Here is a 144,179-nt window from a genome sequence, read left to right on the forward strand (position 1 = left end):
GCCATATAACGGTTAAGCTGAGCTTTGTACTGAAACAGCTAAAGGCAGAAGCTTATACTGTGAGTGTCTACAGTTGAATTAGGCATCTAATTTCCCATTGGTGTCAACAGAGCCTGGGGAGCTGCTCGTTCACCCTCCCCAGAAGACAGCTATGTCTGATCAGCGCAGCTATGCTCTACCAAATGCATTGACTAGGTCTCAGTCGACTCTATTGGGAGTGTAGACACCCAGCTGACGTGCAGACACTTACTTTGTAGACAACCAATTTATTTGCCTGAATCTGCAGCCAAGCCTCTCCTCGGTGTATTTAGTAATGAAATGCTATACTTTCTACAGTATTCTTCCTTTGTCCTTTCTTTGATACCTTCCATTTTCTGCAGCAGATTGAAGCTAGGATACCACAGACACATTTTCATTCATCCTGTAGCCTTATTCACATAGCACTTCCCATACTTTCTGAGATTTTAGTATTTATTCACATCTAAATGGATCTCATACCGTACACAGAGACATGTTTCTTTTTGTGCTGTTCATGACTGGGCTATATTGCATGATGCTGTGTCTTCTTGCTCCTTTTTGACACTGTAACAGCATGACTGCATCTCTGTTTTTACAGCTGAATCAAAATTTTAAAGTATTAATCCATTGTGATGGTGACCAGTGAGAATGCAACTGAAACCCTGGACGGGATTTTGATTATACTAAAATTAGGCTTCCTGTTTTTAGTATGTTAGGTTTTGATCCCAGCCAATTGCTTAGTTACCTGACTAGTCCATTAAATAAACTTTAATTTATATTATAATTGAACAATCTCTAAATATTGTACAGCATAATTGCAAGTCTCCCTGTTTCTAGGAGAAGCAACAAAGTGTTGGTATGATCTACAGAATCGTGTACAGGTCTGAGAATAAAGGAAATATGTACTATTCCCTGATTCATCACTGACTTTGCAGGTGGAATTATATTGACTAAATGCAGATGTCTGTACTGAAGACATCTGCATCTGGCTTCTGGCTCAGCTGATAGTTAGTGAAGAACTAGTCAATAGAATCCAGGGGGCAATTCATCGCCTCCTAAATTAGACGTCTGAAATAGGGCAGATGATTGGCACCCTAAAAGGGCATATTTATCTCCAGTGACTATAAATGGAGCCCCAGGGGCTAGCTTGGTTTTAAATGTCTACATTGTTGATGTCTAAAGTCAGGTGAGATGAATCCCACCCTCTGTATCCCCAGGCCGCTTATTTCGTCTCAGTTTGCCTTTTATTTGTCTCTCTGAAAAAGCTAGTGCAATGCCAGAAGCAGTAGAGTCGAATTAACACAAAGCTCTGCCTTGACTAATTAGTTTCTCAGTAGGGCCTTTTTATAGATCACTGGGGTATCTCTATGTGGCACGATGTTGTGCAATGTAGAAATACCCTATGTGCTATTATAAAAAGTCATAGGGTAAAGCTCAATTAAATACCAACATCTTCCATATAACAGGGGAGTTCCTGCTGCCCTGTAGGTTCTTCTCCTCTGAAACAAATATCGTAAATTGTATCAGTGCAATATCAATATCAGAACTTTCGTGGTACCAACATTTTCATAGGAATCATGGTGAATTTTGCTTACCAGAAAACCACTGTTCTTATCTTACTTTTCTTCTGTCTCCAATTTATTTCTTTGTCTGGAAGACACTGAAGCAGGAAGCTTCAGAAGCAGAAGCCTTGTGGCAAGCCAGAATGAATAATAAAGCTGAATTCTGGGGATATTGCCACAGAATGTCATACAGGATGCTCTGCAGCATCAGCTCAGGAACTACAGGTGGAATTACGTGATTACATGTTGCCAAGCTCTAAGTCAAGCTGGGGAAGCAAAACAGACTCAGCCAGGAAGCAGAGGGGAGTTCCAGCTAGCTACGATTCACCCCTTTCTGGACACCTGGCAAGTCGTAATGAGTTTGACATTAAGTATACCCATGTAGAAAGCCTGTACAACTGTAACTCCCCATGGAATTTCTTTTTTGAACTCTATTAAAGACCAGTGGTGCATATCTTTTTAACTGTTTAAATTACTGCATATATGGAGATTATTTCTGCGTAAGACTTAATTCACTTCTGTCTCCAGCACTTCTGTCTAAGCTGTGCTGGATGTGGTATACTGTCAGGATCTCAGAAGTTCAGCAGTCATGAATTCATCACCTTGTTTGGAAATTCAAGGTAGACCTTTTAGTTCTTCCTCTCAGAATATCCTCATTTATTCAGACTTTAGGCTGATCCTTTCTAGACATCAGTCTCCTACACCTCTACTCATAGTTTTCAGCACTTGCTAAATAGTGCTATTGCAATCAGTGGGAATATCTTCGGGAGACATCTCCAAATTTGGCTATGAGATGGATTGTTTTGGAAAGTTGGAAGCAAAATCCTCAGCTTGACCTGAGTGTCAGCTCAGAGATAAATAAAATGAAGACTTACTTTGTTCATTGTAAAGTGTCAGGATTATCTGGAGATAGCTGTATTAGTGTATCTTCAGGAAGGACTATCTGTATGTTAACAGCATAGCCACCCTTTAGACGTTTTTCATGTCTACCTTCATGAACTGTAAACGATATAATTTAAGACTTCTTGCAAATTAAAACATAAAAAACAAGTAAGTATGCAGGCTCAAACCCAAGGTAATCAAAAAGTCGCCCAGGAGCAATAGAAGTTGACCTTACCCTTACATGACCTTTGTATGTTGTTTTATCACCTTGCGGCAAAGATTTACCATGACACTTCTGTGTGTATGCCTGTGGGATAAAGGAGGCAGTCTTTCACTTTTGTTTATAGAGAAAAAATGAAACACTGCATTTTATATTTTCTTTTAGGGGAAGTGGAAGATAAAGCCACAGGCCTGTGTTCTCCTGTTGTGTTCAAAGAAGGATTGTAGACCTGTTCGTGGAGAAACTGCCATGACACTTCAGAAAAGCACCTGTCCTTGGAGCTCTCCATTTGAACAAGAAAACAGACATAATTAGTAATATCCTATTTGAGGTTTCGCATATTTCTCTTATGCTGGCAGCCAGCTCTGGTGGCCAGGATTTGGCAGACAGAGACATGCCTACTACCGCACCCTCTTCTCCAGTTGTTTCATAGGAGGAGGTGGTTCCTGCTCTCCTTAGTCAATTGAGAGGGAGGGGCTCATTCCTTGTGCTTCCAAGTAAGCACGAAATTTCATTTAGCTTCATCACCTTTGCCCCTTTTCTATCAGCAGATGGGAGGCGGTCCCTGTGCATAAGATAGCTGGTTTTAATTTTTCTTCCAGAGGTGCCAATCTCTTGTAATGGACAATTTGGTGACACTTCATTCATTAAAGGGAATCTCAAGCACTAAATTAGATTCTAATTTCTTGATGGCAAAATTTAGGTGAAGCACAGCCCATTCATAGGGACTTGCAAAATGAGTCTGACTATAATCTTCAAATACTGCCGTAGTGAGATGTATATTACAATAACGATGATGATGTGTGTTGATAAAATGGTCCACAGTTATGTGAATCCAACCATACACTCACATTTCATGGAAAAAATGTTGCCACACTTGCACTAGTCTACTTTTTTTTAATACGTTTGACTGGTATCCACAAGAGACACCAGGTAAAAGTAAATGTTTACTTTTAACTCTCTCCCGAGATGAAAAAGACTGACAATATGGGGCACTAGAAAAATGTAACATGTCAGTGGCCTCAAACTGAGATCATTTAATAGGCTCAGAAAGAGCTTATTTTTGTCACAGAAAAGCCTGAAATGAAAAGTAGATGTTTCCAGAATGTCCTGTCAGAAATCAAAAAGATTTTCCCTGTGCATGAGCCAGGAACTGGCCCACTCCTATGGCCTCTTTCTTATTGTTAAGTGCTGATACTTCCATGCTGTTTGTATTGGAGAGGGAGAGATGCAGGAGGAGGGAGAAGAGAAAATCAATATGTTCCTATGTAAACTCAGCCAGACAGCAGCATAATACAGGAACTAGCCAAAAATACCAATGAGGATTCCAGGCTTATGTTCAAAGAGTAATACGACATTTTTCAGGGTTGAAATTCAGGCCTAACTGAAATAGATTTTTTTCCCCTTATTTAAGCCCAGGTGCGCAAAGGTATTTAGTTCCTAATTTTATTTTTGCTGCTTGAGTCTACTGTTTCTAATGGGACTTAAGAACTGTAATATTTAGTTTTAATTCTTCTTCCACACTTTTCATCCCAAAGCACTCCAGAAAAAAAATTGCAACCATTATTCCTGGTTTACCATGGAATATAGAGGCACATGCGATAGAGATGGCAGAGAATTTTCTGTTTTTAAAAAAACTTGAGATATCTCTGACATAAACATACGTAATTAAGCAAGCCATCCTCAGTCTTCTTTGAAAACAGTAGAGCAAAGTGGATATTTGTAGGGATTTTGAATTTTGATGCGTCAGCCTTAGGCTCCACTGACTCAGTATCCATTGGCTATAAAGGCATCCTAGAACAAGCAGTTCAGTTGATTAGATGTCTCAGTAGAGGCATCTGCATTTAGAAAAGATGAATCCCAGACTAAGTTTTTAAAAATTCTCAATTGATTTCAGTTTCCTTTGCCAGAGGTTTGCTTAAGTGATTAAAATGAGTCTTGAACTTGTGTTTATCTCAACTTAATTCCCTTCACATCAGGGTATTGTGATCAATTTACAAATATTTAGGGTTTGCAGCACAACATTGAAAGGCATTGATTTCACCATTTTGTGGGAAGGGCATGTTTTTCACATTGCCCAAGGTTCCATGGGATGGGAACATTTTCTTAGGCATCCGTGTTAGAAAGATGAGCTAACTTTTCCAAGATTGGCAGCAGAAAACCAGCAGAATTTGTGTTTCTTCAGAGTCTTTGCTACATTCTTTGCTTTAGGGTAGACGGCTTCCTCTGCTAATTGAATACACAATATAGGTATTTTACATTATAGCCTGCAGTAGTAGTGGTATCTAAGAGTATTTAGGAATACTCTAGACCAATATCAAAAGTATTTAGGGATGTTCACCTTAAGGTTATTGGAAGAGCTGCAAAGTCAGAAGCAATATGATCATCCTACTGAAATAATAATAAATTAAGCTAGTTGTTTTTCTTTTCCTGTCTAAAGAAAAGGAAAGCATCTGCCATTGACCATTGCTAGAGAGTCAACACCTGACTTGAAAGACCATTGACTTGACATCTCTTTGAAGTCAATGGCAAAGTCAATGGTTTCTCTACGAACCGGTATCAAATCCTATATTCTCCCATACTTGTGGATGCATTTTAATTTGTTGAGCCAATAACAGTGATCAATGAATGTTGAAAGAATGCCAAACACATTTGAAATGCATATTACTAGGCATCGAGTAATTGCTATTTCTAGTCAAATACAGGCATTTGGGAATTTACTGCTGCTTGTTCATTCCCAATCAATGAAGATTAACCACAAAGAGAAAGAGAACCTGCTTGCAATAACTTTGATAAAATGATAATGACTGAAAGCATTTTGAAGTTCTACAGCTGCTTTGCTCTTTCAGTTACATTCAGATTAGAAATAACATTAACATTAATAATAACAATAAATTCACAATCATTAGGAAAGTTGAAACAAGTTTAAAAAGCTGGGTTTGGAATAAGGATTTCTTTAAAAATGGACACATTTACAGTCATGTTGGCTTTTGACCAATTTATGAAGTTTTGTCTTGGGGCCAAAGTTCATTAGAAATCAAGATTGTTTCACTTCAGAAAATTATCTGTTTACCAGATATTCCTGAAACCACTGAACCACTCTGTATGTACTACCTTAAACAGTTGAGAATCCTCAGGAACAGCTTCTTCCTCCATGCTAGGCATGCACATCAAGACCTACAAGGAAGAGCTCTACTTGTAAAGACTGCCTTTCTATTACAATGAGAGTGAATTCAGCCCAAAATTATGTATTGAGACTCACAGCACCAGGGTCTCCATCAGAGCAGGGATCAGCCCCATCAGCCTATGCCCTGAGACAGCACTGCAATTAGACAGTATAATTACTGTGAGATTATTCATGCACTTCTGTTGTATGTGGACCTGAGAGTCAACAACTGGTTGAGCAGCTGGTGTTGGTGACAGAGGTTTGCTTTATAAAACCACAGTCCTTTTTGAGGACTGAGAACTGCTAGGGAGAGGTAGGATCAGCCTGACCATGTGGGGCAAAAATATCATTGCCAACAGGCTGGCCAATGACGGCTGATGAGAGCCTTAAACTAGAAATGGTGGGGGAAGGAGATGATAACCCACAATCAGGTGGGGAAGTAGTAGACTGGCTGATGTGGAAGGAGAGACTGCAAAATCAACACACAGGATAAAAGGCGGCCCACTGCAACTGTATACACACAAATAAAGAAGTGCCAGGAGCAGAGCATGATGGGGGGAAAGCTCGCTCTTTTTCTGGGAAATCAGTGTGCAACAAAGAAGAACAAACAGAGGGAATGAGAGATCTGCATGCAGTTGCAGGTCTACGATCCCATCAAGATCACAGAGGGATGCATGATGGGATAGAGCACACCTTCAGCAAAATTACCCAGATGATACCCAAGTAGAAGTGGCTAGCTGTTGTGCTGCCATTCAGACAGACCCGGACAGGCTGGAGAAATGGGACAACAGGAACTTCATGAAGTTCAGCAAAGGGAAATGCCAAAGGTCTGACCCAGAAGAGGAAAAACTCTATGCACCTGGACAGGATGGGGGCCAACTGGCTGGAAAGCAGCTTTGCAGGAAAGACCCTACAGGTCCTGGTGGACACCAAGTTGAACATGAGCCAGCAACGTGCCTTTGCAACAGAGCAGGCCAACAGCCTCCTGGGCTGCATTAGGAAGAGGACTGCCAGCAGGTTGAGGAAGGTGATCCTTCTCCTGTGCTCAGCACTGGTGGGATAAACCTGGAGTGCTTGGTCCAGTGCTGGGTTCCCCAGTACAAGAGAAACCTAGACATAATGGAGTGAGTCCAGCGCAGGGCCACAAAGTTGTTTAAGGGACTGGAGCATCTGTCAAGGAGAGGCTGAGAGAGCTGGGACTATTCAGCTTGGAGACAAGAAGGCTCAGGGGGATCTTATCCATGTGTATTAACACCTAGTGGGCAGGTGTAAAGAAGATAGAGCCAGAATTTTCCCAGTGGTGCCCAGTGGCAGCAGAAGAGGCAATAGGCACCAACTGAAATATCAGAAATTCCATGTAAACATAAGAAGAAAAATTTACTGTAAGGGGGGGTCAAACACTTCTAGAGCCTTTCCCAGAAAGGTTGTGGAGTCTCCATCCTTGGAGATATTAAAAATCCAACTGATCCTGAGCAACCTGCTGTAGCTGGTCCTGCTTGTAGCAGGGGGTTAGACTAGCTGATCTCCAGAGGTCCCTGCTGACCCAACTATTCTGTTTCTGTGATTCTCTGCATTATTAAATTTGGTTAAAAAACAAATATTAATTCAAAATATTTAAAAGAATTGATTTAAGTTAGACCTATGCATTCAGTCTGGAATACCATCACTATGCATATTGAATGTTCAGCAGTTCGGGAAAGTAATTCATTTTCACAGAGATGAAGCCACATTTCTGAACATTTTTAGTTGCTGAATTCCATTTATTTCAGGGAGAGTAAGGTACATAAATACCTCTGAAGGGAAAATTCCCAGGTGCTTAAATTTGAATTTGGCTTTTTCACTTCGGGCCTCCAAATCAGACTAAATTGCCATGTAGTTTTGACTAACAGGAGCAAACAGAGCTGATACAGTACCATGCAAATGAAGCTGAAGGAATCATAAATAAGTTCCCTAATTTTAGGTGTATTCCCTCAATGGTGCTGTGTTTATGGAAATGGAACTGCCATTGAAAGTCAAATTTATTCCTACATATTTTACTTTAGGTCTATTTTTAGTAATTGATGCATCTTCCCAGAACTCAGTCAACAATTATAAAAAATCCCTGCATTTAAGTATTTTAGAGCATGTTCTGTCTGGATATTTTTCTCCTAGAATAATTTTTTCTAAATATAGAAATTATGAAGTCTCTTTAAATACTAAGATTGCTTTTTTTAAGGAGTGTGAAATAATTCCAACATATTTCTTAGTTTAAGAACCAGGGAGGACCCATTGACTTCACTGGAATTACAGGTCTAAAATTATGGACACTATTAAATACTATTGTGTCTGTTTTTCTCTGCCTAGCAGGAACAGTATAAATATACATGTACTTCTGGGTTACAAATGACTATATTTGCTAAGCATGTACAAACACTCAGTCCTGGCTGCATGCCCTGATTAGTTTCTAGTGAATTCTAAAGCAAAACAGTGTGAATACCATTAGAGAGCTGATAAAATGTTTAAAAGAGTGCTATGCTAGTTTTGTGTAACATAAACTTCTTCCTAGCTATGTCAGATTTCAGGCAGAAATGGGATCCCCCACCATATTCCATGCATGGAATCTTCGCTGCAGAACTGTATGTTGAAATATTAAATTTGGCTAGTTTAAAGAGATGTGTCATTCACCAATACTATATTTTATAAATGAAGTCAACCACAAATTATATTTTAGAGAAGTAAAATACGCCTAACATACAGTTGTAAAAATAGCAACCTCTAGTCAAAGCTAAAGATACAGTGTTTATGCATAACAAAGCCACTGGATTTTAATGATGCAGTAAAGGCAATCTGGTGTATCATTTAGAAATTAATTCTGCATATGTAGATAATCTAAAGCTGAAACATGAGGTACCTTTCCTTGTTTGAAGCAGCATTGGGGTTATAAGCAGTAATTACTTAATGCTAATTTGTTTATAATAGGTTTGATTTATTGCAACTTTTATCATTTAATTAATGGAGTGTATATCAATTATATTTTAATTTTCATTCTTAGCTCAAAATAATATCTCCATTTTCTTGAATTTGGCACTAGTTCAAACAGTCGTTGAAGAATCTGCCTCCCACACCCTTCAGAATCTCCCTTCCTTGAGGAAATCCTCTTTCTGAGATTTCCTTTTCATTTCCTGTTTTCCAAAAAATACAAGACCAGACTCAGCATACTGACTGCCAGAATGTGACCTGAGACAGAGCTGAGGCTATTCAGTAGCTTGCAAGTTCACAAGCACCAATTCTTCTGTTAAAACTAATTCTGCTGGTTTCAGGGGTTTAATCCAAATTTACACTAGAGCCAGAAATGTTGGTCTGGACTTTAGGAGCATTTGGTATCCATTTTGTCTCCTTTTCAGCTTGTTTAATGTCCTATCTGCAGAACACTACAGAACCACAGAAACGAGGAGGAACTCCTCCAGCTGCCAAAACTTCAGTTCTGGTGGACCTAGGGCTTGAGCATCTCTCCCCCCACTGCATCTCCAGACCAGATGGGATGGGACATGGCCGAAGGGACTACCTGTTTAGATTGCCTAGAGCTGATCAGCCAGCCTGGTAGGAGACAGTAATTTACTGCCAGATAACCCAAAATTTGTTCCCCAGAAGAAGAGTAAAAAAAAAATCACTGTGCCTTCTATTTCTTGCTGTCTTCTGGTCTTTTTGCTATGTACCTACCTGGGAAAGTCCGCTTATTCTGTTCAAAGATTGAATTTGAAGTGTTCAACTTGAAAGAGCAAAACTATTGAAATCAAAGCAGAGATGAAGTTTTCAAAAGTAGCTGCTCATATGTGGCTTACTAAATCCCTATTGAATCTAGGACATAGACTTGGTCTGATTTTCATATGGGAGCTGACAGAACTCCACATTTTTGAAAAACAGGTTACACATATTTAAGAACCTATATTTAGACTGCTGTTTTTGAAACCTTGCATGAGATTTTCATTCCAGCTGTGGCAAACTTCAAATTCAGTCAGTCCTTTGATGAATTTTGGCTAGTAGCGACCAGTCACAGAGGGAAAGGCAGCTTTTCATATGGCAACAATAATCTGGCATTTCTCTTGCATTGTGTCTAATTGACTCAACCCATTTCATGAGAGGATCAGGCCAGTCCAACAGAAAAGGCTTTCATTTGCCTTTCGGAGAAGCTGGGTTGTAGCTGAATTTTCTTGTACATCTGGAAAGTCATGACCCTCCTCCCTTTTCCCTTTTGCTTCGAGGACCAGTAGTATTTCTTTGTTTATGTGATTTTTTGACTCTGGTAATGTTTCCTGTATTTTATTTTCCCTGTCTACTGGAAGCAGCCTTGTGATTACTTTATGAGAGTTTGTTTCATCCCACCAGCCCATGTTTTGGAGGAAAGTATTTGCCTAGTCTTGGACTTCTCTCACTGCATCAGAAGAAAGACCTGGCTTCTACTTCTGCATCCTTGGCAAAGGTCTATGCACTTATCCTGCAATTTCTCAGCTACTGGGCAAAGTCTTACTGTTTATTTTATTTATTTTTCAGCGTACAGTGGGCAGCATTGTGACATGAAGCCATCACTAGTTTTTGGGCATTCAAGAGGAAGAAACAAGATGGGGCTGTGAGTTTAGACCTACTCTCTTACACAGAGGGGTGTGCAGGGCTGGCAGCTCTGCTGCTGCCTATCCCCTGGAGCTGCCCCCTTCCCTGCAGCTGCTGGACTCCTCACAACACAGGGGAGATGGAGATTATCCATTCATCCCCCTCTCACCACCTCATTCTCTCATCATTTTGGATCCCCACTTGTCCAAACAGGTCTTTTCGCTATATGTGAAAACCCAGTTCATTGGCTTTCTTCATTGAAAGAGGACTGCCATGAACTAGGCAAAGTGTTGAGCAAGATCTAAATCCTGCTTTCATGGAAAGGGCTTTGAGTGTGGATTTCTCAACCTGTAAAGCTGATTGATCCAGTAGTCTCAGAAGCCTTTTGATAAACCGAAGCTGCCTCCCTTGTCTTTGCTACATGAACCTATTTTCCTCCTAGTCTCTGTTGTGTACTCTATAACTATCTTTTCACAAAATGGAGACATTTAAGAAATAATTATATTGGCTCATTACATTCTCAGCCTTTTATTCTTTAATTCTGGTGCTAATAAACACGAAAATTTATATCCCTCCTGCCAAACACTGCATGCCTTCAGGCGCTGGTATAGTTTATATGCACATCGTCTCTAAATCATAGTAAGTAGACCGCGTATTGCCTGTTAGGTGAAGTCTAATGAGCAGTGTTATTTTTAGAAGCAGAACTATATCCTTTGATTTCTATTGTATTTTTTTATTGCTGGAATAATTTTTGTTTGTCTTGTGCTCTGCAGCTGCATATCAAGCTGAATGCTTTGGGGATTTGTTATTCTCTGCAACAAAGCCTAATAGGTCTTCCTGGTCAGTATGTGACTGCACCTGGATCATCTACTGCATTTCTAATGTCTGTAACAGATATTTCCTGTTTTGGGATTCTTTCCATTGTTCTCTGCTTTGAACTTCACTTGCCTTCTTTAGGCAAGATGTTAAAATGATTGAAGCCTTAGACACCCATTCCTGCACAGTGACCCATTACTTGCTCTTCCTTTACTGTATGTAACGTACAAACGTTTTTCAGGAGCCTTATTTTGTATGATGATATCCTATTTTTAAACACAATCTGCATCAGTGCTACCACATTACGTTTTAATCACATGTAGTTAAAACGATGCAAAGCCTTGGTGGATTCAGCTAAATTATTTTACAATGATTTCTTCTTGATTAATTTAATTAATTAACTACACGTAAGTGTGATTACAAGTGTTTCGGAGTAATTGCTGTCTCGTCCTAAGTGTTTGTACAGAAGCTAAAACAATGAAGACGGTCCTATGAATAGTAATAAATTTAAGGAAGAAGGTTCAATTGTGTATTTTAATGAAATTTGTATGATAAATTGTTTATCTTCTCCCTTGACTATAAAGCGTGTAAATACATTAATAAACACAGACAACTTATACTGTTATATACAGTGATTTAAAACCAAAAACTGAAAAACTTACTTTCTTTGTTCCCACAGCAGACAAGTGAAAGAGCTTAAAATTCAAAGTTGCAGAATATTTTCTATTTCACTTAATGTTAACTTAGTAAATAAGAATACATCTAACATTAGAGGAGAGCCTTGCAGTGAAGTGTTGAAATTCTGTTCAGACTAGCACCTGCTAGCTCCTGTTAAGAGTAAAAGAGAAGGAAAAAGATAAAATGTGCTAGAATAGTTGTGAAAAGATAAAGTGATTAGTTGATGAAAATGTCAGAATTAAAAAGGAAGACTATAGGTATATATAGATGTGATAAGTGGAAACCACAAAGAGAATTGTAGTTTCTCTAGGTATAATCACACAAACTGAATTTTGACAGAGGTATGTGAGATATTAAGAAGATACAATGAATTGCGAGTGGTCAAGACTAAAATATTAGACTTCTTCAAAAATGGAATTGTCCCTAGTGCAGAGGTAAAAATGCTTTTAAGGGCCAGGATCTGAGTCATCCTTTTTTCCTTCCTCTTTTTTCTTTTTTTTCCCCTCGCACAGCTGTCAGGGACTTAAGTGGGATTTACTTGTGTGAGAAAAGATAAAAGTAGCAAGATCTAGTATTCTTAAAAATGCTCCATCCAGCTGACTTTGCCACACTCTACTAAATTTATGAAACTTGACGGAGCTGGGAAAAATGAAAAAATGGAGTTGTGTTCATTCAGGCTAAACATACCTAATAAAACACTCTGGCTGGTGAGTGCTTTGCTTTTTGATTAGCTGTATTAGTCCAATACAGTGGAGTGAAGTACACAGATAAATGATTGCACCAAAGATTTTTAAGACAGTGTCAGAGTCTGTTTGCAGACCATTAAAAGATAAAAAATTATACCAAACTGAGCATCTATACACCTACAATTACCAATGGTTCTTTAAATTTCTTTTGATGTATACACAAAGAAAATCTTCGGGGGGGGGAAGGAACCTATGAATGAAATTTCTTCCAACTCCAAATATGTTGTTCAAAAGCTTAATAGAACCAATGAATGATGAACACTTTTCATGTGGCCATTAATGTATGTGGCCATTTACTATTAGAACTGACACTGTCAGCCTGTGTCAATTTTCAAATGCCCCTTTTTAGTAAAAGGCAAATTCCATTTGCCTGTAGGAAACATAAATGACTGTAATTGAACCGATATTGTTGATAGCATAACACACCAAATGTATATCTCGTTATGTGTAAATGACATTTACTGGTTTCACTGGGATCAATGAGCTTGTCGTGAGCTTTGTGCTAAGCAATGCGTTTCGTGCTCAGCAATATGCTGAGCATTGCCTGCCCTGGGGAGCAGAACATATGAGATAATTATGTTGTTTTATTAGGTCATATTAGTCACATGTAAACACATCACACAAAGATTTCAAACTTTTCCATGCTGCCTCTTGGCACAACACGAGGAATGCCCTCTTCTTCATTAAAGGCTGGGGGACCCACATTTCAGATATTACATGCAGCACCTCTCTGATAGACAATCTGAAAAACCAGCCTGGAGTACAGCATCCATATAGTTGTGTTCTGGAGTAATTTATCTTTAAAATTAAGAGAAAAACATAGGAGGACAGAGGTCAGTGAAATGCCAGTAGAATTACAGGCATTTGCAATTTTGCAGTTCAACTGAATGGTGACTTTCACCGTATGTATTTTCATTCTTATCTATCCCTTATGCTCTGCAGGGCTGTGGTCTCAGCCAGACCCTTGCAGAGCAGTGCATAGAGAATAGGAAAGATGGAGCATGGATGACCCAGGCAGCAACGAGCAACAGATTTTTCTGCACAGATTATCGCTTCTCACTCATGCACATGATTGTCTTAAGTACACATAAATAGATTTCTTTTCCCCTCCAGCCTTCTGTCAGACTCTCAATTTCACTGTGACCCAGCATCTAAGGTACTACGTATTAAGTCATGTATTAGAGAGAAAGAGACCCTGTTTGTCACATCACATGATGGATTTATGGCATAAAATAGCATCTGGGGAGGGTGTGCTTGCTAAATCAGATGCTGATTGCGGGTAGTGCTAACCCGTGAACGCAGGAATTGAAAGCACCATTCTGCAGAAGAGTGAAATGGGATGCAAAGAGCAACCCTCAGATATAATATATGAAACCCGACATGTTGATACTCCCCTGTGTGTTTGCCTAATAGCTGGTTTATTTCTTTAGGCCTAGTGTTATAGTTTTATTTTGTTAGTAAATGCACATGTTTCACATAAAAGGGAAGCATGAAGCCATTGGCTTGTGGAGTTTAATCGCGCCCTGGTACACCGAGAGCAGAGGGAACGTGAATGTAAATGACTTAGTCATGAAACAGCTAGGGCAGGAATGAGATGCGCTGGCTCACTACAGAGACAAATGCTTTTGACAATATTTAGCTGGTGCAGACCATCAGTTCTCAAAGACGAGGATTTTCACAACAACACTTAACCAGCTGAAGCATTGGCTAAGGAAATTTTTCCAAGTACACCTTGAATATACAGCCCCTGTGACATAACTAACAGCAGCGATAGTGTTTACAGCCACTGCACTGTAAACAAGTTCTAACACTGTAAAGCGTGAAATATATGTGTCAAGTTTATTATGCTTCCCTTGCCTCGAGCTGATTAGTGCAAATTAATATTTCACACTAATCAGCATGAGCAGTTAACACACAATTTGGATTTACGGAATTCAGCTGATTGCATTAAAAATGTATTTAGGCTATTTTTGCATTGTGCAAATAGAGCAAAAATATCTGAACTGTTTCCAGTAAGGGTTTTTTGTATTAGTCCTAGTCTTAACGTCACTCTTCGCATAGCAATATACTGTCAATACGGTAGTGGCTTTACGGATATCCAATACTTATAAAATGCATAATTCATACTGAGTGAAAAAGTCATGCAGAACATTTTTTTGATAGGCAATGACTAGTCAAATTTTAAGTAATTAAAAATATATTTTAAACATACCTTAAAAATATGCAAACAAGTAATAGGTAGTCTGAAACTTGATCCTGAAACTACTTAAGAAACTCACTTCTCAGGTAAAATAGTTATTCTGGATATTATGAATATAAAACAGTATTTTCATTTAGCTGGATCAAACAATGCTTGCATCAGTTTCCTGCTGTGAAGAAGAAACAAGAATGACCACTTGCCACACTGAAGACTAAGTGCAAACCCCACCTGTTTATTCAGGCTTTCCCAAAACAGCGCGCTTATTCTCACAGATCCTTTAAAAAACCAAACAAAGCCTCCTGCAGATGTCCCCATCAATTTTTGGGAACATATAACCCACTATCATTTCTGGGAAAGTTACTAAGTAAGTTCTCACTGACTTCTCTGGACACTGGCTCAGGTGCAGCATTATCAGAACTTAATTTAGCTCATAGCTCTTGCAGTTGTCTAGAAAATCTTTGCAACATTGATTTCAAACACCAATTGGATGGCACAGGAACTGTTAAGATCTATTTTTTAGATACTGTATTGGATTTCCAACAAGAAGACATCTGAGTACTTTGCACTAATTAAAAACACACACACATGCACACACACACAAAAACATTATTCCAAATTAGGAATTAACTTTTGCAAATTAAACTCAACATTTATTTGGACCAGTCTCCCATCATGATGACGGCAAATTATGTCTGCATAGCAAGAGGATATATTGTCTTCTGCAGAAGGACTGGCCAGTGGTGACTCCATGTTTTACCTGGTGCCAGACTCCAAAGCCGTTTTCTTCCTTCACTGACATCTATCTGAACTTCTTGAGACCATTGGAATAGCTCTGGATTCATAGTGGCGTAACCAAGAACAGAACCTGAACCTCAGTTGGTGTGGTGACACACATTGATCTTCCAACGTTTAGAGTACGAGTTCTGAGTTTGGTGGTGTTTCTGAGATATCCTCAGGAAATAAAGACCTCTGAGGTTTGTCTAAGGGCAGCATCTCCATCGGCCATAAAAATGTACTATATGTGGGGGTGTTTTTAAATCCAGACACAAAACCTTTCTTCTTTGATTTGCCTTTTGGTTATGAGAGCCAATTCTTAACAACTTCTTGTTGAAGTGCAAAAACATCAAGACAATAAGTGGAGGATTATATAAAAGAACCATTATAGCTCTCTTTCTTCAGACAAATAAAAGATGTCTGTATTGGGCTGGTTGGATGCCAACCCAGAATCCTGCAAGGCTCCTCCCCTAATGTGGGTAGCTATTGTATGTTGTGAAATGGCCCTGAGCCATCTGCATCTCCGTATGAGGTCTGCTTTGTACCACAAAAATCAAATAAATATATTTCATTACCTAATAGTTATTCATAACGCACAATCTACCATTATCATTTAAATTAAGTCTCTTCGATTTTCTTATTTGCTGGTCCAAATCTACCATTGCTGTTCCCTCTGATTTGCTTAGTAATACATATAGAAAATTATGTAATTAGGCTTGTCAGCACAAAGAACATATAATGTTCTTACACATACTATAATTGCAGCCCATTTGTCAACAAATGACAACTTTAATAAGAGAAGAGCTCACATCACAGGGAATGTCCACACACTCCTTTAATAAACACTGATCGAAAAATTTACTGCCACAGCAAGATATTTTAGGACTTTAGCATGAGGAGGAGAAAAGTTCAACCATAACTGAAAACATATGTCCAGAAGAAAGAACCCAGCTCTCCACACTGTCAAGTCTTATTGCTGCTTTAAATTTAGGCAAGTACATATAGTGAAGTATGTTAAACCTGGAAACCTGACCTCACACATGGCCAGCAAACCCAATTAGAACTGCTTGAACTGAAGTCGTTCGTGATAGAGTGCTGTGTCTCCTCTGGATCCAAGCCAAATTAATATTATTTGCGCTTTTTCGGACTGATGACCTTTATGCAGCTCTCATGCTCCTTTGAAACACTTCTATGCTTAATGTGTGTGTGCCAGTAAAAAAGAGACAAGGTGCTTTCCTGTTGTAGGTTCCTCTCCATGTTTGGCTAAGTCAAGTATGGACTGCTGTGGAGAGCTTTTGATTCACCTTTTGGCTGAAGTTTCCTGTATCATATCTGGACATGCTGATCCCGATAGTCACAAGTTAAACTGTGGTTAAAATGGCAGGCTTGCAGGACATCGTCCTGTGCAGTAAGGCTTCCTATTTAGAAAATCAGTCTTCAAGCTTTCAGTAGAGAATAGGAAAGTTAGACAGCCAACTCGTCTTGGTTTTCCTAGGAATGCAACACCGGCCTCCCTTAGGTGCTTTGAAAATCCTGGCATAATTTATTTATCTCTAATTCATTTATTGAATTCTCTGTTAAAGCACAGTAAGAATAATTTACAAAAGAAGAATATGAACTATGAGATTCTTATGTTTCCAAATAGAAGGAAAAAGATAGCGGCAAACTAAAACATTAATGAGAAGACAATGAATGATTAATTAGTCTACAGTAAATAACAGTACAGCTGATGACCAGTTAATGTAATAATAGAATAACAATGTATGTATGAAAAGAAGTGTCCATCATATTTAACCTTAGCGTAGTTAGAGTAAAAAAGGCTAAATTGTATTGATTAATCTTTTTTTTTTTAATTTTTTTTTTTTACAAATGGGACAGAAGAATCTCAAACCCAATATAACTCCTTATCTTTCCCTGGATTGTGTTGGTAGCTCATCTCAAGTGTTGGAGTCCTTGGGATACCCTTCAGACAACTATTTGAGAATTTCCTAGTTTTAAACATATAATAACTTGTCCTTTGGACATTGTGAAAGCTGCACTGTGCTGTAAAACTCACTCTGTATTTATCCATCCCCATGTAATTGAATAACTAAAAAGAAAACGTTGTGGAGCCCTCAGGGTCTCTTCACTGCTGTAGATGCTAGCAGACCCAGCTGGTTACTGTGGAAAGGGGCACAGGAATCTTTAAATAAATTCACTCTGGTAGCAGTCGTGCCATGGATGTTTATCAGGATGGTGGCCCAGAATTAATGTGATCACTCCCAGAGCTAAAAGCCTACTCTGCATCCTGTGTTCATCCATTTGAACAGGAACCTGAAAGGTCAGGGTGACTAATATATATATCACATGTATGACAAACGGGGGTATATGCAGTTCCCTTCCAAGTACATTTGCTGCAAATACATGAGTTGTACTCCATTTCAAATGGAAACAAGGATGTCATGTTTGTGTCTAGTCTTCTGAGCGCCTTGCAAAATGATTTAAAAGCAGGTGTACTTAATGGAGAGGTGTTCATTTCTGCATGCAAAATCTGAGTAGAAGAATAGGTCACAACAGCCCCATGCAACGCTACAGGCTTGGGGATAGGTGGCTGGAAAGCTCCCTCGCAGAAAAGGACCTGGGGGTGTTGATTGACACCTGGATGAATATGAGCCAGCAGTGTGCCCAGGTGGCCAAGAAGGCCAACGGCATCCTGGCTTGTGTCAGAAATGGTGTGGCCAGCAGGAGCAGGGAGGTGATTGTACCTTTGTACTCGGCGCTGGTGAGGCTGCACCTCGAATGCTGTGTTCAGTTTTGGGCCCCTCACTACAAGAAGGACATTGAGGTGCTGGAGTGTGTCCAGAGAAGGGCGACGAAGCTGGTGAGGGGTCTGGAGCACAAGTCTTATGAGGAGCAATTGAGGGAACTGGGGTTGTTCAGTCTGGAGAAGAGGAGGCTGAGGGGAGACCTCATCGCTCTCTACAATTACCTGAAAGGGGGTTGCAGAGAGGTGGGTGTTGGTCTCTTCTCCCAAGTGACTAGCGACAGGACAAGAGGAAATGGCCGCAGGTTGCGCCAGGGGAGGTTTTGGCTGCATATTAAGAAAAATTTCTTTACTGAGAGAGTGGTGAAGCACTGGAACAGGCTGCCCAGGGAGGTGGTGGAGTCACCCTCCCTGGAGGTGTTCAAGGAACGTGTGGACATGGCGTTGTGGGACATGGTTTAATGGGCATGGTGGTGTTGGTTGATGGTTGGACTTGATGATCTTACAGGTCTTTTCCAACCGTAGTGATTCTGTGATTCTGTGAAATATGTGGCAGTTCTGGATAGGTATCCTATAAATATATGTAGAAAACATGAATCACATATATAAAGCCCCAGTCTGAAGGCTTGTGAGTGATGTATTCAAATCAAACTTCAGAGTCTGGTGTCAGAAGGCTTACACTTCCATAGGTTTTGACAGGAAGAGAAACAGATGCCTAAATAGAGATGCCAAAAAACACCTCGACTCATCCCAACTATCCATTTCTCATAGCAAGCAAGTCACAAAAAACCTACAGAATACACCCAAGTAATACCATATATATGACTTATGATTTATTCAGCACTTCCTGAAAATCAGAAGCCTTGGACAAATCCCTAAATGAACTCAGTATGCTGGGACATCCAAAATCACTAAACATTCAAAAAATCATGACCAAATTGAGTAAGTTAAGAAACAGCTGATACAGTTGGGAAAAAATCAGTCAGATCAGCAATATTTATTGAGAGAAAAAACCTCAAATTATTAGTAAGTGTATGAGTCATTTTCATTCATTGGAATTACCTCTATCCCAAGGAAGTTAGAGAAATGTGAGTATAAATAATGTATAATGATCAACTGTATGGTATTTGAAGACTTTTCTGTAGTAAAGTACCACTTTCTGGAAGCAAATAATTTGAGTTTGAACTTTGAAAAGTATGTTTGAAATTTGAAAAGTATGTTTTAGCTCTCCTACTTACAGGGAACACATGAAAACTGATGAAAACCTGTCTCAGCTGTGCTCTAGACAGAAATGTTTGTAAACTATTTTATTGGAAAATTTCCATCTTGACTTTTGAACTCCTGGTATAGTAGTTTGCTAGTTACTTACTACGGTGATAGTGCCCAAGCCAGTGACAGCTGCAACATCAAAAAAACTGTGAAACACAAGATTACATAAAAGGAACAGAAAACGTCGTATGAAGGAAATATTTATTTTTAATTTATATGTCTATCAATTGTTTCATTGTTACAGTGTCATTGTTGTTAGTGTTAATTCTCTCAGCTAAATTCTGCTACCTACAAGTTAATCCACAGGTAGCAAAGTTACAGAGGAAAGCTATTCATCCCACCTATTTTTCATGTGTCTCTTCGGGTGATATGAATAATTTTCTGGAAACACATCTCTCTCTCTCCACTAACTATAGTGTGAACTCACATAACCTATTTAGCTAGCTGAAATGGGTAAAATGAATTTAACATAGGTCAGCATTTGCTGTAGGCTTATAGATATTTTTTACCAGGAGTCCTGCTGGAGTTAACAACCATATATTATAAAAACTGCTGTAAATATGTGGATACTGTTACAGTTTATATACAATTATGTAGTAACTGTATATATTCACACACATACTCTTTTTCTAAAGAAATAGATTGCATAATGTAAGTTTATGACCATGTGTGTGCAGTAGTTATAGTTTACTATTCATTATGTATTATCACTGCAAAATCAGTTCCAAGAAGTAATTTGAATTACCTCTCCTCTCCTCTCTCTTATTTCCCTGCTCTTATTTAACTTCTATGACAAGTCTGTCTCTCTGGATTTCAGTAGCATTGGTTATGATTAAGAGGATACATGAAGGAAAAGCATGATCTCCTCTCTGCTTATTAGTACACAGTATTTAACAATAGTTCAATGTAAAAAGAGATCAAGCTGAGCAGAATATGTACCTACGTACAGAAAGTATTTTTTGTGACAACAAAACTTTATTTTGAGGGCATATTTTCCTATTTTCTCTATTCATTGTGTCCAAAACACTTTTTGTAAAAGAAATTGTGGAAAAGGGTGAGGTGAGGACAAAAGTGTACTTAAAATGTATTTATACATTGGTTAGGTAGTTCTGTGCAGTGAGCAGAAGGCATAGCCTCATACCAGTAGGAAAGAACTAATATTTAATATATTTAAGGAAGGAAAAGTAAAGAGAAAACAAAAGAGATATGAAGATACCTGCTTCTTGAAAGTAGCTCTAGTATATTCTTGTCCAGCACATAATGTTCTGGCTGTGTTATTTGATGCCCTGAGAACTGCTCCCACTCTTTTTAATCACTGCAGTGCTCAGCATCTCTGACACTCTGTCCATTGGAAGTCTAACTGCAAACCTTCTGAAATCAGCTGAAGGAGTAAAGGCACAGACCTTGATTAGTGTGAGAGATTTGGTACTTAATTCTGAAAGCACCTGAAACCCCCATTGACATCTGAAAATTGTCAGAATAGTATGTCCCTGAAAAAAATATAGATCTAGCACACTGAAAAGAATGAATGTCTTCTGATTTTTTAAGAGAATAACCTCAGTCTAGAAAATAAAGGTTTTTTTTAATATGAAAACAGAAATATTTTTCTTGTTTTTGCCAAATAAATATGTTTTTCTTAAATGATTTTTTTGTTTCTTTAGATAAAATAAAGCGGTTATACACACAATCAGGACTATTCGACAATGTAAATATCCTTTTCACACAAGAAAAGTTTCAGGTTCTGATTCTATGAGGTGCAGATGTTTCTCGTGCTGTGGAGGGGATTCATCTGACGTAGACTTCTACGGTGGAAACGTCCATGTCTGAGCTAGTCACATGACCTTCCTTCTTTGTGACTGAGAAAAAAAAGGTATATTTATGGTATGGTAAAAGCTAGTTAGATGTCTGTATTAAGCGAGATGACTCATGCCTAAATTGCATTTCACTCACCAACTATGGTAAGAGAGATCCCAATAAGACAGGCAAAATATTCATGCCTAAGGTTAGCTTGGGTGAATCACAACCTGAGTGAAGAATCTTGATTTTGTGATATCAAGCACCTCATGCCTTCATGGTCTATTTCCTATTCTTTTACTTTCCCTCAACTACTAGCTTCTCTTTTGAACCAATTCTGAAGAGAACGGAAGGTGCAATGATTTAATCCACAATCATCCTGTTTCTAAACCTTATTCCATTAGGAAACAGAGCAGTACGACAAGACATAGGTGACTGAAGTGAAGAGCTACACATATTAGACAGCTGCAACAATCTGTCAGTCAACATATTTTAACACAGTGACTACTAAGATAAGCCTGAATACTGCCTATCAGAATTGCAGGTATTTCATTCCAGTTCAGCAATTCATCCCACCTTGAGACAGGAGTTGCCCTGTGGAGGTGTCTGTGTCTCTTTCCAAAGGGTGCAGGTTGAGCCAAGACTTTGGATCTCACTGCTTTATGACTCATTGGGGTGAGCCTTTTGGCCATTCACCTTAGGCCAGTAGAGATGGAGATACCATCTCCAAGCAGAATTCGTTCTCCCTGTCCACAGGACCCAAGCGGAGCCAGGAAATGAGGAAAGAGGGCTCTGCCTCTCCCCAGGGGCAGGTGGCACAGAGGACAAGCAGGCCACTATGCAGACTGCTCTTCTCCTTGCTCAGTTGAATTCCTTGTCACTTAACTGACATACCACCTATTTCTCTCTGATTTCCTTCTAGGAAATGATGAAAAGTAGTCGCTATAAGAAAGAACATGGACGATTATTTTTTCCTCAATCCTGACAACATCTATGAAAATTTTTGGACTATAGATACCTGAAGAATTCATTATTGTTCCATAAGATAGAAGAACTGGATCTCGTAGCTCTCTGTTGAAGAAGTTGGGTCCAAGAGATTTAAAATACATTTTAGACCTTCAAAATGCTTAGTTGTAAATCATAGATGATTCAGCCCTAGGCCTTTTCCACTGATCTAGGGTTAGCGAGTTATTCTTCATTCTGTTTTATTTTGTACTTCTATTTCACTACTTTTTAGATATGTTCTTCAAATATTATGGTGATATAATAGTCTGGCAAAGATATGTACAAAGAAAGTTTAAAAATATTTTGAAGCAAGCAATACACAATGCTGGTGAGACAGCTACGACTGAAAAGTTATACATTAACCTGGAACCCTGACTTAGAAGAGCAATATGTAATATGATGCAACATCAGAGCCTAATACAAAAAACCAAGACGATGTTACTTTGATTCCTAAATCTTAGTGAAGATTCTCCAGGAAAATACTTAGTTGCACAGCAAATACTGTTCAGTCATAAAAAAGGTCATGAAAACTGTCATATTAAATAAACTTTTTTTTTTAAGAAAAGCAGGCTGTATTCACACAATAATGTTTTTTCTTCTAACATTTTTGCTGGTGTGGAATTTAGCCAGTACAATGCCTACAGAAGTCATTGAGAAATTTTGCAGGCAAGTGGGATTTGCAGGGACAAGGTATCTAACTCACACAGTGTTCATTTTTATGCACTCAATTACCATTTACAACCTGGCCCTAAGCTCATCAGATGGAACTTCTGCCAAAGTGAAAACTTGTACTTATTTTCAGTGGGTGCAGGATGTGATCCAGATGGGTAATAAACTTGTGATTTACAGGCATGAGCTATAGTGCTCTATAGAAATATTCATGAAGAAAAACCATTATGTGTGAGGATATTCCTTTTATTTCAGCATGTCTAAAGGAACACATATGCTGCCTTATTCATTCTTAGCAGCAAGGTCATTTCCCAAAGGACATGGAACAAAAAAAATTGATCTACAAACAGCTCTTATAGCAGTTACTAAATATCTAGCCTTGAAAATCACTTCTAAAAGCAAAGGATGTATTGTGTTATTGTATATTGTATTTTCATCTTTCACTACCAAAGTCAATATTTCCACCACCATCAGTCAAAGAATTGCACTGAGTCCAGCTGTGTACATTCAATTGTATAAAAGATATTCAGGTGTTACTAGGAGATCTATTATCTGTGTTTGAGCCTTTGTCTAGGAAAAAATACGGAAAAAACCCTTCTCAGTTAATTAGGAAATTTGATACTAGAAGGTTTAGTGATTTAAATATGTTTCAAAATTTATTTTGGGACAGATTCTGCCGTCCACCATGAAAATACAAAGCTGGACTGAAAGCACAGACTGCCCATCTAGTAATCATAGCCACAACTGTATGAAGATTTGCTTGGCTGTCGAACTAGAGTAAAGGGATAGGCAGGAATTAAACTACGGTGGATATTGATAGGGTGAGTAGCTTAAATGGGATGCAGAAAGCAAGTGGAATTGAGTGTAAAGGAGAATTTAGAAAAAGATTTACATAAAAATGTGGGGATAGAATTGAAATGGAAGGAAGCAGATCCTTCCTGAGTGTCAGGAGAACAAGCAGATAAACTGAATTAGAATTAGCCACTGTATCTGTGCGTATGCACATGTGTGAGGGGAGGAGTTTTCACTCTTCTAGGGAAAAAATGCCTGAAATTTCATGGGAAATATTCTATAACCACAAGCACAAGTGCTTTCATTTTCTATTTAGAGGCAGTAAGAATCCGAGATCTAGAGAGGGAGGGTGTCATCCTAGGAGGTTTCAGTTTGTGCTTTATGCTTCCTGTAATCCCAGTAGTGACAGATTCTGCCTTGTAATATTTCTGAACCACATGTTTCTTATGTTGGTCCTTTCTCCTATAAAAGTAGTAAAATACTGCAGGATTTTGCAGTAGGAGCGATTACAGATTACAAACTCAGGTGATGGAACAAAATGGGTCACTACTTATCTGAACTTCATGTTCCACAAACAATCACAGATCTCTTTAAAACAGAAAAGTTTCAGTTTTCAGACAATTCTGACAACCAAATATTTGGGGTTTTATCTAAAAAATGTTGGTTTGGGGTATTTTGGGACCAAAAAAAAAAAAGGCAAAACATTTTCCATGAAGGGGAAAAAACGAAACAAAACATTCCTATTCTTCCAACATTTCTAGCATCAGGCATACCAGCAAGACAAAGAAGCCTTCGTCAGCAAATTGGCTGGGTTTGTGAGCACTGGCCCTGACCCTAGTTGCATGAGCTGATGCAGCCATATGGAGAATTTATCCTTTTCCAAGGGAACTATAGGTGACACTTCTGCTATCCCTTGTGACTTTACTGCAAAGTTTCCTGGAATTTTAGCTTTTTGCTTATTGACCTAGCAACTGCAATGAGGGAGACTTATCAGAATCTGCTCCTTTTTCCTTTTTTTTTTTTCCTTTTTACAGGAGTTTCCAGCCTTAATGTCAGTTGAAAAAATCTGGAAGCAGTGAAATGGCAAAGAAGAATCAGAATGCAAAGAAGTCTAAAACTTATTATGTATAAATCTTTTAATTTTTATGTCAATCTTCTGATACTGAGGTTCTCATTTTGAATGCTTTGGATTAACAAGGAGGATTATTCCTCTCTGTTTAACTTTAATAACTGGAGAATATTAAAATATTATTACAGCTCAGTTTCCAACAATATATTTGATTGAAAGCAATTGGTGGGGCACTGAAGCTGGAATCCATTTCACACGGGAGCAGGGTGCACTTGCGCTTGCTCTGTGCCTGACAGCATTCTCCTTTTCATAACGTGGAAATCACAGCATGGGCTGGAGGGAAAAGCCACCTCATAGCCACAAGTTTGAAAGCTACAAGAGTTGCTACCCGGCAGAGCTGCCTGATCCTCCTTCCCTTTCCTACCCATGGGGACTGCCCCTGCACACATGCTTGCTGCAGGAACCCTCGCCTCCCTGCCTGAAAACAAGTCCAGGGCTATTATGCTCAATTTGGGTTAAACCCAAAGCCTGGTTTTGTAAGAGCTGCTGCACCAAGTGGTATCAAGCATGGCCCTGTTCTCCCCAGTGTCCAGGTGTGGGGAGCCTCAGGTTGTGCCTGGTCCTGCTGCTGGGTTTTCACCACAAACCCCTGCTTCCAGGCACATGGTCTCCCATCTCAGGTGTGCTCTGACCCAGCCCAATTGTCCTCAAACTCCACTGCAAAAGGATGAACCTAAACAACAACTTTTGCTATTAATTGTGTTTCTAGATGTAGAGCTGCAGGCAGCCGCAGCTTTACAGTACATGAATTTCAAAAGTGCCAAACTCACTTTGAAAGCTAGTGAGATATAGAGACTGACATGCAAAGGTATTTGGGTACATAAATCACAGAATCACAGAATCACTAAGGTTGGAAAAGACCTGTAAGATCATCAAGTCCAACCATTAACCCAACACCACCATGTCCCACAGTGCCACGTCCACATGTTCCTTGAATACCTCCAGTGATGGTGACTCCACCAGTTCCCTGGGCAGCCTGTTCCAATGCTTCACGACTGTCTCAGTAAAGAAATTTTTCCTACTATCCAGTCTAAACCTCCCCTGGCGCAACTTGAGGCCATTTCCTCTTGTCCTTTTTTCCATAAAGACACAGGGAAGCACCCATTTCGGATTCAGAATTAGTCACATACCTAAATCCCGTGGAGAGCAAAGTGACCTAGGCACTCAGGCATTTCTGAAATATTCAACTGCTTCCTCAGGACTCGATCATCATTATTGTTGTCTATAGCACCTTTGAGAAATAAATAAATATTTGTGTCTCTGCCCCCTCCCAAATGTCATCTAAATCAACAAAGTATAATTACTTAATTTTAAGTTGTTTGTGTTGCACTGTTGACTAGAGGCCAACTGCATTGTACCAAATATGATAGATGATGTCTGTACATAGATTAAAAATGAAGGAATTTATTTACTTTTTTAACATAGCGTAAAGAGAGCTGTACTGGTTCAGGCAGTGGCCAGAGGAATATTTAACTCTGTAACATCGAAGACAGTAATTTCCTGTCTGGTGGGTTGAGTGACTGGAGCACACATCACTCTGTGGATGAGCATATCCCTGGTTTACAGCAGATGGCAGAAGATAAAATGTAAATAAGTTTAAATCACCAGGAGTTTCCCCCCCAAATCATTGTGTTATTATATTTCCAGTCTTTCAAAAAACAGTTTACCTTTTATCAGCTCCTGTTAACTAACAACCTACATCACATCGTCATGCAAATATGAGAAGACAGCTGTTTGAGTCACTAAAGATAAATATCTCCTGAAACAGCTATTGTTTTGAGTTCCTGAGTCTACTAAATAGATATTTTCAATGCAAATAAATGATGTAACCCAAAGTGAATCCAACAATACACTGGCGAAGTAACTTGTATGGTTTTCACAGGAGAATATTCAATCTGTGCAAACAGACTACCATCTGTAAACAGCAACATAAATGGGAAGTGTACATCTGATGTGCCTGCTCACCAGATCTGATCCTTCAGGGTGCTGTGTACCCTTATCTTCTTTTGGTAGCTCTATAGGAGGACATTTTCAAAGCATCTAGTTTCACAATGAGACTTAGGAGCCTAGGATCATTTCCAAATGGGACAGGTTTTTAAGGTCACATAGGTGTTTTACCGGAATGAAGCCCCTAGACTCCCTTAAAAAAAAAAAAAAATGCCAATTGTTCACTGCCAAATTCAGAGCATTAGTCAAAAGCAAATGAATCCACTTTTTGAGTTAAAAATAACGCTGCTCTTTTATTGGGCAGGACATTTTATAAAAGAAAAATCTTAAACAACCTCTATTACTTTAAACTTCCAAGACATAAAAAACACTTGTAAAAATTCTTTTGGTTTACAAGGAGCTTGCATTACACAAAACCGATAAAAAATAGATTAAAAATTAAACATTTATGACTCAAGGAACTGCTGAGCAGACTGTGCTCTGAAGAACATCTGTAACAATAAAAGCAGACTCCCAAAATTTGAATTTGCCTGTTGTGCTTGCTTAATTACTGTACACTCTAACTTTTTAGTCTCTGATAGGGTAATGGTGCAGTTGTAGAAAATATTATTCCCTTAGGGATTTTCATACGTAATTTCTAGAGGGGAATATTCCCCTCTTGACATGCACACACAACTGCCAATACCATTAATGGAAATTATGTGTTATATTCAAAGGCAGAGTACACCCTTGAGTATGTAACTAAATCAACAAAAAAACTATATTACAATAATGCTAGGGGTAGGAATTAATCTACCAGAGCAAAATATTCTGAGGTAAAGAGTGAGCACAATTTCAGCCTTACCATATGTATTAATGGTGATATTATCTTCTGTCAAGGGACTCAGACTACTCTTTATACATCTAAGTTACAGAACTACAGCACAATGGAATGAAATTATGGTGTTACTGAGTGTATTAAGGCTGTTTCAGTTTTACTTTTGTCTTTACTTGCTGAGGTAGAGCACATCAGAGTCTCAACACAATAACGTTACTGAAACTTTCGTCCTGTTTCTAATTTACGCTTTGCTCTGGCAAATTGATTTTACACCCATGATCAGGCTGTTTTTACAGTGCTGGAGTAACAAAGTGAAAATGAGAATTAGGCTCCCTTAGTGACAAGTTTTACCTTCAGATATATTGAACCTGTGTAACTGAAAGCTTAACTGGAACCATTTAGTTTATCTTCTATATTTTTTAAGAAGAATTACAAATTCAAATTAGGATATGGTCCCTTTCTTAATATTAATTTCAGGTATTCATTTTCAATACCACAATTTTTTACTCTATAACATAAATCCTGATTTAATAAATTGCTCCTAAATTGGCTTTTAATCCTCTTATTTGTATTAACACCTCTTATTAAGTCATTACTTTCATGCTTCTGAGTTATGCACAGTTTAATGCATAAAGATATTTTGCATGAAAAACATACACGGATCATGAGTCTATGTATACAATCATCCAATGTAACCAGACATTTAGGAAAGGGAAAGGTACAACTGGTAGAGAGCAAATGTATTTCTGGTTCAAGTGTCCTCAGTTTTACTCTCAGACATCAATAACAGAGATGTAGCCGTGTGTGTTCAAGCCCAGCAATGATGCTGTTTTTACTTTCTGAGTTTTAGAAGGTGACAGGTATATAGAGGTATATATGTATACAAAGAAGATGTTTTTTTTTAAACTGTCTCCCACATGCAAAAACAAATGTTCCATATCTTTATGTGTGAACTATAAATTTAAGATAGTTGTCTAATTAGATACTTGTAGTAGCTACTTTTTAAAGCAATGCTTGTAGCAGTGGGCAATTGAAGGAAAACATATAAATAGAAACAGGATTTTGAAAAGTCCTGAGGGAGCAAACACATTGCTGGGATATTGGGTGTACACTTTCTTAGTAACTTTTGGCTAAAGTACTGAATGAGGCACAAATTAAAAGTCTAAAATGCATCTATTTGAACAACACTTCTGCATTAAGCCATAGTTAATAAGGTTACAAAGATAACAGTCCTTTTGTTATTTAGTATGGATTTCCTAATTGCAAAACACCTTACGATTTATTATATAGACTATGATTGGACTAGGCCAAACAAATCAATAGGCCTTTAATTAGTGGCATAGCTGCTGCTTCACTATGCTCTATACTAACACCAAACCTCAATGAGTTTAAGATCCCAGGGTTCAGTAACAATGATGTTCTCTAACACTGAAACTTAAGCTTTATTTCATATACAGAGGAAGACACTATGCCAGCAAAACTGTAAGAACAGTTTCTACAGAAATGCATGAGCTGCTGTGTACGTTAAAAGTAAAAATACTCATCCTTTATGTCCCATCCAATCAATAGCTGTGGACATACAATTGTATTTCAACAAAGTACTAGCTTGTAGTACTGCACACTACATAATATTTCTTATTAATTAGTATTGCAGCCTTCTAGCCTTTTTCTAAAGATGTCATTATATGATTGGATACCACTGAGTCACCTAATCAATGAAACAAAAATTACTAACACAGAACAATTAATGGTGACTATTCAGTCATGTTAAATCAGGAAAACAAGAATGGTCTCAGCTCAGTGTGCCCAGACAGTCACTGAACTCAAATATCTATATTTACAAATCAACAGAAAGTTTATGGACAGGTACTTTTCTAAATGAATATGACTAATGGCCACCATTTCCTAATTTCAGAATATTCCTTCTTAACTAGCTAATATCATTGTGATATTAAGGCATTCCAGAACAACAGAAAATTGTGACACCAAAAAAACATAGGAATATATGTTTTTAATAGTAAACAGCATGCATGTATATATTTCTCCAGAAAATACACTTTTTAAAAACATAAAAGTGAGCTTGGTAATAGGAAGCTCACATGGAGCTCTGTGATTACTTGAGTGCAGAGGTCCCCCAGAAAGAGATGTGGTGGCTACTTGGTCATTTTGTGATAAAGCTCTTTCCTTTAGACTTGTAGAACATGTTTAATTTACTTATTAACAGATAAGAGTTAATCTCTGCCAGAGACATGTGTACTATTCAGTCAAATAACTACAAATGTGTGTTTGTCTTTTCCCTCTTTGTGATCCTGGACAGACAGATGATTCTTCTGTGAAAAAATAAGCATGAGAATAAAACTGCCCAAACCACAGCCATAAAAAACATTGCCAATGTTTGCAGAGATGTTTTAAAGAGACAAACAGAGCAGGAGGGTATTCGGAGGATACCCAGGGTTCCAGAAGTTTCTCTCCTGCCCTTTTCCTCCATAACTGATTCTCTTCTGTACCTGATTCATATAAATTAGGGGATCATAGCACCCCATTATAGTGTCAAAAAAGTTGCAATGTGTGGCAGAAACCCACTCCTTTAGCTATTTTCCTCCTCTTGTATGTCCTGAGGAATTATAGGAGTCTAAAAATGGCCACAAAAATAACTATGAAAAATATTCTTGAGATGTTTAAGGTCTTGCTCAGTTGTGAGCGATTTGCTGTTTCCTTGCTCTTTGGCTAGTGTCCAGTTGCTTTCCTGAGGGCTCATGGGCTACATTATGCAAAATTATGTACCCCCTCCTCCCTAGACCTGGGTTTGCTCTCTGACTCTACTGCTTCTTTTAAATTCCTTCATACTAGTTTTTCTCAATCTACTCTCTGTCTTTAAGCTTTTCTCTTTAGATTCAGGGATTTAATTATCAAAAATCCCTTTTAAAATCTAAATAAGTTCTAAACCACTGCTGCTTAGATGTTTTAGGTGAAATAAGATACGTATGCTTTTCACAAAATAATCAACAAAACATTTTGATCAACCCTAAATGATCTGTTTTAGCTTTATATAAACAAGATAATACTCAAAGCCCTCAAAATCTGACTTGGAACAAAATTCAAAATTCTTTTTAAGGTCATTCAATGACTCATTTGTTGTGTATCATTTCAAAAGGATAAAGTTTTCTGTGTCATAAAGACTGCTGAAATGTCTTCAGTAAGAAGACTTTATTTTAAAATAGTCTTTCACTATAGTAGAAATGTTCTCTGTTTACAGGAATGTCTAACTTCTAAATAAAATTCTTAAATTAAAAGTTTTATCATTTTCTATTTCATCTTGTTAAAAAATACCTCTGTCTCTCACATTTTACCTCCTCATGTAAAAAAAAGGTCTATTAGAATTTAAAAGGTGAAAAAAGTAACCCCCTTTTAGTTTTCAGTATGCCCTCTTTCCCCTTTGAGCAAGAGGGAAAAAGGTAAGAAAGCGCTGATTTTCCTTTTCTTTATTCCATATTCTCACTGCCATATTTTCTCTCTCCCCCACACCCACTCTCTATCTCCTCTCTCCCTGGTCTGAAGAGGTGTAAGAAAAAAGAAAAACACCCCAACACTGTGTAGAGGTAGGATTCTCTGAGATTTTTGCTTTTTTAAACTAGGAAAGTAAATATCTTGAAACACTTCCAAAAATATATATTTTCTTCTAAAATGCATTGTGAAGTATAGTTGTTTTTGACAGTTATACCAAATTCCAGGTTTAACTGAAATTAGGCTGGCTCCATCTTCTTTACACCCTCCCACCGGGTATTTATACACATGGATAAGATCTCCCTGAGGCTTCTCTTCTCCAGGCTGAACAGTCCCAACTCTCTCAGCCTCTCCTCATATAAGAGATGATCCAAATCCTTCAAACATCTTTGTGGCTCTGCGCTGGACTCGCTCCAGTATGCCCAGGTCTCTCTTGTAGTGGGAAACCCAGCACTGGACCAAGCACTCCAGAGCAGACCAAGCTGCTCCCCCCTGTAACATGCAACTCCCCCTCCTCACACTCCCAGCCTGTTCTTCCCAAATAACCTCTATCCCTCCATGGCAGCTCTCAGTTGTGTTAGCTGTCCCACCACATCTCTCTGATCCCAGTGGGACTGTAGCCTTGCAACTACACACAGACCTCTAATTCCCTTTGTTTATTCCTGTGCTGCATGCATAAATGTACAGGCACTCCAGAGAGCCACCCAGGCATGCAGCTTTCCCAGAAAATGTGTGAGAGCTTCCCCCCTCATGCTGTGCTCTTGGCATGCCTTTATTTGTGTGCATGTGCTTGGGGTGGTCCACCTTCTGGGCTTGAAGGAGAGCAAGTGGAAAGTCTCTGGTCAACGTCTCTTCAGTTAATACTGCATGTGCCCTTAAGACCATCTAATGACAATGCTCCCCTCTTCCTTCCAGAGCACAGGTGACTTTTTTCTTTCATCTTGGTATGGACATAGTTGTTTAGCTTAAGTGATGTATCACCCTGGCCAAAGGACATTAACTAGTGTGTTATTGCATCTTCTCTTTGGCTTGATACTTAAATTACAATACATATATGCACACATGTGTGTATATATATGTGTATGAGAAAAACAACTAGAAAGCCATGATGCCATTTCTCACTCAGGTTTAACACCAAGTTATCTCCTGTGTAACTGGACCCATTCCAACTCAGGAACGCTCCAAGCTTTTTATCTTCGTTTCCAGACCACAGCCTGCTGTGCTAATAATGGAAATCAGAATTGGTATGGCTTTTATTCAGTCAGCCTATGTATACATCTGGTTATGATCTCTGAAATCAAAAGTGTTTTTTTTCCTAGGTTCGGTGCTCCTGGCAGAGAAGGTTTTGTTTCAGTATCAGACAGTCTGCTCCAAATTTCAGGTATTTGGGAAACAGAGCGAAGGTTTCAGTGTCACCAGGCAAGATCCCAGGGTCACCTAAAAGCCTCTCCTGATGCAGGTCAATGTGACAGGCAGCTGAAAGGACAGCCTGATATTATTTTCCATATAATCATAAAGGTTGGTAGCCTTTAAAATACTACAGCTAGAGGTAGCATCCCTAGAACAGTCTGGTGGAGAGCTGTTGTTGCCTTAAATTAATCAGCAGGCAAACAGAGATCTTAACATACAAATGAGGCAGAAACTTGAGCAGGAGAGAGATATGTATATCATCTTCGCTTACATATTAACCTTACAAATTGCTATTTAACTTATATGTTAACCTATTATTATGTAAAGATTCATAAGTTCCAGTTCAGAGAAACTCTCCAGCCAGGAATACTAAAATTGCTTTTGAATAACCTCACCATAATTACTAGAAATGAGAGCTACTTGGCCTTAAAGAATACCAGGTGAGTATGAATAGCCTTTATGAAGTTTTAAAGGCAGCGCACAAACTTATATCTTTCTTCATTGGGTGTGTCTGTGCTAGTGTTCATGCTCGGATCAGGAGGGAGATTTTGAAGTAAACCTTCCTGTTATTCCCACTTAGTACGCTTTGGTTCACACTGCTGAGCTGTCAGAGCTCACAAACTGGATGTTCAAATGGAACTAAAACTTGTCTATATTAACAAGGAGTGCAGTCAAACAGGAATGGAGCCACAGAGCAAATCAGCTGGTGCTGATGGTCAGTCTCTGTATATGTCAGGAGTTCTGCTGTGCACTGTCTCTGGTCCACAGACTGAATAGGCATGAGCGGGTATTATCAAATATAAATTTTAAAAATTGATTAGAGCAATTTATCCTATTTTTTTCAGTAGTTTCTCCTGAAAGAATTCCAGTAGGGATTTCCTGAAAAGTTGTTATTTGATTATGGATTTAATATTTTCCCTATTTTTTTCCCCTCATAAAATCATGTGCCTTATTTGTCAGGGAGATAGCATGAGCACTTGCAAATGGGGTGATGATCTCCCTGGAACAATGTTTTACTAAAATGTACTTTGTGCTATGGGAAATTATAAGATCCCTTCTCCCCAGCAAAACCAACCTCCAGTTACGCCTTTGGCCAAGAAACAGGTAATTCTAAATTTCACAATTAGTTGACAGTTTCCCAAATATGTTAAAAACTACTGCTTTCCAAGGTGCCAGTGGATGCTCATAGCTCAGTGAAGAAAATAAATAAGAATGGATTCAGATAAAAAGGAATTACATTCACTGTCAATATGTAAAAGGCCTAAACACCAAAACCCACACGTATTCTGGGCTGGTGTTGCTTTATTTAAACTGTGTTTTGCTACCTGTTGATGCCTGAGGTCGGCACCTTTACTAACTGCAGAAAATTAGTGGCTCAGACTGTGTTTAATGAGACAACACTACTTAGGCAATATCAAAATGGCTCAAACGCTACAAAAAAATCTGTTGCTCTTGATTTTAACCTGGGTCCTCTGGGAATACTGAGCCAGCAGTCAAAGCCAGAGTCCTGACACTGTATGGTTTCTGGAAGGAGCCCGATGTTAACTCTGTGTCTTGGTCATGCTGAATTAGTGCAAAAGACAGGCAAGCAAAAGCCATTGCTACTCCAATTCTCATAGGCAGAGCACTAGTGCTTGCAAATAGCAGGCAGCAAGTTAAAGGGCTTAAAAATATTTGCATGCATTTGGTATTTCTGCCTTGAAAGTGCATCAAGAAGATTTGTCAGAATTTTAGTGGAGAGAATGGAGATGGGGCAAGAGACTTGTTGGCATCTAGGCTTTTACCTGCAGTCTAGACAGATTTGATGCATGCAAGGTTTGGACGTGCAATTGTAGCAGTGATTATACATCCAGACAGTGTTTATGCTCCTCTGCTTAAAACATATGCTTTAAAGAGATGACAAATCCCCAAAGCCACAATTCCTGTCACCCCCGAGTCTGGTGTCAGCTGCAACAACACATGCAGCTGTCTACAACCCCCTGCTTGTTCCTTGGCTCATGGTCTGCCCTTTCCCTCTTTATGTTGGTAGAAAAATCCCAACCTTAATTAGATCCCAGTTCCTCATCCATAAGGTGGTAAAATTCAGGTTTGGATGAACCTGTACAGTTCCACAAGAATTAGGGACAACAGCTCAGTTTCTGGCGCTAGCCTCAAGCTTCATTCAGCACTGTCATTGTGTACATCTCGTCCTTGCTTTCTCAACAACCACTGTTCACATTACAAAAGACCAGTGCTTGGTCATTCAAAGTCTTAAAAAAACAGTTGTCCTTACTCTGGAGTTGCAGCTTCATAATGTGTTTTTAATCATGGTTTATAGACAGATTTCTGGCAGCATCTGGGCTTTCTTAGTCTATAAAACTACCACCAAATGACCCCAAAAACTTGCTGGTTCTTCAGTCCTATTAGCAGAAATACGCCGGTTCTGCCAGGTCCTGTCAGTCTTCACGCACAAGCAAATCTGTGGAATTCTGAGTTGCTTGCACAAGCTGTGTTGCTCATGGGCAGAGTGACAAAATTTTGCACAGTAGTTCTAGTGACTACATTTAGATTATTCCATAAATTTGTAAAACATATTAGTAAATGCAGTTTCAAACAAAAGGTGAAACACTATTACGGAACTTTGGAACATTCCACCACAGTGTGTCAAATTAATAAGGGCTTTGGAAAGAGTTAAAAAATTTGCCAGGGCAACGCATTCAAATGAACTTCATTACATCAACTGAGAAATATTTCTGCCTTGCCAGCGGAAGAGTAGAAACATGAGCTATTCTGTTTCCTAAAACAAAGCTATTTCCCGTTACCACCATTCACAACTGTCCATGAAACCACGTGGCTCTACAAGACACTTGGCACCTTGTCATTCTCTACACGAGGCATCTACAGTGCCAGGTGGCTGCTTGCTTGTAGCATGGTGCTGGCTGGGGCACCGCAGCAGACCCCCCAGACCACTTACACACGGCATATTTGTACTTCTGACGGAACTAAATCCCACTGAGTCGTAAATATTGACTCAGCAGTGTGGCTGCTGCTTTCATTTTTTTCACTGAACAATGCCATAGGAGATTATTAGGCTTAACAGCTGATTTTTGCTTGTAGGATGGATCAATGATCATTGATAACAGACTCACTTTTTTATATGCTTATTTTAATCAACAAACTGTTGTAGCATAGCAACCATGATTATTCAGCTGTGCTGTAAACAGACTTTCCTTCCTCATACAAAGACAAGAGCATTTTTCTTCCTTTTTTACTCTGTGGGTTAGAATTATTAGTCCTATAAGATAATTCACATATTTGCCAACACTGGGAAGTGGCAGGAAGAAAAAGGAGGTTTCCATTACAGAAGTTCTGCCCTTCTTTGTATTATTCTTAACATTTACCTCAAGTGCAGTTTTACTCAGAAGTCCCAGCTAAGACAGGAGATACATTGGGGTGCTTCTGGTCATGTGGACTTCATAAAAGAAAATGACCTTCTCTCCTTGCTGGAGTTTTCACTCAGACCCTAGACAAAAATTTTTGAACAATACTGTCTCTCTTGTCCCAGTGAATAAGTTAATTTGTTGTAGTGGTTTTATGCCTGCTCTAAAGAACTCATTTCTTGGTTGGAACATCTTGAAACAGTAACACGTTAGATTAATAATAAAAAAATTCTACCGAAGAAGACAACATGAAATGAATAAATGTAAGTTTTCCCTTTGGAAAGTAGTTGTTCCTTGAGGACAAAGGGAGTGTTTTCATGTGGCCTGTCAAATGTACCTAAGCAACATCTGAATAGTTAATATTTACCACAATGATCATAGCTAGTCAGAATTTAATTTTCTGCAGAAAATATACACAAAAGTAAAAAATTGTTTGAAAAGTGAAAAATAAATCTTTTAATTGTAAGACAAAGAACTGATTTTTGCATGAAGTATTTAGACTTCACTTTTTGATGCACAACGATTTTTCTTATTACACTAGATGTTTCTTGCATAAAAACTCTAAGCACTGTTTAGCAGAAAAAAAGCTGAGAATAAAAAAAATCCACTGGTAGTTGCACAGGATACTTCAGCCTTACTCCTCAAATTATAGACCAAGAAATAATTGCAGCATTTCTTTGATGACTAATTTCCAATAGGTTAATATGTCCATGAAAATGTCATTGACAATTCACAAATACTAGAAAAAGAAAAATGCATTGAGTAAATGATTGGCTATTTATGACTTATTTTCTCAGCCTTGGTTATTACAGTTAGATGATGTAACCATTAGATATAATAACTATTCAGGCATGAAAAGACACTATTTATCACAGCTCCATACAGAAAAATTAAATGCAAGGATATAGACACTGATGGCAAGAGATTTTTTTAATAGTATTTGCTACAAAAATACCCAGAGTCCCTGCCTAAAGAGATTCTGGTTTATAATGATAAAAACCCCAAACGTTAGACAGTAAAGGCACAATGTATAAGTAAGTGGATCAAGTGATATCCAGATGCAAATAGCCTATATACAGTTGTAAGCTAATTTCTAATTGTTTGCAGTCAGCAGTTAAGCAATTAACCTGCTGTGTTTACTGGTATCTGCCTCAGTTTCCTTATTTCTCATAAAAATGACTTAATGCCTTGTTTGATAAAGCCAAAAGAGACAGCTCAAGCACTCTGCACTGCTTTCATCCCACTTAAACCCTTTTGAGATGTACGCATAAAATGAGCTGCATGAAGAGTTTTGATATCAGGAAAGGATATTCTGTTCTTACAGTTACTGCTTTTCTGGCTCCTGTGTTTTATATGCAGGTTTGCTTCTGACCAGCTATGTTGGATTTACTCTGGTGAGGCAAGAGTGGGCTCCAGCCCACTGTGTGCTGCATATAAATGACTGCTAGAGGTCTAAAGCGTGGCAGGGTAATACCCTGGGCGGCTGCTGACAGGAGGTTTCCCTGTGCTTTACCTGGTAATGACACTGCCTACCGATCACAGAGAGCTGGGGATTCCTGCTGACTAGGATTTCACCGCCACAGCTCGTATTTCCAACCAGAGGTCAAAAGGAAAACGTTCCATACAGTGGAAAACAATTATATTTTCGTGCATGTAAATGTAAGGAGAATGTGGAAAATACATGAGGAATCTGGGTTTAACTTTGAAAGGGTATATTAATGTTCTTGTTGCAGCACCACTGTCTACAGTTCTCTGACACTCACAGAATGAGTCAAATTCTGTCTTCATTTACTCTCATCTTGCCCCTGGGGACTAGTCATGTATGAGTGGGTGTTTCTGGAAGCTGGATCTTTCTCAGATGTGCTAGGCAGGGGAGGAAGGATTCATTTTGTTGCTTCAGTCTGAAAAGAACCCAATTTTGACATTTCCAGTTTTTGTCAAAATGCAGTATTATCTCCTGACCCCTTGTCCTTCAGAGGAAATGTTGGAGGACTGTGTTGGCAAGGGGATTGCTAATGTCCTTCTCTGCTCCATTAGCTCTGCTCATCCTTTATTTTCCATATTCAGGTTGTGGAATATTTGTGTTTGTTTCGCGTACAGCTTCCTTTGGCACTGTTCCAGCTAGTGTCCCTCATCACTCTGCTATGCCGTACGCTGCACAGGAATCTGCAAAAGGAGTTTATAGCAGCTCTCAGAACAGTGGCTTCTGGGAATGCTCCTAGGATGAGTGGATAACTCAGGTAGGGAGGGAGCTCAGCTGGTCTCTAGTCTAATTCACTAGTCAAATCAGGGTCTGCCACGAGATCAGACCAGATTATTTAGGGCCTTGAAAACACTCAAGGATGGAGGCTGAGCAGCCTCTCTCGGCAACCTTCTTCCTCTGCTTGACTTCTATTTTTATCAGGACTTTTTACAAGAAGGGTGACATCCAGACTCTTCCTGGAGAGACATTATGAGCAGCTATCTCTTGTAGGCTCAGACATCAACCAAGCTGGAATGTACCTAATTTTACAAGGCGTCAGACAACATCTTTATTTCACTCTCACAATAACAGCTCAATTATTCCTTCTCTGATGCTGTGAGCAAGTAATCCAGCAGATGTAAGACGGCTTGCTCCATGGATATTTGCAAGAAGAAAAGGAATGGCCAGCTTTAGCAACAACTGGCAAAACAAAGCTAGGTGTAGAAGAATGCAGTTATTTCCAGGGAATGAACAAGGTGAATTTGAAGAGAGACATTTGATAAGTAGCAATGAAACTTTGCTTTGTTCAGTTTTTTGTTCTGCCAGTATGGCAAAAACAACAAGAATTTTGTAGCTGTGTCATTCACATGTCCTAGGAATAGCCAAGATACTGGTTATTCAGGAAGGAATAGTTGTCTTGCTGTCTTAACCTCATCCATTAGCTTTTATCTTACTCCCGCATCTTTTTCCCTCCTCCATCTCCCTCTTGTCTCCTCTGTCTCTAGCTCTTTGGCCATGGGAGTTAGGAAGGAGAAGAGAGACAGATGAAAACATGTTTGAGCTGAATAAAGATAAATACTGAAACATAAAAAAATATTTTTTTCTCACAGAAATGGGAGTCAATGGCAACTCTCAGCAATAGCAAGAGCCTCAAATACCCATTCTGAGTTTTGATAAACCCAACGTAATTCTTCCTGCTTGATTTGTATTTTTCACTAAAAATATGACATCCTAACAGAGAGCCAGAGGAAGACCTGGCCACTGTATATTCCTGGGCGACTATCTCTAATATCAACTGCACACTGAGGATGCTTTGAAGATTACTTTTTAATGCTAACAATGATTTGTTGAAAGATGTTGAAGAAAAAGATGTTTGTAAGACGTTGGAAAAAAACAGACGTTGAAAAAAAAATCGATGCATTAGTATTTAACGTACACAATAGAGGCATGATGCTATCAGGTGGAACCAAGAGAAAGTCCTCCCTTTGAAGGGTACCAAGTCCAGGACTCTGTGTGTATAGATAATTAGCTATCCTCCTATTTCTTTTCATCTCTTACATGTAAGGATCATATTGTCTCCAGTTATTCCTCTTGAGGGATATACCGTCATTTCAGCACTATACGCCTAAACAAATTGGACAAAATTGTTGATGTAAATCCCAAAGAGCAGCAATGCATCTTCATTATAGTAATTATGTGTTTTACGACTTTTTTTTCATATAAAACTGTTAGTTGAGCTTTAATTTAGGTTCAAAAGACAGCCAAGTGCTTATGGCAAAGAAATCTGAGGGAAACTCAGTCGAAGTAAAATAAGAATAGCATTTAGGCATGTTAAAACTGGAACAAATGATCTGGATCAGACCACCCTACCACAGTGAGTGTTTCTACCTGTGAAGGCACATCATAAATCAGATTTACTGACCTCACTGCACAAAGTGAGGAGGCAGGAGCCAAAAACCAGCCTCTGGTTCATATAAAAAAAAGGCTTAAAAAGAAACAAACAATTCCCCTCACAACACACACACATATCTCTCTGATGTGTCTAATTAATTTTCATTTTAGAGTCTTCGAATATCATCACTTGCAATTTACATTTTTGAAATGTTTCCTTAATTCTGGTGGCGCCTGCTGTGTGTTGCTGTCATTAATGGTCTGTCAGATTTTCGCTGATAAAAAACACCTTGAGGGATTTGTAAGATGCCCTAAAATTCACTCTGTGTAGAAATTCAATGAGTAAGACCTCAGTGAGAGAGTGGTAGAGAGTAAAAGTGACAGGGACAAAAAATACGGGCAAAGAGTAGGAGAAGGGTATGAGTGGATCAAAATGAAACGGAGCAGGGATGAGAAAGATGAAGTCAGAAAATCACAAATTACTTGAAACATATTTCATGTGCCTTTTTTGTTATCCAAACTCAGTCTATTTTTACATTCACATTCCTGTGCATTTTTAGTGTTTGAAGATTATAAAATCAGAAATATCTTTTAAATATATTAAAGGATAGGAGGGTTTTCAGGAGAGGCAAAGTAAACTCATGAAGGACCCAGGGTAATAGCATGATATTTGTGATTTATTCATAAGTATTTCTGTTTCATTCTTGGCACTTACATTGAATCAGTAGAGTTAATAAAGAAAACTAACAGCACAGATTACAAACCATAACGCCTGGTAGCTGTTCTCAGGTAAGTAATTCATTATGCTGCAATGAGAATGATAAATATAAACAAGAAAACTTAACAGTGAGATCAACCTACTTGCCTCCAAGAAAGAATTGTGGAAAACAATCCTTCTTAATACACTGATTTTCCACATTGGGGACAACCCTTAGTTCATCCATCTCTTCTAAGCTTTTCTTTTTTTCCTTTTCTGGTGCTCCCCATGTATAGGCCATGGTTTTTGGTCTGGTCAGGAGAGCCATTATCCTCTGTTCATTCCAATTTCCCAGAAAAACTGCCTCTATGCTTTGAAGAGATTAACTAACTACTATTCAGTATAGAAACTGAAAAAAGTTTGTCTCTGAAAAATATTAAGATAAAGATCTCTCAAAAGAGGTATCTAGAGAGGAGTATCAGAGTAGATGAAGTGGAGAATTAAGTTTTTATGTAAAAGAACTCATGTGGGATCTATATAATTAAAATAGGCAAACAATCTTGACTGTGTTTTGTAATCATGCCAGCCAATAGCTATATGATTATGGCATTTCAGTGTTTGTGGAAACACATTTTACAGACTTTTAAAAACATCTTAATTTGGTTTTCTGCATTTTTCCCTTATAGAATCAAAGAATTTTGTGCTCAGGAGCCCTGAAAATCAGGTTATTCACTGGTCACTCAGATTATTTTTAACTTTTGGTTCCTATACAGCACATATAAGTTCAAGAGCACCTGAGAAGCAAGCTTTTCACGGGACTTGAATCTTGATCGGCTTTATCATATCACTCAATTGCTTGAGTTCATCAAATCTGCAATCATGAACATTCAGTTCATCATACCCATAAAATACACCCGTAATCAGAACTGACCTAAGGTAAGGTCAAGCGTGAATTGCTAGTCAGCATGTCTGAGGGAAGTCCACTGTAAAAAGAATTGTCTTTATTCTCTGGAAGCCAGACAAATAGCAGTTTTGTGCCAATCAAAGAGTAACAGTTCTCTGGCAGGTGAGTGAACATTTATCTCAACTGCTTTTTTAACCACAAAAAAGGAACACAGACTGGTAAGTTAATTTATTCAGAAATCATTGGCTGGATTTTGTCTCACCTGCCTTCCAACACCCACAATGCAGATGTTAACATCACAGCCAGTGATCTAAATCTCTCTTAATAGTCAAAGGAGAGAAATAGATGCCTTAGGGATGTGATTCATCTGACCTATTTCAGACAGATATTTACCTAGGAGATGAATTGCACCCTGGACTGCACTGAGTATATTGACTAGATCTTCAAAGACTATAAAGATCATGGGCTGATCAGTTCAGAACTGTAAATTTCATCAAATGAATTCTACTTTGTGTAAAAGCACTAAAGGCTGGTACAGGGTCAGCACTCCAGGTTCTATGGACACAGTTCAGATAGTTTCCACCAGAATCTAAAGTTCCTTTATAGGAACATTATAAGGTGACTCACGACTTTTATGGCGTACATCTCTTACTAAACCAAATTAACCCCTCGTAATACCTGCTATCCTCCAAACTATTGAGAAGGAATAGCTCTCAAAAAGGCCAGTGTTTTAAAATGTCTGACACATCTACGTTCAATCTGTAGTTTTAAAGGGTGGTAAATTAGAAGGATAATTTTCATGCAGTAACATTTCTGCAGCCTTCAATTGTTACACTAGCTTTTCCAAAATCTCAAAGAAATTTCAGAAAACTTCTACCTGTCTGCTTGTGAAATGTCATGCATTAGTTTCAGAAGCTGTGTTAAACAGAGCTAATAATTATACCTGATCAATTTTTTTTTTAAACCAGAAAAACTACATTGTCATAAAACTGAAATTTCTTCAGATGCTAAATAAAGTTAGACAATGGAACATTTATTTTTTTTACAAAATCACCTGAACTCTTAAAATATTGAGAGAAAACAGACATGTTTGTTTTCTCCTTTTCATGAGTTAAAATACACAGTTCTTTAGCCCCTAAAATAAAAAAATAAAAAAAAAATCAGCTGTAGCTACCATGATTCCCACATCCTTGTGAAAAGCACTTTTGTTCTTTTCTTCATCTGAGGCAAAACCAGAGGATGAGGGCCTTGTGAGAACTCGGCATGCACTTCAGTTTTCTAATGTAGCACAGCAGGAGAGAGATACAGAGGGAAGGCAAGCAGAAATAATAACGAGAAGCTATAGGAATAATGGGAACATGAACCATTGGCATGCAGGGAGATGAGAATCTGAGTATCCACTCTCTTGACATTATTATATTGCACTGTAAGGTTCCCAGTCAGCTTTACTGTCTCAGCCTTTTCCTTCAGTTGGTAGGGACTTTTGGAACTCCAGTGGTGTTGGATGAGGATCTCAGTAGCTAGTTTAATTTCCAGTTCTTTGAACAAGTTTTTCTTTCATTATCTGTCCTCTTTTTACATCTGTATAATGAAGTAAAATGATAAAATTGAAGTAAAATTGAAAGAGCTTCCTTTGGACAAGAAAAACAAATTTGAAGCGATACTTTTTTTTGCTTACATCAAAATGTCACAACTATTGTGGTGTAAAGTCTATACTTGCATGCATGAAATGACAATTGGAATCATTTCCTTGGGTGTGAAGATTTGGTTGCTGTGGTTGTGGGGGTAGGACCTTTTGAGCCATGATTCCTACTTGCAGCAGCATAGCTTCTGATTAAGTTTTGGTCTTATGCACTAAATTTTCTCAGCTTAACCCAGCAGCCAAGGTAAGTCTATATATGTGCATGAATATGTGTGAGTATTCAGGTTTTCTTCATATTACAGAAGATGGAACAGCCAGAACACATAGCAAAACAGTGTGTTTTCAGCAGATGCTGATATATGAATGATCATACTATAGGAGGAAAAGGTATTTCACCAAAGTATGATCAGTTTGGATTAACAGTTTATTTTCAGGTTGAGGGTTTATGTGTTTTTCAAACCAGTTTAAATTGACTGTAGTGAATTTCTGGCAAAGTTGCACTGGACAAGATTCTACACACTGAGCGGCATTTAATCACATCAACATCCCACTGATGTTAATTGGGATATTCAAATGAGCAATGCACACTCAGGCTAAGAATCAGTCACTCAGTTCTATCACTTTGAAATCCTTATAAATCCTATATATACTCATGATCAATAATTTTGAGCCCAAAGCCATTTAAAATAAAAGAGAATGATAATTTATTGTGAAACTATTGCAAGAACAGATTCGCTAAATAGGTTTCTTTAGTGAATAGTTAGCATAACTTCATCATTCTTCATTATGTCTTTAGGGTCCACAAGCCCAGACAAAAACCACAGGGTTCAATAATGTACTCTGCTTGATCATAATAATACAAAGCATCTCATTAACTATTACTAAGTTGATTTACACGAAATGTTGGCAGCAGCCTTAGTCAAATATTCAATGCAGAACAACTTGATCCTGAATTAGTTATCTTGGTGATTTTTCTTTTACTTTACATAAATCAGGAGTTTGATAAAACAGAGTATAATCTAGTTTACTGTTGTATAGCATTGTTTTCAAGAACAAAGGGATATAATCTAGATATGAATACATTTATAATGGAAATTAGACTAAGGTTTTTATTCACTGGAGAAGCAAACTTCTAGAATAGCCTCACAATAGACCTAAGAGGAGCAAAAAATTAGTAGTTCTAATACAGTTAAATCAATTTATAAAGGTATTAGTTACACGTACACTAGTGATTGACACAATACTAAAAAACCCTCTTGAGCATGAGAACTCAGTTGTCTACACTATAAAACTGATCCCTGGCACAGTTTTGGCCCAGAGCTTCTAGCACTCTCTCAAATAATTCCCAGGACAGTTGGAGAGTTTGCATCAACTGGGGACATTCCTAATACACAGTCTACTTTGGAGAGTAAGAAAAAGCATGAAATAAGCCTGAATGTCAGGTGGCCTCAGCAACACAGAACAGTTATGGGCATATTTTATTTACCATTGTGAATATAATTGAACTGGACTTGATAACATAGAAGGTCCCTTTCATTCCTAAATCCATATTGAGTTATCCTCAATTAATCTTCTCTTTCTTCTTTTTATTAAACACAAGAAACTGAAACCATGTTATTTAAAGTAAGGGGAAAGAGGGAGGGGAGGTAAAGAATGCTGTAACAGGAATATCTCCATAGAGACTATTTTCCTACACTGATGATTTAAGGTAGCTCAAGAAAACTCAAGTCTTTCTTAAAATGGATACATATGTCAATTTGAGTTGCAACAAATATGTCACTGGATATTTCCCAAATGTGCAAAATATTGTATTCTGTGATACTATATCTGCAGCATGCACTCCCCTCTAAGTCTTCTTTTGGCTCCCTCTCTTGACAAATTATAGACATTTGGTTTCCTTTTGCCCTTAAAGTCACAACAAACAACCGATGTGTAATTTACATCTTTCAGCATTTTGTATACATAACTTATGAAGAAACCTGGGGGGAGAACAAAAAGCCCTTTTTCCTGGTGGATTTTGGTGCTGTTCCAGCTCAGAGTACCCTCCTTCCTCACCCCCAGGTCAAAATTACCTGAGAAGAATTTTTCCTGGAACTTTGTTTTGGGTTCAAATAAAATATTTATTTCAAACAATATTTTATTATTTTATTATGCTTGTAAATATGTTTCACTTGTAAATAATATAAACTAGTACGGTATTACAGAAAATTAGTCAAAGGAGTCAAAGAAATTTCCTGAATAAAAATGAAAACCAAATCAGCTTTACCTTTTGAAAATGTAGATCTCTCTCTGTCATCAGAATTTATCCACCTGTATCAGTCAAAAAGGGCAATTCCAGTGAACATTCAGATTAATTTATTTCAGAATAACATTGTCTGTTATACAATAGTACTACTGGAGTTCCCCTAGCTGTCTTTAATTAAGAATAATAGTGTCAGTTGAATTTAATAAGAATTAGTGTTGATGCAAGTTACACTTCCATACACCGGAAGCAAAGTTGTTAAAGTCAGTGGGATTCAATTGCAGGAAACTTTCAGAAACATAAGCACAGCCAAAGCATAAAATGAGTAATTTTTATACGGGGACGAATAGCAAGAAAAAGAGTGATGTAAGTTATAAATAAAAGTGAACTGACTGTTCTATTTTTGCATTTTTAAATCTAATGTATCTTGATAGTGCATGCTGCCCTAAATCTATCAGTATTCTATTATTTGATTACTTCAGGTTGTCTCTTGCAACAGGTTTGCTGCCTAAGAGAAGTATTTCTCTCTTGTGTAAACACATACAAGTCAAATAAAACCGTATGCCCAATTTATAAGCTATCATCAAAGCATATGGCATACTAACCAAAGATTGATAGGAGTAAAATAACTGCGAGAGAAGTATAATGCACATCATGTGAATAAGCACTAACACAAAAGCACACAAACACCTGAAGCCCAGGCACATCATAGTAAAATCTTAGAAACTACATTTTATTCCACAGATATTTCTTAATATTAATGACATTGCATGGAAGACTCACAAATACCATGGTGACTAGGAACAATACCAACCCATAAGCAAGTAGCTAAATTATTTTCATTTTCATTTCTGATATATATCAACAATTTACTTCCTTTTTTTTAGCATTAGTATATTGGCCAGAAATTTCCCCTGTGACCCCCATTTTTTTTTCCTGAGTGCTTGTTTAGAGTTAATTTACAACCTAGTAATGTGTGTAAGCAGTTCAAATTATTCCTTTCCTTGTTTATTACCTTGTATTCGTCATCAGAGAATTCCGTCTGCTGTTGCAATGCCCATTCATCTGAACAGCACTAATGGCATCGGAGAGCCAGCTACTTTTGAAGCAGTGTAAAATAAACTGCGAAGTAGATGTCAAAAGCTATTTCACCTGTTTTACATTCGAATCCTTACTTTGCTACTGAGCAGAATCAATAACAGCATTCATGATGGGATACAGACATTCTGCTCATAAGCTTTCAAGATATTAGCTTTTTTCACTTATAAAGAGTGGATAGGGAGAAAATGAAATAGTTGGCAAATGTGCTTTTCCTCCTTCTCCAACGACATCTCTCTTGTATTTATTGCAGTTTGTGCTGGCATTAAAGACATTTACTTTAAGGTAAATTTGCCAGATTTGACAGTTTGGTAAAAAATAAAGGGCAGCTTTTATAACTGTAAGAAAACTATTTTCCCTACTTCTTTTTTTCCTTCATTATTGGTTTGTAGGCATCAAAAATTTGTCTAGGAAGTGTGTTATGTTGCAGTTACAAGGCAACAAACCTTACAGTGATTAGTAGTATTCAGGCTAGCCAAGATTTGCTGGGCTACATAGTTACAGGGGCTGTCTGTGCCTCATTACTGAAATGCCAGTTTGCTTTAACAGTCTGCTCATATATCAGATCATATCCTGTGTTCATGGGTTCCTCTCCCCCCCAGGTATAACCACTAGAAAATAAGAGGGACACAAGTTCTAGCTTTGTTGCTAATTCTATCTGGCTGCCACCACCTTCCTACAGCATGTGGTAGGTATGGTCCTGCAATAAATAATGGCTTTTGATTAACTTTGCAGAGAGGATTGGCTGTGGGTGAGGCTATTGGGCCAGATTACTGTAAAAGGTTAGTAAGATGAACCTGGAGAGTGGGCAAAACTTACAATAGATGAAGGAGTTTAAACGCATTAAACTCTGGATGGGGAATTGTAATTCTTCAAAGTGTATAAAAAGTTATCATGGACTACATTCAGTGGTCTACAGGCTAGTGAGATCAGGACTGCATAGGCCTCATTTTGATGTGATGTAGAATAGCTCAAACCAGAATAATTTAAAATGATGGATTCCTGTTTGGTTTTTTTTTATAAGGCTTTTTACTATTTTCATATGTTTTGGGTTGCTTATTAGAAGTAAGTGTAGCTGCTGGCAGATATTCATTACTTTGCTCTTTTCCTTCTTCTGAAGCTTGGAGGATAACAATATAATGCAGTGCTCTATTGCACCCAGGAAAAATAAAAAAAATGGTTAAAAGTTAGGCTATGTTTGAAAAATGAAAGGTAAAAATATATATTGTTTTAAAAAGCTAGCCTGCTGGCTGAAATGGTATTTCTCTCCATCTCATTTTCTCTTTCATTGTTTTCTTTGCTATTTCCAGAATGCAAACATCCCCAACAGTCAATCAGGATTACAGTTATGTTTAACCATTTAAAAGTTAGGTGTCCAGCCTCCTGCAGAAGGTCTCTTGCATGAACAAGGGCTTTCAATCAGATATTTTCTACTACACATTTGATTGTACACCAGAGCTGTCATTTAGCTTGGTTATTAACAGAATAAGGAATAGGAAACAACAAAGCACGGATAATACATATATAGACAGCAATTAATATATAGAAATGCCAAGTCATTCAGTAGTCCAAATAAAGAAAGTGCAAAGTCCTCTTCACATGTTGTTATCAATTCCTTATGAGCTGGTTTATTACTTTATTCAAATACTAAAACCTGGTTTAATACTCCAGCTCTTATTCACATTAGTATAGTTTCATTTAGGCATTACTCCACTTAACTTAAAACAGCAGATTGGAAGTTTCCCTGTCTGCATGTGCATCATCACCACCTTCTATGACTGATACAAGCCAGTCCCCCAAATATTTTTTTACTATTTTTTCAATTAACCTGTTTCAGTCACACTTGCAATCAGTTACACCATTGCTCAGGAACAGCAAACCACATATACAACTTAGCTCAGTACCAGGTAACTTTTACATATTTCAGTTCACTACGTTAGGTCCCAAAGGACATAAGACTTCCTGGTTTTAAGACTGTGTAACTTTATCATAGCTCTCCTGTCCCACATACCTCAGAAACCTTTGGGGAGAAGGTATTCCAAGCCTGTTCACAGGCCGGAGAAAAACAGCTCCAATTAGTGAGCTGGAGCTTGGCTGGGAACACAGTGAGATCATTGCAGTCCTGGATCCATTGGTTCCTGCTGTCTTACTGGAATGGGCAATTAGGGATTTGGAGAATTAAGCAGCCATTACGCCAGGATAGCCTTGTTGTAGGTCAAATGTTATAGCTCCAGCAGAAAGCTGCACTTGAACCGCTTGTTACTTGCTTGCAGATTAAGAGGCACGGGTTGGTCAATTGCTGTGATGGATGTGAATTTCCTTCTAGTTTCTATCTTAAAATATATCGATGCTTATTTCCACTTACTGTTGCACCAACAACTTGAATTCGTCCTTTATTTGCATAGCATCTTCTGTTAATAACAGCAAGATAGCACACTTTTTTATTTTCTTTAGATAATCAAATAGGTCAGGCTTTGTTAGTTTGTAGATGCTTTTCACCTCTGATCAAACAGTAGACCGCAAGTAGACCATAAGTACATGTTTCAGATGGAGTTCTTTGTTTTTAAATATGCATCACCAGAACAGAAAAACAGTAATTCAGGTGAAGTCTCAGAAAGTCCTTTAAAATTAGCATTAACATTTTTCTATCTGTAATCATAAAAGGGAGCAGTTGTCCCACCCTAAAGATGCCTTAAAAGCTTCCTGGCATCATCCTAGAGTTTATTCGGCATTTGCCTTTTTCATAGCTACATCATATTTCATAGCTACATCTTGTCATTAACCCATCCTCCTCTTTCTCATTTATATTCAGCATAGAGGAGGTAACATAAAATTCTGCCAAGTACATGACCTAGCATTTTGCATGAGTCTTCAGGGCTGTCTGGCATGTTCTGCATATATAGTCTCAATTCTCTCTGATACTGACACTGCTCCCAGCTTTATGACACCATTGACTTTCCTCAGGATGCTTTTAATAGCTATGTGAAATAATTAATGAAACCAAAACCTGTTCCTTTAGGAACTCAGCTAGCATCTACTTTCCAGCCTGATGCTTTTCAACAGTCCCCAGTGGCATCTTTTTTTTTCTTAGCTCCCCACCTACCTTACAGTTCTTCCTTAAATCGTATATTCTTTAGATCAGTTAATAGTTTTCTATGTGGCACATCTGAATCATTTACAGAAGGCTGGGTAGAAGAGAACTGCTGCATTCAATGTGTGAAGATGCAGTAGGTTGGTTTTTGTGTGTTTTGGGGTTTTTTGGGGTTTTGTTTTGCTTTTTTTCCCAGAAAAAGCCTGCCATCATCTACTGTTGGTAAGCTCTTTTTGCATGACATTTTGCTTTCCTTTTAATATTATGCTTGGCTATTTATATCTTTAAGGTATGATAGAAAGTCTAATATATTTAGAGTATCAGAGTTCTAATATGCGTTTTTGTAAAAGAATTACCAAATTCAACATAAACAACAGCATTGTAAGGAACTTGCTCTTTATTTACCCTCTAAACTATGAAGAAAGGGAAATTCCTTCTTGATAAACAGAAGAGGTAGAGAAAGTGTAACATTATATGTTATGTCATTCTTTAAAACACAGTCCTCGGTATTGCTGTCTTTAACTGAAAGACCAACATAGACCAAGGGCTGGCCATAGAGAGGCCTATTGCCCTTTGTGGTCTCGGTTAAATCAATAGTCTACAGTATACACCCAAAGGTTTGCCAAGATAGCTTAACATATATTAGAAGCTACATTGTGTCTATACTTTTGAGAAGAAATACTTAATGTGGCATTTTATCCTCAGCACTGGGTGTCAGTTTGCTCAGAACCATTTTGCTGTCTGGCTTCTCAGTGCAGTCCAATGCTGAAAGGGAGAGCAACTGAATATTTTCCAATTTTGTAATGCAATTATTCTATGATAAAGTAAGAACATATCAGTTACACTGTTGCTAGAGCTGGACATGAGGCTTTATTTAGCAGAAAAAGAAAACGCCATGACCTTTATAGATAAAAAGATTTTCCATTAGTCAGGTGTAATATACTGTTATCTATCAGTAGTTTACCTGAGACATTCAACGATATTTCAGAAAAAATGACCAATATTAAAGTTCCCAATAAAAGACTAAACACTCTATAGAAAGTTTACTACTCTTCAACTTTAACATAAAGCTCAACTATAAAAGGGGCAGATATACCACTGAAAACAATAGCTACAGTGCTGAAGAGGGATTGAACTGAAATGGGAAATTCTTATTTGGATGCTGCCACTTCTCTGCTAAGCTTCTTTAGGGAAATTATATCAACTGAGTTTTTCTGGTTAAGCTCACTCTGTCACTCCATGATCTTGTATCAGTCATGGCCTCTCTTAAAAAACCAACCAAACAACAAAACGCAAAAAAACATGTGAAGAAAAGAACCCCATCAATTACAAGTATTCCAATAATTTTTCAGAATTATTCAGCTAAAAGCACTCAGTACAGCAATAATAAAGTATCTGTTCAGATTGCAATCTGGTAAAGTGGTAGTGGGTGCTTTCATGATCCGGATGAACTCACCTGTTCAGCCAAAGACAGCTATCTAATCATTCAGAGACTTATGACTAGCCCAAACAAGGCCAAAATACTCGGACATGCAATACCGAAATTAGCTCAGCTGCACAGTAATAAATCATGCAGAATTCCACAATAAAAGTATTAAGGAGAGAAGCATTTCAGTAATGCAGGAGGCACAGTTCATGTTATTACACTACTTAATGTTAATGTGCTTTAATAGCTCTAATGGCTCAGCATAAACCACATACTGTGTTAGAGCTACATCTGTAGGATGGTGCCATTTGTGCTAACCTCAAATTTGTATTAAACAGGGCTATAAGGATAAAAGTATAGGCTAAATGTGTTCATGCTACAAGATTTTTTGTTTTCAACTTGTTCTGTGAGAGGTAAATTTACAACTAACTAGCACATTTGGCACCATTAGAAGAAATAAAGAACAGCAATTTAGAGAAAATTTAATCTGTAATTAATTCATTTTTTCTAAGCCACCCTTTTGAGTAATGAGAGATATGACTGCGCTATTTATTGTAATATGTATTTAGGTTGCTAAAAATTTTGTCAGCTCAAACAGCTCTACCTTCTACAAATAGAGAACACCATGGAATTGCAACCATCTTGCATACAGATGGAAAGCAACTGATCAGCTCAATGAGCAATACGGAACAGAGGATTTTGTTTTAGGATAGCATAAAAAAAAATATCAAGACTTGAGCCATTAGAAACAGGTATATATACACAAAGGATGAGAAAGTCCTCTCAAGGTTCTTTGGTGAAGTTGCTTCTGATTTATACCAGAAGGGGAGAGTCAAAGAATTAAAAGGAGAATCAGATGTTCAATCTTTTCTGACACCTCCACCCATTAGGACAGTATTTAATTGCCTGAACAGAAGAAATGACTCTGCCAACCTTAGTCAGATAGGAAACCAGGATTTCAGTCTACCTTTTCATTTTGTTCCACAACTGCTAGATGTGTCAACAGGGATATGGAGTTAAGAACTGTGAAAAATAAGATGGTCATTTTGGATGTGCCTCTGATCAGTAACCAGACCATTATTAACTTAAAAATGATTCTACAGAAATAATTATAGCAAATTATTATATTTATATTATTATATTATCATATAAAAAATATAGCAAAAACGTATCTTAAGTACTTTCTCATCAGTGAACTGAGAAACTGAGAGGTTAAATTATGTTGTCAAAGGCAATGCACTGACATATTATCTCCTATTAGGTGATTTACTGAATCTAACTCACTTCAAAATTGCATAAATCATGTTTTTAAGTGGTTTGTTAGGAGAAAATAGTCTATTCTGGGCACATATGCCACTGGTATGGTTTGTCTTTTTCTGGTTTTGCCTAACACTTTTGAACTCTGAGCCAGCATTCCTTATTTGCAGTATTCATGACAGACGCTACAGTAAGGATGTATCACCATTTTCTTGTTGTGTTCTATTCTTTGCTTCAAATCTTGTAAAGAGAAGAAAGATTATGATGTAAAGTTAAGGTGCAGGTACAATTATAGTACCTTTGCATAGGAGTACGCTTCCCACCCCCCTCCCCCCCCAGATTTGGCTCTTCAAACTAAACACGAAAGAACCAAAGGAATACTTTTCCATGCTGCATTACTGCACAGCAGAATTTGTTGCTACGGATTATTATTGAGGAGAAGAGTATAATGCTCTAAAAAATTAACTGCACAGTTTAGCGGTGAACACCTCCATTAGTAGATATTAATAGAAGAAGGTAGACAAAGTCTTTGGGTCAGGAAGACATTTAGCTGCTGATTCCCAGGAACTGTGAGAGTACAGCAAAAAGAGGATTACCCAGTGCTCACCTTGTTCCTACATCCTTTCTTAAGCCTCTGTAATAGGCCATTTAGTCCAGAAAAAATTTCTTACGATGCACTTCCAATACTTCCATTGCAAATACATCTCCTCATGCTTGGTCTTCCTTGTTCACCTCCCTCTCTCCCACATGTTTAATATTTTGGGAATCTTGAAAACATACACTGTACTTTTTGACATCAAAGAAAATATTGACACAGGCCTTGATGAGAACAGTACTGGCAAGGTGTAAATATATAAAAAGCATGTATTACTTTGAGGTTCTTGAAGATGAAAATAATGTAGAGCCTTAGTGATGTTACTGCTCAATTTATAATTCCCTTTCCAATATTTTTAATTATGTCAACTTCAAAACAGGCAAGGCAACAGAGAGTGTAAACTTTTGCAAAATAACCAGATGAAGATAAGAAGATCACTGTTTTATTGTAACAATTGGTCAATAAAACTGGTTTTTAACAAGACTAGAGAAACATATATCATATAAACTACAATACATTTAGCACTTATGTGTAATAAGATTGGTATATAAACCATATCCTGCCTCAAATTATTGTGTAAGAAACGCACAATGCATAATAAATGAAAATACTTATTGATTCATGCTCTATAGCAACAATATCAGCAGCATCTTGAGTTTAAGACTTGGAACGACATCTTCTATTCTTACAATATCTTGAGAAAATACTCGATAATTCTTACAGTATCTCGGTAATACACTGTACCTATAATTTTCTATTCGTTTTATAGGAGTAAGAAGATGAACGGGTTAATGTCTAAAGGTTTAAACAATGTGTGTCAGGTGACCAGATAAACTATTTATTGAATCACAAAATCAAACAGAAAAAAACATTTAGGAACAGACTTCCTCGTGGCTTCGTGTTCATCCTTTGGGACACAGTTGGAAGTATGCAACACATGAAATATGGCACTTCTATTATTGACTAGCAAGAAATCCAAAAGGTAAAAGCAAAGACATAAAACACATTTGAAACCTTGGCTTGAGTTTTGCTGTGGATGGGTAAAGTCCTCTGTCACTGGAATTGCTATTTATTTTGGAAACAGGCTGTCCGTAGCTAATTAAAACCAGAACACAAGTAGATTACACACTTATTGGGTCTTGTAGCAATCATATGGAAATCTCCCACTGACTTCAGTAGGAATTTCCCATGCACTCTCAGCTGCAAGTTCTTGTCTTGAACAATTTAGAAATAATGGAGGAAGTCCAATAATGAAAAAAGTCCTATTTCCCTTCCACAAGACATGGAACAGTTTATTTAATGAAAAAGAACCCAAACTCTGCTTGGGTTACCACAGTTGTGTTTCTTTGGCTATTGATTACGTGATCACCTGTCCAAACCAAAACTTTAAAACCCCAAGCAGGAGGTGAATAATGAATAATAGGACAGCAGAATGCAGGATTACTCCAAGAAGAGATTACAGGCTGGATCAGCAGTCAAGGTGAGAAGCTGCAGTCATGCAACATCTTTCATATTCAGGAGGACTCTAACTGCCCCCACCCTCCCCAACACATGGACACTTGCCTGGTGTTTTTGGAGGCAGCTGCAGCACTCTATTACAGTTTCAAGCCACGAAGTGTCTTGGCATGCCTGGTTTGCCTAAGAGAATTAGAGCAAAATATTATTTCAGTTGAATGGATTTTGATTAAAAGTATGTAAGTATCAATGAAATTTCCTAAGTAAGCTCTTCTTGCCTAGAGGCCCTAGGGTTGATGACATGATGCTGGCTTCTCTTCACAGATTTGCCACTGACCTGTTTTGTGACCCTCTTTAGTGCCTCCTTTCTTTCGCTCCACCCAGATGTCTGCTTAAATTGTAGATGTGTCAAGGGAGAAATTATCCCTTTCCATGCATTTTTACCAAGCAAACATTGGTTTTGGCTGCAGGCTCTTGAATGCTTCTAGGAAAAGAAACCCCAAAGCCCTCTCCCCAAAATCCCACCACCTCCAAAATGACTAGAAGCTGCAATAGAGAAGATAGGTTACTCTGGAACAACTATGCAAATATTTTAATATGGATTTTATTCGCATTTGCATTTAACAGATATTGGGATGGGAAGACATCATAGATGTTTTTATTGACTCTAATACAGTTTAGCACACTATTCTGTCCTCTGATCAGTCATTTAAATGTATTAATAAAATCATGTTGAAAATGTCTTCACTAGCATCTCTTTTTGTCTTCATCTCATCAGAGAGAGAAAGCCCTTGTTACTAGAGAAGCCCTGACAAGACTTGTCATCTTTTTTCTTGTCTTTCTTTTCAGTGTCACTGGATTCCATTGCAGATACTGATAATTTAATAGCATGTCTTTCATACTGGGATACATCAGATATTGTCTAGTGCTTCTGTTCTTAGCTAAAAGAAATCCCCTAAGTATAACATACAGTTATTATGATCCTATATTGTATATAAGTGTAGGATAAAATTAAAGAGCTACCTAGCTGGTCTAGTTTTTTTGTTAGTCTTTTTTTTCCTTTATTTTTAATTTAATACTTGATCCAAGAAAAATAGACATGATCCAAGGAGAAACAGGAAAGCAGAAAAGAAACTTAGAACTTCAAACTCTTTATGAAATGCCCTAAGTCACTAAGGTGATATACAACTTTCCATTCACTTGGATCACTCTCTACTAACATACATACATACACACATACATACATACATACATCATAACTGATTGTAATCAGTTCCATGCTACAAATTTAAAAGATAATTTAAAAAATAGGAGAACTTACTTCCTGCCACCTCTAGATTATTATCTGAGATATGCCCTGAAACATAGGTAGATGGGTTTTTAATCCAATCTTACGTATTTTATGATTGTTCCTGTTATCTGTGTTAATAACGAAATGCTTTGAAATTCCATAAAATAAAGCCTGAGAAAGGGTTACAATGCTTCCTAAGTAACACTCTCCAGTTATTCTTTATGTACCTCTATCTTCTCTTCCTTTTGTTGATTTCTTCTTTAAAGTGAAGTATCCTTCCTTTCATTCTTCCTGATATGTCTAATAATCTGTTACTTGTTCCTGAACTTTTAACACAGACTACAAATAAAATGAATGCAACATTCCAGATGTGAATGTCTTATTGATGTAACCTAACATTAAAACTATTTACTTCTATCCTGTCCTTTAATCAACCTCACAATTCCTTTTTAAAGCAAAATTCTTGTTCAGCAAATAATTTTATTAAGCTCCCTACAACTCAACTATGCCTTTTTCTTGAGTAATTGTAGAGCAAGCACAGGGCCCATCTATCTAGCTGTTTTAAGCATTTATGAATCCTTTAAAATATTCCTCAGTAGTGCGTGGTTTAAATTTTTTTTTGTTCACATCTCAGATGCTGCCACTCCCCTAAGTTATGGCATTGAGACAAAATGGGAAATAGCTCTTCCTAAGCATAAGGTACTGTTGTAAGAGCATGGCTTTAGGTACTTACAGCTTTATCATACTTCAAGCATGTGGCTTAGCATGAGATGTATATTGAAGATTTTTCTATTGCACTGTTTCAGAAGTAAGTGATAAAAAATATGTGATCTTTTCTTTGAGGAGATCTGCTTCCCCTGACAGCCTGAAAAGTCTCTACACTTGGTGAGAGAACTGATTTTCATGTAGGAATCTGACAATGGTCATCTCAGAAGAAAACTGCACAGGTCTGGACAAGCTGAAAGAATATGAAGGATAGCAGGTTACACATGGCTGCCTCACACGGTAGTGAGGCTTTTCTGCTGACTGTCAGGGCTGAGGGCACCAACAGGCCTCCCTGTCCCTGCCCACTTCCCCGGGGCCTTCCCCACCCTGCCCGTGGCCCAGGACCCATTTCAGCCCCCCCAGGGCTGTCAGTCCCTGCTGCCAGTCTCCAGCTCCCCACAGCTGCCAAGCCGAGCCCACCCATGGGGCCAATGGCTGCCCAGCCTCGGCCTGTCCCCATCCCCAGGGGGGTGCCTGATGCCCAGGGCTAGGGCTGTCCCCAGCGGCCCCTGGCCACCCTGCTCCTGGCTGGGGGTGGGACAGGCCCTGCCTGGGGTGGGGGTCCCTGGCACCTGGCTTCCCACCCTCAGCCCACAAGATGCCCTGACACTGGTAACTGAGGCTACTGAGGAACTTAACTTGAAAATACTGGTGGTGGACACTGGGGTGTGATGGGGAGCAGTGGAAAAGACAATGCATGTGGGTGGGGTAAAACAGGAATATCTGAAACTAGACCCTAGACGGAGCAGGCAGCATGGAGGAGCAGCCATGTCTGAGGCCCTGCTGGGTCTATTCCTTCCATACACATCTAATCTTCACAGCTCAGAAGCTTCTGCTTCTAAAAATGATACGGGAGGAGGACATTTAATTAAGATAGACCTGTCTAGATTGTGATCTGAAAGAGTTGCCAGATGAACTTTAGCAAAACAGACCAAGACTTCTTAATTATTCACCCAGAGGGCAATTAGTAAATATTTACCACTTAAAGTCTAATTAAAATAGAAGTAAGAGTACAGTCAAGTTAAGCAGCCTGTCTCGGAGGTCATTCCAGTGCTTTTTTGGCAAAAGACATTTATGGGAAAGCCTTGCGGATAAACAGATCTGAACACTGACTGTAGCAGACTTTTCTTATTAGAGCATGTAAATCTTTTAACTCTAATTTCATTAATTGGCTTTGATCAGACTTATGTGTTTTTCGGGGAAATAATAGCATGTTACAATACCTCAGGACAATTTAGCATTTTTTTTGTTTAGTCACAGAGGTTGGAGAAAGCAACGCGCTGGCACGCTGATTTAATGTGCCAGTTGCAGTAAGCATAATGGTCATATGCTCTGCGGACTGTACCTCTGAACATGGGTTAAATGCTGAGAAGGGTTTTCTAGGACCCCAAAAAAGTCTTTAGAAATGTGTCATGAGAAGATACATTAATTTTAAGTGGGATGGGCTAGAGGTGGGCTTGAGCCAATACCTTTTTTTTGGGCAATTCCAAACACATACGGAAATCAAATCAGAACCTGAGCTTACACTACGAGGACATCAGGAATATAAACAATGTACATGTACACACATATGCAACCAAAATCTGAATCCTAAAAACTCTGTACATTGGAGAAGTAATTTGTATGAATCTTTTATCAGACTTTTCAGCCGCTTGGGCCACAGCACTGGTTCTACCATTGAATATCAGTATGGCTGAATAGATTTATGCCTGGAGAAGTTTATATGTATTTAAAAAAATGGGGTTTGTTGTGATATCAGTTTACCTGTTGAAAGTTAGAGGAGAACTCAGATTTCTGTAGCTTTCTGTCCATTGTATTGGTCCCTAGTGATGTGTTTTGCAATTATACGTGATCATAAATCTGTATGGGGCAATGGGAAGGTTGAGTAACTGCCTGTTCTCCACCCCAAAAAACCACACTTACTGAAACAGAATAGAAATTTTGAAATTTCTACTTCAGTAAGCACTAAAGAAAAAAATCCTTTGCTGAATAAATATCTTTAAAGTTCTGTTTTATTCTTCATCAAGATGTAGGAGTTTAACTTGATTACAGGGGCACACCACTTTCTTAGTAAAAAGCCATATACCACAGCAGTAGCATTTTGGTTTACCATTACTAGCTTTTCTACTGCCTATAAAACTGACGGTTTCATAAATTGCACTGGGACAGGAGAGGTTTATGCAGGAACTAAGGACTAAAATCCTGTTTGCCAGCTCATGATTTGTAAAAACAAATGGTATGGATTGTCCCAAATGCTGAAATACTGTAGAAGAGCAACTGGAAAAAAGCTGGTGACTTAAATCGAAGAAGTTGAGTGAACAAGAATGTGAGGCATGCTTAAATTTTTAGTACAGAAGTCGCTGAGCCCTTGTGGCATGTTCTTGTATTAATGTCTACGTAGATCTCATGAATAATGGCTGAAAAAACCTAGCATTCTCTTAACTATCTTCATTGTTTCACAAACCATGCTCAGCCTTTGGTACTATGGGCAAAGGAAGTGACAGGTAAATGTGGTCCAGATGAAAGCAATGAAGATAGCTGTCCTGCCACTTTTTTTTTTCCTTCTTTTGTCTTGAATAGATACATAGATTCTGCAGAGAATAGGTTGGGACGCAAAGATCCATGTAGCTTTGTTTCTCGGTTGGAATACAATGTTCCACGTTACAGCAAGCACAGGTGCCATTTCAGTACAGCAGCACTTAAAACAACAATAGCCCATTTCCATATATTTCAAGAGGGGGAGAAACTATTGTTTATTAGAAGAATTCTAAGTAATTGGCAGTCGTCACCAATTCTCCAGCTGGCTAAGTGCTAATGTGTTATTAGCCAAATCTCTGAACATTTTGTGAGCATTATAAACAGGCATAGGGCAAGTTGTTGCTGTTTATAATGGAAATATTAAAATTAGCATACATGTATAAGTATATAAATACACATACACATGCATACTCCAGTAAACATTCTCTGCATTTGATTACAGAGTTTCTTTTCTTGGATTGTGCTCTGAGCTATGTAATTGGGGATTTCAGATGAGAATTGATGTGAGACTGATAATGGAGTTGACATGCTGTGACTCTGACTTTAATATGTGAACCAAGCTATCAATGGGGTTTCCTATGCAAAAGGAGGAACTCTCAATATTGCACTATGGTTTCTTTCTAGAAGCTTGGAAAAAGTTGGATTGTGGTCTTTGCTGGTCAGGTAACAACAGTCTATTCATAAAGGCCATCAAAAAAGCAGAGTTACAGCTCTGAGGGAACTATCAGACTACAAGTGGAAGAAATGAAATTAGGCTTTCAATTCAGAATAAGTGCTTTTAAGGCTGATTTTCCTTGAAATGGAGTTTTAAGAGAAGGTTAAACTTAAATTATAGTACGATAGAACTTGTTTGACCTGAAAAGTGTCAGTCTACTTAGATAAGGTGAATAGTTACAGTGCTATTATTTGAACTTAACAAATGGGACACCAACAACTCACTTCTAGCTTAAAAAGAAGGAGGCAAGAGATTCCTCTATCAAGTCAATTTACTGCCTTCTATGTCAGGGCATTAAAAATTAGTCTCATAACTCCAAAATATTTCTTCCAAGAAATTTTTAGTAAATTAAATTATGTAATTGAATATTGCAGTTCAGTTCTTCCTCTTGGGACCTACATAATGCTGGAAAGCTTATTCAGATCAGGAGAGAATTTAAAATATTTTCACCCTTCTTGCATTTCATGTGTAACTGCACTGTAAATATTAAACCATTTATCTGAATTTAATCAAGCTTGCAGCTACAAATTACAAAGGGACACTCTTCAACTACACACACACTTTTAGCCTTCCAAACTGTTCTCCTCTCAGACTGTGACTGTGATAGTCATAGTCAATTTTGCTATTATTTAGTCAAACCTTTCTATTGCCTTTGATATTTTCAAGATTTAGTAACTCATGTTAATAAGATAGCAAGCTCTATCACTTCAGATTGGCCTCTATAAAATCAGTTGTTTTTATAGTATATATATTGCTCCCATTCCCAAAGTTAAATCGTGGAGCTATGACCTCAAGACTCTAATATGGTTGTAAGATACATCTTACTTAACCTTAGCTTATACTAGATATCTAAATTTTACTTTGTTAATAGTCTGAACTATCTCAATGGTCAATTTAGGCACTTGTCTTCAGCTGGGAAGAAAAATCACTAGGTCTTTATCCAATTACCAAAGAGAAAAATTCTCTGACTGGACACACACCTAAAGATATTTATCCTAAGTTGTGTAGAACTAAAGATATGTAAAGACAGCTAATGATATGTGAGACTATTTTTAATATGTGACCCACACAGTACAAACCCTACAAAAAATCTAAAACACAGAGATTGATCGTTGTTAAGATATCTTGGTTCACATTAGTCTTTATCACAGTAATTTTATCTAAATGAAGAGTTTCTTGTGGAAACACCCTTACGTGTATAGCCTAGGTGTCATGCAGGCCCTTAAACCCAGCATTACATCAACTTTCAGGTGTTTGGACAACAGCTGGAATTTGCAGCCCTCAGTAACACATGTAGTATTCACATCATCTGTATTAGTTGACTGATTCAGGAAGAACTAAAAAGACAAAGGTAAGGGATTAAACTCCTTGTATAGTCAGTGGGGAGAAGAAAAAGCCTCTTTTGTCAAAATCTGCTTCCTTTTGTACAGAGTAATTAAATATTTATTGGACCGAGGGAGAACCTTAATAGCTTAGAAACTGGCGAGAGACTTCACCTGCAGGCAAAGTCTTACATTTCAAATAAAATGGAGCATTTTCAATGACAGAGAATGTGCTAACCTGAAAGCACTTAACCTTGGCATTACAAAGCAATACACTCTTTAGATTCAGTCCTTCAAATCAAAGAACACACTGGAGATCCAGTGTCGTCTGGCTAACCGGAGGTACCTGTGTTTCCATCTCTGGGGGTCAAGAAAAATTCTCTAACCATTAAATGCTTGGGCAGAATGAGGGGTATCTCCCTTAACCACCAGCAAAGAGGAAGAATGTTCAGAATTTTCTTATCAGAGAAGGACTGTAAATTTTACTATGACTTGGGATATGTGCCAATACATGCAGAGTCTTCAAAAACAACGGTTCTGCTTGGGAAACAGCGAAAGAACTGGTGGCCATTGCTGAAACTAGTAGGTGTATCATTTCAACTGGTTCTGTGAATTTTCAATTTTAGATATATATAGTGAAAGTTATATGCCTAAATAAAAATATATCTTATTTCAGTAGTTCCACAGTAAACAAAGCCTTTATTCTTCCAGAATCAACACAAGGGATGAGTCACTTCTTTCAGGGAACACCCCTCTCATAGCTTTCCCACATTGCTAAATATACAAAGAAACTCCCCTTTAAAATATTTCCCACCACCTGGGAGGGTTAAAAGTTCCTAGTAGTAATGGGAGAAGAAAAGCTGTAGGAGATATTTCAACACAATTCAGAAACATGCACTACCTTTTCCCCCTGACCTCTTAAGGATTTTCTACATTTTCTAAGAAACACTCCCTTTTTTGCAGTATTATTCAACTTGTGATCATTACTTTTCTGTACAGCATATTATCTGAGAAGCTCAAAGAACTAATGGTGATAAGGATAAGATCAAAGTCTCAACAAGTGCTGTTCTCCTCTCCTTATATGACATGAAACCAAATCCTGTAAGTTTGCCTAATGCATTAGACAAACATTTATAATACTGATACCAATAACACACTGTCGGATTTTTATATTAAATATTGACTCATGTCTTGCCGAAATGAATACGAACAGAAAGAAAAAATGGTTAGATATAGAACTGAAAAAAATGACTCATAATAAAACTTTAATTTCTACATTGCTTGTGTACAAGATAAAATATTCTTAACTTTCTGCAAGTGATAGTTTCTTTTTATCCCCTCTTGTAAGAAAAATGGAAGTAGTTTGCTTCAACTTAGTGTTCTCAGATGAGCTCCTAAGCTCACATTAGAAAAAATTGTGAGTTTTCAAGGGTTATTACAAACATCTTAATTTCAAATAAACCTCCAGCTAGGCTATTTTTTACCAAAAAAAGATTGATATTTGCAGTGTTTGCTCACTGATTTAACCCAGAGAATTGAACTGACCTTGCAGGATTCAGCTGAGCTCCATAAGATGTTATAGCACTGGCAGTACAGTTAGTTATGCTAAGTTTAATCACCTAATGTCCTTTGTGATCTTCTGAAAAATGACACTTTAAAAGGAAAGGGAGTTATGTCATACTAGATCATGGTCAAAAAGCAAGTACTGAGGAGAAGGTAGATCCCTGAATAATTTCAGTGAGACATTCAGAAAAATGGGGGATTAGAAAAATAATTTCTTTGAGTATAATAATGCTTGGATTTTGAAAAGAAACATTACCCAGGCTATTTCCAACTGCATTTTGTAAACACCAACCTCAAAGAGCGTTTTAAGTGCAAAAAACATAGCACAGCTAGATCCCACATGCCTAAGCAACAAGAAGAATTCTGTAATGTAAGACTTTAAGTAACTCAGTGATAATGGGAATTTAAAAACAAAGATGACCTATTGAGAATCTTATCACCCAGAACAGGTCAGTATTTGAGTTTGTAAGAATAGAGAGTGAAGTATAGTATCCTTTCATGTTTGTGGTCTTCAGCCATTATCTAGCTCATAGGGGGAGAAAAATAGATTATCCAATCTGAAGAGTCAGGAACAGCTGAGTCGTGTGAGGGCTGGATTTGCAAGAGAGGTGGAAGAAGCTAACTTTAATCGAGGAAAGTCCATGTGGGAATTATAAAGGAATCAAAGAAATGCCTCAAGTACAAGTATTAGGATAGTTGCTCCTAAGTAAAATTATTTTTGTCAGGAGTTTTATTTCAAGCCAATCATATCTGGTTCTCAAAGAGTCAGCAAACACCAAAGTGATCTCAAGGCTTGTCAATAGAATGGGACAAATGGAACATTTACCTTTCTTGACGGCTCATAGTTTCTTAGCAGAAAATAGACCTTTGTGTAGACCCAAGATAGGGCTAATCCATTGCTTAGGTGAGTCATCTTGTATATTTTGTTGAAATGACAAGAGTACACCCAGTGCCCTGGCTGGTTAGACATTAACCAGAAGTTAAATGCATAATTAACTTCAACCTCTATTAATGTTTAGTTCTGAAGAGATCACATTCCAGTAAGTATCTGTTAATCTTTTATTTTTGCAGAGTAGACAACTCCACTTCCTGTAAGCCCAGTAGACACCCAAAGTAGGAAAGAGAACACAGGAGCTGCCACACAGGTCAACCCAGCAGACTATTTGCTTGTTTACCATGGTAACTAGCTCCAATTGCTTTATCAAAAAGTTAGTACAAAGAAAACTGCACCCAGAAAATAGCCTATTCTTAGGGGTTTTTTTCCATTTACTTAGGAAGGAGAGGGTAGTGTAGAAGGAAAACAAATATTTGTGCCTCTTTCAAAACACTTTTTAGAAAACATTACTATTACATGTCTAAATATTTTCAGCCTCCAGAACCATTATTTCGAAATGTTAGATTTCAGATCTGGATTTTAAGGCGTGCCTTATCCAAAACACAGGTAGGCCAATTCTGAAGAGACATCTGCTCCTCTAAGGAATTCAGATGGAGATCAAAGTGTGAAAGTTGTAACACTCCAAAGCTGCACCAGTTTCAGCTGAAAGAGTTATATGGGTCCTGTCTCTAACTGAAGAAGATTACAACTGGTTTATGTCGAAATCATGGCTTTCCTTTCTTCCTTTAGGAGTTCCTCAGATCAGTTCCTATCAGTATTTTTCAGTGGTCAAAATCTAAAGGGAAATCTTCAATCCATGAGCAAAGGCACTGTTGAATGTGGAATACCAGGCATGAGGCTTACACAATTGACTGCTTCTGCAGCAAGGCCCTTTCCTATCTGCTGTGCAGTGCTACTGTATAACCCCACATACCCAGCAGGCCACTGGTATGATCTGTAATATACCCACCAAGAGCTAAAGTTATGAAGGAGAGGAGAGTCTGCTGTTGGGGGGTGAAACCTTTATCAGAAGTTATACTCAAAACTGGTGGCCTGCCTCCAAAGCAGCAGCTTAGTATTGTGGGTCTCCCTCTCCCGTGAGGGAAATTCCTCCTACAACATGTGTCTTGACTGGGGCAATGTCTTTAGGGTGTGAGGCAATGCTTCATTTAGTCATGTGGTGAAGGGGGACAAACTTACCTGAGATAACTTTGGGAATCTGATTTCACACAAACCTGTGAAGAAAGCCACACAGCATCTTCTTTATTGCTGTTACATTAAGTCATAAACTAGTTATACCACTCAGCATGACAAAAAGTTGAAGTCCTTCTAAAACAGTCAAGCTCATTAGCATTGTTGAGATGTGCCTAGATGGAAGGAACTATATATTGTGCTTTTTACAATTCTCCAGAGATATAGCACTATTGTGATTTACTCTCAAAGAAAATAATTGCTTTGACCAGTGGCCAACACAGACAAGTTTGAAATACCAATTTTTTTCTGGCAAACGGAAGTTAATTATACAATTTGAAAAATAGCTGAAGTTTAGTCACTAAAGTAAGCTCAGGAGTTCATGTTTTACTGAAAACAACTACAGGAAGTATCCTTAGAATAACTACGGCCAATTAGATGAGTTTCAGTTGCTACATAAATGTCAGGAACAAGAAATGCGATGGAAACCCCAGATAAACCAGGAATGCAAGATAAAAAACACTTTTGCAACCTGTCAAGGTTCAAACATTTTATTTTACCAACATAAACATCAAGTTACTGAAATTAAGGTGGAGTTAATAATGCTTATGAAACCAAAAGACAACAATGGTTCTATCACAATCTTTTCATTTAATTCCCTTCAAAGAAAGATTGGAGGGGAGGGGTTCTTCAAGAGTTGTTCCAAAGTTTTTCATATAATCATTAAATTAAAATAAAGAAGTTCATGAGAATTTCCAGTATTTTTGAAACACATTTTCATCCTGCCTTAAGGCAGAAAGGTACGAAAAGTTGTCAAACGTCAAACTGTTCCATGTGTGCTAGAAATGGGGAAATACTATTTGGAGGGAGATGGTACTTCCTCAGCCCATGGATCTTGATCTGGTTGTACTATATTTTTATTACCTTGGACAAGTAATATCTTTCCGTGTATTCTAATGGAAAAGGAATTCTGCAACGTGATTTTTCCTGATATTTGCAATGCCACAGAAACTGCATCTTAGAGCTAATCACAGTGAAGGACATTTCCCAACTAGTTCTATAATTGTCTAAACAGTCACCTAAAAGTTAGATATCTACTCTGCTCTAATTGTCTAGACTCCCTCTACAAGCAACAAATTGGGTTCCCTTGAGAATAATTCATTCCTTCTTAAGACAAATGGGGTAGGAAAGTGGCTGAATGATTGTCTATCCATCTTTATCTTCCTCTTTTAACTATACAGGAAGCCTAGATATCTAGTTCAGATTAAACACCTTGCTTTTAGATGGCTAATAGAAAATAAATATATACCATGTATTAGGACAGTTGAAAGAATCATGATCTAGTGATAAAGTACACATATTGAATTAGTACATTTTAGTAGTGAAACTTTATAATTAAATGGATGTGAAAATAGTTTCCTTTTTCTCTCATTTTCTGTCTCCATCACTATTCTCCCCTCTCCCTTTTTTTTAAGTATTATGGTAGTCATCCATGGCCCTTTGAAGGACTTGAGCACAATAGCAGTTTTATAAATAAACCTGTTTCTTTTATTATTAAATATTTCAGATATATAATATCCTAATAATTCCATTGCTTTTCTTTGAAATTAGTATTAGGATTTAATCTAAATATGCTTTTTAAAACAGAGGACATGACCTGTCTTATATCTCTGGCAAAAATGTGCATCTAACAGCACAGACCCACCCTTAGAAAAGGGACTTCAGCAGACAAAAAATGCATAGTTTAAAGTCTCCTGTATTCATAAATGCTTATAGTCATAGGCAATAAGAGTGTGTGATAAGCTGCAGGTGAAAACCTTTCACAGATTTTCTTAAGAGCTGCTCCACAGTTTCAGTTGCCTTTGGTCTTTCAGTGGAACTGTAACAGCTTGATGTCTTTCAGGATTGAACTTGTGGAGAAGTCAACTTTCCTGCACTGTACCATGCAATGATGCTTGGGACAGCAACTGGCTAGGGAAGACCTACTGAAACTGTTTGGGACTGCAGCCATACTTAACTACACAACAAAAAGTTTCAACACACACAGTTTGTCCATAACTTCTGAAGTCACTCCTTCAAGTAACACGAACCACCTCACAGGTGATGTGCTCTGAGTGGCTCACAGACAGCATGACATTTCTTCTCTACTGAATCACCAAGAGCAGAGATAATAAACCTCCTGGTGCTATTTGTATAAACTCCATATACCTTGTTGCCTCACTTTACAGTTTCTTCAGTACCTGGGGTGTAACTATGGCCAAATGTTTGAAGCTCTGTGTGCACACAAGTGATTCATTGCTATGGTGTATAAGAAGACATTTATCACAGTAGCAATAAGGTTAGGAAATACATATATATATGACTTTGCTGTGCAGTTCCCAGAGTGATTCATGAGTTCCTACCTACAAGCCAGCCCTCCCCTTTACCCCCAAACAAAACAAAGGAGACAAAAGTAGGTGTGTTAGGAATTCCTCTTGCGTTAAATACTTTGGGAAATGACAGACAAATGCTCCCCTCTAGTGAAATGACTAGTGGACTAATTGTGACAACTAAGTGAGCAAAGCAGTGAAGGGCTTACATGTGTACATGTACATGCAGATAAAAAACATAATTACAGACTCACATCTAAACTGACATATACTCTACTAGAATATTTGTTTAACTTCTTTCTTAAATTTTATTTGTACATCAGAGAAATGCTTTGCTAAGAAGCAGTAGAGAATGGCTGAGTACTGTTAACACAAAAAACTTTTCACAACTTCAAAAGCATCTTAAAAATGCATTGCTCATGACTTTTTTCTTCTGCTTTTGTTAATGTTGTCTTTCTCATGTCTCTGATTAGAAAAAAAAAAACAGAGCAGCCCAAGAAAATCAACACTTATTGTTATCATAGTGATAAATCGTCATGAATAAGAGCTTATGTGCTTTTCTGTTAAGCAAAACAAAATATATTCTTAAATGCTACAAGACTCCACAAGCATTTCAAAATCACCACAAAAAATTTAAAGAGAAAAAAGTACATAGAAGCTCTGACTAGGCTAAAAACATTTGGCTTGTCCTTTACATGGTGTAATTTTGAAGTGCTGAGCTTGCAGGAATTAATATGTTTATTTTTAATTTTTATTAAAGCAGAATGGAAAGTAAATTATTTTTTCTTAAAGCCTAGGAAAACAGTTCTGTGGTGAGACAGACTATTATTAGATATGAAAGTGCAGGGGAAAATTTTAAAGAATATTCAAAGTGAGCTTTTGTGCATAACTACTGAAGGAAAAGAGTATAACTCAGATGTTGGCTGGAAGTTCATAAGAAAGACTCAGGGAGGTAGCTATAAATTTATTTTCATGAATCCATAATGATCAAAGGTGGGGGATTTGTTCTGTTTTTGCTGAAGTCTGCTTTGTATTTGGCTAAATTCTTCCTAATTATTTTGCTTTTAAAATTTTAGTCTGTATTCTGGAGAGTGGATCTGTACAAATTACAGAGAGTTTTGTATTTGTTGTTCAAGCCACAAGCCACTGTGGATTTGTGACTGAATGTATCAGTCCTAACCTGTTTGGCTACCCCCGGTTAGAGTGTGTTCTGTTCACATTAGAAAATTGTTGCCTAATTACTTGCAAACTGAATCTGCAGTTTCAGAAATCAAAGTGTTTTGGCAAAGTATTAATGGTTGTGGGTTACTTGTTAATAAAGTCAAATGGAAGTCTTTTCACTGAAGATGGAAAGATTCAAGGTGAAATAGCAATTTCATAGGAGAAAGGCTTTGATGGATTCTGATTTTCGAAACAGATTTCCAGACCTAATTTTCAAAGGAGCATTCAAAAAAAGCCATTTAGACTAGATCACATCAGAAAATACTTCTGCCTTTCTAAGATACAAAAATTGTTTTTTGAGTGGAGTCGTAATGAAACAAGATCAGTCCTCTTCAGTGTAATACAATTTAATTCAATGGTTTTTGAAATCATGTCACAGAAACAGCAGCTGAAATGTGATTAAAATACAAGAATCAATGAAAACAACCTGCAGTGGAGCATCAAGGCTGATTCTCCCCTTACTTGTGGTAGTGTAATTTGGCAGTTGGTGAATTTGTACCAGGACTCTTCTTTGAGGAACATTATTTTTGGTTGTCTTGACTGTCCACAATGAAATTAGAGGCAGAGAAAACTATCCGTGTATTCCATGACAATAAATGTTGTATATATATTGGGGTGACTGTCGGTACTTTTAAATTTTTCTTATTAGTAGTATTTTTATTCTAAGCTTCTGAAATTCTCAAATCACAGCCATTTCTTGGAATAAAATGGAATTTATCAATCATATACTATGAGTCTCACCAGTGTTAAAAAATGAAGACAGCTTAGTTTTAAATCCGCATACACTTAGAAACTGTTTATGCTAGTCCTGGAAAAAATAGGAACCATTTCTAAACTGCCTTAACAGCCGCACATCATGCTGACAAATAATATCAACACATTGCCCCCGCAAGAAACTCCCATATGTCTGATTATTCTGGAAGCATATCATACAGGCACCAAACTTTGGTCCCAAGCAAGCACAAACCTCATTATTTCTAAGCCAGCAGCATTATCCTCAGTCTTACTGGGTAAGTCTATCATGGAAGGTTTTGTGTTAGGGTGTAACTTGCCTGAATGTGATGTTTTATGCATATATATCTTCAGTTACCATAAGCGTTGCTTTGTTAACTTTCACACTGTAACCCTTCATCCTGTGAGAATTTAAGAGATGGTTTTAAGAGCAGCTGACCTTCAAAAAGTTATCTACCTATAGCAATATCAAGAGAGCCTCAACTGAATGCACTCTATTAATGTTTCCACACTCTCTCTTTATACAAACACTGCAAAACAGGTTCTGACATTCATTCACTATTTCAAGACAGAGGGTAAAATTCTCACCCAGCCTACACTTTTATTTTAAGAGACTCAGTAAACTTAGTTTAATATTATTAATATTATTATTATAATTATATTTAATAATAAGTCATGACCACAAGCAAAACCCTCTGCAAAAATTTCCTCATTGGAAAAAGAATATACTTTTTAAACAAAAGAGATAATGTATTTATTTGAAATAGTGTGATAGGGTGTGAAAAAAGTGCAATGGGAGTTTCCAATAAATGTAGGATTTGGCAGGCATAGCAAAAAATAACCATCAGATTGAAATAGCACTTTTGGCAGTACTCAGAAATCTTTAGCTCCATATACAATTACACCCTGTTACTATAAGCAAACACAATTAAAGTTTTATTGAATATGTTTACACACAAAGAGACACGTTTCTTTATTACCACAAGGTACACTAACATTTTTCGTACACATTGCACAAGCTAAGCTCTTTTCCTAACACCTTAGCCACATCCCCTTGAAGCTATTAAGAAGGTTGCCCTGACTTATTAGGGGCCAGAATCTCACCCTTTGACTGTGCTGCTCTGAGTTCAGCATAGGATGAATCCTAAAAGTCATGCTGTGTTTCCAGGTACTTTAAAGCCATAAATCCATATTTAATTAGAAGTGCATAAAATGCCGTAGATGATAAGATCTCTCTTCTAAAAATGAAATAAAAAATTGGGCCTTTGGCTTTGTTCTCTGACTCTGGGCCATAATTTAATTAAAACTGCATATCATATGCTAAAAATCTCATTGATAAGTCTTAGTTGAGGAATTCAGATTCCTTGTGGTACCTCAATCTGTGCTTTCTATTTTACTGTCATATTGTTCCACACTCTTATCCTCTCCCCCACCCTCTTGCATCTTGCACTCCTTCCTCTCTTGTTTCTCATTAACAAAGTGAATTCCTTTGAGATTTAATACTGTAATGTTGACGTTTGAACACTGGCATCTTACTATCTTAATGGATATCTTACTTGACAGCTCTGTGAATTTTAGCTCTCTTCTTTAACAGCATGTATTTGTGGGAAAAGGTTGGCATTGAATTTAAGTGCAGAGAGCTCAAGCAGGCTTGAAATGGAAACCTAGCTAAAATAACTGTGATTTCTTCCTATTACATTAGAAACTGGAGTAGGCTTGAGACATTAAAAAGAAAATGGAATATCAATGATGTAACTGGAAAGCCCATTACTTGTACCAAAACCCAGAGTGTGATATTCGTGTTTTATTATACCAGTTTGTTATTTCCTTTTACAGCAAATTTATGGACAATGATGACGCTGAGGTAGGTCTTGCTTGTATCTCTGGGGACTTCTATGTTCGTGTGGGGAAACGCCTGTTCTTGAATCCATGAAATACCTTTCGTATTTTGGCGTTGATAGTCTGGGAAGTGGAAACAATCACAAAAGTGGGTCTTAGGTATTGCGATTTCAAATTCTCAAAGTTTACAAAGAATTGTATGATACAATAGCATTTCCAGTCACCAGGATAGAGAGTGAAGCTGGCATTTTAGACCTTTCTTATTTCAGAGGGATCCTCTTTAGACAGTACGAAATGGTAGGTACTTGAGACTGCTAGCTATTTAAAGCAACTACCATGTATTTTCAGTGTATATATGTATTTATATGTCTGCCATTGAGTGAGAATATAGATATGACAGAATACTATTCACTGAAAGAAGACAACAGGGAAGACTGTACTATATCTACCTATACTATGTAAACTGAAGTTATTAATCTATCTAAAGCATTAAAATGCTAATTCCCATATAAAGAAAGACTACATATATAAAGGTGATGTCATAGTCTTAATTTATGTGGCATTGGCTGATCATTTGGCACTGGTCTGTAAGAAGTCAATTTACATGGATTTTCTACATAATTAGATCTACAGCGATTCTCAGACACTGGACCCACGTGTATAATTTGCATGAGATATCTTAATATAAATATTTCACAGTATATTTCCTCCTCACAGCTGTACTTCTGAAGCAGCACCCACGCCTTCTGTTCTCGAAAAATTGCACTTTCTTTCCAACAGCCAAATTCTGCAAGTAGGAAAATTAATCTCTGCCCACTCCTTCTCCACCCCTCAATTTTCAGGCAGAAGCCAAAGCCCACCGATACTGGTGGAAATCCATTCATTGACTCACAGGGTCTTCATTTGTACAGCATCTTACACAATCCCTAGCCAACATGTTACTGTGCTCCTCACACAGGGGACTGCCCAGGTTAGATGTTCAGGATGCATGGCAGTCAAAAGTAACCTGATGGATAAATCAGGATGCAGATCCCACATTCCTTTCGGTATGCTTCCAGTTAAAGGCTTGCTCAGTTACATGTACATATCTACACACAGAAATTATTCTGTAGTGATATCATCAATTCTAAATCAAAGTGAAGTCAAAAATTCTAAAACACTGCTCTCCTCTTTCTTACAAGAATTATCATGCCAAAAGAACTGATGTAAACATTGGAGCAAGCAAGGCCAGAATCTGTCCCTGTTAACTAAAATTAGGGCAGGATTTGAGCTGAAGAGGAAAAGAGGGAGGGTAAGGATTTTTTTATTGGAATAACCTCTGGGAATGTAGCAACAAAGGTTTGGATTTTTTTTTAGGCATTTAGATGTTTAAAGGTGAAAATAACATCAAATAGGATGTTCCTTTGTGAATACTATAGGATTAAGGGGCAAGAAAGAGGCAAGGGAGTGTAAGACACAGTTTGGAAGCCTTGCATGAAGCTGAGCCAATTTACATTGTCAGGGGGATGGGGCCTTGCTTCTATATGACAGTTTTCATCTGCTTAGCAATTCACTTTCTGCTGATAATTACAACATTATTTGGAGATCTGGGGGGACGGTTTGCAGTAAAATCCATCATGTGGCAAATAAAAAGCATTTTTGTTTAGGATTAATTATAACACAAGAAGGCTCTCACAATGTTTCTGCTACAATGGTTTCAATAATTCTATTTAAAAAAAAGTAGGCAAAAAAATTTCCACGCTTTTATTTTTATGCAGTATGTGATGCTCATGTTTTGCCACTGCTGCCAATGCATTCTAACTCAATGTTTTTTCTGTGTTTTATTTTTGGTTTCATGGTATTTTCAATAATTAGCTTATCATGACTCTTTTTGTATTTTTTGCTCATGATGCTACTTTTTGTGTGATGTTCCCTCTCCACCTGTGCAAGATACTTATTTGTCTCCTCTATAGGAGGGATTGAAATGGCTGGTATTGACTTGACATCTATTTGTTTCTATGTGAGAAATCATCCCCTTCCCTTAGAATTTGATTAAAAATGGCTGCTAAGGCACATGCCCCACTTAACAGACAGATCCTGGGTTTCTAGTGGGTATGAAATACAGGACACAATACTGTGAGAGTGCTACATTTTTGCACATAGTCACTGAAAATATCTAGCCTTTAGAATGAAGCTCAGCATATCATAAGTCTAAGGCCATAGGTCTAGTGGAAAAATATTGCAGTGCACATACCCCATCTCCAGCAAACACCTAGCAAGGACACAAAGTTGGAGCATTAAAAGGTTGAGGTTCAATTCCCTGCTTAGCTTTTCTGAGTGACCCTGGACACGCTGCTTAGCCATCCATAATGGTCAATAGGAGTTTGTTTCCAACCAGGCATTAGCTTGGCTACTAAAAGAGGATGTCCTTGTGCTACAGGGTGTGGACAACGTAAACAGAATCATGGAATCATAGAATGGTTTGGGTTGGAAGTGGCCTTAAAGATCATCTAGTTCCAATCCCACTGCCATAGGCAGGGACACCTTCCACTAGACCAGGTTGCTCAAAGCCCCGTCCAACCTGGCCTTGAACACTTCCAGGGTTGGGCCATCCACAACTTCTCTGGGCAGCCTGTTCCAGTGCCTCACCACCCTCATGGTGAAGAATTTCTTCCAAATACCTAATCTAAATCTACCCTCTTTTAGCTTAAAGCCATTACCCCTTGTCCTATCACTACATGCCCTTGTAAAAAGTCCCTCTCCAGCTTTCTTGTAGGCCCCCTTCAGGTACTGGAAGGCTGCTATAAGGTCTCCCCGGAGCCTTCTCTTCTCCAGGCTGAACAACCCCAACTCTCTCAGCCTGTCTTCATAGGAGAGGTGCTCCAGACCTCTGATCAACTTTGTGGCCCTCCTGTGGACTCGCTCCAACAGGTCCATGTCCTTCATATGTTGGGGTCCCCAGAGCTGAACGCAGTACTCCAGCTGAGGTCTCATGAGAGCGGAGTAGAGGGTGAGAATCACTTCCCTCAACCTGCTGGTCACACTTCTTTTGATGCAGCCCAGGATACGGTTGGCTTTCTGGGCTGCAAGCACACATTGCTGGCTCACATTGAGCTTCTCATCAACCAATATCCCCAAGGCCTTCTCCTCAGGGCTGGTCTCAATCCATTCTCCTCCCAGCCTGTATGTGTGCTTGGGATTGCCCTGACCCATGTGCAGGACTTTGCACTTGGCCTTGTTGAACTTCGTGAGGTTTGCAAGGGCCCACCTCTCAAGCCTGTCAAGGTCCCTCTGGATGGCATCCCTTCCCTCCAGTGTGTTGACCGCACCACATAGCCTGGTGTCGTTGGCAAACTTGCTGAGGGTGCACTCAATCCCACTGTCCATGTTGCCGACAAAGATGTTAAACAGCACCGGTCCCAATACCGACCCCTGAGGAACACCACGCATCACTGGTCTCCACTTGGACATTGAGCCATTGACCGCAACTCTTTGTGTGCAACCATCCAGCTAGTTCCTTATCCACCAGGTAGTCAATGCATCAAATCTATGTCTCTCCAATTTAAAGACAAGTATGTCACGCAGTACAGTGTCAAATGCTTTGCACAAGTCCAGGTAGACGACGTCAGTTTCTCTTCCCTTATCCACCAATGTTGTAACAACGTCATAGAAAGCCAAATTTGTCAGGCATGATTTGCCCTTAGTGAAGCCATATTGGCAAAATTCTGAGATACTGAGACAGGTAGGTCAACTGGAAGTGGTGAGAGAGGAAAGAAAGAGAAAGATGGACAGAAAAGGAAGATACAGCAGTTGACTCCTTTATATAGTAGTGATATTTGCCCAAACGTACCTTAATGCCTGAGATTTCTGATTTGCATTTTTTTTCACTACCATCAGAGAATCCTTATGTTTTTCAAACTAAAAATCACTTCATAATTTGCATATTCTGTTAAAAAACCTTTTTCAAGTGTTCTCTACTGTCTTGACATATATTCAAAGTGAAGGAATGAAAATGGACCCAAATACTACAATCTTGCCAATGTCAATGAGAGCAGGGTTTGGCCTCCTACCTGCATTTTATAGAAAAACTGTCACAACTGTCTCCCACATAACTTTTATAGAAGGAAAGAAGAATGAAAACTGGACTTCAGTTCAGTTCATGTTCTTCTCTCAAGAGATGCCTTTACTGAGAGCATCAGTGTTCTTCTGCACTCACAGTAGCGATGTGACTTTATATTTCATAGTCGTTTGCTTCTTTGCAATCCAACATTCAGCCACTTGGCATTTCTGTATCATCTGAAGTTGTACTTAAGCTCTGGTTAACAAGCGAGAAGCAGAACTGACTCACAAACCCTCTGTAGTCTGTAGGTGTATTCATTAGTAAAAATCTCCCAGTTTAAACCAGACAGTTGTGCTATTTATCATAGTAAATAAAGTAAGGAAGAATTAGTAAAAATGGGGCAACGCCTCAAATTGTCCTGCATATATCTACCTAAAATATTTCTTTGTGTGAACTCACTTTCATCACTTAATATTTGTGTGTCAGTTATTTGCCTTTTCAGTGACTGTTTCAGAGCGAGGGCTTTTCTGTTCTTGTCTTCACACCTCATAACTTTTACTAGGATCAACTCTCTTTCCTTCTCACCACATTTTTAAGAACCAATTTTTATGATGTGGTAAGTAGTACTGAGCCCAGTATAAGTGAAGTCTTGCCAGAAATTTCATTACTACTTCCTTATATTTACATCCTACATTTATAGCACTATGCTGGCTTTTAAATTTATTCTTAAAGTTGTCTAGACTTTTATGGACAGAAGACCACTATTGTATCAAAATCCTTGAGAACATGCTCTCTTTTCCTTCATTTCTGTATTCTCCTTGCTTGTATTTGTAAAACATGTGTGCTTTAGATTTTTTATTTTGATTGAGAGAAAATTTTTCTCTATTTACAAACCTGTATGCAAGGAATTGAGCAAAGTCACAAGGTGGTTTTCCTTCCTTACTCTTTTCTCCAGGGTATTACGTAGAGAAACTGTGGTAAGGAATTACCATCTGATCTGATATATAAGTCATGTTCTACACCTGATAAAATGAACCAAGTATGTCATCAGAAGATGGATGGGTTTGTGGTTAAGACAGTGGACTAAAACTCAGAACCCTTACTTTCAACATTATAGGTCTTTTGCAGGCCTCCTGTGGGCTTGTCTATATTGCAGAAAACGATGTGTCATAAAGAAATCCTTGGGTTAATGCCAAACCAAGGTTGAATGTCCACAATGAATAGTGCAGTGCTGGAGAGATATATTAGCTTAAGACTCAAAAGCAATACAGTTGTATTGGCCTGAAGATAATGAGCTTCTCAGCAAGGCGTATTAACTGTAATACAGCATTGATGGAAATATCAGCTCCCAGTTTTGAAGCTAGCCTGGCTGTGGGTCCACCCAGCTCTGGCAGTTTTGAATATTCCTGATTCTGCAAGACAGATATGCTTTCAGTGACTTTCAGCAATCTCACTCTGCTTCTGTTATTGTGCTTTCTATTACTGTTCCAAAATATTATTATTTTTTAAAATTGATGCAAATTTATTTCTCTTTGCCTGTTCAAGTTGCAGCTGATATATCTAGAAATACCTCTCTTTTTATATATTAGAATAGGGCCTTGTGTTATAGTATCTAAATGTCACTGTGAGAGAAATAATAAGCAACAGTCAAAATGGTCAGAGGCTGTGGGTAAGTAAAGTCTGTATGACACTGTGAAACATTCTGTCAGTGTTTCTCAGTCTGTGGTCAAAATAGCACTGGTAGTCAGTGAAACACCAGAAAATAGACAACAAAACAGAAGAAAATGTGTATATTTTTAAATAGATGCTCTCACACTTATGCAAGCCAGGAAACAAAACAATATGATGGAAAATATAAACAACAAATTAACATTATAGTTTAACTTAGTTTTTACTTTGTTGCCAAGAAAAGAAACACATTATAGAAAAACTTAAGTTATTACATGGATTTTTTTTTTTTTTCAAAAGTTAAATAATCCTTTAATTACAACAGGCTGAGAAACTCTGCTCAGTCTGTGCTCTAGCCAAAAAAGACACCACAGAATATCTTTTCAGGAAAAAATGGGCATAACCAAGGTATTTTCTTTACAATCTATACTAACTTCCAGACAAACCCTTTTATAACTTTTTATCCATTTACAAGCTTCAGAGAACTTATAGAAAATCTTACCTAAACAATTTTTGGTATAATAATAATAAGAAGCACTTAAAATGCATATTGCATGAATTTATAATATAAGAATAAGATAATAATAACTAAAATTAAAAGAATTTAAAAAACATAGCAATCCCTTTTTTATCCCTTATCTTATTTCTTATCAATGTTCCCGGGGGGGGGGGGGGGGGGGGGGGGGCGGGGAACATTGTCACCAAGGATGAGGAAAAGGCTGAGGTACTTAATGCCTTCTTTGCCTCAGTCTTTAATAGCCACACCAGGTATCCTCAGGGTATCCAGCTGCCTGAGCTGGAAGACAAGGATGGAGAGAAAAATAAACTCCCCATAATCCAGGAGGAAGCAGTTAATGACCTGCTACATCACCTGGACACTCACAAGTCTATGGGGCCTGATGGCATCCACCTAAGGGTGCTGAGGGAGCTGGCGGAGGAGCTTGCCAAGCCGCTCTCCATCACTTATCAACAATCCTGTTTAACAGGGGAGGTCCCAGACAACTGGAGGCTTGCCAAGGTGACACCCATCTACAAGAAGGGCCGGAAGGAGGATCTGGGGAACTACAGGCCTGTCAGCCTGACTTTGGTGCCGGGGAAGAGTACGGAGAGGTTCATCTTGAGGGCGCTCACAGGGCACGTGCAGGACAACCAAGGGATCAGGCCCAGCCAGCACGGGTTCATGAAAGGCAGGTCCTGCTTGACCAACCTGATCTCCTTCTATGACCAAGTGACCTGCCTAGTGGATGAGGGGAAGGCTGTGGATGTTGTCTACCTGGACTTTAGTAAAGCCTTCGACACTGTCTCCCACAGTATTCTCCTGGAGAAGCTGGTGAATCGTGGCTTAGACAGGTGCACTCTTCGCTGGGTAAAAAACTGGCTGGATGGCCGAGCCCAGAGAGTCGTAGTGAATGGAGTCAAATCCAGCTGGCGGCCGGTCACAAGCAGAGTCCCCCCAAGGCTCAGTTTTGGGACCTGTCTTGTTTAATATCCTTATCAATGATCTGGATGAGGGGATTGAGTGCTCCCTCAGCAAGTTTGCAGACGACACCAAGTTGGGAGGGAGTGTTGATCTGCTTGAGGGTCGGAAGGCTCTGCAGAGGGATCTGGACAGGCTGGATCGATGGGCCGAGGGCAATTGTATGAGGTTTAACAAGGCCAAGTGCCGAGTCCTGCACTTGGGTCACAACAACCCCATGCAACGCTACAGGCTTGGGGACGAGTGGCTGGAGAGCTCTTCTGCAGAAAAGGACCTGGGGGTGTTGACTGACATCCAGCTGAATATGAGCCAGCAGTGTGCCCAGGTGGCCAAGAAGGCCAACGGCATCCTGGCCTGTATCAGAAATGGTGTGGCCAGCAGGAGTAAGGAGGTGATCGTGCCCCTGTACTTGGTGCTGGTGAGGCCGCACCTTGAATCCTGTGTTACATTTTGGGCCCCTCACTACAAGAAGGACATTGAGGTGCTTGGCGTGTCCAGAGAAGGGCGACGAAGCTGGTGAGGGGTCTGGAGCACAAGTCTTATGAGGAGTGGCTGAGGGAGCTGGGGTTGTTTAGCCTGGAGAAGAGAAGGCTGAGGGGAGACCTCATAGCTCTCTACAATTACCTGAAAGGAGGTTGCAGAGAGGTGGGTGTTGGTCTCTTCTCCCAAGTGACGAGTGACAGGACAAGAGGAAATGGCCTCAAGTTGTGCCAGGGGAGGTTCAGGCTGGATATTAGGAAAAATTTCTTCACTGAGAGAGTGGTGAAACACTGGAACAGGCTGCCCAGGGAAGTGGTGGAGTCACCATCGCTGGAGGTGTTTAAGGAACGTGTGGACGTGTCATTGTGGGACATGGTTTAGTGGGCATGGTGGTGTTGGGTTGATGGTTGGACTTGATGATCTTACGGGTCTTTTACAACCTCAGTGATTCTGTGATTCTGTAATCAGTATGAGGCCTGTGCAGTGTATCTAGTTCACCTTAGAGAAGGAATCTTAGAGAAGGAATCCCTATTCTTAGCTAGCCTTTTTTTTTTTTTCCCCCTGGCAATTTCACATTTGTGCATTGTGGTGCAGGTTCAGATGCACTTCAAAGAACTTTTCAAACCTGCTTAGTAACCAGCAATGTTTAAAGCCTCAGTGGAGTACAACGAGCTCTACTAAGTGCTTCTCCTTTTTACCCAAGGATAACCTGTTTGGAATGAAATATAACAGGCTTACACAACTGAAACCCCAAGAGACCACTTTGTCACTTTAGAATATGATTAGTTTATCATCATTGCACAAAGCCAGCTGCTTCAGTACAAACCAACATCACACACACACCAATTTGCCCAGGAGGGCCAAACTGTCAGAACTTTACTGAAATCAGTGTAAGCCACTTAGAAGCTCACACCCTGTGTATCATTCAAGGCTTGTCTCTCCATCAGCGTAATACCTCATGAGAAGTGTTCTTGGGCTCTGGTCCAGCACTAGCTCAGAAGGCGGCATGACAAATGCTGAGTCACTCACACCATTTCTTTCAGTACATGAGTATTTAGACATTGGCTTTTCCCCTGTAACACTCTCTTCTAAGCATAGTCTGAGTCAAACCATTTTTAACTTAGAAGATCTAAGACCAGCCTTGCTTTTACTATGTTTCCTCCTGACCATTATTCTCTGGGTTTTAGCTGGGCTAGTTTTTATTCATGTAATGAAAGCATATCTCATCTTCTCTTTTCTAATATACACTGAAATAAACACTGAAATGTATAAACAACCCTATGTGGTTAAGGGAAAACATACTCTTACCTACTATGGTTAGAATTTAAAAAAGGGGAAATTAATTTCAGTGCATTAGAACTGCTGCTCAGAGATTTATACTGTGGTCTGATGGACAACTACACACAAACCATGTCATTATCACCCCAGCTAAGCAAGGCATTTGGACTTTTCACAGCAGAACAGCAATGGTAATTGATTGCAGGTGTTTCAGGCAATGAGCAGCACTGGGACACTTCACCACTTCAGCCTGCCTCCAGCAACGCCGCACCAGCAGGAGAATGCATGGGGCTGGTCTGTTTGGCAGGTACTGAATACACAAAGTGTTTGGAAAATAACAAACTCATACCTTGCTGGAAGATGTGTTTTCATTAATGTTTCTTCTATGACTTTATAAAGTTTGTGATTTTCTTGTCCTTTCTTAATAGGAATCTCCTGTATTTAGGAAGATGCAAATAAAGGATTAGATATGTAAAATTTAGAATGGGAAAGGAAAGGAGAGGAGGGGAGGTATTTGGCCAGGTCTGGCACAGGTGGGGTGAGAGTAAATTGTAATGGAATATCAACCTTGACCAGATGAAAAGTGCATAAGGTCCTCTTGACTCTCTCACTATATACTTGTGCCTCCATGGTATAAGATCTAATACTCTGGTTTGTTTAAGAACCATTACTGACTTTGCTTAGGGACCAATGTCTCACTTAAAATAAAAATCTGAAGTGTAATGAAATATGTCATTCAGTGTAATGAAATACTTTGTTTAATCTTAAGGAGTCTTATTTCACCTTAAAAATATCCAAGGAGTATTGCCCTTTGAAATTAAAACTGAAAATCTTGCCCTAGAAAATGACAGAAAATAGTTAAACAGTTAGCTTTTGGAGAACAGTAGATGAGGAACAAGGTTTGTTGCTGACTCTTGTTTGGGCTGGTTGACAGCTGGACCCTGTTGAAGCAAATTGTTTATGATGAGTTAGTTCTAGGACTGGGAGAACTGCTCTTCTCACACAAAACTATTTCCTGAATTTGATTAAAATTTACAATTGTATTTTTGGCAAGTGAATTAGCATAGAAAAAAAAAGTCACAAATCTATTCAGTCTTCCAGCCAGGTCTGAGCAGTTTGTGCCACCTCTGCTCCTCTGGGGTTATTTTGAATCCTGACCAGTTCAGAGCCCTGGGTGAGATTATTCTTCTGTAGTTCCTGGCAGTGCATGCAATTCAGCACCATTTCAGAGACTGACACAAAAGGTGGCTTGTCTGTCTATTAACACAGCTTTGTGTTCAGCATTATTTGGACTAGCTAAGTGCTATGGACTTTGTGTGAGAGTGAACTATGAATTAACCTGGACAAGAGAATGATTTCTGGGTTAAGGAAAATGGCTGCAAGGAAGCAAGCAAACAAGATTGAGGTAGAAACCAAAGGGAGTGGTAAAATGATCGCGTCACTAGGTCCTGATGACTTCCTGCTAAAACCAAAAGGGATTTCTCTTACCGATTTTGATTGAACTTGAAAAGGACTCCAAGGACTGAAGGGTCATGAAAGTAGAAGTGAAGAAAAGGAGTGGAGTCACACTAATGCTTGATACTGACAGTGAAAACTGATGAAGATGAGACAGCGTGAGCAGAAACATTTGGAAAGGAGAGTGACACAGTCTGGCCTTGTGAAAGACCTATGATTATAGAGTATCTCTATTTTATCTGGGACAAAATTAGGAGACTGAAGTCACTGCATCACTTAAGGAGGCTGCAGTCAGTTAGTAAATTGTTACCATATGGCAAAAGCAGAGAACGAACACAGAAAAAGGAGGAATCTGCAGACTACGAAAACTTGATTTTTGCACATTTGTAAGCCATAGCTTATTCCACTTGGATTTTAGCAAATTTGTACCTGTTATAGAGTGGTTATTCATCATTTGCATTGTGCCTAGACCTGAGAGCCTTCAGCTATGTACAGGACAAAGCTGTATTCCAAACTATACCTTTATATGTTTGTGCTGTTTCAGGGTTTCCAAGGACCCAGAAGGTGCATGGGTTCCTGCAGTCATTGTGATTCTTTGCAGCTTGGCAGGAAGAATTCTGTTTCTGGGTTTCCTAACCATATCTCTGAGTGCAGGTCCCTGGAGGAGATCTGAATATGCAAGCTGGTTTTCATTCTCTGTTTCTGGGAAGATGAAGCACACAGTTTCACTCTCATTCACCCTGACCCCCAGCTCTAGGCTTGACACTAAAAAAAGGCTATATTGACTAACATACAGGGTTGACCCCTTAGTTACAAGACTGAAAGCAAAAGGTTGTATATAAGATAAATACATAACCAAATTCTAGTTTCCGCTGTAACAGCAGCTTGCTTGTTTAGCTGGTTCAGTGTCCCTCACCAGCACGCTTGTGGCCAGTCATGACTACAAAAGCCAGCGACCCAGACTGAGCTACGTCTGCCAGGTGGGTCCCTATCTGCAGAGCAGCTCCTGTTCCAAAGACTCCCACTTACTTTTCCTTGGAGTTACACTCTGGATACAAATGCCCATGACTTTTTTTCTCTAAGTTTCATAAATGTTCAGCCATGGGAGGAGTAAAGTATACAAATGTCATTCAGTACCTTTTTAGGGGTTAGTACCGCAGGTACTCTTGTTCCTAGTTATCAGTCTTCCCAAACCCCCTTAAGGCCACTAATAAACATTGATCACTTGTTATACAAGATAGTAGCTATGCATGTTTTATGGTACTATGGATTGTGGGTGTGCTCGCAACTGTCCATAGAGGCTACAAAATATCTAACCCAGTAACAGATAGTGAGAGATGAGTTGACGTACACAGTTGTATTAGCTCAGACTTTAGCAACATGACAGAAAGGACCCTGGTTGTTACTGGGATTCCCCACTGGATGACTGCTTAATGTTTAAATGCCAATGTAGGAAACCCTGGCAGAATGGGGGGCAACAGCAAGATGTTCCTGCCCGAAGCAACAGGCGCCACAGACGCATCTGCCTAGCGACTACCTCACCTTCCCAGGTGCTGTTGCAAAACCAGTACAGTGCTCTGCAAGGGAACTGGACAACAGTGAGGATGATAGTTCTTTCAGCTTGGAGGTGTTGTCGAGGTCTAGTCGGATCACCCCCTGCATCATAACCACATTAGTAAAAAATAAAAGACACGTTGTCATAGGTGACTTGCTTCTGAAGGGAGCGGAAGGCCTGATATGTAGACCGGACCCACTACATAGGGAACTCTGCTGCCTCCCTGGGGCCCAGGTTAATGATGTAAAGAAGAATCTTCCTTCCCTAGTATGGCCCTCAGATTATTATCCCCTTTTGATCTTTCAGCTAGGCAATGATGAAGTAGTGAGAAGTCGTCCAAGGGCAATGAAGAGATATTTCAGGGCCTTGGGACAACTGGTCAAGGGATTGGGAGCACAAGTTGTGTTCTCCTCTGTCCCTCCAGTTGCAGGGAGTGATGAAGGGATAAACAGGAAGAGCCAGCAGACCAATGCCTGGCTCCGAGCCTGGTGCTACCGGCAGGACTTTGGGTTCTTTGGCCATGGCTTAATTTACAAGACACTAGGCCTGCTGGTAACAGATGGGAAAAGCCTATCTCACAGGGGGAAAACGGTTCTAGGACAAGAGTTAGCAGGGCTCATTGGGAGAGCTTTAAACTACATTCGAAGGGCTTTGGCCTCTGCTTAGGTTTATTCACCAGTAATGTCATGGCACATCAATATTGTTCAGATTTGAAGGGGGACGGGGAGGTAACTGGGCTTGCTAGAGAGGTGTCTGGGTGTAGTAGCTCAACACTTGTGGGGAAGCATGCTAGTATTTTTGAGAACCAGAAGGCCTACCACCCCTCAAGGGCAAAAACACATGCTCAACTCCCTCTCTGAAATGCTTATACACCCATGCATGCAGCATGGGGAATAAACAGGAAGAATTAGAGATCTGTGTGTGGTTGCAGGGCCATGATCTCATTGCAATTACTGAGACACCGTGGGATAGCTCACATGAATGGAACGCTGCCATGGATGGCTACGTTCATTTTAGGAAAGATAGGCCCGCAAGGTGAGGTGGTGGAGTTGCTCTTTATGTGAAAGAGCAACTGGAATGTATCGAGCTCTCCCTGGGGGCGGATGAAGAGCAAGTTGAGACCTTGTGGGTAAGGATTAAGGGGTAGGCTAATATGGGAGACACTGTTGTGGGTGTTTATTACAGGCCACCTGATCAGGATGGGGAAGCTGATGAGGCCTTCTACAGACAGCTGAGAGTCACCTCACAATAACAGGCCTTGGTTGTCATGGGGGACTTCAATCACCCTGAGATCTGCTGGGAAGGCTACACAGCCAGGCGTGTACAGTCCAGGGCGTTCCTCCAGTGTATTGATGATAACTTTTTGACTCAGGTGGTGGAGGAGCCAACAAGGAGAGGTGTACATCTGGACCTAGTACTGAAAACAAAGAAGGACTGTTGGAGGACAGCCTTGGCTGTAGCAATCATGAGAAGATAGAGTTTAGGATCATGTGCAGCATGCACAAAACAACAAGGAGGATTGCAACCTTGGACTTCAGGAGGGCTAACTTTGATCTCCTCAAGAAACTGCTTGGAGAAATCCCATGGGTTAGGGCTCTGGAGAGTAGGGGGGCTCAAGAGAGCTGGATGATATTCATGTCCCACTTCCTCCAAGCTCAGGATCACTGTATCCCTAAGAGCAAGAAATCAGGCAAGGGAAACAGGAGACCGGCATAGTTGAGCAGGGACCTTCTGAAAAAGCTCAAGTGGAAGAAGGAACTTTACAGTACGTGGAAGAAGGGACTGACCACTTGGGAAGATTACAAGAATGCTGTCAGAGTATGCAGGGATGAAATGAGGAAAGCCAAGGCCTCCTTGGAATTAAACCTGGCAAGGGATGTCAAGGTCAACAGGAAGGGTTTCTTCAAGTACACTGGAGGCAAAAAAACTAGAGAAATTGTGGGCCCGCTGTTGAATGAGACAGGTGCCATGGTGACAGATGATGCAGAGAAGGCGGAGTTACTGAATGCCTTCTTTGCTTCAGTCTTTACTGCTCCGGCCAGTCCTCAGGAGTCCCAGAATTTGGAGGTAACAGAGAAAGTCTGGAGGAAGGAAGACTTTCCCTTGGTTGAAGAAGATCAAGTTAGAGACCAATTAAGTAAACTGGACATCCACAAGTCCATGGGTCCTGATGGGATGCACCTGCGAGTGCTGAGGGAGCTGGCAGAAGTCATTGCTGGGCCACTCTCCACCACCTTTGAAAGGTCCTGGAGAACAGGCAAAGTGCCTGACGACTGGAGGAAAGCCAACGTCACTCCAGTCTTCAAAAAGTGCAAGAAGGAAGACCCAGGAAACTACAGGCCAGTCAGCCTCACCTCCATCCCTGGAAAGATGATGGAACAGCTCGTTCTGGGTGTCATCTCAAAGCATCTGGAGGAAAAGATTATCAGAAGTAGTCAACATGGATTCACCAAAGGGAACCCTGCCTGACCAATCTGATAGCCTTCTATGATGGCATGACTGGATGGATGGATGAGGGGAGGGCAGTGGATGTTGTCTACCTTGACTTCAGCAAGTCTTTCAACACCGTCTCCCACATCATCCTCATAGACAAGCTTAGGAAGTGTGGGTTAGATGAATGGACAGTGTGGTGGATTGAAAACTGGCTGATAGATAGAGCTCAGAGGGTTGTGATTAGTGGCACAGAGTCTAGTTGGAGGTGTGTAACAAGTGGTGTTCCCCAGGGGTCAGTACTGGGTCCAGCCCTGTTCAATATATTTTTCAATGACCTGGATGAAGGGATAGAGTGTGCCCTCAGAAAGTTTGCTGATGACAAAAAACTGGGAGGAGTGGCTGACACACTGGAAGGCTGCGCTGCCATTCAGCGTGACCTGGACAGGCTGGAGAGTTGGGCAGAGAGGAACCTGATGAAATTCAACAAAGGCAAAAGTAGGGTACTGCACCTGGGGTGGAATAACCCCAGGCATCAGTACAGGCTAGGGGCTGCCCTGCTGGAGAGCAGTTCTGTGGAAAGGGACCTGGGAGTCCTGGTGGACAACAGGATGACCATGAGCCACCAATGTGCCCGTGTGGCCAAGAAGGCCAATGGCATCCTGGGGTGCATTAAGAAGAGTGTGGCAAGCAGGACGAGGGAGGTTATCCTCCCCCTCTACTCCGCCCTGCTGAGGCCGCATCTGGAGTACTGTGTCCAGTTCTGGGCTCCGCAGTTCAAGAAGGACAGGAAACTGCTGGAGAGGGTACAGCAAAGGGCTACAAAGATGATTAGGGGACTGGAACATCTTTCTTATGAGGAAAGGCTGAGGGACTTTGGTCTTTTTGGTCCGGAGAAGAGAAGACTGAGGGGGGATCTTATTAATGCTTATAAATAATTAAGGGTTGGGTGCCAGGAGGATGGGGCCAGTCTTTTTTCAGTGGTGCCCAGTGACAGGACAGGAGGTAACGGGCACAAACTTGATCATAGGAAGCTCCATCTAAACATGAAGAGGAACTTCTTTACTTTGAGGGTGGCAGAGCACTGGAACAGGCTGCCCAGAGAGGTCTCCTTCTCTGGAGATATTCAAAAATCGCCTGGATGCATTCCTGTGCAATTTGGTCTAGGTGAACCTGCTCTGGTGGGGAGGTGGACTAGGTGATCTCCAGAAGTCCCTTCCAACCCCTATCTTTCTGTGATTCTGTAATTCAGAGACTTCCAGTCCTCCATGTCCTGAGAGCTTTTACACCTTCCCTGCTGAGGTCTGTTGACATGGCTGCCAGCTTTTCATCTGGCAAAATTGCTTTAAAGAAACATCAAATTTGTTGGTCTTTAATATTAAACATAAGTTTAACTTTACTGCAAGATTTAGCCAATCCTTTATTTACATTTATCTCAGCTGGTGTTGTGCAAGACACTATTCAAAGAAAAAATTTTTGTCAAAAGACTTCAAAATCTGATTATAGAAAACTACTACGCAAGTTATTTCATTGATAAATTGTCAAGTTATTTTTTATGATGGACTTAGGGAATTGTTCTGATTTACTGAAATTAAATAAAGATGGAGGACTTGTTGGAATCTTTGATAATACTGCCAGCAAAGGAATTTCATTGCTATAGCTGCAAAAAACAAATAACCACTATAGAACTGTGGATGTCAAAGAGTAAAGCAACTGAAAAAAATTCCATGACTTACTGCCTGCATTAGATTAACAGCTCAACTATTTGAGGGAAAAAAGGGACAAGTTGTTAAAAATAAATCATTGATGTAACTTTTATAATAAGAGTACATATACTTCTGTAACCCATAACTTACAGTGCTTTGACTTTGCTGTATTCCCATATCCTGTATATCTGTCACTCTCTCCTTTACTGGTTATATAAAGAAATAAGTTGTGTTACTGGCAATTTTCTTTATCTCCAATAAAAACTTGTAATCAGAAACTCAGTTTGCAATAAGGTGTTTTAATTAATGGTAATAAAACTGAAGATCATTCCACTGGGAAAATATTAGATAAATTTATTGTGCTCCTCAAATAAGAAATATGTTACGAAGAAACACCAGACATGCTGGGCTGTTCAGCTTCTCCAAATATTTGAAAACTAAAAAAGCACACTTTGTTGGCTAAGAAATCATGGACCATTCCTATGAAACAAAAATGTAGTCTTAACACTGCTAAATCAGTTGGAGGCAATAAAGTTAGACCTTAGATGAATTTAGTTGATCTATGTTTTCCCTCATCTTCTATTGATTCCACTTGGACTGGTAGGAATGAGAAGTCTTACCAACACTGGTGCACAGTTTTTCGAGGGCCTATACAGAATAACATATGCCTGTGTCACCACAGATGTTACAAGACAGAGAGAAAAAGTAAATATTGTCTCATTTGACAGATGGTAAACTAAGGAATAAAAGGCTATTTTCCTTTTATTTTTTTCCCCCTTTTGTAATTCTTATTCAGAACAACACATTAGCATGAATTTAATACCAAGTCAAATGTAAGGAGCAGACAAACCGTGGTCTCAACTCAACAAGGGAAGTACTTCCAGAGTTTTAATTACATTAGCATTCCCCTGACTTTTTAACTGACTGTTGGTGACAATGGAGAGAGTAAATCAGTAGCAGATCTGGAAACTGAATCCAGTTTCCATCCATCATTCTATAAACAAGACTATAAAAGCTTTGAGGATGCCTTCATTTGCAGTCCACACCAAAGCCACCCCCACCACTTTCTTTGTACCATTCAGAGTGGAGTCTTCCTGGGTATCTGTGAATGGTGTTTTTGAGTGTGTCTCTATTAACATAGTCCAGGTTAGAAGCATACTTTTGAGGTGAATCTCTTGATCATACCTTCTTGACACAGTTTCATCTGCAATGAGTGTATGAACAGGATTGCTTTCAGATTATGTTCTCCGGAGGGCACCTAGTGTACTGCAGACATTAATGGGTACTGAATTCAGAGGACCAGACGCAGAGTAAAATCCAGGTGTACACAGCATGGACACCTAGTTCTCAGGACCAGCTGCTCCATTCTGTAGACCCTCTCCTATTGCACTGCACTAATTACAGATGAAGACTTAAGCTTTATATCTATTTCTAAGTTTGTCCCTATACACCAGCAGTTGATGGAAGAAGGGGTGCATGGAAGAGTTAAAAGACAGGACTATGTTATTTACCCAGGGATTATTGCCAAAACCCTCTGATCTCAGCTGCATGGCTGAGCTTCAGAAATACTGAAACAGGGGTGACTAATGAGGTCAAGAGATTGTTCTCATCCCTGGCATTTTTATGGAGTCCACAAGGTTGGAGAAGACAGAGGAGAAAGAGGACAAGATTTGCTGTAAGGTGCCTGTAGACTTGATTTTACAAAGGATCAGACTTTTTTGCTGGGCCATCCTCATGTAAAAATTAAATCAAGCCAAACACAGTGTTAGATGATACTCTCTGTAGCCGATACTAGAGAATGTGCATAGTTTTCTGGATGACAAAACTCTAATTTTGTGTACCTTAACCGAGAGACTTGTGTTAAAACCATTGTCATTAAAACTGTATCAAAATCAGAGACAGAGCACATGGCGTGTAACTAATTGCAGAATAAGGCCCTAAGTCTTTTGCTTTACATTCACTAAACAAGACTGTTATTGCTGTTTGTGTGTGTTTAGATTAAATGTTAAGCTTTGTTAATTAAGTATAACAATATTTATAATAAATAACTCTGTAGTTTGACAGATAAATCTGTATTTCTTCTTTCTTTTTTGCTATTTTTTTCTTGGTGGGGTTGCATGAGGGCTTGGCGTACATACTGAGAATGGCTACATCATCCTTACTTCAGAATCAAAATTAGAACACCATTAAAAACTGAAGTCTGCTCAAGGTTAGACATACTACAACTTCAGGTCGCAAAGGTGTGACAAGTTCATTTAAAAGATAAGTCCATATAAAACATCTGTTTTTAGAAAATTTGGTAAGAAAAATTGGATAAATTAATATGGGATAAAGGTTGCCCTTGGTGGCACAGATTTACTGAGAGAGAGGGCACAAGGGACACCAGCATCCCTGTCAAAATAGGTTGCAATGCACTCTGCTATGCCGTGTGATAGGGAGGTGTTCTTCTGCTGGCATAACTCCCTTTTAGATGAGTTAGTGATATCCAAATCTTTTAGGTTTAGTGGAAGAAGCTTCCTTTGGACTGTGCTTCCTCTGCAGGTGTGGAAGCAAGAAAGCCTGAGGCAGCAGTATTGGCTCTGGATCCAGCAGTGCAGGCTTAGACCAGCAACTTCCAGCAAAACACTCATTGATTTGAGCTTGCTGCTATTAAAGCTTGCTAATTTGCTTAAGATGTTGCATAAACATTAGATTTTTTCCAAAGGACAGATCTGATCTATTTTTGCCCATATTTTGCTGGATTCTGAATTAGTCTACTCAAAGTTTCCCTTTTTTACAGAGAAGAAGAGGGCAGTCACAAGGACTGTCAAGCATTATTTATTTTGAATCTTACACTCAGCCTCATTCCAATGCCACTGGAAGCAAAGGGAGGTTTTTTCAGATGATTTTGATATTATGGACTAGACTGGGAGATTGGGAGATACTGAGTGCCATTCATTGCCACTGAGGTTAAAAGCACATACAGATTTTCATAAGCTGTTAGAGTTGGAGATTTTGGGATTAAATTAAAATTGAATTTAACCCCTGAGATTATTATTCTTCATATGTATGGAGTTGATTTAGGATCTCTATTTAGAATTAAATAACCTCTTACTCTACCACGCTGTCATTTTTACATGCTATAATAACATTCGCCCTATCCCAGGAAACTTTTGAACTAAGGGCAAGGCATCTGTGAGAAAAGATAGCATCGTATGAAATACATGCTGTGGGAAACTGAGAGAGAGAGAGGCAGGAGAAAATGTTATAAAATGTAATCAGAAAACTGTCAAAGAAAAAAAATAATAACAAAACAAAGCTTATTTTGGAACTTTCTGTTAAAACCTATCACAAAATTTTTGGAGCCACAGGTGTGTATATATATATAGGTTTTTGAAGGCATTGACTTTTTTTTTAATATAGACGACTTTCTTTATTCAACATGCAGATATTTCTTCCTAGCGCTACCACATGTCTAGAAGATTCATTCATTTTATCTTATAACCCATATTTTCCAACTGACAAACGTTTTGTGATTTCTTGTTAGAACCTGATTAATGGTACTTGATTTTGGGCAAGTAACATGTATATACTGGCTAAAAATAAAGTAGCTGATTCTGATCCACCCAAATACACACAATATGTGCCCTTGAGACATCAGCTGAGCTCCCTCTTCATTCTCCCACATCTAAAGTAGTTGGTAGGACTGGGGAATTAGTAAAATGGGACATTTGAGCCACCTGGAAAGAACTGTGGAGATTACAGTTGTCAGTAGCAGAGATGAACTAAGAGACATGAGTACAAAGACATCATAGTCTTCAAAGAGAGCAGGAACAATTTCATAACAAGGTTTTGAAAGCAAAAGGACTATATTTCCCTTGACTGTATTTGGAATTTGTGTGTTCAAAACTCACTGTAAAATATGTGTGGGGTTATTGTTAGACACAGTAAATTTGGCTATTACCATACTGCAGATGTTCAGGAGTAGCAGCGTTAAGATGCTACTGCCGTCACCTGACAATCTTCTGTTCCTCCTTTCAGGTTCCTTTGTTCCCAGATTTATGTGGACAGTGGCTATCTGTAGCTATACTTATGATGAGTTATTAATCTTGCTACATTATTGCTAAAAAACAATTATACAGAAATAAGTAAAAATTTAGACCTGTAGTGTTGTTGTGTAATCAGAAACTTCTATGGTAAGACTTTTTTCTAGGTTGGAAAATGCCATCAAAAATAGATCTATTAGGAAAGTTAATTTTGATGAAGTACTAATTCCAAAAGAAATTTGAAAAGAATGTCCAAATTGTTAATTAGTCTTCCTAAACTAAGCCTTTCTTAGTCTAGCTTTAATAGCTTTGATATACAAGATACTTCCCCAAAATTTCTATAAATCAGAACTAACAAAAAAATCCAAATAATATCAGCAGTACTTTGGGGCACAAAGTGGGATTCAACTGTGAAGTGTCTCTTTGCCAGCTGTTGCCACACCATCATGCCTTGGTCCAGCAGACTGATGTGCTGTCAGTGTCAACATCCTTTGGCTTATTCCACATGCCAAGACACTAATGATAACCAGTCCTTTGGCCACTGCATGCAGGACTTGTTTCAAAGCCCCCAGGCGATTTCCTGAGAATGCATCCCTGTCCACTCTTGTCCCTCAAAAAAAAGGGGAAAAAAAAAAAAGATTCATTCTCAGAAGAATGACAGGATAAAGTGATTTTCTGCAGGAGGTCAAAAGGTTGATACATTAGCTATAGTGCAGCTTTACTGTGAAAGCTCTCTTTCATGAAATATGCTGTACCTTAAGTCTGCTTCACTAGTGCTCCAAATAGTGTTAATGTTGACAGACCGTTCTTGTGACACCCAGAAAAAACACTAGGAATGCCTTTGTGAGGCATCTTCTGCTTTTCCTTCCGCAGCTGAACTTGTTCTTCAAGATAGCTCTTATATGTTATTAAATAAAATGGAGAAATCATAGAATTTATTGGTTTTAAAAGATTTGTATGGAAACAGACAAAAAAAAATAACCTCAGTTTAAAGTAGCTAAGGAAAATTACGTTGCCATTTGTTTTGTTCTGAGTGCTCTTACTTTTCTTGACAACAAGGAGAGGGTATTATAAGGGTTGCTACTCTCATAAAAAGTGCTATACTTCACATTTACTGTACATTTCCTTGAAATGTCCATTCCTTTGCCTACAGATGACCCATGTTTGGAGCTGATCCTGGCTCAGGGAACAAAATGCAGAAAATAGAACCTCTTACCAGAGTGTGAGGCTGTCTTCCCTAGCTCCATTGGCCTGTACAAGGGTGTCTCCAGGCTATGAAGAAAATTCCTGAGTTTGTCCAGCCTCTGGGGATTATGACTGTGATGTCTATAATCCCTTGACTTGATGATAATCCTGACATCCAGTACAATCTAACCCAATCCAGTCAAGTCCAATCCAATGGATGTTCCTGAATGAGTGTGAACATTCAGGATAACCTTCGTGGTAACAGGTTCCAGGCTTTTGCGTGCAAGCATTTTCCCCACAAATTAGATTTGTAGACTTTTATGCTTATGATTCCGTAAATACTTACACCCACAAGCAAACTAAACAGCATACTGACCTCACAAAATAACAACTTTCCATGTGTTTACATGGAATCCAGTGAAGACTTGTCAGTTTTTTGGAAATTTTTGCCTTTCTTAAGGGACTTTTTTAAAAAAACTAAATATTCAGGTCATCCTTCATAAACTATTGAGTTGCTAAAAGAAATGTTGACTTTTTAAAAGCTTTCAATTAGGCCTGCTACTTGATCCATTTTAGCAGTTTTATTGAACTAATAACATTGTTCTCCCTGGATTATGATTCCGAGGGAGACCGTGATTCAAAGCATTTAACAGAACTTGAATGAAATAATTCACATGATCAAAGTGACTCATCTGCATATGTTTTTGCAAGCTTAATCCTCAAAACCAGATGCTATTAGTTTACCAATCATACATAATAGCTAACTAGCTCCTAGCAGAATGGAAAACAACGCTAGGAAAGATTCTATTAACTTTTATACTAACAGGCAAGCAGTACTAAATAAATTTTTAAAAGATAAAAAAAAGGTAAAAAACAACAATACATTGTCCTTTAATTATTCTGGTATCTAAAAGGCTGCTTACTAGACCAAATCCAATAAAATGAACTAGGTAGATTAGCTCAGTTCATTGCTTTTAATTAAATACATCCTAAGCTATGCTCTCAATGAATTAGCAAGGAACATTTGCCACTTCTCATTTACACCCTTGCTAAAGTAGCAGTTGGAGAAACTCCATTCTGACTAAATACTGGGAAAGAATGGTGTATAAGGAGCCAGGTGTGGGCTTTGCAAACCTAAAGAATTAATCCCAGTGGAAGGGGAGGGATGATCGTGGTGAATTTTAACTTGAAAGTACCATATTTCAAAAGCATGTAATCCACAATGTAATCCTGAATCCTTCTTAAGGGCAGGCTTTCCTGCAGAAATATTATCCTGACCTTTCTCTTACTGTTGCTATGGAAAGAAATGCTTCCTGGCTTCTGGCAAAGGGCCAGTAATTGTATTTAAATGGGGTGTTGAACAACCATAATATGTGCAGTGTGCTATTATTGCTTTGTGGGAGGTTTATTACAGGCTTCTGGTATATAATCTAAATTAGATGTCTGAGGAAAAATAATGCTTTTAAGTTTGGAAATTGTATTCTGTCTTTAAAATTCCCTGATTTCCCTGATACTCTTTTGAAGTTCTTCTGAAGCTGTAAATGTTATCTATATTGCTTAATCAAACCATCCTTTCAACCAGCTGCAGCAGAATGTCTCTTTTATGTTTATGGGAACTTGGATGCAATTATTTTACAGAGGTGAACTTGCTATAAACAACCCTATCATTTCTAGACTTTCAAATTTCATTATCTTAAGCACAAATCAACATTGACGCTGCTCTAGTCTGGCTCTGATATGCTGTTTAGAATTAACATGGGTGGGTGATCTTTTATTCAATTTCATTATATTAGTGAGTAAATTTAGCAAGTAAGTTAGCACAGGTTGGAGAATGAAATTTTTCAAACTATTCACGGTACTTAAATCTTAACAGGTTGGTGGACACAGAAAAATAGAATCGACCATATTACCCTTGTCTGCAACAGGTGCCTGGAAATGAATAAATTTTAGGCTAAGGTGCTAGTAACTGAGTGATTATTAGTATATAGTTTTTATCTTTCCTGCGTGTTTTATAAGAATTAATGAGTATTACATATTTGATTTATATTTAGCTTTTTTTTTCCTTTTTTTTAAAGACAGGATTGTTTATGTATGTACATAATTATTCAGATGGCTAAACAAGGTGTACTTGACTGCTAATAAACTTAGAAACAAAAGCCAATTAGGCAGACATTAATGGTTCTAGCATAGGATTCTCCTCCCACTGAAATCAAATGGTCTTGATTTTGTTTTCAATAGATGTTAGATAATTCCAGATAGTGCTGTTTTTATTAGCATCTGCTATAGTCTGTTCATAAAGATACACTCATATGTCCATGAAATGCCATAGAAAAGCAATTCAACTTCTTATAAAGTTGCATATGATCTGAACTTGTCACGTCTTGTTCCTCTTTCCCTGCCTTTTTGCTTGCAGTGACTTTTCAGCAAAGGTTATCTTTCTTGACTTTCTCTTAAAAAACACTTTCCTGCTGTTTCCATCCTCAGTGCTTCTGAAAGAGCCACTTCTGCTACAATCTGCTGTGAATCAGCTGCATAATTATGTTCAGTAAAAAGACAATATATACACCTGCTATTTTCCATTTTCCCTAAATTTGTTGTACTCAGTGATGCTTAACCATCCTCCACTGCAAGCCTACTAAGAAGCGTATATCTTTCGTGTGTACTGGGGCTGCTTAACAGATATCTAAATTGAATTGGAAGTTTACTGGTCTTCATAATCAGAAAACAATAATTTTTGACACTTCTGCTTAGCTCCTGAAAGAACAGCTTGGCCTGGTAATTACAGACAGGAAAAATACAATGGGCCAACGTTCACAAAGTCTCTGACAAATGCCTAACTTAATGTCATTACAACTTCTGTCTGTCTAATGGATCATGATGAAGGGTGTAGTAATGCAGTATGTAGCTATGTAAAAGAGCATAAAACTGGTCTGCTGAGTAAGAGCAAAGCTTCAGCTACCTCAGGATTTGTTCCATGACAGTTCCCAATTATAGGTGCACAGGGGAAGAACCTGCCAGCAGGTTGTGACACACTTCCCAGGAAAGCTGAATGCTTGCAGCTTCGGGTCTTCCTGGGACAAAAATGCATCTTTATACTTAACAGTTACTGATTTACCCCTTCTTTTTCTTTGTAACTCTAACCTGTAAACTTCCCAGAAAGACGGCATTCTATATGTCAACCCCATGTGGCCTGGAAACTCCATTTCTTTTTTCATTTTGAAACTATGCACTAGCTTCATTTGAAGCACCCTAATGCTTGTCTTGGAGGAGAAATAAAAAATAATTTCCTATTCATATTCTTTGTACATTGTGATTCTTCAGCAATTTATCCATCAGTTATTTTCCATGATAAACCATACTGCCCTACTGAATTGCTTGAAATGCTCCATACCATTGACGATATTTATCATTCTCTTACTGCCTTCTTCTAGTTAGTCACACTGAGCTGCCTAACCATTACTAATTATAAGTGTTATGCAAATGACGAGAAATTTAAAAAAAAGCAATCAAGAAATTAAAAAAATGTAGAAATTATGGGAAGAACACTCATCTTCTGAAGCCAGTTACTGGCTATCCAATGTAAAAGTCAATGTTCATCTACTTTATCACTACTGAATAAACTTTACCCACATTAATAACAAGCAAGGATTTCTGCTTGGTGTATTTCTTTTGATCAGGTAATCTGTACATGTTCTACACAATCATTTTCATGATTGTTTAAGCTAATGAATATTATTTTGTAATTGATCTAGACCAACACAGAATATGGAGTCACCTTCCAAAAGTATCTGTCTACCAGCAATTTTATACTATACAGTAACTTGATGACTCCTGATTACCTGACACATACTGTTTTCTTACTTAATTTACCATGGGGATTAATTTGCTGAATAAGAAGATGCAGTTCTACAAATTCTTTTTAACAGTACTCTTCATAAGGACTTTATATTATTCAAAAGGTTCATAAAGTTTTTGAAGTCTTCAGGCAAACATGCATTTTACTGCTGGCACTTCAAGCTTCAAAGAGTGGCTAATATAACTGGTTTGTCTTTCACCAGATAGGGCATGGAGAAAAACCGTAAGAATGTTGTTGAGTTGTATTTCACTGGCTGCTACAAGGTTTCTATGCACGAAGCATGCCATTGACATCACTCACTCACAATATATGGTCTGAAGCAATCAGACTAAGAAAATCTGGAGATAAAAGTAGGAAAGCAGCAGGGGGACTAGAGTGAGTGAAGCAAAACATATCAATCTGTGGAAGATGCCTGACTGCTTCCAATTGTACTGTCATGATCTTCTGATTTATCCTCCAGGGAGGAAGGATTGCAATTATACTGTGCCAACAGGTACAAAATTGAAAGGAAAAATACATCTTGAGCATAGTTAAAGATTTGTCAGTTTTATACAAAATCTCCTTTGGGGCCTTCTTAAACCTGTGTTAGAATCAAAATAAAATTCAACCAAGCTTGTTTTATATGGTTCACAAACGTTAAAAAACACCAAGTTTGTATAGACTTAAAAGCCTAAATGCATATGGATGAATATGCACGGCTCTGGGCTCAAATATTAGGAACATGAACACTAGCTGTAATTGGGAGGTTTGGGAGTGAATTAAATAATAAATACTGTAGTGTTTACCACTGTAAAGGTCTGATTCTTACCTGTGTTAGTAAGGAGTGTATCAAGAATAATGCCAAGAAACAAATATAATTGCATAAATTTTATGCTAGTGGCAGAGAAGTCATGCTCTCTGTGTTCTAAGTACCTAATAAATATTCTTCAGAAATCTTCTCTGACCTAGGAAATTATTGCTATTTTACTAAGAAGATAATAAAGTAGAAGTAAGCTAAGTGATTTGCATAAGTAATAATAGCATGTCAATGGTGAGAGTTAGTAAAAAGGAACAAGGAATCCCAGTGCTGTAAGTGGCAGTCAGAATCTGTTGCCAGGAAAAGGAAAAAAAAATCCCATTAAAATTAGTCTGTGATAATTTTTAGAGAGAACTGTAATTCCAATCAAACCTATCAGTCCCTAGTCAAAACGTGAAAAAGTAATTTGAATGGACTTTTAGAAGAAATGAAAATTTATATTTTGCTTAATCTCAAAAATTCATTCCACTCTTTCTGATTGAACAAGAAAACACAGGAAAAATATCCAATTCTAAACAAGAGTGAAGGAAACCTCTTTGTTAGAAACATCAGCTGAAAACACCTTTTTTAATTTGAAATGGTTGAAAACTTCTAGCCAAAAGAATTATTTATTTTCCATCCAGAATTTTTGAATACATCTATTTATTCAAAAAATCATGGGGGATTCCCATGGCAATTTTCCAAGCATTTCTACTTTTGAACAATTCACTAATTCAATTCAATGCATTTCGTCTATGCTTATCCAAAAGATGTCTTTGTGCCTTCCAACAAGGATATTTGAGTTACACCATTTTCAGCTTTTCTATGTGGTCTGCTTCTGTGCATGTTTTGAGCCACACCTCCATCAATCCTTGGGTCTTCCGTCTATTCTGAAACAAAGACATCATGCAAGACTGGGTGTCTCCTTGCAAAATCCCACTGCATATCTTTTCTGTTCATATGGTAAATGGGCCAGTCACTGGTGAGTCCGACCTTAAGACAACCCCATCATGCCAAGGAGGGATCACAGTCCTGATTTCTACTTCTCCTTTTGACAGCACCTTGCTTGTCTCCATCTGCAGCTTGATTTTCTGGACCACAATAATGAGGTCATGGTGCTGTGATTACTTCTTGACCGTGTGTGGGCTCTCCTGCTCAGGGCTTCAGCTCTCAGGCTTGCAGAGACGGCTGCAGGTTTCCCAGTGACTGGTCGGTGAATCTGGTTGTGGCAGTCAACCTGAACCCACACTTATCTGATTTATCTCTAGTGTCATCCTATCAAAATGCCTCGCAGAGCTGGATGGTTTCAGGCTTTTAAAGACAAAACTACTTTGCTTTTCCTAAGGCATTTTGCTTATTTCTATCTTGCGAATAGGAGTAGGTATGAAATACATATGAATCTGAAGATTTAAGGGGCAAAAGATGTGTCAGATCCTGATGTTTTCAAAAGGAATGCCGATGGATCTGAAACTGCTTCAAATAATAACCAGAATAATGGATGCAGAAATAAACTATGGTCCTTTTGAAAATGAAGACCCATAAGAAACTGGGTATACAAAGAACGCATCTGAGAGGAAAACCTTGCTGAAAACAGTTCTTGTTGCAGCTACTAAGAATCTGTCATTATAATGATATTTTCTGTGGAACCTTGTGTTGCCATTAATTGGACACACCAAGACATTTGTCAGAATGAGTTGTTTAAAGCACAGTTCCTGTCTCTCAGTGTAGTGCAGTCAAAATAAAACCTTCCAAATAACCCTTTCAACTTTCACTGTCATCACCTGCCAATGTGACTCTTTGAAAGGGTTTTTGTTTTAGTAGCTGCTTGAGATGAAAGAAGCATAGTCATATCCACAAATAAAACTCCTGTGATGAATCTCTGTTGCCATTTGAGCAAGAAGGAGTGCTTTTCTTCCCAAGATTTTATTGATTGTTTGTGAACTCATTGATAAAACAGGCTGTGTGCCTTGCTGCAAAATGCTGCCAGCTCTGCATGCCGTCTGGTTTAACAATGAATCCAATACTAAATGTCCTATTTATGACAGGAGCCTTATGAAAAGCCATACTTTTAAAATAACAAATGGTACTTTGTACATCATTTTACTGAGGAGATGTTGTTCAAAGGAAACAGGAATTAGAGTTGTAATGGCTATTTATTTTTTAAATCTATCAAACATATTTTGCAAGTTCATCAGTGGGAAGTCAAAAAGGAATTATGTATTCTTTTAGCCGATATCAAAGACAGAGAAATTGAAAAACTGAAACTTGTGAGATCCTAGCTGGAATTAATCAATAGGATTCCAATCGTTCCAAGTATCACCTTGTATTAGCGAGGCTTAGCTATGTGTATTGGAACCTGGAAGTAATAGCTAAATTTAGAGTTACCCACAGTTGCAAACAGGAAAGTGCAGTGAATTGTGATCAGCATTTCTCCTCATGTTTGCTGTGAGTGATGGAGGCAAGTCAGTGTAAGCATACCCACTCAGATAATCAGTTACCTGACAGGGCTTTGGATGATGAAAAGTCTTTTCTCTGTCTCCAGAGAGCACAATGCTTATTTCAGACATTTCCTGGAAGACAAAGGGATGGAAGAAGAGCCTCTAGATTACACTGGGATGACAGAGATCTGCTAATAAAAATGTAAAGGTCAAAAGGCTCCATCCTCCTCTGGTGTAAACAAGAATAACTTCAGCTATGACACCCGCTTACACCTGCTGAGGATCTTGATTACCACGGTAGTTTCTGTGTCTTTTCTGTTTTGCTTGTCACACAGCACAAAGGCCATGCAAAAGCCTCACAAGCACAGTTAGGTTCCAGATAAAAGCATTTGCTGTTAGCACACCAAGTATAGTACTCGAGGTGTAATTAGTAGGCAGTTTACTGGCAGTTTACAGAAAAAAACCCACCAACAACCCTCAAGCTCAACAAGAACAGCAAGGACCACTGCGTGGTGTACATAACATTTGAAGGGCACTAATAGATAAACCATTGCTCACCTATTTGGCCTTGAGTAGTTTAGACCATCACTGCTCCTAAGGATGGGTTCAGGGCAGAACTGAAGGTGGAGCTGACACTTGCATGACATAGCTAGAAAAAATAAGATAGCATCCTTGTGAATTTGATAGTCTTTGACAATTGATTGTATATATAACCAAGTGAATCACACTTCTCTCAAGTACGTACTTTCATCATTCAAGTGGCTACAAAGCCTCCCTGAAGCTGTGTGTGACATTTCTTAGATTTTCACTGACATTCACTCACATTTATGTTTTATTTCACATTTATTTTTCAAATGGTTGTAATGGAGAGCAGCACTAAAGAGACGGTAAGTAAGAAAAAAAAAAGAAACAAAAACTGAAAACAAAAATGTGGACTTCCACTATTACGTAAATAACATTCAAATGCATTTTATCAAATTCTGGCATGGTGCTTTCTTGCTAAATGATCAGAATTCATTCTGAAATGGACAGAAAGTCAAATGACTTTGCTTAAATCTGTCTCCAACTGAATTGCTATTGATTGGTACGTGACATAAGTACAGAAGGGTGATTTCCCCATACTTGGATTTTGGTGGACTGGAACCCAAAACTGGCCTTGTTAAGGCTTGCTACTGTTGTTTCAAGGAGTTTGGGGTTGTTTTTTTTTAAATTACTGTTTGAAGGATGTAACAAATGAAGTGTTCGTTAGCTGCAGATGATTGGAGATCATTATTCCTACTTTCATTACAAGCAGGTCTGATTAGTGCAGGGCTTTTTGTGTTGGCCTTCCTGCCACTGTGTGCCCTCTCCAGCAGCTTGGAATTCGCTGGACAGACTAAAATTGCTGATCGTATCACTCCTGCGCTGCCGTCCTCACAATGCCTGTCTGTTTGACAGTAACCAGTTGCCATGGAAATAATTGTGGTGTCACAAATTTAGTGTTATGATTTCAATAGACGATCATGTAAAGTGGAGGAAATGGTCTGCAAGAGTAGCTAACTCAAATGGCAAAGGAAACAATAAAAACATATCCAAGAGGACAACACTATCTGGTAACTGTCTGTAAGGTTTTTCTGACTAGTCCTTCAGGTAGATTTTTCAGTTCAGATTCCTTTTCTTCAGTATTTCTGTTGATGGGAACTCCTTGCTCTCTGCCACATTTTCTATTAATCCTTAGGTAGTTAGATATTCAGTGAAGTGACAGCAGCATTCCACAACAGCAGGTATCTAGGGCTAGACAAAGTACACCAGACAGCATCTCATTTGTATTCTGCCCCATTTATGGCCGAGACACTGCTTACACGAAGCACTGGTACATAGCCATGGCCCTTCTGTCATTCAACACAGGCTGAGAAGTCATGTGCATCACACACGGAGGGAGGTGACAAGGTGTTTTTCTGCCAGCCACTGCACCTGGCATTACTTGTTGGATCAGAGATATCTCATTTCTTTGTCTCTCTGTCCTTTTTTTGGTTAGACTCATTGGAACTTTTCTCATTTGAGTTATATTCATGGAAAAGCTCTGCACAGACATAGGTTGTTATGTATGGAAAAGCTGCTCATCTACAAAGAGACCCAAAATACCTGTTAATTCTGTAAATCAGTTTATGAAAATCTCCATGTTCTGTAGTTAGACTTTGTCCGTGTTCAAGGTTTCTGACCCAGCTTGAGCATATTAAGTTTCTGATGGCACTTCCTGAGGTTTAGGTCTTTGACTATGGTAGGGTAATCTGAAGTCCCAGTTTAGCTGGGAAAGATCAAGAACACTGGAAATTATCCATCCCTTTCAAAACCTCTGAAAATTTACTTTTTGGCCCAGATTTTTGCTAGGAGAAATAGTACACCCTTTGAGATGGTGAATAAATAATTCCTAGAAAGTTGCAATAGGCAGGAACTTTGACTCTCTACTGGCTCTAATATAGCTCAACATACTGCTGTTTCACTTGCCTGGTCGTAGTCGGGAGTTATCCCAATTTCCTGATGATGAATGCTTCCTGCCTGAGCCTGTCTTGATAGACTATTTGGAGTCAAGTAAGAGCCATAAACTTGCATGAAGGCATAAAGGCATAAAATATATAGTATTTACAATAGACATATTATAGATTACTAGCCAGGCAGTCTATTAAGGGATATGAAATAGGTCTCCCCATGCTTTATTTAATCATCTGTAGAATGAGGGTATAAATATCTCCCTACCTCATAGGCATATTGTGAGGGTAAATACATTCATAGCTACAAGACACTTACACTGGTGTCCTGGGACAACACAGTAATTAGATAGTATTTGGGGGGTGGGAGGAGTTTCTGTCTGTTTTACTAAACTAAACTAATTAATTCTTGGTATAATGCCATTGACTCTAAACCAGCACATTTTGTCATTGAATTTTAACAGTTTCAAAACAAAGCTTTGAAGATTTCTCTTATGCTGCCAGCAATATCTCAAATCTATGGGTTAAGTTGCATTTGAAATGTGTCCAGGGTGTCCCCAGCACATACCAGCATACTCTTGTTTTCCTCATGTTTGGGCCAGAGCCATTCTCTCCTGCTTTGTGGATCTGGTTCAAATACTCAACTTTCTCCTTGGGAGCATTTGTGTGCAAGAATTAGTTTTCTCATGCATGGAGAGTGTTTTTCATTTCTGAGAGAAATTTAAGGAAAGAATGAGAAATGTTGTGATTTATGCGAAGCTGTGAATGTTTTTGGAATTAATTTTTAAATCTAGCTACAACTGGCTTACACTGATCTAATTTGTCCTAGGTCTTGTCTACACAGAAATGCTAAACCAGTTTACAAAAAGTGACTAAGTAACATCAGGATTCTAATCCTAGCATTAATCTTGGGCATAATCACAAGAAAATCGATATGGGATACATAAAGATTTACAGAGTAGTACCACAATCAATGTAAATAAAACTGGGTGGGGGTTTTTGGTGGAAAATAGGCCTTGTCAGACAAACTAGATATTGGTGTTTTTTATGGTACTACAAGTATGGTTGTCAAAGATAAGTGTTGGTACAATAGCTGGGCTGTAATTCAAAACAAGATTTAGGAGTGCTGTTCAGGATGGAAATGGCTGAAAATTAGTGCCTTAGCTCTGTAAATCAAATTTTCAAGGCACAGGTAGGTCTATACCTTGTATGGGAAAGAGCTAAATTCTTACCAGTAGGAATCCCAAACTCCACACATTGAGTTTGGGAATGTTAAAGAAAATTCTGTTGAAAAGTAAACACCTGAAACTCAAAGGAAGAGATGGAAAAAGAGAGATCTCCAGTAGCCTTCTGAGAGCAAATGCCATAATTCTGCCTTTCAACGAGGTAAGAAGATTTATTAGGGTGAACCAGGACAGTAATTCCTCTTGCCTTGGAAGAGCCTTCTCAGTCCTCTGACAATAGGGAAAGCAAGGGAGGAAAAGAGCATCATTTGTCTTTGGTTCCTCTGTAAGGCACATCATGTACTTCAGACCACAACCAAGGATATCTGAGGCTGTTTCGTGCTCAAAGCCAGCTGGGATAGTGCTGGAGGACCATGTGTGGCAGAGTGAGCCATAGCGAGGGAGCCTGTCTCATCCCCACTGCCTTTGGAGAGCACGTTCTGGAGTCAATTATCACCAGCACTGTGCCTGGATATGGGAGAAAGCTAACTGGAGAGGTCCAAAACCAACAAGAAGTGAACTAAAAAATAAGCTGTACAGATAGACTATGGGAGGTCCAAGAATCACACTTAATCCCTGCCACTCTTTATTTAGTATGATAGATGTACCAATATAAACAAACTATAGTAACACCTGAACAGATGCAGAAGCAATGACATTTCTGTCTCTCTCCGAACTATCTTCATGACAAGAGGAGATGTTTAGATTCCATCCAAGAAGCTGTCCACAAGACACCACTATTTTGGTATTAATTCAGTGCAGTCCAAGGAAGTTGTTACTGTCTGAACAGAAACCACTAGGGTTTTTTTTGCCAGTTTAGGCAAAAGATTGCTTGCTGTTTGCACACCAAATGGCACGAGTTGGGCAAGGGGTGCATTTCAGGGGATCTTGGAGGATTTGTAAAAGTAGGCTGAATTCTAGTGGACTCTTGTCCTGAACTACAGGTTATAAATGACACATTAGGTATCTGATCAGTTCACTGAACATCTATCTCCCTGATGAGTCTCAGACATTTGGTGTAGTAGTGTATGACATTTTGATAACAATTATCACTACACAAAAATCAGTGAAGATCTCTTAAATGGATTAAAACTAACTCAGTTTAGCAAGTGACAGCTTGCCAAAACTACAGTTTTTGTGTGGGGGAGAGATGCATTTGATTAGTTATTTTTAAGCTTTGAAGTTATCTCTGCTTTTTCATGTATTTCACCATTTTTTCAGTGGAAGATTCTGTTTTGCAGGCATTTTGGTTGTTGTTCAGAAATGTAGGGGAAATATTTTTACAATAAAAATCCATGTAAGTATAAAAACTATTGAAGCTTTGAAACTAGAAGACTTTTTCTCTCTCTCTTCCCACCCCCCCCACACCCCCACCCCACCCCAGGAGTGAGATTTCAGCATTTTGGTCTATTTCAGGAAAGGAGAAAAAAGCATGAAATCCTGAAGATTTTGCAATATGGAAAAATCATTTGCAATCCATCTCTAATTAAAAACTTTCTCTAATTAAATCTTACTTAATTGACAGATTAAATGGAATAAAAAAAAAATGGAATAATGAATCATCATACTATGGAGCTAGTCCCAGTGCAATCTGTTCTTGACCAAATGCTATACAACATCCTTATCTGCAGTCTTCATTGCTAATAGAATTTACAGATGACAGGAATGGGTGGTATAGTAAATAATAAGGGTGATTAATTTTCGACATTGAGGTGCTGGAGCGTATCCAGAGAAGGGCAACGAAGCTGGTGAGGGATCTGGAGCACAAGTCTGATGAAGAGCGGCTGAGGGAACTGGGGTTGTTCAGTCTGGAGAAGAGGAGGCTGAGGGGAGACCTCATAGCTCTCTACAGTTACCTGAAAGGAGGTTGCAGAGAGGTGGGTGTTGGTCCCTTCTCCCAAATGACTAGAGACAGGACAAGAGGAAATGGCCTCAAGTTGCGCCAGGGGAGGTTCAGGCTGGATATTAGGAAAAATTTCTTTACTGAGAGAGTGGTGAAGCACTGGAACAGGCTTCCCAGGGAAGTGGTGGAGTCACCATTGCTGGAGGTGTTCAAGGAATGTGTGGACGTGTCATTGTGGGACATGGTTTAGTGGGCATGGTGGTGTTGGGTTGATGGTTGGACTTGATGATCTTACAGGTCTTTTCCAACCTTAGTGATTCTGTGATTCTGTGATTTGAAACACGCGAAAAGATACACCTTTAGGAAATAAGTAGTTAGGTCATGAATGCAAATTGGCGGGCAGTACTTGAAGTGCTGAAAAACTCAAAACTGTTGTGGTAGCAAAGCAAATTAACATGAGCTCTCTGTGTGGTGCTGTAGCTAACAGAGCAAAACAGCTTTGGTGCATGCAGAAAGACAGAATATCAAATAGGCATGTGATGTTGATATCCCCCCATGAAGATATTGCAATGCAGTGGCTAGGCCTTGTGTCCATACTGAAGAAAAAATGGTCTAAACTTAGGTGGTTCAGAAAGGAGACACAAAGATGTTCCTAGTTCTGGAAAGGTGATTGTATAATGAAAGACTGAGGAGTTTAAGGAGTTTGCTAATCATTTATCCACGAGCTGCTAAGTTGATTATTGATACAACTACAAATCAAAGGATATCAGGCTGTAGCTGGTTCTTAGTCTAGCAGAAATAGGTGTAATGAGATTTCACTTTTGGAAGTTGAACTCAGAAAAGTCTGCACTAGAAAAAAAGACACAATTTTTTAACACTGAATGCAAATAACAACTGGACTGATATTTCCTGGAGTATAGTGGCTTCTCTAGCTTTAAAGTCTTTAACCCAAGGCCAGATGCTTGCTAAAATGCATGCCTAACTGCAGGGAGATTTACACAGGTGTTAATGTGATGTCTAAACCATTTTAGGATGTGCTTCCAAAACACAATAAAATGACTGTAGGACCTCTGTGTCCCGGGCAGGATGGGATCCATCAGGGGCCTTCCCCCTGACCCCATTTTGTCCTCTCTAATTTTTCCTCCCTCTTTTGTGTCATCAGTATTGATCTTTTGACTGCAGGATGAGGCAGATGAGCTCACTGATCTGCCTGTAGACTAACCTAAAAACTATAAAAAAGCAACCCCAGTGACTGAAATGGCATGTTGAGAGCAGTGAGCAATCTGAGACCACATCTACCTACATAGGCCTTTCTAAACTTGCTCCTTTCCTTGCTCAAGCAGCTCAAAGAGAGATGGTGGCGGGTCTTGTCCCTGCCATCTCAGAGAAAAAGTCCCATGGAAAGATTCACATTCTGTGTCTCACTTAAGGCATAAAAGGAACAGGGCAAGACAGTCCAGACAACAGCTCTAAGAGGATTTACTACTTTCCATTAGGCAGTGTGGAGCACGGAGGGTAACTGGACCGTGAAGAGACCTGCATCCCAGAATACTTCCTTGCTAGAGATTTTTACCATCTCTGGACTGGGACTTTTTTTTTCTTTTTCTAAAATGCAGCAATTTGTCTTTATACATTGTGTTGCTGAGGGCAGGAAGAAGAGAGAGGTCTTGCTGTTTTCCTGACCTAAGAAAAGATGACAGCCTCTGCTAAACAAGCACTTGCAAAGTCAGCCAAGCCAAAGTGCCTGTACTTCAGGCACAGAAGTAAGCCTTTAACTCGCTAGGGAATGTTTTTGCCAGAAAACTTAAATGAATGCGGTATTTATACAGCTAAGTGGGGTTTTTTAGATCTCTCTCATGAAGTTAAGAAGATAAACTGATAGCTGTGATATTATTTTGAATTTTACCCTAAATTGACTACATCCAAATCAATATGCCGATTTTGGATGCCTATGCACTGCAGCCATGGGGGATTAGGACAGAGGTCTGGAATCTGTCTTTTTTAACACAAGAACTGGGGGGTATCAGGTGAACTAACAGGTGGCAGGTTCAAAAGAAAGGCAGTGGTTCATCATGCAAAGTTTACTAAAGATGTGGCACTCCTTCCTGCAGGTTACGAATGCCAAAGGTGGACATGGGTTCAGATGACACATTTATGTAACACAAATCCAATTAAGGCAATTTAGTACTAAGAAATAATTTGCAGTTCAGGAAGCCCCTAAGCAGCACACTGCTGGATGCTAGAGGAATACTAACATTTTCCCAAGATATACTTCTGGAAAACCGTATGTTTGCCTTGTTTCTATGCTCTTCTGTAAGCATCCCCTACTACCCACTGCCAGAAACAGAACACTGTGCTTGGTGAAACTTTACTCTGACTCACTCTTAAGCTCATCTGGTAAAAACTATGTGATTCTATGAATATACTTTCAGCATCTTACCCTGACTACAGGAATTTCTCATTTGAGGAGGTGGTTCTTGATATTGGCCTATCATTTCTCACTATCATCTTTAATTTGACATTCCATCACAGTTGGTTTGCAACCAGCCTCAGCTGTTCAAAATGCTCACATTCAACTACAAATTCCTTGCGACTACTTGTATCTAAAAGCTTCCAAAAGTATATGTGGAATTTACTACAAGAATTTTCTTCCCAAAGGAGTGGCTCTAAGTTTTTGGCTAGCTTTTCCTAGACCTTGTGATGCCCTGCAGCTTGCCTTACAAGTTCAGCACACTTGTCACATGACAGTATTGCACAACTGCACTGGAAAGAGAAAAAAACTGGCTCATTCATGTGGTCTGGAATTAAATCCATCAGTGTTATTCAAAGTGATAAGTAGATCTTACAAGTACAGTAAATCAGCCAGCACAGCATGATAAATTATGCTTTCCTCTCTGTCAAAGGATTTTTGAATCACAATTGAAATATTTTTCCACGTTCAAAGTCTGGATATGGAAGACCGATATGGAAGCTAAAAAAACCCCAGGCCATGGCTTACACCCTGAGTTAAGTGACAGTGTGATTTTAAATGCATTAAGGGTTTTGTCTACTTGGGAATCTTTTCTTCTAAAATAAGGTATTTCTAAATAACTTGAAGCACAGATCTCTTCTTTATTTAAGAGTGCATTAAACTGAACAAGAAAAAAAAAACAAAACAAACAGGCATTTCTGGAATAGGAATATCTACAAAGAGACGCATTCTTACAAGAAAGCTATTCTGGTCAAATTTCCCATGTAGACAGACCTTTAATTAATTCACTGTAAAACCATGTGTGGAAACTCTCATTCTGATTTAAGCTCAAATTATATCAGTTTAATTTGTTTCCTTAAATTGACAGGTGTAAATGATATAACTAATTTTAATCTGGATGCTAGAACATTTCAACATTTCAGCTTACTTGGCTTCAACATCAATCTTGGGGCTTGTCTATATTCGCAGTTATACAGGTTTAATTTGAGATATCAACATATTTAGGCAAACCAGTGCAAAAGATTATGCAGGAAGCTCATATTCTCATCTGCACAAGTATCACTTGATTGCAGCTACATTTAAACTGAAGAAGAAAAAGGCACTTTTGACAGAAAGAATGTCCATGTAGGCATCTGTATTATTTTAAATAGAGCTGTGCAAGTCTGTATGTAGGCTATCTCTCACTTACACTTGTTCACCCCTTCTCTGTGGATAAAATACATCAAGGTCTAAGCTCAGCTGTCTGCTTTTTCTTGAATTTAAGTGATACATATTCAAAAAAGATGTTTCGTCAAGCCTAGTATAGGACGGGACTGGTTAGCAGGGCATGGACAGCTGAGGGCAGAAACTTCAGATGTTCCATTTCATTAGACGAGGTGAATGAGTAATGAGTAAATATGCATCTTGTACATCTTCCCTGAGCAGAGCAAAATTTAGATCTACAGTTATGACAGCAACATGCCAGCAGCACATAAACCTTTCCACCTGGTTCTCACTCCGCTTTAGATCAGTACACAGGGTAGTCCAGGCCACTCAGTACATCAGATGTTCTCCTTGCTACACTTGGTAACTTTTTTAATGCGGGAAATCCTAATGCTTGATGTTATTTATGGGTCATCATGATAATTAGTATTTTCCTGCTGGACTGCTTCAAATGTGCTCTATGAAACCCACATAGTCAAAACATTGCTGTATGCCTCTGATTCCAATGCAGACATGCAGGTTCACACTCTAATATTCTGCTCGCTCCTCTGTTGTGTAGGGATGTTACAAATGAACCTTCTCTCCTGATAAGAAAAAAGATACTAGCAATTACAGTGAGTTTTGAGTAGGGCAGTGAGGAATATAAATGAGCAGAAAGGTGCCAAGATATCAAGACTAAACCATCTGGCTTAGTGGTAGTTGTAAAGTGAATTTTTAATGTGGTGGATTGGTGGTTTTTTTGGTCCTGATTTGAATAGGATCTGTTTTCATGTCCTGTGTAGCATAAACCTCTTTCAAAAAGGTCAAGTCAGGCTAAATGAAACATTATTAAGAGAGTCTGTATTTTTCTTCCTTGAAGTTACTTTGTCACAAATACTTACACAGTCCAATTACTAGTTAAAAAAATGGAGACAAAGAGAGAAAAAGAAAAAGAGAGACAAGGCAGGAAGAAAGGACATTACTTTCTTTTCACACTTGGGTTTTTGCTTTTGTTTTGTAATGAATTCCTGCATTTCTGCAGTTGCACTCAGGAGAATGCTGGAAGGTTACTTCCCATAATGAACATAATCTGATATGTGAAGGGCACATCTGCAAATGCTGCTGTGGATCTGAAAGGTGAAAGCCAGGTGAGAGGCATGAGGGATGTGAATGAAGGGAAGGAGATGAATGAAGGTGGGAGAGACAAGGCTTACTAAGTGAAAAAAGGCACAGGCTGCTAAAAAGATAGTGGAACAGTGGGTTTCTCTATGAAAGATCGATTGTATTGTTATACAGAAGGTTTTTATTATGCCTGTGCAGAGACTTGGTGCAAGAGCTTCTGGCCTCTCCTGCTTGCTTTCACTTAGAGCCATGTATCCTGCTTCCCTTGAGAATTTCTTCCAGCTCTGTATTGCAGCCAGTTCAATTTAAATCCTGCTGAATGGTATTATTTATTTTTGAGAGTGCCACAATTATCAGCAGGAAATCACAGGAATAAGCCAGTGTCATTAATTGCTGTGATCTTGAGGCTGGATGGTCTTGGACACAGACTGCATAATAAAGACAATGTAAGGTGTTTGAGTGGAGAGTTTTAGTTGCTTTCTCCTTCTCTATGACACAAGAAGAAAACTTTTAAGGTTTGGTTGGTATAGTGGCTTTGAAAAACTCACAGTATAGTTGGGGTTTTTTCTTTTAATTACCAGATGAAGAAAATCCCCTTTTTTTTTTTTTTTAGGTGGGTTGATATGTCTTACTGTCTAGTCATATACTTTCATTGCCATGAGGCATTAAAATAATCAGTGTATTTCTTCTATATTTGAATTTCTTCATTACATTTGTGCTCTACAAATATATTAGCATGCAGTTTTTCCTGAAAGGAAAAGTAAACTAATAACTTTTAAGCAAGTATCAGATAATAATTGCTAGTTTTCAACTCATAAATGTTACCATCTACAATATGCTTCCAGCAGTTAAACTTATTCATCCCAAGACCAGAGGCAATACCTTGTGACCCATCAGTCAACAAGAGAAACAATGCAGCATAACTCTCCTTTTTCATTTCCACTACTGAATGTTGTCAGAAAAACTGCTCATGACTCACCTATATGTGAGAAATTACTTGCCAGAAATATTTAGTAATAAATTAAGATAAATATATCTGAGACACTCATAAACTTCTAATGGAAAATCCACCAGCAAAACCATAAGCTAACTGTGCCCCTATTAAAAGCTATATGCTTAACTTCAATGTAGAGTCCATGTGTGTGAAGTATATCTTCTACATTACAAATGGCAGGTAGCCATAACTGTCCTCACTCTATAACTTTTATTAAGATTTTTTTTTTAAGAAATAAGATTTTCTTTTTCTTATCTCTACAATTTCAATGAAGATATCATTTAAGGAAACACCTTTTTTTTTCCCTTAAATTGTTATGTAAATTTTGACGTTTCAAAAGAAAACAGCAATCAAGCTTCATAAGCAAAATGTTATATTAACAGTAAACTTCACAGTACTCTGCACAATATTGAGTCAGATGTTTGATCCAGATTTTTAGGATTCAGTCTTCTTTCACTATATCAAGTATCTCAAGTGATGACTGAGATCAGTAAATAGGAGATCTGCCTTCAAAGGTAAATGTTGTGGTAAAGCAAACTATCTGAAAGAGGAGAAATCAATTAAAATATTTTTAGTCAAAGAGACTAACTCAACCTATTTCCTTGGTATGGAAAGACAAACACAGTAGAGCTTGTTACTGTAGCTTAATGGGTTACTGTGGTTTAGGGAGTTCAGTCTAATGTGTTTTACTTCATCACAGTTGGGATGGGCTAAAACCATACACATTGTCTGTTGCCAGGGCTTACCTAATGAGTGACAATTTGCTATATAGTGATACCACAATCAGTTGGTGTCATTAGCGATCACTAGCTATCAGTTCCTTCTCTCTTTTAGTGTTCACATTGAGGGAAATGGCAAAAACATTAATTGACTTAAATTAAATCAGATTTTTATTCTATAGGTGAAATTTGCCACTGGGCAGTCTGACAAATTCCAAGGTGTTGATGTACCTCTGTGTATTAAAACATCAAAATTAGTTTTATGATGTGTGCAGACCTTATTCTGAATTTTTGTAAAAGAGCAAACTATATCCAAAGACTGCTGCCTTCCATGGCCTTGACAAATACACTTACACTGAGACTCATGACACGAGTTCATCAGTATAAAAGTCAGGTGTTTGTCTAAGCTCAATACCTAACCCCCATCTCTAGTAGATGGAGAGCAAATAACTCTTCCAGAAACTGATTCATCCCCAGCTATCCTATGAAATCATTATGATGTGCAAAAGCATATCACAATACATGCTATTGCTAACAATATCCTAATGCTGACACAAAGTGGTTAGCATTAAATAAAATAAAATCATTGTTTGAATCCTTGTCTGAATATAGAATATTGCTGAGTTTTCAGACTTAAGGACATTCCATGAGGATGAAACTTCCACTTATATAGACTTTCATTAGCTTAGTTGCAATAAATTATCTTAAAGCTGGAATTGAACAACATTTTTCTTTCCCCAAAGGTTACTGACTTGTAGTTGAGTCACAGCAGTACTGGTTCCAATTTGCCCCCAGTTTTTGAAAAAACAATGTATTAAGAATAATTTTTTCTGATGAAGCTGTTGTAATATTGGAGAGACTGGTTGTGTCTTCCGCTGTGCTTGTTTGCTTTTTTAAAATTGGCTTTTTCCAGGAATGAAAACCTAATTTCTAAAATGCAGAAAAACAACACAGTCCTTCCTCCTCACTCCTACCCTGCTTTTCAATGCTCCCTTTATCTAAAAATCTTCTTTGTCAGGTCCTGTGTCAACTCATGGGCTGATACTACACCATGACTTCCATTAACCTAATGCCTAACAACCGTACTGTGAATCTGAAAATAGACTGTAGCAGTAGCTGTTGCCTGCTGCTACACAGCTATCAACAGCAAAATTTTTCCATAAGACGTGCAGCAGTCCGCTTTAGTATATTTCTGAGTTTTTATAGCCTACACAAAGTATAACCCAGTGTTTGAATGCATGGACCATGAAACAGTTCGTGGTAAATTCAGTAAATAAAATCCTACTGTATGCATGATTTACACCATAGACCTCAACGTGTTTTTCAAAGGAGATTAGTAAAGAATTGATGCAGGACAACTGAGGGAGGAGCAGTCAAGTGCTCACTTATGCTTGATTTTTCTGATAGCCCCATAGAGATATCTAGAACTGCAATTTCTGTTGTCTCTCAGCACAATGAGAATGGCACTGCCAGGACATCATATCAAACTTGAGTGTGAAAAATGACTGTTCCTGAAAGCATTTGACTCAGGGCTAAGCACAAAAAAAGACCTCCACAGGAGAGGGTAATTCAGGTGCCTTCATCAAAAACGTACCTCCTCAGATGATGAGCTCAGCTCTGGAAGCGTCCAGGCAGTGAGCTCTATTTTGGACTCAGGCCCATCTCAGGGGACTGAGCTGGAATCCTCCCATTTATAATAGGATTGGGGAAAACCTTCACAATGAAGAAATAACTATTGAAATGCAGAAGGGTCCAACTCTGCTGTCAGCAGTGTATTTCTGTTATTAGAAGCAGCATTCCTTTCCTTTCCCAAAGTCACAAAAAGTCCACTGTTTACTTGAGCTTAGCAGCGACCCATGAACTAATTTGTCACCAATTTTGTATTAAATACCCTTACAGATGGTTGTGTTTGGTAACACATTAAATATACTTTGTTAACTGTGAATTTAATTTAAATCTCTGCACAATGCAATAAATGACAAATAAAACTAACTTATAGAAAATATATTCTCTTTCCATCTGAAAGAGGATATCACCTAATCATGTAATCATTTTTACATTTAAGGCGAGTAAGGAGGGCAGACAGATAAAGAATAGTCAAATAAATATTCCTGGATTAAGACAGAAATGTTTCCACCTACATCTGTTAACTGTGAAAATGGCATCTAGATGCTATAAAATAGCTTTTTCTCATCTGTATATTGTCTTTGCTGGCATCCGATATACCTCACCTCCCCTTCATCTCAGCTTAACATTACTTGCTTATGCATGCATAGCATGTGCAAGTGTGAAAAAAATAACAACTTCTCTTGTAGGAGCTTAAGGTGGATAAATCTTTGATGTAGACTGGTAAGCTATTCTAATCTTTGCAGGCACTGTATGAGATATCAACTCTTTAATATTCATTCCTCTTGGAAAGCTGCACAATTGATCTCGTGAAGATCTAAGTAAATCTAGGATTTACTGCTAGCATAAATTGATACACATCTTTTTAAAGATACTTATAATAATCAGAATGCCTCCATAATAGGCATAACTGCATTATGCCATGTTAAAAAGTAGCATATTTATCATCAAATATTTTAAAATTAGTGTGCAGAATATTTCTGCATTCTTCCAATTTAGACTACACCACCAAGCCAACGAACATGGAACAGATCCTCAATCAGTGAAAACTGACAGACTTCCAGGATTTTGATAGTATTACTTTTTTCAGTTTGGAATTTTACTGGAACTTAGAATAACAATTAATGATCTCATATTTCACTTGTTATTTAAATATACAGATGGAGACTTTGAAATTCTAATGCATCTCATTATCTTTTAAGTTGCTTCTGCATTTTGCTTAATTAAGGAGAAGAAACAAACATATTTATTAGCTTTCAACTTTACTGCTAAAGTATTTGTACAAGAGCAATACTGAAAGCGCGAGCTTTATTTTGATCAGAGCTACCAAAACATTATGAAAACATAACTACCAAGATTGTTTTTCTGATACAATTTTCCCCTCCCCAAACTAGACCAATACACTTTAAGGAGTGCAACACATCATCACAAATGGTTACAAACTGAGTAGTGAAATATGGCTTAATATGATGTCTTTTTCAATTACTAAATGCAGATGATTTTTTCCATGTAATGGCATGTAACAACATTTTTATCACAAGCAAAATAAGCATTTAGCCCTTTTATATCAAAACCACTGGTGGCTGTTTTGCTCAAATGTTGTGTATAGTGTACATTACAGGAAATCAAATGTCTGGATAGGAACTGCTTCTTTGATACATAACTGGTGTACTGCCTAGCACAATGAGGTCTTTGATTCAGAAATGGGTACAACTATAATAGATAAGCAATGAAAGATAATAAACAGTAGGAATTGTAATTGTTGGTGTTTGTATTATTAATGCAGAAACTGCCTCAAAGATATTCAGCCATCTCACTTGTATCCTCTTGTACCAATTGATCCTCTGCCATTCTTTCTTTGTCAATTAGGCGAGGGTATGTAGCAAATTAGGATGAATTCCAGCTCTGCCCACATTACTTGATTGGTTCCTCCCATTCTCATTCAGTGTTTTATACACTCTTGATGAGGGAGTTGGAATTCATGCATCTGGCCCCGTAGCCTGGATAAATACAGCAGCAGCCCTCAAAGGCCTATTCTGAATGAGCGCGACAGACATTTAAAAAAAAAAAACAACAAAAAACCCCCATGACAGTATAACATGTTCAGTTTATACAGTAGCTGTATGAGCGTAAATGTCAGGGATTTTTTCTTCCTTCTGACTTTGCTTTGCTTGTACTCACAAACCTCTCTGTCAGGATGGGTCATTTCCTAAATAATCTCAGCAGTCCAGAACCAATGGTATCCTCAACCAAATCGCACCCCGCTGGTCTCTTTCACAACAAAACTTTGAGGCTTTCTGGTTCATTATAATTTACAGTTTCTCCACGACACATACAGTATTATTGCCAGTCAAGCCAGACTGTATGTCTTTTGATTTCGTTTGCATTCCTGGCTTGCTCAAGCTGGTCTTATTGAGATCACTGAAGAACATCATTTCCTTATTTAAATAGGATTTGCATTTCTCAGGCTTCTTTAACAGCCTCTCTTTTGAACATTGCTTTTTGAAGATTTGCCCTGACGTTCCTACCAAGCAAGCCTACAAAAGAGCTTTGTGGGCTTCGAACGTCCTTCGCGCTGTGAGCCTAGTGGAGGGCATTATGACATGTGGGGTAAATAAAAGTTAACAGAGATAACAAGGACCTTAATACAGGGAAGCATTAAGATCTCTAGAGCAGCTCTACTGTAAAATCTCAGTGACAATCCTGGATTTCTGTCAAGCTAGAGCAGCTGCAGCAAATTGCTGATGATGTTAGTTCAAAATACAGTAGTGGTAAGTCCAGGCAAACATACACCCAAACAAAGATCAATTTATTTGTGCTTTTGCATAAGCTCTCAAGGTGCTTAGACTCCAGCCCTGTGCTCTAGGATTTCCCCTGAATTGAGTTTCCTTTCTGTATAGGGCTGACTGATAAGGCTGGGGTCCAAACCACCTTGAAATCAACGTGAGTGAGATTTCACAGAAAAGATTACTTATTAACTTAGACGCACTTCCAGAACACCAGGTGCTGACATGAAGATACATGGTCAGATTCAAACTGCTGCTTCCTTTTGTAGATCTACCAAGGTATACATATATGAGCTGGAGTCCTAGGCCAAAATATTTAGAATTCTACATGAATTCTGTTCATACAGGATATTGAATTCCAGGAGTTGAATCAATCCACAGAAAGTAGGTCACCCCTGTAGCTGAAAGTGCAGGCAGCTCTGTTAGCTCAGGTCTTACCTAATTGCCCAAACTAGGAACTATAACTGCGGCTGATCTATCACATATGTCGTTATCTCTTCAAGCCTTATTCTCCCCATAGAGATAATTTGGGGAATGATGTCCATAACTTTCAGGCAATTCCTTATTTCCAGGACTGTGTGACCCACTTTGATCTTGTGGGTTAGTAGGTGGTGGAAGAAGAGATGAGATATTAACTTTATAGCTTCTCAGACAACCTCAGAAATTAAACTATTGTCGTGTATTATCATATATCTTTGTAATTCCTTTGTACTTGTGAACCCCAGGTCACAAACTAGCACACTATGAAGTGTTCAGCAATTTCCATGCCATAAATCCTGCTAAGGATGAAAGGTTGTCTTCTGAGTATTACTGTCCAATTTCTGTAACATCAGGATTAGCTTATTTAGGTAAGCTACTAAGTCTGTGGCTGTTTAACCAAAACATAACCTCAGAGTTTTGGGAAAATCTCTGAGTAATAGCTATTTCCAGAAATGCAGGATTACTTGCTTTTTGTGGCCATGCTGCCTGCACTGAAAATTCCTCCCATTACCACTTCTTTGAATAGCAGTGAACAATACCTGGACCAGATCCAAATCTTATGCAGCACTGAGCACCAGTGATAATTTTTATGGGAAATAACTTTAAACATGGTATTTGATTCCTATTGAAAGAGCAAGTTCTTGGAGTTCATCAGGATCTAATTTTTGTTCTATGAAAAAGGACAAAAGCAAAAAGCTGATTTTGAAAATAAAACACCAAATCAAGAAAACTTCAAAACACATGCAAGTTCATATACCAAAACATAGGAAAACTCCAACCTGAATATTCTGAGTACGTTGACAACCCAAGACAAAAAAATTTGGTTGAGACCATAACATTTTCAGTAAAAATTTCATTTTATTAAAATAGGTATTCCCTGGGGACATTCCTATCTGACAAAAACAAGAATGGGAACAAACCCAAAACAAACAAAAGCTTATAAAATACTTAAAATGTTATTTCATCAGCCCTAATCACAAGTTGCATAAATACCACAAAAATAACTGTATGTGTGGCTTATTCATATGTTGTTGGAAACCCACCTAGCCCTGTAGAGAAACTGGCCCCCTAAAAGACATTAAATAACAATCTACCAATTTACCTACCTCAAATTGGTATTATGCACGTTGTACCTGCATTTCCAAAAATAAAGGGGTCATGCACTTTCTTCTTTAAAAGGGCACATGGAGATTCTTAATGAAAAGCTGCTGAGAATCTAAAGCAGTTAAAGGCAACTGTGACTAGAGGAAACCAATTTGTAACCATTGGTTTCACAGCAGGCTGTCATCTCTCTGCCTCTATTCATTTGCTTGTTTTCTGGTTCAGTAAAAACTCTGTTCTACTATTATGATTTAATGGCATGGTAATCTTTATAAACCTACTAGATTTTTCTGGAATATATTTAAGAAAAATAAATGTATAGGGACTGGTGGCATATTCCTTAATTAAGATTCCCCGGGCGTGCAGGCTGGCGCGTGTTTGGAATCCAAACACATTCACACTTCCTACTCACAAACAAGGCTCTGGTTGGAGGTAAGAAGCTGATGATAACATTTCCTAACACCCCACATTTTAATTAAAAAAATAATAATCCAAGCTGGAAGTATTTTAACACAGATTTAAGATCTCAGATATGTTGGTGACTCTCAGAGTGATAAAGACTTATCCTGCTACAATTGCACGGTTTGGAGCTAAATGCAGGGTTTACTTAAGTCGAGGCTGCAGTAGCAAGGGGTGAGGGGATGCAACTGGACCACTCCTCACAGCAGCTCCCATACAACCTTCAAGGAAATTCACTTCTGAAAGTGAGGGCTCACAAAGACACACAGTCACATGCCTAGAGATGCCACCAAAAGTGGATTTGCCAGGGGAGATGCACTGTTGTCCAGAGGTTAAGTGAAAGTGTGGTGACAGAGATGCACTCTAATTAACAAGGATGGTGCAGTTTCTGCTTCTTTTTCTGTCTTCCATTCAGGATAAACACCATGCCAAGACAACAAGGAGAAAAAAAGAAAAAGGAGCAGAAATGAAAATATCACAACTGCCCAGCAAAAGTAACTTCAGTGGCAAAACCTATGGCAAACTCCCAAGAGTACAATAGTACATGAAAGGGAAAACAGTAAAAAACACTCTCTATTCCCTTTTCCCTTCTTTTCACAGAATCACTAAGGTTGAAAAAGACCTGTAAGATCATCAAGTCCAACCAAAAAAAAAACCAAACAAAAAACCCACACCACCCACACCACACACCACCATGCCCATCAAGCCACGTCCCACAATGCCACATCCACACGTTCCTTGAATACCCCAGAGAGGGTGACTCCACCACCTCCCTGGGCAGTCTATTCCACTGTGTTACCACTCTCTCAGTAAAGAAATTTTTCCTAATATCCAGCCTGAACCTCCCCTGGCGCAACCTGCGGCCATTTCCTCTTGCCCCGTTGCTAGTCACTTGGGAGAAGAGACCAACACCCACCTCTCTGCAACACCCTTTCAGGTAATTGTAGAGAGCAATGAGGTCTCCCCTCAGCCTCCTCTTCTCCAGACTGAACAACCCCAGTTCCCTCAGCCGCTCCTCAGAAGACTTGTGCTCCAGACCCCTCACCAGCTTCGTCGCCCTTCTCTGGACACACTCCAGCACATCAATGTCCTTCTTGTAGTGAGGGGCCCAAAACTGAACACAGCATTCGAGGTGCGGCCTCACCAGTGCTGAGTACAGGGGCACGATCACCTCCCTACTCCTGCTGGTCACACTATTTCTGATACAGGCCAGGATGCCGTTGGCCTTCTTGGCCACCTGGGCACACTGCTGGCTCATCTTCAGCTGGCTGTCAATCAACACCCCCAGGTCCTTTTCTGCAGGGGAGCTTTCCAGCCACTCCTCCCCAGGCCTGTAGCTTTTTCTGACACACTAAAGCCAAAATTTGCCCTAAGAAGCTTCCGTTGGCGGGGTGGGGGGGGTGGGGGGCATTAATCTAGATTAGTCACTACTGAATGTTAGCATTTCTTAGGTACTGGGTGTTATAAGTCATTTAAGTCTGTATTCTTGCAGAATAAAGGGGATGCGTTCAATCATGACCATGCCCATGGCTCAGGCTGGCACCCCGCTGGCTGTTTCGGCAGCGTTAGCTACCTTCCACCTTCCTTTCCAGGGAAAGGCCTTAGGTGCACAGCCAGGAATACATAAAGAAGCTTTTCTCACACTTATTCATGCTCTTCCTAAATTGGCAGCCTAGGTAGAAAGATAGTTAACAACACTACAAAATATTTCCTAATATTTTTAATCCATCCTCGCAAGCCTATTAGCTTGTGAGAACATTTTGTCATGCCTTGCCCACATCTCCAGAAATCGCTGTTCGTGAAATCAAACAGATCACTTTGGCTGATTGCACAGTAAATCAGTGGCACAGCATTACTTACCATTCATTGCATACTTTAAAATGTCAACCTCATTTTCTCCATGAGACAAACAACACAATAGTCTCCAAAAATGTCAAGTTTGGCTTGTTTTTCGTCCCTCTGCCTTCACAGTGAATGGACAAACAACCTGGTCACACACAAACTCCTCCCTCAGAATGTCCTGAAAGTGTCAGCAGTTTTCCCAGAAATAATGTTAAAAGCTGCATGATGTTATTGATCTATTTAGAGAATGCCAAAAGCCATAAACATTAATTAAAAAACCCTAGTCACAATACATGAAGGCTAAAAGAAAGGAAAATAAAAACCACATATAATTCTATATCAGCCATACAAGCACCCAATAAATTTTTGAAGCCTTATATCAATCTCTGATCCACTGATTCCTTCAGTGTTTTGAATGACATAGACCTGTTGGTTAGAATCAAGCATAAAACCCGCACAGCTCATAGGCCCATTTAAGTCAATTTTACAGCAGTTAATATCAACAACTGAAAGTTCAACCTGTGAAAGCAACCAGAAAAAACAAAATCGAAAACCTAAGCAGGTTCCTACTGTATTTACAACATTACAAATGTCTTTTTTTTCCTTGCTATAATTACTGTATTTACAACATTACAAATGTCTTTTCTTGCTATAATTCAATTTACAATTGGCCTTAGGGAGAAAAATCAACATGACCAAATTACAGCTGGCAATACTGAAAAAATTTTAAAGACATTTGCTGGATACATACCAACCCATTCATAGAAGAAAAAGAAAACAGTGAGAGAAACAGACACAGAAGTAGTAAAAATCTTTGGGGAGACACTATTTCTTGTACTCTGATCTTTGCCCACTCAGGCCAGATGCTGAAGGGAAGCTTTGGAGAGCATCCCCCTCCCAGAAAGGATTTTGCAGCTAAGAGGCCCTGAACCATGCTCCAGAGGAGCAACCACCTGAAGGCTTATTGCAGTGCCTTTCCCTACCTGCTAAGATACCAACCACAGCTTCAATACCAGTAACAATAATTTGTCCCCAAACACCTTGACATTTCATGTATGTAAAATCATCTGGACTGACTGTCACTGTACACCGAGCCACAAAACAAAACTGAACACCAACATGAGCACTGAGGGTTTCATGTCTGAGTAATATCAGAATCTGCATGGGAGAGATAGTTCCTCAGTCCTCTCTATATCATGAACTATTACTTTCCCCTTACTGTTTACTTAGATATCTGCACTGATGCTGTCACTTTGTAAACATGCTTTCATCACCAAAAATTAACACAGTATTAGGAAATGACTAAACATTTTTTCCAGATACAACTCATTCCCTGTAAAAAGAGAAGGTCAAAACTCAGGAAACCTCAACCCATGTTGCTTTTACTGCCCCATTCCTTCTGAGCATTGGGAGAACTCCGCCGACTACAACTTTCTAACAGCTCTTTAGTTTTTTTGCTCCCTCATTTACCTTCTAGTCAGTAAATCTATTATTGGTAAAATGCATTGGCCTGGGATAAGCTTATTTCTGTTATCAACATTTCTCCTATCCTAAAAAGGATTTAAATGGTGAATAATAGCATTTGTCTTAATCATTTTTGCAATTAATTGTGCAAACCTATCTAGTCGAAAGATATAGAAATAATTAAAGTGGACATTTACATTCTTTTTCATTTTTCTTCTTTCCTGTTATCTTTGGCAAGACATTCCAAGGCTGCAAATACTTTTTCCCTGAAAAAAATTCAAAGGTAAAAAAGCATTTTCAGAGAGTACACTGGGAAAATTTTACAGGCTATAAGACTCCTTTCAGTTAAGCTACAGCATCTTTGTGCAACTCAAGGCATCTTTATTAAGCCCAGTCTTTACTGTAAATAGGAATAAGATCCAAAGTCTTTTATATAGTCAATTATTAATTACTATTCAACTTTTTTATTTGTTTGCATTGCCTAAGTGTCTGAGTCACAAGTCAAGATCCCACTCTATGTTCTGTACAGACGTGGGGATTTAGGCATATGCTTTTGGGTGCGTGCCAAATGGTTGATGATTCCTATAAACAGATAATGATTTTGCAAGAATAATGGAATTGCTTGTTGCTGTTCAGTCAGCCACACTTGTACTCCACAACCTACGTAAGAGCAAAGATGAATTGCTGGCTGAAATGCGCAAGGGCAGCCAACTTATCCCTACATCTGAGGACGCCCAGGTACCGCAAGGGCAGGGAAAGGGATGTCAAGAGGTTCCCTTCCCGCTGCTGGTGGAGCAGTAGGAATGAGGACCCCACCTGAGGAACTATAGGCAAAGGCTATTTGGGAGGTCTCTGCTTCACCCTTTCCCCCTGTGCAGCTGCGGAGACCATGCCCTAGGTTCATAGAGAACCAGTCATCAGTCACGAAATAAGATGGTTACTCTTCACATAAGATATTGGCTGGAAACCTGGCTTTACCCTTTATGTCTAAGCCTAGATCAGCTACAGGATAGTTTGGTCCTGCAAAGGGAATCCATGGGTGTATTCTCAAAGACTAGTTGAAGCCTATGACACCAGCCCTTCCCGAGGTTCACCTGCACCACTGAGATGAGAAAGATATCTTCAGCAGGGGGTTCAGGGAATAAGACCAACTTGAACTCCTTCAGGCAACAGTCCAGACTACCTTTCTCTCTACTTATTATGGAAAGGAGGCTAGGGAGATTAATCTCACCAGGCTAACATTAGCTTTTGTGTATCTCTTCCTAAAGCTTTACAACACAGGTTAGCTTAAGCTAATAGATATTTTCCCTCTCTTTTAACTGTGACACAGAATTATCAGGTCCTCTCCCATACACTTTTGTTACTTACAGTATTTTGTAGGAGGAAAAGCTGTGTTTGTGAGCACATCTCCAGTCAAAAAACAGAGTTGATTTCTCAGCACTCTAACACACTTCTTGAAAGAGCTGTCTTCCACAGGTTGTGCTTTTGGGAACTGATAAATTAAATTTAAAAAAATAATTAAAAAAATCTTCTCCCACCTTTCTTTTGGACATGTGAAGGTCTTGGCATGCTTAGTTAGGACAGTCCTACTGTTTATCTCCTTGGTATTAATTTGTACAAATACATTAAAAATCAAACAAAAAACCCTCAACAAATCTCCTTTTCGTCCTGTTAGAAAAGCTCATCTTCTCAAACGAATCAATGTCGGCAGCAAATCCATAAAAAGTAACAATATATAAAACATGTCATAGATTTGGCTCCAACAGTTTAATTAATTTAGTCCATTTGGGAGTAGATGACAAGGCTTTTTCTTCAGAAACCTTCATTGATTCCTTTTAAATAGTGCTGACACAAGTGGAAGTAGTTCAAATTAATGACAGACAAAGTTCTACTTTGGGTCAAGATTCCTTAAACAGTTCAGACTATAATCAGTATTAATCCACCCGGATTTAACACTTGTATTAATTATAAACAGAGTCAAGAGGTGCTTTTAGTGAGAAATTAAAATAACGAGGAAGAACTTCCATTCTTTCCTTCCACTTCTCTTAATGTTCACATGATCAGTAGTCTGACCTGTTTCTCTGTGTAATGATAGGAAAAACCCACAACTTTCCCAAAGATGTTGGAGAGGAAGCTGTGAAGAGGAGATCAAAACTTGAAGGAATCATAAATAGCCTAAATTATTTATTAGAAACTGCTCTGTGCCTGGAATTGAAAAGGATAAATCATTTCAGAGAAAATAAGAATGTCACTTCTTTTGATTATGATGATAATTAATAGTTATTTGCATTATGGTGACAAAGTGGGTTTATTTGTGCACACAAAAAATGCTTTTGCCCCAAATCTTAAGCCTCTATTCATAAAATACCAAATTACATTTGTTTGTTGACACAGAATTATTTCATTCGTTTTCCAAGGATGAAAATGAAAACAGCTCCTCAACTGAAGTTTGACACAAAACGTTAGTAGATGGGAGAAAGACCAGCTTCACTGCAGCCTATTTTGTACCCCTGTTTCTCACCAGCACCTAACAACCAAAGATAAGTGCCTTAGCATGATGCTTCTGCCCAGACTGGCAGAACTGAAGTCATTAGCAGCTTTGACCCTTAACTGACTAACCACCTAAGCTCCAGAGTGGACCCTTCATTGAGACGAACAGGACAGATCAGTGCTCCCTTAGAGCTGTAGCTTTCCCTTATGCAGACCCAGGAGGACCACACCCACACCCCTGTTTGAGGAGATACCACCACACAGATATCAACTGCACAGCAGTGATCTGGAAGGGCCCTTAAAAAATACTTTATAGTTTTAAGGATAGTTTGATAAACAGATTTCCTAAGAAAACTACAGTACCTTCATTATCTAATGTTTTTTAAAAGTTCAAAAGCACTGTCAGGAGCTGAGATTGAGCTGGGGGAAAAATTGGACTAGCTGCCCTCTCAAGGTCCCTGAAATACTATTTCTGATTCACAAACAGAAAAAAGAATTCTGCCCATGGAAGGAAAGCTTAAATAGCGAAGAAATTTACATAGGAGGGAGAGGATTTAAAGCTTTGCAGAAGGATTAAAATTTGCTATGAGCTCCAGCATAAAAGTGGTACTGTTAAGTGAAAACCTTTATACAGTTAAACAGCACCTTCGTCCTTCAGTGAAATACCATTTACAGATAAGAGACAGAGTCTTCCAGATCAGAGCAAAGGTCACTTTCATGGTGAGTCTGAATGAAGATTTAGACTTGCCTTTGGATTTTCATTTGTTATTGTACCTACCTGTTTCTCCACTTTCATGGGGGACAATTTCTTTACAAGACTATTGCATTAAGAAAACATGCTTGAGAAGGTGAAGGCAGCCCAGTGATAGTGCACAGAGTGATAGGAAGCACTCAGAATTTGAAGCAAGTCAAAAAAATCTCAGCTGTGCACCAAGGAGAATAACATATCGCCAAGATTAATTCCCTTGCTCACACCAGGTAGCACAATCATCCTTCATTACACACTTGGGCCCAAGTTTGCAAAGTAGGCAGCGATTCCAGTTGCCTGCATTTCTGTCACTTTGGGCTGACCTAGATTTGAAAGAGGAAGGAGGGAGCAGTGAGGAGTGGATATCCAGACCTTAGATATCAAACATCCTGGGATCAAACTTTTGCAAGTCTGGTGCAGAGCTATTTTGAGTTGAACAACATAAAGCTGACGCATTAAAGAACACTGCCAGCAGATAATTAAAGTTACACCTTTTTAACTGGCTTCGAACATGGTCTTAGACTGACTTCACCTATTGTGATAGAAAAATCAAACCAAGGTCTGTACAAGAACAGATGACCCAACAGATTACCTCAGTTAAGCCACACCAGGATCTGAGGCAACAGCACAAGTGAAAATAAGTTGGCTACCAAATACTTGTGTCACCTTCGTCTTCCCAGTTCAAACTACTTTTTTCTCATTTATTAACTCATATATAGCCACGTTTATTGAAAAAGCCTTCAAAGTGACACTGGAGCAAGGCTAAACTGCCTCCATAAGAAGATACCTTCCTCCATGAGGCTCTTGTCAGATAAATCATGTTTTCCCCAGTTCAAAACTGTAAAAGATGAATCTGTCTTATTGTTCACCATAATTCAAAATGCAGACATGTCCTCAAATTATGCTAAAGCTTTAAGGCTTTCCACAAAAGATTCATAGCATAATCTGAATATTCAAGTGCTAGTACACCTCTCTCGCAGCCTTGCTGCATAAGAAATGTTAGGATCAGGGAATGTAGCCAACAATGCCAGCCATCTCACATTCTCTTAAAGAGCTGCAGCAAGTCATGAGAATTCATGAGGAAAGCTGTTTAAAAACATATATTCTCTCTCATGGGAAAACTTTTATTTTTCATCACCCCCGCCAATCTTTAAATATTTGTTTCCCCTTGCCCTAAATCAAGATGTTGCTCATAAGAGCTGTGACATTTCCTTTAACAAAAACACTGATTTTTGCCAGGGTAATCAGTGATTCTGTTCTTTTAAAAAAAATCACTTTGTTGGAATATGAATTTTCTGCATAAAATAGGTTTGGTAGTGGCAAAAAAAGAAGAATAGAACTAAGGTTGACCCTTCCCCTTCTTCAGCTACTGCCAGGATTCAGGAGCTTCACGCTCTCCTGTACTTCTTTAAAAGAAAGGATAAAAATAGCCCTAATGAGCAGCTCTGTAACTACAAACAGCAAGTATTTCAGTCAGAAAGAAATGTCACTGTTAAGATTTCAGTGGTTGTTATATATAACAGCAATTTAAAAACATATAGTGTAAAAACGATGAAAGCTACCTTGACAGGGGTGCTTTTAAATCTGCAAGATTTATGGAAATATGAAATAAATATTTAGCATGTTGATTTCACATGCAAGAAGGAGTCAAATGCATGCCATTACCAACATCTTTCCTCCCTCCCCCACTACTGTCTTCAAGGCACTGAAACACACTTCACCGTTGTACGTATTCTGTTATTCCTTTGTGCCTGGAGACGCTCATATGAATCATTATTTAAGAATAAATAAATAAAACCTGGCGCATTAATTGTGTGGCATAGAAGAGTTCAAATGGAATTGAAAGCCTATTCTCATCACCAGGTACATTGTGTAGTAGGCAACGGCTTCAAATATTAAATAACACTGGAGACAAGGGAACAAATATTCCCTGTGAATAGGTATGGAGTTAATTGAAGGCTGCCCTATTGTTCCACCACTGTAATCCAAAACACACCTGCAAGGGCTTCCTTCCTTCTTCAATTCACATACACAACCATTTTGTGTGTGTGTGTGGGGGGGGACCGAAGGGAAAAAAAAGGAATAAGATGAAGGGAAGGGGGGGAGGATGAGAATAAGAGAAGAATCTTGTTTTTCCCCCATCATCTAAAAAGAGTTAATCAAAGTAAAATGTGTGTTGCAATATCGAGGAGGGGAGGGGAAACGAGCTTAAGAGATTAAGTGCATAAATGGAATGGAATTTAACCACATGCCATTACAGTCAGTAATAGAGATTTCTTTTTTTCCTCCCCCAAACAAATATCACAAATAGAACCAAACAGTAAGGGATAATTTGGGGTGGTAGTTCTGAAGTCCTCTATTCAATGTCAAGAGAATGCATGAACAGTGATGCATGCTATCTGGCTGAGAAAAGGGAATTCTAAAGTAGGCTCCGTTCTTCATGGCCAGACAATTTCTTTTTTGTGTTCTGCCAGAACTCTAATTGTAAAGCCCTTTTCAATCGCACCAATCAGCCATGTCTTTCAAGTTGGCTCCCCCCATTCTATTATTCAGCTGACAAGCAGTTATAAAAAGAGAGAGTTTTTTTCCACATAGGCAGAAGCTATACGAAGATAAGTGACGCCAGCTACATTTAAATTTTAAAACCAGATTCTTTCATAAAACTGTAGGTTGCTGCCATTCACTTCTTATTTTATCAACTGGAAATACTTTCTCCCCTTAAACAATAATAAAAGGAGATAAGCTAGTGAAATACCTCTGAGAAGGAGTACAGACAAATCAGAATGCTATAAGAAAGGGACAGATTTTAGCCAGCCCAGAATAAAAGGACTGTAGAATATTTCATGCCATGGAAAAAAATGACCGCCCAATTTTAGAGAATTAGATATCACATGTTTTCATGACTGATAAAACACTGAGGCTTCTGAGACTGATATTGCAGCCAAATCATGGCGCAAAGCTCACGTCTGAAAAAAAACCCAAACACACACGTGGAAGGAAAAAGAGTGTTGGGTGGAACATGTTTATTTTAGTTGGGTGGAGTCATATCGTACCTTTTTTTACATAGGTGTCTGAATTTTCTGAAGCCAGATCCTTCTCTTATCCTGAGTTAGTGAATGACTCATTTGATTTCAGAAGTCTTATTTGAGATAGGCTCCAGCAAAGAGCAAAAAAGCAAGCAGAACCGGCCAGTATGATTTACAACTTTGTGTGTGTAATATTCTTCCACACAGTATTCCTGGATTATGGACTGTCCAGAAAGGTTTCCAAGACAGAGCTCCATAAGAATAAAACAAAAAGAAAGATTATGGGAGATATCATCTCCTGTTTTCAACCTTCCAAGGCAAGATCAGCTGCTTCAGACAACCTTTGAATAGTTAAAAAAATGTTAGATTGGCCATTCTGCTGACAAGACAGAAAACATATTGAGTTTTCTGCATTAGTTTAATGGAGAAGGAAGGAAGTTAAATGGGAATGACTAAACATATTCCATAATTAAGAAGCAGCAGAGTACATTGGAAAGTGTTCTCAGGAAAAGAGTTAACAAAATATAAAGAAATGCAACTGTTGGACCCCACATTTGAAAGAAGACAAAAGGCTTTCTTCAATTTGGAAAGAGACAAGAATTCAGGCAGACCATAAGGGGAGACTCATTCTAGACAGTATAGTTACCAACAAGCTATAGCTGTCGTATGACCAGTCATAGTATGCAAACCAAAGAAGTAGAGACAGTTGAGGAGTGATGAGGTATCATGGAAACCAAAAGTCTGAATAAAACCAAAACTCAATAGAGACCAAGTTGTCAAGGAGCAACTAATAAAGACCATACCCTAAGCAAAGAAAATCTTTGGACAAATGGCCTCAATATTTTCTTCAGTTTCTTTTAAAAAAACCCAAAAAAAACAGTAAAAGAGGGGGAAATCTAAAAGGTCCAAGCACCTTAGAGTTTCAGTACACCAGACAAATAGTTCAGTCACAACATTCTCCAAACATAATGCAGAATACTTTTATTTCTAATAAGAGTAATACAATACCAGTATGCATCCCCTCAGAGAAGAAAACCAAAACAGCCAATCTCCTTAAAAAAACAAATGGACCAAAAGAAAAAGGTTTACATTCCTGCATTTCCAGAGTTAGTTTGCTGAATGATGGTAAAGCCAAAGAGAAATTAATGATTCATCCAAGGTCGTAAAGCATGTCAGTGCAGACTCAAGAGCATAAGGTTCTAGCATGTCCTTTAACCATTAGACATTAATTCTTTGACAAAGCTGTCAAAGCTATGCAATTAGCCAGAATACTCTTACTTGCTACTTTTTATTAAAAATTGGTTTCAAATGTCTTCCTGCAATTCTCCCCTTTCATTTTATCCAAGCAGCCTGTGTCTATCACTAAGCTGTTATTGGACCAGACAGAGAAATAGAAAATTGTATTCTATGGGTAAAGAACTCAAGTCAGATACATTACAAATTTAGAAAACAGCCAGGCACGATTGATTGACTGGTTATTCATCTGAACCCACTAGGAAATGCAACATTGCTTTATCAGCATGCTTGCATTTCAGGAGTGCTATGGCTCTTGGTTTAAGTGAGCTATTTTTCCTTGAGAGTTATTTATTTTTTTAAGAAGAATTTTCTCATACTGAGACCCAGCAGAAATTAGCCTGCAGGACTCCATGGCTCTATTTTGCTTCTCGGCATTTCCCAGAGGGCTGTTTACATGGTTTCTAGTTAGCTTTCCATACATTTTTAGGTGCTTAGGATAACTACTTATCTCTATGCATTAGTGAACAGTCCAGGTATCTGACTGGACTTGTGAATTTCATTAAGCGGAGAAGCACCTGAAAAGTAGTTGGTTCAGCATGTCAGTCTCACCTCACCCTTCCAGGACTAGAGACCCAACTGACAGAACCTGTAGAGACACAAAATATGAGCTCATAAAGATCGAAAACCCTACAGAAGAGATAGTGTCTCTTTTCAAGGATTTTCTTCACTTGTCCATCCCACTCAGCACTGCAGCATAAGCTTAATGCTTGCCATGTTTTTTGAAGTTTCCCAAGATTGTGAAGCATCTTTCTTTGCACATGTAGTTTTATGTACTTGTGATGGTTTGACACTCAGTATGTGCTGCACTACATCATGAAAGGTCCTTAACGGGACTGCTGAAATATAAAGGTAGTACAATAGATTGAATCTTGTCAGTACAGCAGTTTGGATACACAAGATATCTTATGCCAATTGACAGATGATGAGCACAAAAATTCTTCGTGTTTGTGAATGAAAAGCTGCTAGGGAGAGGGAGGAAAATCTGTCTGTTAAAGAAAATTAGACCAGAAATCAGAATATAGATCTCAAAAGATGGAAAACTGCTTAATGAACTTGTTTAATATGCCATTAAAACAAAATTTTCATTTCTCTAGCAGTGGCTTTTTAGAACCATCTTGCTAGCAAACACACAGCAAGGAAGGACACAGCACTGTCCTATACGTACTTCTGTGAGTGGCAGGTGAGAGAGGCTCTGGGGTGGGTTCCTCACATTTTTGCACCTGAGCCCCCTCAGTGCAGCTTCACACCAGCCCGGAGCCAGCGGAGCCAAGTGACAACATCACAGCCAGGGAAACACATTGCCCCTCAGTGTTAATAAACTCACACCTCATCCGAGAGACTTCCTTCATGGCTTGGGAATAACAGCTCCCAGACCAGCAGTTCCCAGAAGCATTTCCACTTAGTGGAAAAAGAAGGAATTCAGAGGCGGGTAGGAGAGCAAACCTGACAAGTTTTAACTGTATTTCACTATTGCTGTCAGACTGAAAGGGAGGTATGTTATAGTTGGAAAAGGACCAGAAAGCTTAAGAGAGGTACAAGCCATCCATCAATAGCAGATATGGATTAACCCATCCACAAGAGAAGTGATCAGTATAATTTGATTTGTTGTCTGAATGATATGGAAATATTTCCCCAGATACATTTAATCATGTAGATATTTTTGTTATCCATAAAAACATGCAATGCTTTCTACAATCCTACTTACATTCCACCACTGGCCACAGCAATGACTTCCACAAAGAAATCTCAACCTGTGTGAAAAAAGTATTTCTGTTAACTGCTTGTGAATGCCATTGGGTAACCTTTGCTTATACTTTGAAAAAAAATCAGATGAGTAAAAGGTCAAGATCTGCCTTTTTACACTTACTTTGTATACATTATAGTGTTTCCTCATCCATTTCCTCTGACAGATTTTTAAAGTTCTCTCTTGACAGGCAAATCGGTATTTTCATACAATCTCAACAAAATTAGATTCATATGACAGCCATCTTAATGCTGACTAACAAGCATGCTAACCATGCTAATGCATTTCAAGCAAGCTCATGTGACCATTTTGTAGTCCAAAAGCATTAAGATGGGGGCACAGATAGCATTATTTGCTACATCCTGGGCCCATTTTCTTCTTCACAGCCTATAAATACTGTGCCTGTCAAACCCTGGCAGCGTGGTAGCATGGTGTCAGGATTTCTCTACAATGAGCAATTGAATGTCATTTGAAAGTGGCATATTTTAATTAGCGTGATTCTAGACACCACCAGCCATCTTAAAACTGCACAAAGTAGTTGTGACCAAATTGTATTTGGTCAGTATTCAAGAAAAAAAAAAGTGCTGCAGGAACATTGTACTCTAACTAAAATTAACATTTTGCTAGATTTTTAAGTTATGCATTTGTCACAAATATTTGATGACAGTTCTCTGCTATGTCTACAAATTTATTTTTTTTTCAACTGTACTAGCTGGTTATGCTTGTCCTTAGTGTTAATGTAACTATATTTGTCTACACACAGTGCTATAAACTGTTTATAAACATAGAAAGGGAGCCAATGGGAGCCTTTACCATTTAGGTCACTGCTGCAGAGTTAAGCCAATACTATGAACTTTTGAAATTCTCAGCCTCAGAGTGGCATAGGGCATGTTTTAATGAGCATCCATAGTAATAATGGAATCCAATCTATGCAAACAAATAATGCTTAAAGAAATAGTTACATCACACATGAGAAACAGCTGTGGCAGCAAATACTCTGTGGTCACTTGTGCAATAAGGAAGGTTTAAGAAAGAAGAATTAGGCACAAAATGTTCAGTAGGTCTCAATTATTTCTTCCTTTTTCTATAGCGTAACTTGAACACAGTAAACCTAAAAATCATTTCACAATAGCATTTCTGCTTGTGGATGACATTTTAAAAAAGTTAATCTGTACTATAGCAGAGTAATACAGTACTGAGTATTCTTTTTGTGCCTGTATATCCATACATATATGTATGAACAGCGGATGCTATGGTTATGAATGCTTTCAGTTGATCTATTTTCTTTCAGTAAAATCCTAAGCTAAACATATGGACACATATAAACACTATGAAAAGAAAAATTGCACAGAAATATGAATCTATACCAACACTCATTGAAGGGGCTGTTTGGAAACGCTTTATCCCAAGGCAGAGCAGCCTGTGCAGCAGACCCAGCACTGCACACAGTGAGGATCCCCAGTAAAATTAGGGCTTGGCTTCCAACATGTGAATGCTGTCAGCAGTGAGTGCCAACAGGTCATCTGACCCCCTGGGATGGAGAAAACATTTCAGTCTGGAAGAGCTAGGACAGGCTTTAAACATGCACTGTGTGGAACAAAGTACACAACTGACACTCAAGAAGCCATGGAGTAGTTGCAGAGCCCAAGGAGTGTTTTTATGTTGGTGGCATGTGAGTATGGGGTGAGAAGTGGTTTGGTATCTCAGATTTTGATTTGTGGAGACTTGGAACTTTTGGGAGCATAAGTCAATCTTAATTAAAAAGAAAAAACCCATGTCATCAAATTAAATATCACAGTCTTCCACCACTAAGAGTAAATCAACTGCAAACCTTTTCATATGAAGGACACAAACAGAGTATGAGCATCCAACCTATTTTAGCCATCTTCTCAACAGTACCGATAACATTGATTATATTGACTAGACTTCTAAGGTGACTACCTCAGATGAATATTATCCTCTATGAAGTTACCTCTTGACAGGCAGAGTTGTCATTTGTTTACAGTTGTGATCTAAGTCATATAATAGCATGCCACATGCTGCCAGGGACATGTTATAATGAAGGACTATTAAAAAAAAATGTTTTAAAGAAAAGTAATTTCCTGCTTGAATACATATAGTATTTTACCTGGCAAAGAATTTTCTTTCAAAATTATTTTAAAAGGAAAACGCAGTTTCGGTCAAAATGTATCGATACTCCAAGGGCAGGAAAATAGTCTCAGTTCAGATGAAACAAACATTTTGGTTTGTTGAACTGAACCAACATGTGTTATGTCTGACTTTGGACTCTGCGAATTTCTGGTGACAAGATGCTCTATGGAAGTCGCTGTTCGAATGCCCCATGCCTGTTGTCTCTCCTGCAGCCTGACCTTGGCTGACCCGTGTTTCCTACGCCATAGCACACAATTATTCTCCTGGGGCCTATCAGGGGACAGTAAGATTTCCCTTGATTCTGTTTTCACCTAGATGTGCCCATTCTCTCCTCCTCTCATTTTTCTGTGCCCCAAACTAGGAAATCTCTCATCTTGATTGCATAATTTCTTACACCATGATGAACAAAGCCATCTTTTCTGTTTCCCACCTTCTATAAATAAGGACCAAGTTCCTTCTTTTTAGTGTGCATTAGTTTACCTTTGCTTTTGCTGTCCTAATATCTCTGTAGTCCTGATTTGAGCTGGTTGCTTCTCCAAACAGCTAACCAACCAAGTAGCAAGGGAAGAGCAGAGGTGGTTTTGCTAGTCTCACAGATGTTGATGAGCCCCTGCTGCATATTCGAGTTCTCCTGTGATCATAAAAAAGGACTCCCAGTCCCAATAACTCATAGTGGTTCCTAAGGATTGAGGCCACCCATGGATGAGCCTAGAAAAGGATTTCAGTATCAAGAATTTTCAGTACGGAATCTTTTTGAAGCCCCTCCATACCCTGCCATTCATTCATTTCTTTTCCTTTAGGGAAGGGTGGGAAACAAAAATCAAGTCCTGGATCTCACATAACATAAGGCATGCAGTCATTCCTTTTGACATCATTTTTTCTGCAGTGGAGAAAAAAACATTCATTGCCACCTCACACTGTGGCTGTAATATGGGGCAATATGCATGGCTCATTCCTTCCTCCTCCGGACAAGCTGTACCTTGCTTGGCAACAAAAAGGCCAAGGGAAGTCTGTTCTTGAATTAAGAAATTAGAAATGTGATCATTTAATCAAGCATCTCATTCAGGAAGAATGTTTCAACAATGAAAACAATCCTGGAAATGAAAGTTTTGAAGATATTTCACAGAGCAACTACAGTGACTGGTAGGGTCTCAGAAAACTGCTCTTGCACTCAGTTAAGGGCAGCCATTTGTTGTTTTTGTCCTCCTGCTCATACACTCAGCAGTAGTACTCTATAGCTGCATCACTGTAGTAGTGACAACATATGTAAAGCATGTAAAAAATTAGATTATGGAGAAGAGGAAACTTGCCTTGAAATCATTCGGTAAATAAGATACCAAGGTAGAACAAAAAAATTAATGTTTTTTTGAACCGTACATTGAATAGCATATATACACTTAATTAAGCAATTTATCGTCAATTGTCCTCCAAATTTCCTTAGTACAGCACATAACTTCTATGCCTCAATTCCTCAACACAGGGAGGGAGGAAACAAAAAATATTGTTACATCATGGGGTGCAGTTTATCAGTGCACAAATGAGAGAATAGAAGCTGTATTAAAAGTGAGCATTAGTATGTACAGGATTATGCAGCCCTGTATAGAATAAAATCTTTCCATCCACTTGAAAAGATAAATTAGGATTAACTCAAACCTTGGTTTAAGTACTGTGTGAAGCTTAAGGTTTCTTGTCTAAATGATTTCATTGAGGCCAATACCTGGGAACGAGCCACAAAAAGAACAGCTGACAGAGAGCTATGGGCAAAAAGGGAATAACTTTTATGTTTTCCATGGCTAAGGAAAACTTCTCATGCCACACAAGGCAAAAGAGAATATATTATAGCTCCTTGAGGGATAATCTTTCTAAGACTTGTTGTGGAGAAAGTAGGGTGAAAATGTCACTCTACTTGGGAACAGAAAAAATACTGTGGTTCTCCAACTTTGCTTATAAAAGGCTCATGAGTTTCACACTTTTTTTTTTGGTCTAGTATTGGGGATCACTAGTCTAACCAAACCAACATCTGCCTGGGAGCAGTTTGTACCCGCTGCTGTAAAGCATCATATTATTAAAGCTAATTAGAAAGTAATTTTGTTTCAGAGAAAAATAAGTGGGGTTTTTTTTCCAATTTTAAAGCTTTTAAAAAATATCCCCCCACTCTTCCCTTTTAAATACCTTTCAAAGAGTCCTTCTTTCTTCTTGTTTTCCAGAAATTAAAAAAATTAGTTTGATATTGAACAAAGAATAGATTAAAAAAGACATTTCTCACAAGTCTCTGTGCAGTTGCAAAATTGTCTTTCTTTTAAAGAAATGCTTCAAGTAATTTAAACCTATGATTCAAACTATGGATGAGTAAAAACCAAACATACACCAAAATACTCAATAACTTCCATATTTCTTTTTGTAGGAAGACTATCATTGGTATGTAATTAAATTAAATAAATTTTTGATATGCATAACAAGAAGAGTTTAAAATTCATTAGTGCTTAGGGTCTGCACAATTGACATAAAGGCACTTCCCAAAGATTCACATTACCAGAGCTCTTCCAGACTGGCAGATCTTGCTTAGAACAAGGAAGTAAGATAAAGATCACTGCTTAGTTTTGAAAAAACTTCTATGTATAGGAGAGTCTCAGAGTGGGGAAAAAAAAGAAAAAAAGAATAGAGGTATGACCTTACCGTTTGTCATAGTGATGTGAGAATCTTAAATGCAATCACTTCATATTGAAAGAGGAAGAGAGCTTAGTTTGAACTTTTAAGTTTTAATTTGCCCTTTTTTTGTTTGCAAGGCAAGAAGAAAAAACCCTTTGCTCCCCAAAATGTAAAGTCAACATATTTTCACTGAGATTAAGATAAGATTCTCTCAGGCTTTGCCTAGGAAAATAAAAGGATTTTCTAAAACTTCACTTCACTGCAAAATTGAGTGCTTTGGACTTTGTTAGCACTCTTCATGCTAGAAGAAGGTCCTAGTTTTTACTTGTGAAGTGAAGGGAAATCCAGCTAAAGGGTATGAAAGTACAAAACTTGCTAGTCTCTTGTGTCTATTTGAATTTTGCTTTTCTCCAGGAAAACCCCAATTTCGTTATTTACCTCAAATGAGGTCCACATATACAGATCCTAGTAGAGGAGGCCAACATATCTCTGAATACACCAAACTCAGCCTGATTTTATGTATTTTGCATTTTGAGATAAAGTTTAAATGTTGACTTACAGCTACCATGCATTCTTGTTAATCTAAATAGCTTTCTACTGCTGTTTTCCCTTAGCCATGAGGCATATTCAAAAAACTAAAACTTTTGAAAATAAAAATAGCAATATTTGTCTAAATATTTCTGGCATTGACTTCCATTTCATCCCAGTTGGTGGAGTATTTCCAGCAGTTCCACAGGACTCTTTGGAAACTGGATGAAAGTTCATAGTACTCATCAGATGAAGGGATAATGCCACTGTGTTAATGACTTTCCCCATTACCAGAGAATTTCCTCAGGGACCTGGTTGCTCTGAACCTGTGTGAGTGACTATGCAAACATGTTAAATCCACTCAGTCTGTTCAAAGACAAGCATTTAAACTAAATTGCATTTACCCCGTTGATTATCATCACCACCTTCCCTAGTCACTTTTTCCAGAGAACTTTGTTCTTGTTCAGATTAAAAAGGTAACATTTTAAAGCAATAATCCCTGGTACATTATGCTGCAGTTCAGCTTCATTTTTCAGTGTCTCCTGACAATTCCCATGATTTTCATGTTTGTGACTAGAGCAATGCTGTGAAGAATACAGGCAAGGGCAGGATATCCAACTAAAGTTAGAGTTGTGATGTTTAATGTGAAAGCAAAATTCAGAGGTCAATGTACTCCAGGTGAAAGAGGGATAATTTCAGTCCTGGATTCTAGAAGAGGAATATTACATGCTGCTGGTCAAGTACCATATTGCTTAAACACATCTAGCACACCAAGTAGTAGACATGTACCTGGAGAACAGTAAGTGGGGTACAGATATCTAAAAACACAGGGACACAACTCTGAAACAAGGAACAAAACTGTAGAATAGAAAAACATTTTGAAAAGCAAATTACAGGCCAAGACAAACTGAAAGCAGAGTAAACCACAATATGGTTTTACCAAGAACTAACCTGATTGCTTTCTAATAGCTGCCAGCATAAGGAGTACTTTTCACCACTCACTGGCTGAGCAATGCCTCACTCTGCCTAGCACTGGCACTGAAATTCCTCTGAACAATTAGTAGAGCATTTCAGCTCACTTAACTGGCACATAACTCCTTTTCTAGAGGGCAAGGAAAAAAAAAAAATTAAGCTGAGAGTTTAGCAAACTGAGTCAGCTGGTTCTTCAGCCAGGTCAGAGCTGAAATGAGCAGCAAGAGTTTGCAACTGCAAAAGGAAAGCAAAGCAGGATGCCACCATTCCGTAGCCACAAACCTGAGATAAAACAACTGATTTCATGGGGGGCAGGGAGGAGCAGAATAGATCTAATCTTGCTGGGTTTCACTAAAACATTTGATATGCAAAATTAGTTCAAAGGAAAAACAGCAGAAGAGTTAACAGGCAGATAAGAAACAGGCAGGTGAGGAGACAGCAATGGTTGCAATTTAGCTCGCTGGGCTGGTTTCAAAAGCAAAAACAGGTAGGGGAAGGAGGCATCTTTTTCATCACTGCATGCACAGCTCTCCAGGCTGTTCTTACAATGGTGGTTGTTACTTTGCTCGAGGCAAGTCTCCAGGTGACAAGGGAGGAGCTGCTCATAAAGGCAATTGGCAAACCAGGAAGATGTGCAGCATTTCTCTTGGCCAGGACAATGTTTCTGTGGCTGCTACAAGAGTTGAGGAAAAAGAGTAAGTGTTCAGGAAGTCCCTGAGAGTGCCTATTTGTCTTTATATGCATATGCTAAAAGAAGGGGCTGGACTAGCTTGCAGTTCCTTTTTATAATGCTCTGTCTATGCACTCTAAAACATTTTGATAATCTGATTTGAGCCATTTACCTTAAGAGAACTCAACCTTAATAAACTTGGAGGACATTACTGTATCTGTTCTACTGATTTTTTTTTTCTTTTCTTTACCTCCTATACCCTACCATACATGTCCATTGTGCAACATATGCTTTTTAACTCCTATAATGCTGAATACTTTTGGGCAGAAGGTAGAAACAAAATCACAGGAAAAATAAAGGAAAGATCAGTGAGACTGAGATGTCTCTCTCCAATATAGCTGTACAGTATAACCAGATTTCTTAAAAGCAAGTCCAGTATGACTGTGAGCAGAGTCCTTCCACCACACTGAAGTTTGTTAGCTTATATGGTTCTTGACTGCAGTTAGTGAGGTTTTTTGCATTAGCTGTGTTGATGCTGTATTTGACACCAGTAGCATCACTTCAAAGTACGCAGACCAGTTACTCCTGAGAGCACAAACACAGGCCCCACTGAGAGTTCATCTCTATTTCTGCCAGAGCTCCTCCAGACATGGAGGCCAAGGCTTTGGGGAAGCCCTTTGCCTTTGTTTGCACCAACACTAATCTTATAAACACATGCATCCAAAGATCCTTCTCTTTAAGAAAATAACTGTATGAATCTCCCTGTAAAGTTCAAGTGCTGAGCAGCAACACAAGAGGTGTTAAGTGAGACAGAAAGGGCAGTGAATGGAGGAGTCAGAAGTAAAACTGCTCAGTGATGTCAGCACCTTAATGGAAAGCTGATTGCAAAGCAGAAAAAGTCCTGGTTAACAAGGCCATATAACTTCAAGACAAGTAGCATATGAATGCGGTGAACTTTAGGGCAAACTAACCAGTTAACACCTTATCGATGAAGCCTTTACTTTGTAGGTGGCTTACGTTAAGAAGAAAACTGTAGTGCCTTGCCAAGCAGAGACCTGAAGGCAACAGAGGAATACATGGAGATAAGTACCCAGATGACACATGAACTAAAGGATAGGTCCTTAACTGGAACAAGTCAGCAAAACTGTAACAGACTAGCCTAAAAATTTTAGCCTTCTTGTTCCCAAAATAAGGGATTGGAATACGAAGCCACAGTGTTGCCATGGGCCTTAAAAAAATTTCTCTTGTGGGACTTGAGCCACAGAGTGGAGTCATGAGCCCAACAGCACTGCTGGCAAAAATGTCAAAGGCATGGAAAGAAGGATCAACAGGAGAAATATTTAAAAAGCCTGCCTATACATAACACCAGGAATTAATTTCCTTACCAAGAACTGAGCTTCTCAAATAAACTATGTTTGAGCTGCAACCTGTGTGGAAAGAAGTTGCATATGTAGCCCGATTCAAAAGTCTCAACCTAGGCAGACACTGACCATTGGCCCAACAAAATTTACAAGCAGTAAGATAGAGGCTTTAGGTACAGATCGTATAGCTGAACATTTTTTCAGTACTTCAAAGGCCAACACCAACATGGACTACTCCATATATCAGCTAGCATGCTACAGCATTTTATTCTGGATTTGATTCTTTTTGCTTCCAAAGTAAATAATAAACTCTAGTAAAGTCCAAGAAATAAAATAAAATCAGAAGTCTGGTTTTGCTCACAATTGTTAAATGGGGTAAGAAAAAAAGTGCTCATTCATGACTAACACTGTTGTTTCCATGTTATTTCTAGAGGTTCAGGCATCAGTCCTGACTTTCAGTCATGAGCAAGTAATCATGCAGGATGTAGTACAATTCAGAGCTTAAGTTTCTTGTACAATCTTTTTTAAGGAGATCTCAGATTTTCATATCTGAAGGTCTATCTTTAAATGCAATAAAATCTTTTTTAGCCAGCCAAGCATCATAAACATTCAAAAGCCTCAGTTTGAACATTACACATAATTGACGTTACAGAAATTTGTTTTCACTGGCATGACATCAGAAATTGTCAGATTGGGAAATCAAGGGGATGAACTTCACACTTGCCAATTCGTGCTGTTAATCTGTGTTGAAAATTTTTCTTAAACAAATCCCAGCAACACCACCCCTTCCCCCAATCCCATCATGATCTCTAGGTAGGAAAAGAAAGGCAGTTGGCCCACATCTGTCTACTACCTAAGAACAGGCAGCTATTGTTAAATCTTTTTTTCCATTGTTTATAATCTTATTTCTTACATTTTGCTTTAGGGTCATTGCTTAAGCCACAAGGTTGTGAAAACAGGCATACTGCCAGTTGCATATGACAATATATGACTGTATAATTTCCACCCCCTCCCATCAAGGAGGAAAAGATTAAGGGAAGTTAGATGTTCTTCTCTAAGGAAACTTCTTTTGGGTCAGCCTAGTGACACTCCTCGTTACTGTTTCTTCTGTATTTATGATTAATGAAGCAACAGAACATTTCCATTAAAGTAGCCAAAAATCCAGAGAAGTTGAACCATCAGTCCCTGTAATTTCCATGAGTAGCACCTGTGATACCAAGACCGCAACTGAAGGTGTGCACACTAAACAGTACATGTACTGACTCATAGTCAGTGATCTGGGCTGCACAACTGACGGCTATAACCAGTTCAGCCAAAACTGAAGGCTTCCTTCCCACTGTTAAACAATACTTGCAGAAATGACAGAGCCATGCAGGATCCGGTGCCCTGGTCCCCAGCCCCACAGCTCACTCCGCCAGAGAGTCCAACTGTTTTCTTCCTCCCTTCCTCACTGTCTCCCACCAGCCTCTGGGCACTGCAGGACTTCCATCACAGGCCACACCATGGTACCAGCCCTCCTGTCCCCTTTCCCAGCATGACCCAGCTCTGCTCCGTCCCTCCCAGGCACACAAGGAACCGGATAGTTTTGCCTGGCCCGCCTGCGGCCCAGAGGTGCAGAGAGCAGGCAAAGGCATGCCCCATCATGGCAAAGGCTGGAGTATCCCAGGGGAGATGCATTACTACCTTCTGGGATCTTCCCCTCCTGAGAGCAGGGAGAAAGAGCCAGATAAAGTAGTTTAACTGAGGGATATAGGAAGTTATGAATAGATTCATTTTTTTTAAAATAAATCAAACTTTTCAAGGAAGCATCTGTTCACTCCCTAGCAGAAGCCAAATGCTATAACCTCTTGCATCAATAGCCATGTAATCACTTTTTGAATCCTCAAAACCTTGCAGCGTTCCACACATTACAAACACGGTTTGGGCACAAGAAGTTTTGCAAACCAGCAACATAGAGCGAGTTCTCTCTGTAAAAGCAGGCTAATACAGCCCAACCAGATGTGGTTGGAGGACAGAAAGCCTGGAGAGCAGACCTGCCTGGTTGAGCTTGCTGCAATAGCACATCAGGGCAACAGCAGGTGGTTACTCACCATGGCTTGAGCTCTCCCAACTCCAAAATGAGCAGAAGATGACTTAGTCGCTTTGCCTCGCAGCCTGATCAAGTAGTCATGCTTGGAGTGCCATGCTGCTAAACAGGATGACAAGTAATTTAATACAGACAATTTCAATCACTGAGCTGAGACAATAAATAAGCAGGCCCTGAAAACAGTATTGATTTTTCTATACATTAAGTACAACTGATGGAAAAAGCCTAGCTATGTTTAAGTTTGTTTTAAATCATGTACTCCATACATTATTATATAATACTTACTTGTAGCTGTAGTATTTATTTGAAATACTTCTTTTAAGCTTCTCCAAAACATTCAGGACAAACAGAAAGTTCTCTTGAAGCCTGTCAGAAGTCAAACTCTGTCTTTTGTACTGTCACAAAACAAATCTTTCAACATCATATGGTAGAGTCCTTCAGATTGCATTAAAAAAACCCCAAACCCACAGGATCCAAACCTGCCTACACAAATTCTTACACCTACTACACTGTGCAGCCAACCCTATATACAGTAGAGCAGCTGCATAAGGAAACACAGCAACATCACCGAGCAGTACCAGACATGAAAAATACCTTGCCCAAATGATGCCTGCCGAAAGGGGAAGGAAAAAAAAAAAACAAACCCAAGCAAGAAAACCCCAACAACCCACAACCAAAAACCCCTACAAACACAAAACATTTGCTACTCCCTGTAACAGGTCTTTAGGCTGATCTCTAGCCCCAGACTACCACTACTACTTTAACAATCCTTCAGATTAGCATAATTTTCACAAAATCAACAAAAAGCTTCAGGCAGTCTGAAAAAAATAAACAAAAAAATCCTACCATTCACATCAAGTGCAAGCAAAAATAAACTCAAAGGACAACAGACACCACTGTCTCCACCTTTGCTTAGGCAAGACCATCTGCAATGTCTACTTCCCCCCACTGACCTCCAAGCTCCTTAATTTGCTGTCAGTTGTTATTTAAGTGTTTCAGCTGGGGCTTATGCCTGGCAACTGATTCTTCACACCTGCATGATGCTTCCCACATTGTTAAGAGGCCACACTATTTTTCATTGACTACTTACTCAACAAGGGTAAAAATATCAGAATATGGCCTAAAGCAAACATAGAGTAACCGAGTACTTACTCCTCATCTTGTTTACTAATGCTTATTGTGATGATTTCTGTTACGTGTTCATGAAATATTAGGCAGTGATAGTACACACATTGTACTAACCAGCACGTAAAGACATGAAATGAAAACATCTTTACTGAAAAAAACCCAAAAAACAACAATGACAGCTGAAAAATCTTTGTCCTGGTTGGCACACTATCAGTGCCAAATTTCAAAGCATCAAGAATTGCTTAAATTCCCAGCTGTTACAGCAGAAAAGCACATGAGACAAGCAGAAGATTAATAAAAGTTAGAATAAAAGAACATAAAAGAGAAAATGCAAAGTCAGAATGTGGTATGTGCCAATATGAACAAAATTAGAGTAATAATGTGGATAGGTTGTAGGCCCGAGATAAAAGCCTGATAAAATCCCAGAAAAACAGATTACTGAGAAAGCTATTTGAAATTAAAATGCAACATAAATCAAAACTGGATGAATGACATTTGTATAATATTATTGGACTCGTTAAATTAAGTTTTCGTTAGTACAATAGTGTGGTAAGAAAAAGAGATACAATAACTATAAAGTATTTGTACAGCTATAAACAAAACAACTGATGAGCCTGATGTGAATGTCTTCCTTTATTTGATCTGTTTATTATCACTATAATGGTAACTTTTTTTAATACTATTATTTAAGAAACTGTTCAGAAATTATTCCAGTTTTTATGGTAAATGTACATATGCCTATGTCAATGTTGAAATTATTTGCCTAAGATTATTCAGCTGAATATTGAATTAATTTACTCTAGAATTGCTTTGCATGAAATACCAGTATACTCCCAGTTGTATTTCTTAGCAGTCAGGTCTACAGGAAGTGTGGCTTTTAAATGAATTATAGAGAATATGTATAGTCAGCAAATTTGGCTCTATTAATTGTAAATATTTGCATCCCAAACCATTTTCATTTATTCTTATTAAAACAGTATCACGACTTACCAATTCAAGCAATGCCAACCACACACTTCAGATTCCGAATATGAAATAACCATAACTATTCTTCAAACCTTCAGTAGCCTATGAATTATTTGCAAATTATTTTCAAAGAAAAACATATTAAAACTAATTGTAGAGTGTTCAGAGCTCATTCCCAAACATAAAAAATAAGACTGGTTTGTCATTATCAATTATTTCCTCCAACTTCTTCTGTCAGCTTTAAGTTAATATGAAGCAGTAACAGTAGTAAGAATGAGATTTGTAATATTGTTTTCTTCCCATACAAATCACAGCAATGTAAAAATGCTATAGCTTTCCATTCACTTCTGATCTAGCTTTTTGATATGGTGGCAAAAGATCAGGATAATGCTGACTGTTAATGACCTCTATGATATAAATTTAGGCATAACTTGAGCAATCTCTTGGTCTAGCCTAGAGAGGATAGGTATCTAAGTCACAGCCAGGGACCAGCAACTGACCACGCTGGTAGGCAGCTTAACAAGAAAACTCGTGCTTCACTGTTAAAAAAAAGGACTGTAGTGGGAGATTTTCCTAAAACCGTCACAGGCGATATGAGATGCTGTATGACATAGTTCATCTGTCCTGATACTTCTGTGTCTATCATCAATGTATGTATGATGAGTTCTTTATTGTGACTACGTATGGGCATGGAGGACTAGTACAGTGGCTATTTTTACTTTTATTAATTATTTTTGAGGTGCTTAAAGAATTTTGGTTCCTTTGCAGCTACTGAAAGCCAGCATATTTCTGCCTGGAGGGATCTCAGATCTTCAGAGCAGACTTGTGAGGTCCAGTACAGACCAGAGGTCACACAAGCAGTCCTCTCATGGGCAAAGAGGAAGCTCAGTGTCAGTTCCTCACACTCAGGCGAGCAGAGGGACTGTGCTGCTGGCAACACTTCTCCAGGTGAGCGGGCTGGACACGGCGGGAGGTGAGGCCACGTCTGCTTTCCCCTATGCACCTGTTCTGGGCTGCTGCCCTGGGCTGATCTATCTACTTATCTGTCTATCTGCAAACATATAGTTAATAAATAGGAGGTATGTGGATGATGGTTATGACCATGAAATTGTTTCGGCATTACATTATTGTGTGGTTCCTCCTTGACAGCAGTTCTCAACACAACAGTGTTTGTGGTGCTAAGGAACAGATCACCATGGTCCTTCACCCTTTTAGGGGAAGGTTAATGGGTACAAAGCTGAAGACAACTGCTTATTGAGCTGATGCACAGTATGTAGATATCTCAAACTGAGTCACTATTTGCTGCAAAGTGTGAAGGTTCCAAGGATTGTGTAATAGAAAGAGTTAGAGTACAGTAGCTCTGAATATAAGAGTATTTTTGCTTTTACGGG

This window comes from Gavia stellata, chromosome 6, assembly GCF_030936135.1.
Source record: "Gavia stellata isolate bGavSte3 chromosome 6, bGavSte3.hap2, whole genome shotgun sequence".
Classification (NCBI taxonomy): domain Eukaryota; kingdom Metazoa; phylum Chordata; class Aves; order Gaviiformes; family Gaviidae; genus Gavia; species Gavia stellata.